General features: G+C 40.4%; 1 protein-coding gene and 1 pseudogene across 4 annotated transcripts; both read left to right on the top strand.

Annotated features, from left to right (window-relative positions):
• Window positions 1–6,799: 6,799 nt before the first annotated feature.
• Btbd7 (BTB domain containing 7) lies at window positions 6,800–112,666 on the top strand. 4 transcript variants are annotated; one of them, XM_028888286.2, is made up of 11 exons: window positions 6,800–7,030; window positions 55,594–55,781; window positions 57,248–58,327; window positions 81,602–81,810; window positions 83,254–83,329; window positions 87,217–87,377; window positions 97,263–97,406; window positions 99,324–99,513; window positions 101,946–102,124; window positions 104,823–105,272; window positions 107,484–112,666. In XM_028888286.2, the coding sequence occupies exons 2-11, from the start codon at window positions 55,700–55,702 to the stop codon at window positions 108,300–108,302; spliced, it is 3,390 nt and encodes a 1,129-aa protein (XP_028744119.1). In that variant the 5' UTR covers window positions 6,800–7,030; window positions 55,594–55,699; the 3' UTR covers window positions 108,303–112,666. The 4 variants fall into 4 exon arrangements, with proteins under 4 accessions (XP_028744119.1, XP_037066684.1, XP_028744121.1 ...); XM_028888287.2 differs by lacking the exon at window positions 6,800–7,030 and adding an exon at window positions 7,312–7,582; XM_037210789.1 differs by lacking the exons at window positions 101,946–102,124; window positions 107,484–112,666 and having other exon boundaries at window positions 6,811–7,030; window positions 104,823–104,945.
• On the top strand, window positions 94,661–95,772 carry LOC114706061 (annotated as a pseudogene).
• Window positions 112,667–115,023: the final 2,357 nt, after the last annotated feature.

The following is a 115,023-nucleotide window of genomic DNA, read 5'->3' as shown; positions in this document are numbered from 1 at the left end:
GTGTGTGTCACCATTTTCTGGCCTCTATATCTAGTGGCTGTTCTGTTCTCTGGCCCCAGATAAGTTTATTAGGGTGCACAATATTTTGGGGAACACAATATCACCACAAACTTGTCTCAAATTTGTACTTCCTTATATTAACAGGTTTGAGCCCCTCTTCGTTTCTCTTATTTGGAATTCTTAATTTCTTTGAGTCTTTCATCCTTTTCCATTTGAAGTAGGCTTATGTGTGCTGGGGATTGAATTCAGGGTCTTGACACATGCTGGAGAACTAGTCTACCACTGAGCTGTACTCTCAGCTTCCTTTGATTATAAAGTATAAATACCTCTTTCCATTGCATGCCTTATCTCCTCATACCTTTTATAGATTTTGAAGAACTAGACCTCACTATTTATAAACAAAATTTCACTATGTAGCCCAGGCTGGTCTCAAATACCTGCTGCCTCAGCCTTCCAACTACTAGGATTAAAGGTGTACTGTTTGTTTGTTTGTTTGTTTGTTTGTTTGTTTGTTTAATCATCTGGTTTTTTTTAATAGTTTTCAAGACAAGGTCTCATGTAGCTCACACTGACCTTGAACCTACTTCTGACTGGAGGCTGAATTTGAACTCCTGAATTCCTGATCCTCCTACCTCTATGTCTGAGTTTGGACTATGGACACAAATGGTACTCTGCTCTGAAGTTCACATTTAAATGCAGTTGAATCTATGAACCTTATCTTTACATTTTTTATGGTTTGTTTGGTTTGTCTTTTTTTGTTTGTTTGTTTGGTTGGGTTTTTTTTTGTTGTTGTTGTTTTGTCCCTTTAAAAAATAGGTCTGTAATCCCAGCACTTGGAAGATATGAGCAGGATGATTAAGAGTTCAAGATTATCATGGCTAGACAGAGTTTGATACCAGCCTTGGCTACATGAGACCCTATCTCAAGAAAAGAATCTTTTCTTCCCCAACTCAACTAAGATATTCTCCAACATTATTTTCTAGAAGGTTTATTAATTGTATTACTTATTAACTTAAAAATTCATAAACATTAATTTATTAAGCACTATAACACTAATTATTGCACTGGACATTTAAACAATTTGAAAGATCTACCCACTTATTTTGATGTGTTCAAGAGTTTTGCCTGCAAGTGTGTATGTGCACTACGTGCATGCTTGGTGCTCATTGAGGTCAGAATAGGGCATCGGATCCCCTGGAACTGGAATTACAAATATCTGTGAGTTGCTTGCTATGTGTGTGTTGGGCATCCAACCCAGAACTTTTGGGAGAGTAGCCAGTGCTCACAACTGCTGAGCCATCTCTCCAGCCCCTGACACTTTAGCATACGTATTTCAGTTCTCACTATTTAGACTCCAGGAAGTTTAAAAGAAATGTGTGGAAGCAGTATCATATGCAAAGCAATTGTAGGAAATACAATTGGTCTTTCTCCAAGACTTAAAAAAAGTGTTTCCATAACATATTTCAGGAAGGGGTTTGAGAAGGGCCTTCAGTAAATGATTATGAATGATAGAAAAGCAAGTACATTGGGAAGAAAATATTAGAATTTGGGCTGATGAGATGTTCACTGGGTAAAAGTGCTTCTAGTCAAATATGAAAACCAGAGCTAGACCCCTAGGAAGCACATGGCAGAGGGAGAGAACTGATACCCTCAGGTTGTCTGCTGACCTCCACATGCATACTGTGGCATGCATGTGCCCACATATATATGTAAACACACACACACCACAAAATATAAAAATAAAAAGAAACACAAGATCCCAGAGAATTCACAGATGTAAATGTCTCAGGTTTTCAACTTTAGTGACCATGTAAATGGGACTCTGAGAAGGGGAGGAGAAGGAGGAGAAGGAGGAAGGAGGAGGGAGAGGAAGAATTGGCTATGAATTCAGACCTCTGGATTGCAAGCATCAGAAGCCCACTGCTTTTATCCACTTCCAAATAGCTGAAGATAAAATGAAGAGTTAGGACCACCTAATGGCTTCTAAAAACACAAAAATGGGGGGGGGGTAGATTTGGAGACATCTAAACACAAGTGTTAAAATGTTGCAATCGCTTTTCTCTCAGTGTCTCTGGTCTGTTTCTGCTCCTCCTCCTTTCCTGATGTGTGCGTATTCTCATCTTAGTTAAGGAAAACAACTAACATTGTCTTTTAAGGTCATGTAATTGCAGAGAATCCAGCAAGAAGAAATACTTCCTTAGGGAAAATTTTTTTCAGAAAAGGTTCTTATTGGCTGGATTGTGTCACATGGTCATCTATCTCTGACTATGTTTTCATTTAAGTATGAGCTGTACACTCCACAGGCTCATATTTTGAACACTTGGTCCCTATCAGGGGTGCTATTCTGGGAACTGGTGGAAACTTTAGGAAGTAGGCCATAGCTGGAGGAAGAAGGTCAGTCACTGAGGCTTGCCTTTGACGGTTAACTCTGTCCCTAGTCTCTTCATGTCTCTGCTATCTATCCACAAGGCAAGTAGCCACATGCTTCTACAGCCACAGTGTGCCTCATCACAGGGCAGTGTGCCTCATCAAGGGCAGTGTGGTGACATATTGTGTACCCTAATAAAATATGCCTGAAGATCAGAGGACAGAATAAGCCACTAGATTAAACATAGAGGCTAGGCAGTCATGGCACACACCTTTAATCCCAGTACTTAGGAAGGCTGGGCAGAGAAAGGTATATAAGGCATGAGGAGATAGGAACTAAAGGCTTTTCAGGCTGAGGAATCCTAGAAGTAAGAGGTGGCTTGTTCCTTTGTCTCTCTGATCTTTCAGTATTTACACCAATATCTGATACCTGTTTTTTTTTTTGTTGTTGTTGTTTGTTTTTTATCAAAAGACCATTTAGAATTCGTGTTACATCTTGGGAGTCACATGCCTTTAATCTGAGCACTAGGAAAGTTGAGACAGGAAATGATTTGGGTGGGTGGAGAAAGGTATATAAGACGTGAGGAGACAGGAACTAGAGCCTTTCGGCTAGAAGGTTTTTCGGCTGAGGAACCCCTTTCAGCTAGAAGCTTTTTTGGCTGGAGCCTTTCAGGTGAGTACTGAGAGGATTTCAGTCACAGGATTCGTGGAATTGGCGAGGTGAGACATGGCAGTGGCTTGTTCCTTTGTCTCTCTGATCTTTCAGCATTCACACAAATATGTGGCACCAGGATTTTTAGTAAAAGACCATTTAGAATTCATGTTACAGGGCAGTGTGCCACATCACAGGGTCAGAATCAGTGAAACCAAAGATTGCTGGTGGAAACTCTGACACCACAACCCAAAATAAGTCCTTTTCCTGTTTATAGACAAGTAAAAGCAAGTTAGTGAGTGCTCGTTTTAAATATTTTTTAAGTTTTATTTTATGCGCATAAGTGTTTGCCTGAATGTGTCCATGCACCACATGCACGTCTGTTGCTGCCAGAGGCCAGAAGAGGGCATCAGATCCCCTAAAACTGGAGTTAAGGCCAATTGTGAACCACATTGTGGGTGTTGAGAGTCAAGCCTGGGTCCTCTGAAGAAGCAGCCAGTGCTCATAACTCTCTCTCCACCTCTCCATCCCCTAGTGAGTGTTCAATGGCTATAAATAAAGCTGAAGTAGTAGAAAACAGTGGTACAGTGTAGAGGGATAGGAGATAGGCACGAAGAATTACCCATCAGCTCCGACTAGACGGACCAGTTTCCCTCAAAGTTTCTTTTTTCCATTCTCCATTTATCTATTGCTCACAGCTGTTAACCAGTTGAATATACTCACCAACTATCGGGGAATCTCTCCCCACTTTGTGGCGTTTTTTGTGGTGTTCCTTAAGTGAAAACAGAACACTCTTTCTTCATTGTGATTGTTGCACAGCATTAGTGACTCTGACCAGCCGTGCTGCTTTCCCATGATGCTTTTTGAGTTCCTGGAGGAAATGCTGTGAGTGATCTCAGCACAGTCAGACGTGCAGCACATCAGAAGGTCATCCAGCTCCTTGACGATGGGCATCAGGAACCTCCAGAAACCAGGGAGCGATATGTACCCAATTTTCTTGTTGTTCCATAAGCCATGTTGAGCGTCAGGATCTGGCTCCTGAGTCTTCACACATCCTGTTGTCAGTCCCTCTGAGCTTCTGTCTGTTGCACTTCACGTTGACATATTCGTCAACTGGGTGAACTTCTGGGTCCTCTTTTTGATGCTCTTAGGTTTTATCAGAGATCTGGGGGCAGCCATAACATCTCATAGGAGATGGCAGCCACCTCATAGGAAGCGCCAGCAGAGGGGGGGAAGATGGTGCAACCAGAATCCTTTTTTGAACAACAGTTACAGTCTCTGCTATGGTCTCCAGCTCTTCCAGGATTAGAAAAGAGACCACATGGAGGGGGCTAGAGGAAAAGGTAAACTAATAAATCCAGGAAGAGCTCTTTTTTGAAAGAAAGGAGTTAATAAATCAACACAAAAAATAATAATACATTTGAAAAACGTCCAAAAAATAATTCAGGAAAATATTCAGAGAAATGAAAGTTCTTCCAGTGGAAGTTGACAAAAACAATCTATGTCCCTTACCTAATCTCTAAAACAATAAAGATCAAAATATCTTTTAAAGACAGGGGCTAGGAAGACAGAACCCAGTGGGTAAAGTGTTCACCATTCGACTGTGAGGACGTGAATTCAAATCTCCAGAACCCACACAAGGCTGCACACAGTGTCTTCATCTCTAATCTCAGCGGTACCATGATGAGGCAGTGATGGAAGACTTCTTGGAAGCTCACAGGCCAGCTGGACAAAAATAAAATGAGAGAGACCTTGTCTCACAGTGAAAAGTGAAGACTGCCTCCTGAGTTTGTCCTGTGACCTGCACAACCACACACACACACACACACACACACACACACACACACACCATATAGTCAACAAAAGAACACATGTCAAAGAGCTGGGATCCTTTTTTTTTTTTTTTTAACCACAAAACAGAATGAAAATAAAAAAACCAAACCCATGACAAAATTTCATTGTTTTTATCCTTTGAAACTTGGCATTCTTACCTAAACCATGCCCATTTTTCCATGTACACAGTATGCCAACCACAGGGGGAAAAATGACTTGAAAAATACATTTGCCAAGTGTGGTGGCACACACTTTAATCCCAGCCCTGGGAGGCAGAGGCAGCCAGATCTCTGAGTTCTAGGCCAACCTGGTCTACAGAGTTCCAGGACAGCCAAAGCTACACAGAGAAAGCACCTGGAAAAACCAAAACAAGCATGGTGTTTATTCATAGAGAGTCAAGTGCACGATAACTCCAGAGCAAGTTTCAAATCCACTTCCCAGAAAACTGAGTAAGGGTACATTTATTGGATCAAGTTCCATCAACTGTAACTTGACCATCATGACCCATACATCAGAAATGTTGCATATAGTCAACTGAAGGAAGTAACTCATCAAGGAAAGTGAATTGCTGGACCTGATGATACACCCTTGTAATCCCAAGGCTCTATGGATGAAAGTCGGACTAGGAGTTCAAGGTCAATTTCAGAAGCCAAAGTTTAGCTTGAGCTACATAAAAGTCTCAATACAAACACCCTCCTATAAATATATATGAAAGTAAAAGTAAGTGCTAAGGACTGGTTACATCTTTAAAAGATTATTCTGGAACTAAGAAGTGAAATAAGTTAAACCGAGTCCGTTTATTCAGGAATTTAGGGCAAGTGAGTGCTTCTACTCAGAGATGCTTTCAAAAAGACCATAAAGGGGCCAGAAAGATGGATCAGTGATTTAGGGCACTTGCTGGTCTTGCAGAGGACATGAGCTGGATTCCATAGCACTCACGAAGTGGCTCTACAACCATCCATAAGGCCAGTGATACCAGGCAGGCAACGTTGGGCACATACATGCAAGCAAAACATCCATATACATAAAAATAAATCTAACACCATTAAAAAGAAGTGTGACAGTAAACTTGTTTCGGAAAGACTGGGGAAAGAGAGAAAACGCAAATCCCTGGGGACACAGCCTGGATTCTAGTCTTGGCTTGCCCGCTTCCTTAGTTGTAAAACACTGATAATAACGCCTGTCCCAACTACCTCAAAGGGCGGTTTGGCGTTGAGACACAAACCATGTATTTAACTGTGTTTTGAAAACTGTAGGACACTCCATAAATGTAAGTCGTTTCTGTAACTGCATCGCTGGAATTATCGCAAAAGCATAAACAAGAGCTGTTGATGGAAGAGATCTGGCTCTCCCACGGGGGTGCTGTGAGCTTCATCAGCCTAGTTCTTTGTTGTTGAAACTTTACAGTGTCTTTTTTCCTCACCTACTAGGTAACTAGCAAGGTACTACTTATGAAAGTACCAAGACGACAAAATGATTTAGGAAATTCTTGACAAAAAGAAGCCACCAAAACGCAAAGTCAGCCAGGAAGGAGTTTTCCTCTGGATCGCAGTTCTTTTTGAGGCAAGCAAGCATCGTATGCCAACAACACCCGGTGGATGGCGGCCGCCGAAAGGAAATCAATCAGTGGAACTGGCTTTCCGGTGTCTAGTGATGATTATCCCTTCAGATACAATGAATAATACGCTATGATGCCAGGTTATGGGCAGGGTGCTGCAACAAGTACCCAGCGCCCCTTCCCAGCCGCCTCCGGCCAACTTCGGCAGAAGAATGCGCGCGCACTCGCCTCTTGGCCTGAGTCCCTGGGAACGCGCCTCCCAGCGTGCCCCTCCTCCCCTAACCCGGCGCGCCGACGTCGGGACACGTGACCGGGGCGTGCCGACAGCGGGGGCGGGCGGGGCCGTCCGGCTCCGCAGAGCGGCGCAAGCGCGCCAGGGCCGCGCCGGAGCGAGCCCCTCCTGCTCCCTGTCGGAGTCAAAATGGCGACAGGGGGAACCTGGAGCGGTCCCGGAGCCTAAGCCACTGACAGGAGCGGGGAGGACGGCGGCGGCGGCGGCGGCGGCTGGAGGAGAATGGCCGCGGGGGCTGGCGCCAGTGCGGACGGCGGCGCTGGGGGCGGCGGCGGCGGAGGCGACGGCAGCGGTCCCAGCAGCAGCCGCGGCGGGAGGAGCCTCCGAGGTGAGTGTCCCTCGGTGGCTGGGGCTGAGGAGCCGTCTCGCTGCCCGGCGCCGTGCGGGACGTCCGGCGGAGGAACGGGCCGTGGTTGGGCGTGGTGGCGCCCCGGCGGAGGCCCGGACGCCGCGGGAGTTGCCGAGGCGCTGGCCAGCCGGCCGTCTAAGGGCCCAGTGCGCCGGCGCGGGACGGGCCGGTCCCAGCGCCCAGAGGGGCGGGCCGGACAGCGCGCGGCCGACCGGGGCCGAGGCCGAGGCGCGGCGCTCGGGGCCATCGGATGCCCCTCCCACCCAGCCACCCCCGCCCTAGTGGCCGCGGCGACGGACTCCCTTGCACTGGGCTTGGAGGGGCGGGACCCGCCGCACCCTGGACCGGGGAACCGGCTCCGGTCGCGGACGCCTGTTTACGGGGCGCGGGGCCGCGCGCGGGTGGGCGTGAGGCCGAGGGCCGGAGCTTGGGGAGGAGCGGGCCTGGGGCGGGCCGCTCCCCGCGGGCGAAGTGAAATCGTCCGGGCAGAGTGACTATGGGAGGAAGGAAACTGGCGTTGAGCTTTGACAGGTAGGTGGAGAGACAATACGGAGGGAGCGTTTGATGGAGAAGCGGAGGCTGAGCTCCCTGGAGTACTTGGCGAAAGGCGTGCCTTCTCAGCGCCTTCTCTTCGGCTCTGCTGTTTACTCCCTTCCACGCACTCACACTCACTCTCGCACTCTAGGGTGAGAACTTTCTCACCGTCTTAGGAGAAACTCCGAGGAGTGTTGGATCTGCTTTGAACTAGCACAGCGCCTCTTCACATAGCAGCACGCATAATAAGTACTCTGGAGTAGGCCTAATTTACAAGGCAGTCTTGGCTCTCTTTCCTAGCTCACTGTTTCCTCAGCTCAAACATCTCACTGTAAGGAGCAAGGAGGCAGTTTTGCAGTTCATTAGCTTTTCCAGCAAACGCTGTCTTTTTGTCTCTGAGTACCTAGCATCCCTGTCTTTTCAAAGATTCCTCACATTGTTAAGTGTGGAAAAAAGACTTGAAGTTCTATGAACCGTACATCCTTAAGAACAGCTGTGATTAGACTTGTCTTGGAATTTTGGAGTCAGAGAAACCTTTAGAGATTTGGGTGTGTTTTAAAGTGGGGAAAGTGGAACCTGAAAGGTGAGTTGCCATGGGTCTTAGCTAAGGAAGGTTGAGACCTGAACTGGGACCCAGGCTTCTTCAGACCCTTTATAGAGGGGGCTCTTTTCACTCCACTCCTGCACCGCCTACTCTTCGTGGATTTTTTTCTCCACCACTGTTCATCCCAATCACTAGGCCTTTGCACAATAAAGTTGAAAGCAGAAATGAGTACGTCTCCCTGAAACCTGGCGGCTACCTCAAAGTAACTGCTGAAGAGGCCACACACCACCACCACCACACCATATTTATTAAAAATTGACATTTCATTTGAGGTTTTCTTAGGTTCATGACTAGGTTTTCATCAAATTATAGCCTGGCTCATTTTTGCCTGAGTTCAGTAAAGCCCACGGGTCAGCATTTTGTTCTGTTAAACCTAACTCCTATAGTGTTCTGTGTCCCAACATGATGAGCATCTCAGGAAGTCCTTTCTATCTATCTGGCTTTAATTTTAGGATTTAAAACACTGTGGTTTTCCAGATTATACTACCTAGTTTCCTTCTCGCCTTTTGTTGGGCTACAGAATTTTATTTATGGTGTGTCACAGGTCAACTTTCAGAAATATAATAGAATCAAGTGATTCTGTTTTCATATTTTAGTCACTGAGCTCAGATTACTCAAGTGATTATTGAAGGTCTGCTTTGTGTTTGAATTATTCCAGAGCTGGGGGAGGAAGTGAAGAAATGTAATATGTAATAGACTTTGCCTAGAGGTTCTTATTGGAAAAAGATGCACTAACATGAGTCTAGAAGCCATTCTAGCCAACAAAGAATGCTGTGGGAGTTCAGGGTAGAGAAAGTTCTAGCAGGGCCTTAGGAGTTTAAATAACTTCCTGGGACACTTGGAACTTCAACTGGCCAATGAGTGTTTATATTTACAGAGAGGTTGGAGCAGTTACTTTGTGAGAAAAAAGCAAGTGTATAAACTGGAGATTGGCACTGGGAAAGGGGAATAGAGGGAGACAAATGAGCAGGTAGTAGAGTTTCTTGGGAAGATGTTTTCCATAGGAAACATTAGACAGCCAGAAAGTTATCTCTGTAGAAGGGTTTTAGTGCTAAATTGAGATTTGGATTTTTCTTTTATGCAAGTTATAACAACCTTTTAAAGATACTGTTTGTTATAAGCTGTTGTCCACAGGTTGAGTTAAAAGAAGGAAAGAAAAAAATGAATCAATAGTATTTGTCTTTTTGCGACTGGCTTGATGGTTCATTCATGTTGTACAGTGTCTGAATTTCCTTCTTTTTTGAGGTGGAAGAACTCATTCTAAGTATATACTACATTTTGTTTATTCATCTGTTCTTGGACACCTGAGTTGCTTTCATCTTTTGACCACTATGTATAATGCTGGTGTGAATATGATGTGATAATAACCTGTTGAAAACATTTCTTTAGTTTATTTTGGGTATTTATCAAGCTCAAGAAAGTTTACATTTCCACCAGTAATGCAGAAAGATTGTGTCCTGGAGTGTGTGTGTGTGTGTGTGTGTGTGTGTGTGTGTGTGAGAGAGAGAGAGAGAGAGAGAGAGAGAGAAGGGGTAAAGGGGTTTTCCCTCCTTTTATACTAAGCCATTCTAAAGAGTGTGATGTGGTATCATTGTGGTTTTTTTATTAAAATTTTTTCATTCATTTTACACACCAATCAGATTCCCCTCTTCCCTCCTCCTGCGCCCCCACCCCCTCTCCCAACCAACCTCCCACTCCCCCCACAAGAAGTCAAGGCCTCCCTGGGGGAGGCACATCCAATAGAGGCAGGTCCAAGCCCTTCCCCCTGCCTCAAGGCTGTTCCATTATAGGTAATGGGCTCAAAAAAGCCTGCTCATGCACCAGAGATGGATTCTGATCCTACTGCCAGGGGGTCCCACAAGCAGATCAAGCTACCTAATTGTCTCGCCAAGCAGAGGGCCTAGTCCATTCCTGTGCATGCTTCACAGCCATTGATCCGACTTTCATGAGTTCCCACTAGTTTAGTTTGGTCGTCTCTGCAGGTTTCCCTATCATTATGCACTAATGCACTTGCTCATAGAATCCCACTTCTCTCTTTAACTGGACTTCTGGAGCTCTGCCTGGTGTTTGGTTGTGGATCTCTGCATCTGCTTCCATCAGTCGTTGGAGAAAAGCTCTGTGATGACAGTTAGGGTGTTTACCCGTCTGATCCTTGGGGTAAGCCAGTTCAGTTCAGGCACCCTCTCCACTACTTCTAGTCCAAGGTGGGGTCATCCTTGAGGATTCCTGGCAACTTGTCTAGCACCGTGCTTCTCTCTATTCCCCATGATATGTCCCTCTATCATGGTATCTCTTTCATTGCTTTCCCACTCCATCTCTGTTCCAGCTCAACCATCCCATTCCCTTATGTTCTCATCCCCTACCCCCTACCCTCCATCGCCCACCTCTCATCCCCAGTTTACTCATGGAGATCTCATCTATTTCCCCTTCCCAGGGCGATCCATGCATCCCTGTGTGGGTCTTCCTTGTTAGCTAGCTTCTCTGGAGTTGTAGGTTGTTGTCTGGTTATCCTTTGCTTTACATACAATAGCCACTTATGAGTGAGTACATACCATGTTTGTCCTTCTGGGTTTGGGTTACGTCACTCAGGATGATATTTTCTAGTTCCATCCATTTGCCTGTGAATTTCATGATGTCATTGTTTTTCTTTGCTGAGTAGTACTCCATTGTGTATATGTACCACATTTTCATAATCCATTCTTTAGTTGATGGGCATCTAGGTTGTTTCCAGGTTCTGGCTATTATGAATAGTATCATTGTGTTTTAACTTGCATTTACTTAATGGTTAGTGATGAATATCTTTCCTCTACGTAATGCATTTTGTCACCTCATCTGCCCCTTTGGATTTTTTTTGAGAGAGGCTTTGAATCCCAGGCTAGCATCAAAATGCTTAACTTTCCTAGTGCTGGAGACATGCTCAGCTCCTTTCCCTGTTTCTTAAATCAAGTTGTTTGTTGAGTTACAGGAGTTCTTTGGTTTTCTGAATATTGATCTTTTATCAGATATGATTTTGTAAAATTACATTTACTTATTTTGTGTGTGCATGCACACTTGTGGGTCTAGTATGCTTGTGCATATTCCATCGCACGTGTGTGGGGGTCAAAGAACAATTTAGCAGAAGTTGGTTTTCTCCATTCAATGTAGTTGGGAATGTGGGGATTGTGGGGATTGAATTCAAACTCAGGTCAGGCTTGACATCTACAGCAGAATGCAAAAAATGTTTTCTACTAATCTATGGGTTGTTTTTTCTCCCTTTGATATGGAAAAAAATTTTGCTTATTTGTTCGGGTTTTTTGTTTGTTTGTTTGTTTGTTTGTTTTGAGACCAGATCTTGCTATGTGATCAGGTTGGCTTTTGAACTAGTGACCCTTCTTTCTGTGCTTCCCAAGCAGTGGAATTGCAGGCATGTACCACCACACCTAGCAAAAACTGAAAAAAAATTTTTCTGTGGTGTTGGGATGCAAACCCAGTGGTCTTCTGCCACTACTAAGCTATATCTGTGGTCTATCAAAAAGTTTTTAACTATGATGAATCCCTGCTTACCTAATTTTCCTTTTGGTGTCATATATGGAAATTGTCTCCAAATCCAGTATTATGAAGGTTTTCTTCTTTTGTTTTTCTATTAAGAGTTTTATAGTTGTAGATATTCTATTTATCTTTTTAAGTGTAGCTGTCCAGTTTTCAATAGCCTTGGCACCTTAATGAAAATCATTTGAGGGGTTAGGAATGTAGTTTAGTTGTAGAAAGTATGTCAAGCATGTACAAGGTGAGGAGGGGGAAGGAGGGAGGGATCAAGGAGGAAATAGGAAGGCCATTGAACCATAAGTGCTAGGATTTGTTTTGGGGCTCTGTAGGTCTGTTTATGTTGGTTCCAGGCTGTTTTAATATCTGCTTTGTAGTCAAGATTTAAAATCAACAAACATGATCCTCTGCATTGTTCTTTTTTATGATTGTTTTGCAGTGGGATCTCTTGAGATGCTATAGACATTTGGAATAGATTTTTCTAATGAAAATTATTGGGATTTTGTTGTTTTATTAAATATGTAAGTTGCTTTGGGTATTATTAACTTTTTGCACTTATTTGTTGTGTATGTGTGATTGTGTGTATAAGACTGTGACTGCACATGTGTGTCAGTGCTCTTGTGTACCTGTGGAAGTCAGAGCAATTTGTGGAAATTGGGTCTTTCTTTCCCACTTTGTAGGTTCTGACTATCAAGCTTAGGTCCTCAGGCTTGTCAGCGATGACTTTTACCCTCCATGACCCAGTCTTAACTTTTTTTTGTGTGTGGAGGGTGTCTCTGTGTACCCCTAGCGGTCCTGGAACTCACTCTGTAGAACAGGCTAGCCTTGAACTCCTGCATCTACCTCCTGAGTGCCGGAACTAAAGGCATAGCCACCACCGCCCATCTTAACATTTTAACAATGTTAAATCTTTGATTTGAGTTTCAGCAGTGTTCTTACTTCCCTTCCTCTTCTCTCCCTTCTTCCTACCCCCTTTTTTCTATCAGGGTCTTATGTAGCTCAGACAGGCCCTGAACTCCTGATCATCTGTCTCTAGCCTAGCAAGTGCTGGAGTTAAAGTTATGCTCCTTCCCCACAGGGCATGCTTACGTCTCTTGTTTCACACATGTACTGATGAAACAAGTGCTTTCAGCAGTGGTTTTCAGTCTTCAGTGTCAAAGTCTCTCATCAAGTTGGTGTTTATTCTTAAGTATTTTATTCTTTTTGATGCTGTTTGTTTTGTTTTGTTTTGCTTTGAGACAGGGCTTTCCCATGTAGCCGTGGATGGCCTGTAACTTGCCATGTAGATCAGACCAGGCTGGCCTTGAACTTGTGGTGTGATCCTCCTACCTTCACCTCCCACGTGCAGAGATTCTAGTCTAAACCATCATACTAGGCTCATTTTGGGTTATTTATTGTTAGTATATAAAAATATATCTCAGGGCTGGACAGATGACTCAAAGGTTAAAAGCACTGGCTGCTCTTCCAGAGGTCCTGAGTTCAATTCCCAGCAACCACATGGTGGTTCACAACCATCTATATGAGATCTAGTGCCCTCTTCTGGGTGTGCAGACAAAACACTGTACACATAATAAATAAATAAATCTTTAAATAAATAAAAATACGTCTCACTGTTAATGATTTTTGTGTTTTGTAGCTTTGTTGTGTTTATCCTAACAGGTTCTTTTTTGGGTGGGAGGAATGTATAATTCTTTTCTGCAGCTAAGATCAAGTCATCTAAAAACAGTCAGTTTACATCTTTTTTTCTCTTCTAATTTGAATGCCTTTTATTTATTCTTTGTCTTAGTGCTCAACTAGGGTTCTTAATACTTGTGTTGATGAGAAGTGGTGGAAGTGGCCCTACTTAGATTGCTGTGGATCTTAGAGGGAAAGTTTTCAGTCTTTACCATTGAGTCATACACACACACACACACACACACACACACACACACACACACACACACACACACACACACACACAGTCTCATGTAGCCCAGACTCCACTGAGAAAAATGTTAGCACAAGTTTTTTGTGTGCGGCATTTATTATGTGCTTTATTATTTATTTATTTATTTATTATAATAATTTATTATTATTATAGTCTAGATTTATTATTTTAGCTGGTATGTTTTTTAAAAAAATGTGGGTTCTGCAAAAGTGCCTATCCTGGTAAATGAGAAAATTGTAGTGTCGTTGGCAGAATGATATGGCAGTACTGGGTTTATTTGCATGGCTGTTTTTGTTTTGAGCCAGGGTCTCACTATGTACCCCAGGCTGTCCTGGAACTCACTGTGTAACCCAGCTGGCCTCTAACTAGTGAAGGCCTATAACTAACCCCTTCCTCAGCCTCCCAAGTTCTGGGATTATTGGTGCAAGCCACTGTCAAGCTTATTTGTGAAACATTAAAAACCATTTTCATGTGTGTTTGTTCTGTAATAAAACACTGACTTTGGACACCAAACCTCTGTTTCCAGTCTGACTATAGTCTTATGATTTTGTTTCATTTTTGATGGCATCACATTGTTACCCAGGCTGCTCTTGAACTCTTAGGCACAAGTGATCTTCCTGTTTCAGCCTCTCCAGTAGCTGAGATTATAAATACACACCACTGCACCAGACTTTTATCACTTCATGGTCACAAGTAAGTTGCCTAATCTGTTTGAAAGTTAATTTTCTCTCTTGTTATAAAAGAAATAGGGGCCAGCAAGATGGCTTAGCAGATAAAAACACTTGCTGTTAAGCCTGATGATGTGAGTTTGATGAGGATCCCTGGGATCCTCATGGTGGAAGAAGAGAACTGATTCCCACCAGCTGTTCTCTGCCCACAACGTGTACTGTGAAGTGCAGGAGTACACATACATGTTGCACGAATCCTAATTGGTCTTATAATAAAAACCCAGAGCCACATACCAGGGTAAATGCTGAAAGATAGAGGAAACAAGCCACAGCCACTTCTTACCTCTCCAGCTCCGCAGCCAAAAGGGAAGATCCTGTCTCTGTAAATCCTCAGACTGAATGCCCCTGAGTCCTCAGCCAAAAAGACTTGAGTTCCTGTCTCCTCCCGCCTTATATGCCTTTCTCCGCCCAACCATATTACTTCCTGTCTCAACCTACCTATTGCTGGGATGTGTGTGTGTGCTTCCCAAATACTGGTAGAAGAGGAATGAGATCTCAAGTTCTGGGATTAAAGGTGTATGCCACCACTGCCTCGCTCTGTTTCTCTTTTAGACTGAATTAATCTCGTGTAGTCTAAGGTAGCTTTGAAATCACAGAGATCCAAATGGATCTCTTGCCTCCCGAGTGCTAGGATTAAAGGTGTGTGCCACCACTGCCTGACCTCTGTGTTTATAATCTAGTGACTGGCTCTGTCCTCTGATCTTCAGGCAAATTTTATTTGTTAGAGTACACATTATCACCACATATACATACATTTTTTTAAATAGGGCTGGATATGTTGGCATACACCTGTAATCCCAGCACTCAGGAGGCAAAGGCAAGCAGATATCTATAATTTACAAGCTAGTCCTGGTCTGCATAGTAAATTCCTAACCAACCAAGGCTACATAGTGAGATCCTGTCTCAAAAAACATAACAAACAAAAAAATTATAGAATGGTCCTGTCTAGGTTTTCTACTTGTGTGGATTTTAAATCCTGTCATATCTTTTTCCATTCCTTTCCTTACCAGTCTGGACTGTTGTTGAATAGACGACTCGAGCTAAGGCTGTGCTACTTTGTCTTTTTCCCTACTTTTCCCTATCTCTGGCTATTTTTAAATTTTATTTTTAATTATGTGTATGTGTGTCTGTGGGCATATGTGTACATGAGTGCAGGACCAACAAAGGCCATAGGTATCAGATCCAATGGAGCTGGAGTTACAGGTGGTTGAGAGCCAACTACATGTACTTAATCACTGAGCCTTCTTTCCAACCATTGTCTATTCTTGATAATACTTCCTCAGTTGTACTCCTGAAAAACCTAATTGTAGTATCTTTCTACTTAAAAAAAAATCTGGTGGGTCGGTGGTGGCACATGCCTTTAATCCTCCCAGTACTTGGGAGGCAGAGGCAGACAAATCTCAAGTAGTTTGAGGCTAGCCTGGTCTACAAAGAGAGTTCCAGAGACCAGCTTCAAGTGTTGTTCCATAAAAGGTGTTGTTCCTTATTTGAGACAGTCTTTCATCAGTTGAGATCTCAACAATTAAGCTAAATTGGTTGGCCATCAAGTCCTGAGCATCTGCCTGTCTTGGTGTCTTTAACGTTGAGATGACAAGCATAGTCCATCACACGTGGCTTTTTTTTCTTTTTAATAAAATAGGTGGGGAGATTGAAGTCAGGTCCTTTCTGACTGAGCCATTTCCCTGGTCTCTATTGTGAGATATATATATATATAAATTCTTTATTGATTCTTTGGGAATTTGACATCATGTACCCCAGTCCTGCTCACCTCCAAGTCCCTCCATATGCCCCTCCCCATCCAGTGTCCCCGCCCCAGAATAAACCCTCTCCAAAAAATAATTAAAAGCAGAACAAACAAAAAACCTACATTGCTCCTCAGTCTTTCCTGCCTCTCCAATACTTCATCCTTCCTAGTGGTATTGGGAACTGCAGAGTGTCACGCACACCTTTTGTCTAATCAGCCCCATCCGCAAATGTTCATTGCAGTGAATCATTGGCCTGGTTCAAGGCCTCTGGCTTGATGATGGCACACACACCATCATTACTGGACCCTCTCAGATATCCTGCTGTTGCTCTGAGTCATGGAGATCCTCTGAGTATTATTTCAGCAGGACCAGCCCCTTCACGCCAGCAGGTCATAGATGAGGTAGATGTTAGGGTGGGCCAGCCGAAGTCCCAGGATGTGGGTCTGGGTGGTAGCTAAGCTGGTCAGTCTAGGCTGCTGGGACCACCACCAACCCTTAGGCAAGGGGCAGAGACAGCTCTCCTAAGCCTTTGCCATCAGAGCACCTCTCGATGCCTGTGGTGAGGAGTGGGGGTGGGGGTTGGCTCTCCTTCTACAGTGAACAGGGAGGGACAGGGCAAGCTATCTGAGGGTCAGTGAAGGATGGGGCCAGCTCAGCACTGCCCTGGGATTTTAATGGGTGTGTTTCCTATGGCCCCCAGTGGTAACTCAGCCTATGGACATCAACACAGAACCCAGATGCAATAGGACTATGGACCCATATGTGGCCCTTAGCAGCAGTTTGAGCTGCATGTCACCATGACCCCAGGCAACAGCACAGTATGGCCCCAGAGCAGCATGGTCCTCAGTATTGTGTCTGGGTTTTTCGTTTGTTTGTTTGTTTTTGTTTTTAATGTTAAAAAAGAAAGTTAAAAAAAATTGCTGAAATATTTACATATACTTATGAGATAGAGTGTAATGTTTTGATTTATACATACATTGGATAATATGTGTTTTGAAATTGTATTTAGGTCTGTTCTAGCTAGGATTATTTTTTTTTTGGTAGGATTATTTATGAGTTGTGTTTTAGAGAATTTTATGATATGCTTTATAAGACTTAAATATTCTTACCTTGGACTTTCCCAAATTATTTTTTGCTTGCTTGAGACTAGGCATGAAAATTTTTTTGCAAGCGAAATGCTTTGGGCAGAACTAGATAAGTTTGTGTCAAATGTTAGTAACTGTTAATGATAGAGACGTTTCATTAAGTAAAACTATTGATTACTTTTCTTAAACAGCAATCTACATAGGACTTTTCTGGCACCATGAAGCCTAGCTGGTAGGGAAGACACTTCAGCTCAGCTCCAGCCTGATTTCTCCATGTCCTTTGACTAAAGTGTACTGCGTTTTCAGCAATAGGGTCTTACCATAAAATTCTGATGGTCAACCAGGAGCCATGACAATAGGCAGTATTATTTCAGAAATATCTGGGACTTCTCTGGCCAACATCTTCTAGGGAGGTGTCTCATATCTGGCACTAGGATTTTAATAGGGAGGGTCATTCTGTATCTGTGGAGAGTACCATTGTTTTTCAATAAGCTTATAGAGATGTCTATATGGCTTTTTCATATAGCTATAGTTTTGGTCCCTTGCTTTCCACTTGCCTCCCTGGGTAGACCTCTATACTCCCAGTATTTCCCCCTTCCACTTTATGTTCAATGTGTTCCATTCCTAGTCCCTCCCTCTAATGGCCCCTTTCAAGATTTTGGCCTTTACCAGCACACAGTACTGTTAATCACACTACTGTAAAAATGTGTAGCTAGGATCCACATATGAGGGAGAATAGGCAATGCTTGCTTTTCTGAGCCTTTGTTACTTCATTCAGTATATTTTCCAGTTCCATCCATTTTCCTGCATTTTGTTTTTGTTTTTTTTTTCCAGACAAGGGTTTCTCTGTGTAACCTTGGCTGTCCTGAAACTCAATATGTAGACCAGGCTGGCCTCAGAGATCCAGTTATAATTCAGTTATAAACTAATTTAAGAAAAACTATATACAAAGGTAAAATAACTATATACTGTATATATAAGCAACAAATACCTAAACAATGTCTAGTCCATTTGCATTTGACAAATTCAGAAAAAGTAATTCCATTATCTATCCTATTTTGGTAAGTCCAAAATGTACCTGATTCACTTTCTATCCTAACTTATATTACTAACAGAACTATCATTTAACGTCTTTCAAATTTATACACTTACTCTTTAGTGAGTTTCTTTTCTAAAATTCTAAACAAGGAAAACTATAACTATCTAAATTTAACTATAACTATCTAATCTTCAACTCTAACTAATCTTCAATTCCCTCAGAGACCCAAGAAGGAAATAATATTACCTAATAAAAAATAAAAACAGGAAGTGCATGCAAGCAGCTTCCAAAAAAAATGTGAGTTGACAGAAACAGCCAGCTGCCTGGGCAGTTACCCGAGGTTTCTCCACAGTGTTGGGGCATCATCTTTAGCCTATAGGCTTAGCGTATCTGACAGACTCATTTGTGAAGTAGGATGTGCACAAGATCAACAGTTCGACCTCACATTTGGTGAGAGCAGTCCATGTACCAGAAACACCTGAATTCCACTAGTGTCCTGTCATGATTCAGGATTTTAAATTCTGGAAATTGTTGATGTTTTTTAATTCAGCTGTCCATTCTTCTTGGCTGTGTGTGTTTGTGGCTTCATCTTTGCATCCCATTCTTCTCCACATCCCTCTATTAAATGCCAGTCTACCATTGAGAGGAGTCAGCTTAGTTACTCTTCAAGAATAACTGTTTCAGCTGCTGTTCCACTGCACATCAGAAGCCATTGGCCCACTGCCTGTTCAGTTGCCTTTGGAGAAAAGGGCACTGTACCTTTTCCGAATTGCAAAGGCCACTTTAGGGATGGTGCCATATTGTCCTGGCCTCAGAAGATGCCTTTTGTTAAAGCCACAACCACACTTGTTTTGGCAAGAATCAGTAGTCCTTTGTTTCATGTCCTGTCTGTCCATTTTGTCCTGTTAGCAGTTGATTCAAGGATACTTTGTTGTCCAGTGGCTAACTTTTGCCACAATGAAAGTTAACTCCATATGCAGTTTCTTCAATGCCCATATTTTCTCTGAAGTAGATTGGTACTGCCAGGAGCCGACATGTCTCATAGTCATAACAAAAAGAAAAATTTTCTAAGTTATTAAAACATTTTAAATGCCATATTCTGTAGATCTCTGAAGGGTTTGAAGATGACTTGTCTATCTAAAATATATCTGCTCAATCTTGAAAACATACCTAATATGACTACAAGTTCTATTGTAATGTCTAACTACTAACTTTGATTTCTTTTTATCCTAATAGTTGGTAATAATAACATTCAAAGATCAGCAAATTGCATTACATTGTTAAATGAATGATATAAGTACAATATCTTGAACAAGATTAGAAATATATGTATAGCATTTTCTAACAATATCAATCTAAATATATATAATTTGTATACAATATGAAAAATCCAATCCATTGTAAAGTACTTAAAACTAGTAATTGTCTTTTTTTTTTTAAACAAGAACCTTAAATATAATCTCCTTTGTTTAGCCCTTTTCCTAACCCTTAACAACAACTTGTAACCAACCCTCCTAAACAATGAAAGTTATCCCAGACCCAAAATCCATTAAAAGACTAAAAAACCACCCTCCCCACACCAACCACCTCTTTGGGAATGTGGGCATCATATTCTTAAAATAGCTTCCTGCTGGGTATGGGCGAAGATATCTTTATTCTGAAAAGGAAAATTTTGGGTTAATTGTCAAATTCTAGGAAAGGTAGCTATATCCTTTGTTGTCCAGTTTGATCATAATGCCAAAGTTCAGGGCTTATCTCAAGTCCTTATTCAAGTAGTCTTTGAAACTGGATCATCTCAGCTAGCCCTCTCAAAATTGCTCTGAGCACTTTGTAGTCCAAAGCTGATCTGTAGATGATGTTTGTCAGCTTAGCGGTATTATTATTGTCCACGTGGAATTATTGTTGTTGTGGGGTCCCATCTTCTTCCTGGAGACTTCAGTTGATGTTAGGCCTGGCTGTAATTTCCTGCAGAAAACTGATAAGAGATTCGAACACAAAGACATGTATAGGCAGCTAATTGAAGCCTTTTTTCTAGAATTAGTTAGTACTCTATATGACCATTAATATCTTAACAAAGTTTAATATATATATAAATCTTGTAAATTTTGATATAAAATTCATACTTTAAGAAGAGTTTAAAGAATCAGAATAGAATCAAAGAATTGAGATTAGTAGTAATAGAATAGTCCCTTAATTAATTTGGTTTTTCTCCTGTCCCATGTCAGAAGATGGCTCTTTCTTCTGGCATGATACAGGGAGTTTGCGTTTTCCTTTTAACAACATGCTTGAATTTAAAGAAGGAGAGAGCCATTCTCCAACTCCAAAGCCAGCTTTAAATTTTAATTGAACTTGGACTACAAGAAGACCAATAGTGTTAAATTTCTTTAGAGAAGAGCAGAAACAAACATTTAGAAAGACATGAAATTTTATAGATGATATACCAATAGGCCATTTTACTCTTTTTCATGCGACAGATGATTTGTCCTTTTTCTTCAGTTGTCGCATTTGTCCAGTGTTCTTCAGATTCCTTAGCCTTCATTCTCCTAAAAGACAAAAACAAAAACCTTCCCCCAAGACTAATTTTGGGGAGGTTCCCTTTCGGCAAGTTATTATCTGATTAAATGAAAAGACATGTGTAAATGGTATGTTAGTTTAAATTGGATGGTCATGCTGGTTGATGAACTATCACCTCTAATTAAGAGGTGTCTCTTGTTGAAATCGAACCTTTATCAATTTCGATGGTATCCACAGTTTATCTTCTCCTGTAGAAACAAAAACAAAACCTCGTCCCCAACGTAACACATATCCTGGTTTCCATTCTGAGGTCAGAACATCCTTAAAGTATATAGGCTGATTTAATTCTATAGTTTTTTTTCTATTATCCAATGTCTCTCAGCAGCCGTTGTTCCTTTCTCATTAGCATTGAGAAAATTCAAAATTAATAGAGCATTATGCAGTCTACTTCTGGGGGCTTTTGTTACCCCTTTCTGTTTATTTAGCATATCCTTTAGAGTTCTGTTTGATCTTTCTATAACTGCTTGGCCTGTAGGATTATGTGGTATACCTGTAATGTGCTTTATATTGTAATAAGCAAAAAACTGTTTCATTTTAACAGAGACATATGATGGAGCATTGTCAGTTTTAATTTGTGCAGGTATACCCATGATAGCCATAACTTCTAGCAAATGAGTGATTACAGAATCAGCTTTTTTAGAACTCAAAGCAGTTGCCCCTTGAAATCCTGAATGAATATCAATGGTATGGTGTACATATTTCAATTTTCCAAATTCTGCAAAGTGAAACACATCTATCTGCCAGATTTCATTCCTCTGAGTACCCTTTGGGTTACATCCTGCTGGTAATGGCATCTAATTGTAAAAGGAACAAGTAGGACATTTCCTTACAATTTCCTTGGCTATAGAAAAATCCTTTTTTAAACCTTTACTATTGACATGGTGTTTTTTATGAAATTCTGAGGCCTCCAGCACATTTCCTATCAATAATTTATCAGTCTCATCATTACCTTGTGCTAGAGGGCCTGGCAGACCAGTATGGGATCGGATGTGAGTTATATATAAAGGATGACTCCTTTTCCTGATTGTATCTTGTAACTGAATAAATAGTGAAGTTAATTCTGAAGCATCAGGGATAAATTCTGCAGTCTCAATATGTAATAACCACTCTTTCAGCATACTGAGAGTCAGTTACTATGTTGAGGTTCTGAAAAATCCATTAATACCAACAGAATAGCATACAATTCCAATTTTTGAACTGAATTATAAGGACTTTGAACCACTTTACTTAAATTTTCTGATTTGTAACCTGCCTTTCCTTGTTTGTTGGCATCTGTATAAAATGTACGAACTCCTGATAGATGTTTTTTCCCGTACAATTTGAGGCAAAATCCAATCAGCTCTCTTTATAAGATCAATTCTATCGCTTTTGGGATATTTGCTGTTAATTTCTCCCAAAAAATTACTGCAAGCTCTTTGCCAAGGTTCACTTTCTGTCCATAATTTTTCAATATCCTCCTTAGTTAAAGGTATGACAATTTCTGCTGGGTCTATTCCTGCTAATTGACGAAGTTTCAACTTTCCTTTTAAAATCAAGTCAGAGATTTTTTTCCACATAAGCTTTTAATTGTTTATTCGGTTTATTTGGTAAAAATATCCATTCCAATATAATATCTTCCCTCTGCATTAATATTCCTATAAGAGAATGCCTAAAAGGTAAAATAACCAAAATGCAATCCAGCTTTGGATCGATACGATCCACGTATCCTTCATGTACTTTCTTTTCTACCAAGGCCAACTCTTTCTCGGCTTCAGGTGATAATTCTCTTGGACTATTTAAGTCCTTGTCACCTTCTAAGGTTTTGAACAAATTATTCAGTTCATCATTTTTTTTTTTACCCCAACAATAGTTCATAGATGAGAAATGTCTCCAAATAATCTTTGAAAATCATTAAGAGTCTGTAATCGATCTCTCCTAATTTGCACCTTTTGGGGTCTAATTTTTTGTAGTTCTATTTTATATCTTAAATAATTAATAGAATCTCCTCTTTGTATCTTTTCAGGAGCAATTTGTAATCCCCAGCAAGGCAAAATTTTCTTTACTTCTTCAAACATTCTTTCTAAAGTATCTGCATTTGAGTCAGCTAGTAAAATGTAGTAAAATTAGTTATAACTCAGAGATCCAGCTTCCTCTGCCTCCTGCATGCTGGAATTAAAGACATGTGCCTGGCTTATATGTCATTTTCTTAACAATCTTATAAAGTAGACTTTTTCATTATCATCAAAAAGAAGATAAAGCCGGGCAGTGGTGGCGCACGCCTTTAATCCCAGCACTCGGGAGGCAGAGCCAGGCGGATCTCTGTGAATTCGAGGCCAGCCTGGTCTCCAAAGCGAGTTTCAGGAAAGGCGCAAAGCTACATAGAGAAACCCTGTCTCGAAAAACCAAAAAAAAAAAAAAAAAAAAAGATTTATTTTTAATGATATCTGTGTGTAGGTTTGTGCACATGCAGAGACATTAGAGCTCCTGGAGCTGGTACAAGTGATTGTGAGCCACCTGACATGGGTCCTGGAACCAAACTCTAGTTCTTGGCAAGAACAGTATACATTTTTAACCATTGAGCCATCCCTATGGCCCCACCATATTTATGTTTTTAAATTACATTTTATTTTAGTAACAATATGAGATCTGCCATCTTAAGTTTTTTAAGTACACAATGCATTGACCTAGGTACATTGTCATACTGCAGATTTCTAGAGCTTAATTTTCTTGGTTATCTAAAATTTTATTCCTGATGGCTAATAAATCTCATTCCTTTCAGTCCCACCACTGATAGCTACTGTTCATTGTGATTCTGTGAATTTAGTTAGTAAAACCTAGACAGATACCTCATGTAAGTGAGTTTATATAATATTTCTCTTTATATGACTATATTACTTCACTTAGCATTCTGTCTCCAAGATTCATCCATGTTGCCAAATGGTTCCTTCTTCAAGGCCAAATAGTATTCTCGTGTACATATGCACTACATTTTCTTTGTTGATGGACATTCATGATGTTTACACATATTGGTTCTTAGGATACCTGTCCCACTACCCCAATAACACATTTCCTTATTGCAAAATTTTACAAACCAGGAAATCAAATTACCATAGTTACTACACTGTAACTCAGCTACCCACTGTTCTCAGCTACCCACTGTTCTCTTTACATCTCTTAAACTCACTTCCACCCCACAGCCTGCACAAGAGCACTTGAGACTTGTTGACACTTATTTGGGCCAAATCAAAAGCTAGACATATATTGAAGTGTTTTCATTTACATCAAACTACACAGATACTGGTGACAAAGTAGGAAGAGGTTCTGAGAGCACAGGGATGGGAAAGTTAGTAGAAGAGAGATACATCATAGAGCTCAACATATGTATCTTACTCAGAATTATTCTTTTCAGTCTCTTGTAGCTTTCTCAGCTTGCTACATGAAATTCCAGCAGGAAATAAAGTGTAAGGTTTATGCTGAAGTCACCCCTTTGTCATACCATTCCATGTTCTAGCTTCCTTGGGAAGGGCCTCATCCATGACATACATAAGAATTTCAGGGATATCTGAGCTCATACTCTTGGTTCTCTCTTCTCCATAAGACCAGTGCTTCTTGGTTGTCTTCTTTCAAGCCGGGAATATCTGCTGCTCAGGAGATCTGAATTTTGACACTGCTGTCTCTACAAAGATAGAAATGTTCACTCCTCTCTGCCTATAGGGAATACTACTTCTGGTCTCCCATAAGATCCTTCTGCTTCTGTCCAGAGCCCAGGGAAGACCTTCTAGGAGGGTAAGGAACTCTCTCTAAGGTTGAGAGGTTATGAAGGTCCTATATTAACATTTTTTCAGAACAAGCCTGCTGAATTCTTGGGCAGTTTTTTTTTTACAGGAAAACTAGAATCGGGTCAAAGTGGGATTAAGCATTTATGGTGGTCTGGTCAAAACTTTAGAAAATTATTCCAGAGTAGCCTGGGGGAAAATCTTGAAAAGTACTAAATCTCTTACTCCAGCAATTGGTGGTATATAAGCCTGACATTTGTTCATAAGCTGACCTCTATGCTGAAATGCCTGTATCTACATTTCTTGTTTAGAGTCTAACAAGGGACAGCCAGAGAAAGTCAAATCACCTTCCTCAAATTCCATGCCATAATCTTTCTCTCTGTATTCACTGTACCCTCTGTGTCATGTCATTTTTGTATGCGAAATTGGTTCCCTCCCCAACATTACCTGACTATGTGCCTTGTACATGTACCGGCTGCATGGCTAGTATTTGCATAGTTATCAAAGGGAGACAAAAGGAAGAGAGGAGGAAGGAAAAGTAAAGGAAATTCAACCTGAAAACTCTTCATTTGTGTTCCTGTCTTCCCAGTTGTTCTGTGGGTCTTTCCTGATTGCAGTCTCCATTTCTAAGCACCTCATTATTAATAAGCATTCATTACCAGCTAGGAATTCTTGAAGCTCCTTGGCATATATAGTTAATGAAGTAAGACACAGTTCTAATCCTTTAGGGACTTAGTCTGCTGAGGGCTTAGACAGTGTATCCCTTACAGAGGGAGAGTAGTGCAGCTGAAGTCTGTGTACTTCCTGGCATCAGAGAAGAGGAGTGTTCTCCAGTTTGAAGTGAACCCCATTTAAATGCCATTTCTTCCCTGTAGCCTGTTCTGGCCCCACCCAGCCTGATTAATGTTTTCCTTATTTCCTAAGGCCCAGCACATAGCTTTCCATTCATTCTTCTCTGCCCTTTCTTTACAAAATAGATTAGTTTCAAGGTTTCAGCTGAAACATAACAATTTTTTTAAAAAAAAAACCTGTTTTGAGACAGGGCCTTTCTCTGTAGCCCATACTGGCTTTGAACTCACATGGCAAGCCACTCGTCTCAGCTTCTCAAATGGAGGTGTGCACCACCATGCCTGGCTAAAAATAACACCAATTAAATACTCATCTCAAAACAATATACTCTCAGTTGGAGAAGCTAAAGGAGAGAGTTAGAAGATGATATTTCATGGTACCCCATGCTGGTCCTGCCTTGGGACCCTGTGATGGTTTGAATAGAAATGGCCCCCATTGACTCATGTATTTGAATGCTTGACCCATGTGTTTGAATGCTTGACCCATAGGGAGTGGCACTATTAGGAGGTGTGGCCTAATTGGAGTGGGTGTGGCTTTGTTGGAAGAGGTGTGTCACTGGGGGTGGGCTTTTGAGTTCTCTGCTCAAGCCATGCCTAGTGTGGCAGTCTCTTCCTGCTGCCTGAAGATCCAGATGTAGAACTCTCAGCTTCTCCAGCAGCAGTCTGCCTAATCACTGCCATGCTTCCTGACATGATGATAATGGACTAAACCTCTGAACTATAAGCCAGTCCCAGTTAAATGTTTTCCTTTATAAGAGTTGCTGTGACCACTGTGGAAATCAGTATGGCGGTTTCTCAGAAAACTGAGAATCTATCTACCTGAAGACCCAGCCATACCACTCTTAGGCATATACCCAAAGAATGCTCAATTATGTTCATAGCAGCACTATTCGTAATAGCCAGAACCTGGAAACAACCTAGGTGCCCGTCAACTGAGGAATGGATGAAGAAAATGTGGTACATATACACAGTGGAGTACTACTCAGCAAAGAAAAACAATGACAGCATGAAATTTGCAGGCAAATGGATGGAACTAGAAAATATCATCCTGAGTGACGTAACCCAAACCCAGAAGGACAAACATGGTATGTACTCACTCATAAGTGGATACTCAGATATAAAGCAAAGAACAATCAGACTCCCACAGAACCAGGGAGGCTACATAGCAGGGGGGACCCTAGGGTGACTGTGGCTTATAATAAGTTTTGGTTTTACTCAATCACTGGGCAAGCCTCATTGAAACATTTCACTATTAGTATAAGAATTTGTACTGTATCAAGCTGATAATAGAATGAATGAATGAATGAATGAATGAATGAAGCTGATAATTGAATGAATGAATGATGAATAAATAAATAAATAAATAAATAAATAAATAAATAAAATGGAAAAAATAAATTAAAAAATAAAAATAAAAAAGATTCTATAATCAAAAAAGAGTTGCTGTGGTCATGGTGTCTCGTCACAGTAATAGAAACCCTAAGACATTTAAGGAGTCTAGTTGATCCTAGCATGGCAAACATGGCTCTTGTAGGCCTTGCCCTTCTCCTCCCTTCCCTCTGCCTTGCTAAAAATTGTTTGATTACATTTCTGAAGCTAGCCATCAAGGTCTATTCCTTTATTTGGCCACTTCTTGCTGAGGCTGACTACCAAGGTCCTGCTATCAAAGTATTGAAATCCAACAATCAAAAGCCCCCTTGTGGCTACCCTAATTAACATGCCCAGTTAAAATTAAACACCTCATCCTAACATGTATTTCCCCTTTTACCTTTATAAACCACATTTGCCTATGGGCCAAGTCTGTCTCCTCTCTATCCAGAGGCAGTCTTTTGTCCTCATCCTCCCCGTGCCTCCTGGGGGAGGGGGAGGCCTCCCACTCTCCCATATTCCTTTCTCCTTCTCCCTCATCCTCTATCTCCTCTCTTTGTCTCTTATTCTCTGCTGTTGTTGGTTTTTGTTTTTTGGTTTTTTTTTTTGTTTGTTTGTTTGTTTTTTGGCTCTTTTAAGGGGCCTGCCACCCAGCTCCCAAACAATTCACACATGGATGCTGTGGGATGTCTTTCTGTATGCTGTAAATATGTATTGCTCTGATTGGTGGATAAATAAAGCTGTTTGGCCAATGGCAAGGAAGAATAAAGTTAGATGGAACATTTGAACTGAAGAGATAGGAGAAAAAAGGAGAGGGAGAGGAGATGCCAACCCAGTACCCAAGGAGCAACAAGATGCCCACAGACTGGTAATGCCGCGGCCACATGGCAACATATACATTAATAGAAATGGATTGAGTTAAGTTATAAAAGCTAGCTAGCAAGAAGCCTGACCCATTGGCCTTACAGTTTGTAAGTAATATAAGCATCTGTGTGTTTGCTTGGGATCAAGGGCTGGGCAGGACTGGAGAAACTTCCAGCTACACACAGAAGTTTATTCTGAATTATAAATGTCTGGCCTTAGCTTGGTTTATTTCTTGCTAGCTTTCATTAACTTTAAATACCTTTTGCCTCTGGGCTTTTCCGGTTCTCTTACTCCGTGGTTTGCTGTATAGCTGGGTGGCTGGCCCCTGGAGTCCTCCTCCTTCTCTGGCTACTTCTCTTTTGATCTCTTCTCCCAGATTTCTCCTATATATTCTCCCTGCCTGCCAGCCCTGCCTACCCTTTTTCCTGCTTTACCATTGGCTGTTCAGCTCTTTATTAGACCGGCACAGTAACACAGCTTCACAGAGTTAAACAAATGCAACATAAACAAAAGTAACACACCTTAAAATAATATTGTACTACACTTTACCTTTTGTCCCTCTGGAGCAAATAAATCTCCTTTATGCTAAGAACTTTGTCTTGGAGTGTTCTGAGGTGATACTGGTTCCTTCAGGACAGACACTCAAAGCCAAACTCAGGTGTAGTGATTCACCAAGTCTCACGGGCCTCTGCATGGTATAACTCTTAGATGGCCAAGAAGTATAGAACAAGGATACAAAGGGGAAGGGATCATGGGATATAGTCCCAAGGAAAACAAAGGAAGGCTTTCTTGAATCTTCTAGAGGAAACATGCAGGACACATTTCATCCTCCCAATGTGAAAGTGTGGCAGTACATGTGAAGTGTTGTCTCCTACGGAAGTTGATGGTGATATAGTGCACAGAATATTTATTGACATCTGGTCACAGAGGACTCCTGACTTCACTTCTGCCTAAATTCTAGGCTCAGATGAGGAAAGCAGGAATCCATCATGTATCATATTGTTTACCCAAACTGTTGAGGCTCTGTGAACCACCCTGTCAGATAGTTAAGGGATGGAAGGAACACCCCCGGCCCCCATACCCTAGATACTGCCAGGTTAACCTGTAAGCAAGCTTTTCTGAGAACAGTGATCCAAAGCCTGCTATTTGTGTTCACTGCTTTCTGCATAGTGCTTTTTATTTTTTAATCAATATCATATTCTGTTATTTTTTTTCAAAATACATCAATGTCAGCTCAGTGCTAATGACTTCCATAGTGTGATTGAAAATATGTCCCATGGAGCATTGTACATGGCTTCTTACTGGGCTTTGCTACAAAAGTTTGTACCATTAAGTCTGGAAAGGCTTGTTGCAGCTCTTTGAGGACCCCAACCCTTTGTAGGATGTGCACCATCTGGTTTCACTGCCTTGTGTATATCCTACCTGTCTCATATCTGTTCTCCACCCCATTTGCACAACTGTTTGCTCTGCTCTAATTCCCCATATTACCACTTCTGTCAATAATATATCACTATGCAATCTTCTCTATTGCAGCCTGTGTTTTTCATGGCATTGATCCCATTGTTTAACTTTATGTAATTATTTGTTTAGATTTCTGTTTTCTCTAATTCAACTGTAAAAATCATTAAGACCAACACGTGTGTAACCATGTAGTTAGTACTCAGATATTATGTAATGTGTAGGTCTCCAAAACTGACCAATAGTTCCCAAACTAACCCCCTTTTTGTGGTGGAATGCACATAATAAATAATACAAATACTAAAATAATTTATGCATATGTGACATGTACAGTATAAACAGGAAATGGGATTTACAACAAGAGATTTGCACTTTATTTTTTTTTAGGAATTTATTTTTAATTATGTGTATGTATATGTATCTACATGTGGGTATGTGCATATGAGTGCCTGTGGAGGCCAGAGGTGGATCCCCTAGAGCTAGAGAGAGTTACAGGTAGCTATGAGCTGGCTGGCATGAGTGCTAGGACTCAAACAGGTCCTCTGCTCCTAACTCTGAGCATCTTTGTATCCCTTATTCTGTACTCTTTTTTTTTTTTTTTTTTTTTTTTTTTTGTTTTTCGAGACAGGGTTTCTCTGTGTAGCTTTGCGCCTTTCCTGGAACTCACTTGGTAGCCCAAGCTGGCCTCGAACTCACAGAGATCCGCCTGGCTCTGCCTCCCGAGTGCTGGGATTAAAGGCGTGTGCCACCAACGCCGGCCTATTCTGTACTCTTAATTGAAGCCTGTTTCTTTTTTTTTTTTTTTTTTTTTTAAATAAAATAGTCTGTTGGTATGCTTATGGATTAGACTGGAAACAGTGGGAATTTTTGGTGGGGTAGAGAGAGACATATACATGATTTTGAAGTAAATGATTGGTCTAAGTTTTGTGAACCAACTTTGTATAGAGGAGGAGGAGGCGGAGGTTGAAATGCCTAGTTTTGTCTCTTGTTGTCCATGTGTTTCTTTAAAAAGATACTTGCGTAAAGAGTTGGGGTTTCTGCCCTACCCTGTGTTTCAAACATACCTACTAAAAATCCACTATGTGGCCGGGCGGTGGTGGTCACGCCTTTAATCCAAGCACTCGGGAGGCAGAGCCAGGTGGATCTCTGTGAGTTCGAGGCAGCTGGCTACAAGTGATTCAAAAGCGAAAGCACAAGAAAATTCGAAAAAAAAAAAAAAAAAAAAAAAATCCACTATGTGTTAGGTACTTAACCCTTTTGGTAGGCTGCCTGTAATCCCAGCACAGCAAAGTATGGCAAAAAGCATGAGTGTCAGAACGTTAGAGTATTGACAGAACTAACTATACAGAAGTGTGTAAACACTGACAAAAACCATAGTAGTTTTAAAAGACTCATTTGTGTATTCTCTGATACATTTTATGTGTATGAGTGTTTTACCTGCATGTATGTATGTGCATCATGTGTATGCATTACCTACAGAAAGGAGAAGGAATCAGATCCCTTCAAACTATAGTTATCAATGGTTGTGAGCCACCATGTGGGTACTAGACCCAGGTCCTCTGGAACAGCAGCAACTGCTTTTACTAACCCCTCTCTTAATATTTTAACATCAACATAGAAGGTATTACAAATTAATAACAATAACAACTGAATTTTTTTTAAAAAAAAGTGGGCAAGGAGGGTCAGCTGGATGGTTCAATGGGTACCAAACCTGATGGCCTGAGTTGGATCCCTGTCTGTGAGATAACCTACTTAAAACTGTTTAATTTATGCCAGGCATGGAGTCACATGACTTACTACCAGTATAGAAATCAGAAGATCACAAGTCTGAGGGCAGCCTGAACTCTACATTGGGAAGATCCTGTCTCCCAAAATAATAATTATGTTCAATCCTAGGAAAGGAAGAATTGAGTTATTGCAAGTTGTCTTTGGGGAGAGAGGCAGGTATAAGGAATTGCTTTTTTATGTAGTGCCCTGTATATTTGGAAACAGTTTTAAACAACAAATTATTCTCATAATTGAGTAGGGGACAATTCTATTTCTGAGATGAAGGGAGAAGAGAACATTGAGCAGATACAATCTTTGACTTCAGGACCCATTTAAATAGCCTTTAAGATTATCTTGACACAGCAGAGTGCACTGGCACTTTCAAGCTCTAATAGTACACAGAAACACTTGGTTAAACCTAAGGATAGTCTGCAATAGTCAACATTTTAATGCACATCTGAATGCATATTAATTTTCAAGGTTAAGACTTAATAAATTTTAATTTTTATAAATCAAATAACTATATTTAAAAATTATTCCTAGTAATGTAAAATATTTCTTTGAAAGATTCATTGCTTTGAAGTCCTCCCTCTTTTGAGCTAGGGTTTCATTGTACCCCTGGCTGGCCTGAAACTCCCGATTTTCTGCCTCTGCCTCCCAAATGCTAAGATTACAAGTATGCCCTGCTGGGTTGAATTTTCTAGCCCTATTAAGAATGATCTGGGGCTTGGGAAATGGCTTCATGGGTAAAGTGCTTGCTGTATTAGTGTTAAGACCTGAGTTTAGGTCCCCAAAACCTAATAAAAGCCAGGTATGATGGCAGGCATCTTGAGGAGAACAACCAGGTGGTTCCTGGAGGCTTTCTAGCCAACCAGTCTAGCCAAAATGCCAAGCTCAAAGTTCAGTGAGAGACCTTGACTCAAAAAATAAGATGTAGAGGGAGCTGAAGAGATGACGCAGTAGTTAAGGGCATCTGCTCATTCAGAAGATCAAGTCAGTTCTCAGCACCCATCCACATGGCAGCTCACAACTGCATATAAATCCAGTTTCAGAGTATCTGGAACCCTTATCTGGTCTCCATGGTTGGTTTTTGAGACAGGGTTTCTCTGTGTAGACCAGGCTGGGCTTGTACTCACAGAGATCCACCTGCCTCTGCCTCCCAAGTGCTAGGATTAAAGGTGTGTGCCACTTAAAGAAATGATTTATAAAACTTGGCTAGCATTCATCCCATACATTGTTCATGACTTTCTTTTGTCACTAGGTCACCTGGGCTGTCTTCAAACTCTTGCCTAAGTGACTCTTTGAAGATTTTTTTTTTTTAAGTAATCTTAGCCCAGTGTGTGGTGGCTTATATCTTTAATCCCAGTACTCGGGAGGCAAAGGCAGGTCAATCTCTGTGAGTTGGAGGCCAGCCTGGTCTACATAGCAGGCTCCAGCCAGCCAAGACTACATAGTGAGACCCTGTCTCAAAAAACAATAATAATTTTAAGAGCTAAGAGATAACAAATTGCAGACCATGTATAAAGTACCACATAATTAATTTGAGAAATATTTCATAACTAGAAAAATCAAGAACACTAAGAATACATAATTTCATTTTAGGAGGAGATGTCAGCCAGAAATTCAAATACCACCCACTCCCCCAAATTAAAATAAGTTTCTTCCATAGAGCCAAAATTCTAAGAACCAGATTCACCTCATATCTCTGCATTCATTTCCTTGTCCTCTGGTTCGAAAAATATCTTACAATTACACTTACAAGAATGTTGGACAGATAAGTGAGATGTTATGTGCATTTATGTTCTTTTAAAAATACTTCCTTTTTTTTTTTTTTTTTTTGAGATAGGGTCTCTCTGTGTAGCCCTGGTTATCCTAGAATTCACTCTGTAGACCGGGCTGGTCTCCAACTCACAAAAATCCTCCTGCCTCTGCCTCCTGAGTGCTGGGATTAAGGGCATATGCCACCACCACCCAGAAAAAAAAATTAATAGAGTAAGAAAAATAACACCAGGGAACTGACAGCTGTTTTGAATTAGAATAGGCTATGTTCTGAAAAGCCCATAGGAGCTACATAAGGTTATCTTAAATCTGGGTATGGTAGTATATTCACGTTATTCTAGCATGTTAGGAGTTGAAGGCACAGGGTGAATCCTTGAGCTCAAGGGGTTTGAGACCAGCTGAGAAACATAGTGAGAACTGTCTCAAAGCAGGGAGCAGGTAGAAACCTTTAACGTGAACAAATAAAAAAGTGTTTGGGCTACTCTTTTGTTTAGTGGAAAGTGGACAAAGGAAAAGGCCTACATTCCCTCCCCTCCTTCCAAACTCTGTCCCTCTCTTTTTCTTTGAGGCAGGGTCTCATGTAGACTAGACTGACCTCAAAGCCATTTTGTAGTCAAGGATAGCCTTGAACACCTCTTCTTGTGCTGTCGCTTGTTTTTGTTCTTTTGGCTCTTTACTCTTGGGGCTCTTTTGAGAAGTCCACCACCCAGCTACCAAATAAATCACACACAGGCTTACTCTTATTTATAAATGTCTGGCCTTAGCTTTGCTTGTTTCTATCCAGCTTTTCTTAACTTTAAATTATCCAGTCTATCTTTTGCCTCTGGGCCTTTATCTTTCTCTATTCCTGTGTACCTTTCTTTGTTTCTTACTCTGTGGCTTGCTGTGTTGCTAGGTGGCTGGCCCCTGGAGTCTTCCTCTTTCTCTGGCTCTTTCTTTTGTTCTCCCAGATTTCTCTTTCTATTTATTCTTTCTGCCTGCCAGCCCTGCCTATTCTTTCTCCTCCGTACTATTGGCCATTCAGCTCTTTATTAGACCATCAGGTGTTTTAGATAGGCAAAGTAACAAAGCTTCACAGAGCTAAACAAAAGTAACACACATTAAAATAATATTCTACAACATCCTTGCCTCTACCACCCAATTGCTGAAATTTCAGGCATGTGCCACCCAGTTAGTTTATGCAGTGTGGGAGTTGAACCCAGGCCTTCAGGCACGCCAGACAAGCACTCTACCTACCAACTAACTGAGCTACATCTCCAACATTATTCCTACTTTTCTTGATTATTTTTAGATACGATTTTGAGCAATTTAACAAGTGCACACTGTTTTACAATTTGTAATCACAGAGTGTTGACATCATTTTGAGATTGGATGGCAGATATTGATGCAACCTGGAGTGAGTGAGTGAGTGAATGAGTGAGTGAGTGAGTTTGTTTGAGACAGGATTTCTCTATGTATCCCTGGTTGTCCTGGAACTCACTGTAGACCAGGCTGGCCTCTCCCTCTGAAGTACTGGGATTACCATACCTGGCAATACTGCTTTCTTTAAAAAGAAAAATAAATAAATAAAGGAAGAGTGAACTTAGTATATATCTGGCTTCAAAAGAATCATGACTTTTTTTTGTTTTTCGAGACAGGGTTTCTCTGTGTAGCTTTGCGCCTTTCCTGGGACTCACTTGGTGGCCCAGGCTGGCCTCGAACTCACAGAGATCCGCCTGGCTCTGCCTCCCGAGTGCTGGGATTAAAGGCATGCGCCACCACCGCCCGGCGAATCATGACATTTTTAACAGCAGTGTTCAGAGCGTTAAACAGGTTATAATCATTAAATGCTTATTTTGTTAGTAGAACTAAGATTGAAATGCATTTTAATATGTAATCACTCAGTAGTTTAATTCTGTAAGTTTAATTATCAAAACTGGAGAGAAAGCTGGGTATGGGGACATACGCCTATAATCCCAGCACTCAGGAGGCAGAGACAGGCAGACAATGGCAAGTTGGATGCCAGCCAGAGCTACTCAATGAGAAAAATAAACAAGGATGAGAGATGGCTCAGCCAGACAAGCATGAGGACCTAAGTTCAGACCCTTAGCACCCACATGCAATTACATCTCTGGGGAGGTAGAGAGAGGAAAATCACTGGGGCTCACTCACCAGCCAATTAACTTCACTAAGCAAGTAAATGAAATGAATAAGCGGTGCTGGTGGTGGTGCTGGTTGTGTTACCGAGTTGGAAAGGTCATGGTCACGACAGAAACCAGTATTAGTTTTAGAGCTTTATTGGGGTGGGGGGATGACAAGAGAACCAGGCCTGGGGAGGAAAGCATGTGCAGAGAGAAGGGAGATGGTGAGGAGAGAGAGCAGAACACAGAGAGAAGGTGGGGTCTGAGTCACAGCTCCTCTTTAAGGCAGAGATGGGCTTACAGAGCCACACCACGAATGTGCTGATTGTGTGACCACACTGATACATGATCACCAGCGGTAAGACCAAGACCCTTTGCTTAACTCCTGAACTGCGAATGTACGGTCATGTAGCTGGAGTGAGGGCAGAATTCTAACAGTAAACTCCAGGTTCAGTGAGATGCCCTGCATAAAAAATAAAGTGAGAGCCAGACATAATGGCCACGCCTTTAATCCCAGCACTCCGGGAAACAGAGGCAGGTGAATCTCTGTGAGTTCAGGGACAGCCTGGTCTATGTAGAGAATTCCAGGACAGCCAGGACTACTTAGAGAGACCCTGTCTTTTTAAAAAAAAAAAAAAAGTTGAAAGCAGTTGAAGACACCCATTGTCAACCTCTGACCTCCACATGCATCCACATATATGCATGCTTCCTATGTACATGTATACACATACTGAAAAAGAAGAGAACTTGTAAAAAAAAATTAGAACAAGTGCACTAATTGGCAATATCTAGCAATTGCAAACAAAAATATACTTAGGTACCGGAGCATGAGACATAAAATGCAGGAGTTACTAACTTCGATATTGTAGGGATGGTACTCAAAAAAGGATTTGGAATTAAATATAAAAGTGTAAGTGAGATTATGTATGATAAAGGAAAAACTAGGATAGAGTAGATAAAGATAGTAGTCATTTTGGAAATGCCTTATTTAATTGTAGCTTTAATATTGAGACAATCCATTAGCTAAACTGGGTTTGTTGATGCAACCTGTAATCACAACATGCAGAAGGCTGAGGCAGGAGGATTGAGAGCTCCAGCCCTAGCCCTAGCATGTGAACCCAGAAAATAAAGAAACTGCCAGAAGCAGGCAGAATTATAAAGTCTCAGGAGAAAGTATGAGTACCATGGGATAGTTACAAGGAATTAGAATATGTCAGATATGTGGACTCAAGAACTCTTAAAAGTATATTGCTGTGGGATGTTCTGTATGTCTGTGGAGCCTTCTGGGTTCCTCGTGGCTTTGCCAGCAGGTCTGCATGGAGGATGATTAGGACCATGGGCCTGAGTGCAGGTGTCTGAGATGGTCTGCACTTGGCTGTGCTGGGGGATGGTCTGTATGTCAAGTTGCTCTGATTGGTCAATAAATAAAACCTGATTGGTCGTGGCTAGGCAGGATGTATAGGCGGGACTAACAGAGAGGAGAAATAAAAGAACAGGAAAGCAGAAGGCTGAGGCGGAGAGACACTGCAGCCACGCCATGACCAGCAGCATGTGAAGATGCCGGTAAGCACCAGCCACGTGGCAAGCATAGATTTATGGAAATGGATTAATTTAAGCTATAAGGACAGTTAGCAAGAAGCCTGCCACGGCCATACAGTTTGTAAGCAATATAAGTCTCTGTGTTTACTTGGTTGGGTCTGAGCGGCTGTGGGACTGGCGGGGACAGAGATTTGTCCTGACTGTGGCAAGGCAGGAAAACTCAAGCAACAATGGCGCCAACGTGTTGGCAAAGTTTCTACCTAAAACCTGAGAAAAGATTCTAAAACGGAGCTAAAAACAGCTTCCTAATTGTCTCTCTCAAATGAGCGGCAGCTGCCGGTTTGAGCTACTGGCGGGTTCCTAGCGTGAGAGCCCGGTCTGCAGTATGGCAGGAATGAGGCCTCTGCAAGTGGCACATTAAGCTGCATGGTGGATTTAGCCTTTGATAATACAAAACAAAAAAAGAGGTTTCTGGGCTACACGCTACTTGGATAAAAGCGTAGACCCACTATTTCTGAGACTTGATGGCTCCAGAGCTGGCGGAAAACGTACTACCGCCATGTTGGGAAGCTGAAGGGGGCGGAGCCAGCAGCCACAGAGCTGTTTCAGGCTTAGAAGGCTGCAGTTTAAAGCAATAAGTTTGCAATACGACTGATTCAGATGAAACCGTTTATAATGCATGTAAAAATGTACGTAGGCTTAAAAGAAAAAAATATACCGTTATATAAACAATAGTATCTAAAAATAAAGTGTTTAAAAAAACAGTACAGGTAATAAGCCACATAAAGATGGCTACCACACAGAGAATCTGGATTATGTTCTCTTTGATATTTGTAACTGAAGAAAAATATTTGATTGCAAAAGCTGTTGAGTTATGCCAAAATGTATATTTTAAAGGTACCTTCACTTCAAAATTTGGATTTAAGGATATGTTGCTTTGGAAAAGAGATTCTGCTTTTGTTTCCACAGAAAGCCAGAGGCTGTGGATTTGTTCCAGATTAAGATACATCAGGTTTGACCAGCCAAGACCACCTGAAAGGTCTCCGATGACACCATGGCCCAGATGATCCAACATCCAAAATTGTTTCAAGGCAACTGGCTCAGACGATACAGCCTCACGGACTACTCCATGATCCTTAAAGTTTCTTTGTGTCCCCATAAGATACAGCGCCCCCCTCCAGCAGGAAGTAGTAAGAGAAGCTACGCCCAAATTCCCAAATATACCAAGCTGGCTTTGGAGATGTATAAAAGTTAAAACCTTCCTTTTTAAAAAAAAGAAAAGGGGCCGGGCGGTGGTGGCGCACGCCTTTAATCCCAGCACTCGGGAGGCAGAGGCAGGCGGATCTCTGTGAGTTCAAGGCCAGCCTGGGCTACCAAGTGAGTTCAAGGAAAGGCGCAAAGCTACACAGAGAAACCCTGTCTCGAAAAAAACAAAACAAAACAAAACAAAAAAAAAAAAAAAGAAAGGGGAAGTGCTGTGGGATGTTCTGTATGTCCTGTGGGAGCCCTTCTTGGGTTCCTCGTGGCTTTGCCCAGCAGGTCTGCATGGAGGATGATTAGTACCATGGGCCTGAATGCAGGTGTCTGAGATGGTCTGCACTTGGCTGTGCTGGGGATGGTCTGTATGTCAAGTTGCTCTGATTGGTCAATAAATAAAACCTGATTGGTCGTGGCTAGGCAGGATGTATAGGCGGGACTAACAGAGAGGAGAAATAAAAGAACAGGAAAGCAGAAGGCTGAGGCGGAGAGACACTGCAGCCACCGCATGACAGCAATGTGAAGTGCCGTAAGCCACCAGCCACGTGGCAAGGCATAGATTTATGGAAATGATTAATTTAAGTATAAGGACAGTTAGCAAAAGCTGATGGCCATACAGTTTATAAGTGATATAAGCGTCTGAGTGATTATTTTATAAGTGGATTGTGGGACTGCGGGGGCTTGGGGAACCTGGTGAGAAGCCTTCCAGCAACAGTATATTTTAAATGTTTTAAAGTATGTTTCACTGGCCACCTTTAGAAGACAATGAAAAACTAGTTTGTCACTGATTGTTTTCAAACTTAGTAAGCACAGACAAAAAATATTCTGCCCCTTCTATGCAAATTGTAGAACTGACCAATTGACAAGTTCTACAGAATTCTCCCAGCTAATGATTAAAGGTCACCATTTTGCAAACCCTAACAAATTAATGACTTTAGTTAGTGATTACTGGTGACTATTAAAGATTGAGAATTAAGATTGAGAGTAGAAATTTTCTACCAACTGTGTGAAGTACATTCCATGGTTGTTATACTTTGCTTTCTGTTGCTGTGATAAACACCCTAAATAAAAGCAACTTGGGGAGGAAAGGAGTGATTTCGTCCTACAGCCTACATTCTATCATTAAGAGAAGCCAGGGCAGGAAGGAACTCAAGGTGGAAGAATCTAAAGCAGAGAGCACCCAAGGAACATTGCTTACTGCCTTGATTCCCTGCCTGCTTAGGCTTCCCCATATCAATCTGCAATCAAAAAAAAAAAAAAAGCCCACAAGCCCAACTGATGAAGGCAATTTCTCAGTTGAAATTCCCTATTCCCAAGTATGTCGAGGTTTATAGGTTTATATCAAGTTGACAAAAACTAACTATGACAATTACCCATGAGGCAGTCTTGGCTAAATAAATACACACGTATGTTCATACAGTAATAAGATAACTGAGTGGGTAAAGAACTTGCCCACACAAGCTTAATGACTTGAGTTCAGATCCTGGTAGCACAAGCATTTCTAATCCCAGTATGCCCCTCCTGGGAGGTGGGAGATGGAGACAAGAGAATACATGTTGGAAGCTTGCAGGGCAGCTAGCCTAGCTTACACAACAAAACAAAGACTTTGTCTTAAATAAGGTGGAAGGGGAAGACCAATACCAAGGCTGTCTGTCTTATACATGTGTGTTTTGGCATGCCTGTGCCCACACTCACTCTCACACACATAAACACAAACACAAGAATGCTGCTGAATCTGACCACATCTCTAGATATGTCAGCTCATTGCAAAAGAAGCCAGAGGACCTTTCTATTAAATCTCACTAAAGTGATTTATTTGGCAAAATCCAAACTGAGACACTGTCAGATAACTTTATTTCTTAATAAACATCAGAAAATTACATGGAGGAAGTGGAGACACAGAAGAAGAGACACTTGAAGAAAATTTGAGGTTCATGGTCATCATTCCACTCAGTACGTGGACCATATTTAGACCCTGATTCAAATTTAAGAATAGTAAGGGGAAAAACATATTGTCTGTGAAGTTCTTAATAAGGAATCACTGTTAGTTGATGATACTGTAGTTGTTTTATATCTTTCCTTTTAGAGATTATATATACAGAATTTACAAATGAAACAATGTTCTACCTGAGAGCGTGTTGAAATATTTCAGGATTGGAGGGGCGACAGTTCTGTTAGAGTTGATATGAAATTGCTACAATTCAATTAATTTTGAAATTTACTGATGGACCTAGTGTTTCCACTTTTGTGTATATTTGTACAAATCCTTTCTATAGAAATGCAAAAATATCCCCTGGAAAGAGGGACTGAGAATTGTCTTCTGTATCTGAATGCTAAGAGATGTGATATTTATGGTATGTTAATCCATAGTCAGGAAACGTCACCATTCATGGATGATTCAGAGTACTAGAAAGATTGTAATCAGTACATTTGGGATTGCAGAGATAGCTCAGTGGGTAAACTGCTTGCCTTGCAAGCTTGGGAACCTGAAATTTGGATCCCTAGAACCCACATAAAAAGTTGGATGTGAAAAAAAAAAAAAATTTAAAAAAAAAAAGGGCGGTGGTGGCGCACGCCTTTGGTCCCAGCGCTCGGGAGGCAGAGGCAGGAAGATCTCTGTGAGTTTGAGGCCAGCCTGGGCTACCAAGTGAGTTCCAGGAAAGGCGCAAAGCTACACAGAGAAACCCTGTCTCGAAAAACCAAAAAAAAAAAAAAAAAAGCTGGATGTGATGGTTTGCCTTTTCAATCCCATGGATGGTGAGATAGAAGGCAGAGACAGGTGGATACCTGGAACCCACTCACTGGCCAGCCATCCAAGCCTTCTTGGTGAAGTTCTGGGCCTATGAAAAACCTTGTCTCAAATAAAAGGTGGAAGGCACTAAGATATGATACCTGAGATTGACCTCTAGTCTCCATACACACGTATGCACACATGTCTGCACACCACCCACACAAACACACCAAGATCAGTCCATTTAACCTCGAGTGAGTAATAAAATACAAACTTCAGCATCATAAAAATAGAAGACTAAAAATAACAATGTGTTGGATGTGGAAAGCATAAGACACAGCATTACCCTTCAGAAAGACTGTTTGGAATGAAGACTTTTGAGGTGCCTTCCTGTTAGGAGGGGATGCACACAAGATTAGAATTACTATACCTGGCATCTAGTCTTGGCTTTCCCATTTTACTCCCTTTAACTTTGAGTAAGATAGTTGTAATATATCTTTTTAATTGTCAGCTTGACACAATCTCAAATGACCTTGGAAGAGGGTCTCAGTGAGAGACTGTCTAGATCAAATTGGCCTGTGGGCATGTCTGTGAGGTATTATCTTGATTGTAGTAATTGATGTGGAAATACCTAGCCTAAAAGTGGGCGATGTATCATTTCCTGGGTTTGGGTCCTGAATTGTATAAGAACAAAGGAAGCAAGCTGAGCAATAAGTGTGCATTTTCTTTCTGTCTTGACTGAATATAAGCAGCTGTTTCAAGTTCCTGCCTTAATTTCCCAACAATGATGAAACTGTATCCAGAATAGTAAACCAGATAGGTCCTTTCTCCCTTAAAGATGCTCTTGTCAAGATATATCACAGCAACAAAATCAACACTAGAGTAATAAATAGTTTAACCTCCACCTTAACATGTTCATTCAGAGAATGAAAAATGGTGCCTGTGTTAGGAATGTCTTACATCATCAGTGGGTGCTGCTGTGGGATGTTCTGTATGTCCTGTGGGAGCCCTTCTTGGGTTCTTTGTGGCGTTACCCAGCAGTCGCATAGAGGATGATTAGGACCATGGGCCTGAGTGCAGGTGTCTGAGATGGTCTGCACTTGGCTGTGCTGGGGGATTGTCTGTATGTCAAGTTGTTCTGATTGATCAATAAATAAAACCTGATCGGCTGTGGCTAGGCAGGAAGGATAGCCGGGACTAACAGAGAGGAGAAATAAAAGGACAGGAAGGCAGAAGGACTGCCTGCCAGATGCCGCCATGACCAGCAGCATGTGAAGATGCTGGTAGCCACTGCAGTGGCAAGGTATAGATTTATGGAAATGGACTAATTTAAGCTATAAGCACAGTTAGCAAGAAGCCTGCCACGGCCATATAGTTTGTATGCAATATAAGTCTCTGTGTTTACTTGGTTGGGTCTGAGCGGCTGTGGGACTGGCGGGTGACAAAGATTTGTCCTGACTGTGGACAAGGCAGGAAAACTCTAGCAACAGGGTGCTGCATGGTCACACAATCGCTGCCTTAAAAAGCTGGACACGGACCCCCACACTCTCTCTTTCTCTGTTCTCTCTGTGTGTTCTCTCTGCTCCCACCATCTTCCTTTCTGTCCAGGCCTGGCTCTCCCTCCTATCCCCTCTTTCTTTCTAATAAAACTCTTTATAACTTTGGTAGTCGTGACTGTGACCCGTGACTTTTCTGCTGGTAACCAGCGCCGCCACCAGTGCTGTTTATCATAACCATCAGCCTGTTCTGTCTACATGGAGAACTTGTTTTGAAAAGTAAATGCTTTAGTGCGTGAAAACGCTCTTTGAAAATTCCGCATCCCTATTCTGTTGTGTAATAATCCCATTACAATCATGAAAAGAAATTTTAAGTTGGAGAGAATGTTTTTTTAAAAAAAACATGAATCTTTCTTTTCTATGTGGCATAAAATACATAATTACTATTCTAACCAGTTTTAAGTATATGGTTTATGACATTAATGTTATGCCCAGATCTCGGGGACCCCCAAAAGACCACCACAGAGACTGAATCCCACATGCAAAAGCAAAGAGCCTTTATTTCAAGCTCCGGGGCTTAGTCCCTCTATCTGTCCGACGCAATGGTGAGAGGCAGAGAGCCCTGAGCTCAGGTGGAGCAGAGTTTTTAATCATAGCAGAGGTTGGGGTGAGGGGATTTCCAGGGTTCAGGATTCTGATTGGTTGACAATTATCTAGGGGTATCTGTATAACAAAAATAGGTGTGTTCTAGACTCAGGGACATCTGGACACCTGATCTAATGGTTGGAATGTTTGGGATGTCAGGTACTTCCTCATCCGTGGGTGGATCCCTGGCTGGTATCAGCTTAAGGCTTTTCCTGGATCTGGGTGTTGCCTGCCAGTAAGCCTGCCACAGAAGCTGTGTCTAGGCTCCTAAGCCTGTCGTGGCTGCTGTGTGGTCAAGCTGTTTTGGGGCCCCTCCACAATTAAATAACTCTGATAGTTGTGCAAACATTACCACCATCCGTCTCGAAAGCACCCTCATTTTCTACAAATGAAAGTCTGCTCATTAAACCCTAGCTTCACAACCTCTGGCAACCACTATTCTAGTTTCTGTCTTTGAATTTTATTATGCTTCATCTAAGTATAATCATGCCCTGTTTGTCCTTTTGTGATGAGTTTATTTCACTTACCACAATGCTTTCATTTTATCAATGCTTTAGTATGGGTCAGAATTGCGTTTTTAAAAATTAATTGAGGGTTGGGGATTTAGCTCAGTGGTAGAGCCCTTGCTAGGCCCTGGGTTTGGTCCTCAGCTCCGGGGAGTGGGGGTTGGGGTGGGGATAATATTTGAAAAAGCTTAGTGCAGCCAGGTGTGGTAGCACACACTTTTGATCTCAGTACTTGGGAAGTAGATCTATGTGAGTTCAAGACCAGCCTTGTCTACATAGTAAGTTTCATGCCATCCAATGCTACATAATGAGACCCTTTCTCAAAAAAAAAAGGGGGGGGGGAAGAAAAGGAAAAGAAAAAACATGAATTTCTGAGGATTGAGCCCAAGGCCTCACACAAATGAGATGAGCACTTAGCTCTATCACAAGACTTTTCATTACATAAAAAGTATTTTATGTATGTATCACATTTTGTCTCTCCATTCACTCATTACTGGACACTTGAGTTGCTTTCACCCTTGGCTGTTATGAAGAGTGTTGCTGTGCACACAGGAACATAAAAAGCTGTTGAGTCCCTGCTGTCACTTTTTCTTAAAGTAGATTCTCACATAATTCTATGTTTAATACTTGAGGAAGCCATGCTTTTAAAACTAATGGTCACTTATGTATTTGAAACATCTAGCAGTCACAGTTGATGCTGTTTGTGCACTGATCCATGAGTCCTTTCTTTTCCTGAAAATGTTTTTCTAAGAGGCTTAAGACTGTGAACAAGGAATATGGTTCCCAAGAAACAATTTTGGGCCCCACATACCTTTAATCCCAGCACTTGGGAGGAAGAGCCAGGTGGATCTCTGTGAGTTCAAGGCCAGCCTGGTCTAAAAAGTGAGTTCCAGGAAAGGCGCCAAAGCTACACAGAGAAACCGTGTCTCGAAAAAAGAAAGGAAGGAAGGAAGGAAGGAAGGAAGGAAGGAAGGAAGGAAGGAAGGAAGGAAGGAAGGAAGGAAGGAAACAATTTTGGAGCTGCAAAGACTAACTCGTGATTACCTGTCAGTACGTCTTTTAAAAACTTATTTCAATCAGTTGTTTTCAAGACTAAGTGAAGGAATGGCCCTCATGGAATTTATATTATAGTACATGGAACAATTAGGAAGAAAAAAAGTTTATGATAATATTTCTTTTTTTTTTGTTTTGTTTTGTTTTTTTGGTTTTTTTTTTTTGGTTTTTCGAGACAGGGTTTCTCCGTGTAGCTTTGCGCCTTTCCTGGAACTCACTTGGTAGCCCAGGCTGGCCTCGAACTCACAGAGATCCGCCTGTCTCTGCCTCCCGAGTGCTGGGATTAAAGGCGTGCGCCACCACCTCCCGGCTTATGATAATATTTCAAGTGAAGAAAAATAAATTGAAAAGAAAGGATAGGTTATGATGGGATGGAGTGTTATTTTATAGGACTAATAAATTAGCCTTCTCTGAGAAAGTGGCATTTTAGCAAAACTTTTACGAACTGGTGGAAAAGTGTTCCAGACAAAGGGAATTTGGTAAGACTGGTAAATGCTCTTTTGGGAGACATGTTGGTAATCAAATGGCTGTTTCAGCCAGTCTCCAGTCCCATATGAAGAGGCCAGTAAGAAAAATAAACCACAAGAAAATTGAAGATAGGTGGTGAGGAGTGAGATGCTGCAAGGTATGTTGTTTTGCTCTGGGTGTTATTTCTTAGCATATGGACATATGTAGTACACCCAAAGGTATATTATCTTCTGTTCAGAGAAGGCAGAAATGAGACAACTAATGAAGAGAATCTAGGTTTCCAAAAGTGATCTATAAAAACCTTATCTGATAAAATAACTATAATAGCCAACATAAGTGACTGATATTGAACATGAAATTAATACAAGCATTGTGCAGGCACATACAGATCTCATAACAGCTTGTGTTTCACTGGGTGATGTACTAAAATGCAGTTATGTCAGAAATGGCCTTGAGTTTCAAGAAATGAATACCATTGCATCTTCTGTTTTTACAATATTGATTATTTATGAATAAATAGTCAAAAGTAAATGTTATCCTGTGAGAATACTATGTTAAATTTGTTTACCTTTAGAAACTGAAACATTAATATTGGGAAACTTTAATTTTTTTGAGATAGGGTTTCCCTTCATAGCTCAGACTAGTCTTGACCTCACAGTTTTCTGGTCTTGCTCTCCACCCAAGACATGGGATTACTTGTATCTGCCACAATGTTCAGCTTCCCACTCACTGTATCTGCTATAACAAGTAGTTAGTGTAAGAGCAGTGAGGGAGAGGAAAAACTTAAAGATAGTTCCAATAATGCTAATGAAGTTAAGAATTTTATCTGGAACTGGAGAGATGGCCCGGTGGATAAGAACACTTACTGCTCTTGCAGAAAACTTAGGTTCAGTTCCAGTACCCATGTGGTAGCTCATAACCATCCTTAACTCAACTTCCAGGAGATTCACTACCCTTTTCTGACCTCTTTGGGCACCAGGCATGCATGTGGTTCACAAGCATATACACAGGCAAGACACACATACACATAAAAATAAGTAAGCTTTTAAAAAAAAAAAAAAAAAAAAAGAATTCCCTATGTTTCCACCTCTTACTTTTCCTAACAAGCCTTATTAGTATCTCTGCCAGAGGCTCTTTTAATACTTGAAGTTTCACAAAAGTGGTCACCATCCACCCCATAAATACTAGAACCACTATACACAAGATTTATTCTAACTGTTAACTTCAGAGGGAAAAAGAAACTTAAGAATGACTCTTCATTTGTTATGTAAAACATTCTGTAGATAACTGGTGCTCTGGTGGACAGACGCTCAGGATCCTGGAATGGCCGTTATTAAGCAAGCTATTGTATAGAAGTTGCAGTTCCTTTTTACTGGGAACTTAAGTAATAACCTCTCACCCCATGTTTATTTGGGTTCTCTTAACTTCAATATGTGAGTAAAAATTGAGTTTTAGTGCAGAATTATATCCAACTCTTAATCATTATCACATTCCCATTTCAAATGCCATTCACATGACTATTCCCTTTATGATCCATCAGCTTGGAATTTGAACTGTCCTAATGGTGACTGCCCAGGCACTTTTGAATATCTGTCTTTGTGTTTCTGTTTTCTTCCCTGTCTTATGCCATAATCTCAAACTTACTCTCAGGTTTACCTGCCAAGCTTGTTTGTTTAGAGACAGGGTCTCACTATATTGCCCTGGCTATCTTGGAACTCACTCTGTAGACCAGGCTGTCCTCAGAGATCTGCCTGCCTCTGACTCCCAAGTGCTAGGATTAAAGGCAGGCGTCACCACTCTCTGCTGTGGTGCTGTTGTTTTGTCTGTTTGTTCGCTTTAAAGACAGAGTAGTCACTATGTAGTCCTGGCTAGCCTGGAACTACTATTTATACCAGCCTATACCCTTATATTTTTAATAGTTATTAGCAATTTGCTGTCAGAAAATCTGAATACCTAGTTTATGAGAATTTTTTTTTCACTTAAATTAAGTTCTTTTCAGTGTTTTCTCTGAGGTCAGCTGCATTTCTTCCTGAAATCTTTTATAAGTTCACATGTGAACTCAGACTTCTCACTTCTCTAAGTCATCTGGAGCTATTTTCTGTGCATTACTAAGCCAGCAGTAAAAATCACTGTCCTTTAACTAGAACAAAGATTTTATTTGTTGAGGCAAATATATGACTTGCCCAAAGACAGTCTGTCATAAACAAAAGTTACTTATGACATCATTACCTTATATGACAGTTATTCAATAAGCTCTACAAGCTATCTTGCAGGGCTTCATATTTGTTTTTCACTCTCTGCTTATAGCTCTTTTTTCTTTTCTTCAGGAAACTCCCTGCTCCTTCCAGAGTCATTTCAGTATGGGGAATATAACTAGTAGGAAAGGCCAACACAGGATTTGATATTGGGGGTAACTGGACCAAGGCCACTCCTGCAGTGGCTACTGTAGGCAGCGCTATTCTGACTCAGACTGTCAAAGATGACAATAAGGAGGCTAAACAAGCAATGTATGGGGCCAACTTTTACACTCTACCTACTTCCTATCACTCAATTCAGTAGAATTTCATTCTGAGGTTGTAGGTCTAGATGAATTATTTTGAATGTAAACTCTGAGTAAAGCTTCCCAGATCTTTACGTGCAGCTAAGTCCACTTTTCACCTTCTGGGAATTAGTCTCCAGCTTTAAATGCTGAATAAAGTGAACTTTTTGAGACTACTTCAACATCTTCAACATACATTTCATCCTTTCCACATCCATGGTGCAAATTAAATGATCCCTCCAATGACATTCCTCTTATGCTAGGCTGCTGTTGTAGTTTTCCAGCAGCACTATATATTTGCTTAATTCTTCAAACAACCTTGTGTGTAAGTGATACTGTGTAACTTAAAGTTTCTCCGGTCCTACCCAGCCCGTGGTCAGTCAGGACGAATCTTTCCCACCTGTGTCCCACAGCTGCTTGGTCCCAAGTAAACACACAGAGACTTATATTATTTACAAACTGTATGGCCTATGGGTCAGGCTTGTTGTTAGCTAGCTCTTATAACTTAACACAACCAATTTCTGTTAATCTATATGTTGCCATGTGGCTGTGGCGTTACCAGTCTGCTGGCATCTTGTTGCTTCTTGGTCGGTGGGCTGGGTTTCCTTTCTTCTCCTGTCTCTTTCATTCGGATGTCCCTCCTAACCTTATTCTGCCTCACTATTGGCCAAACAGCTTTATTTATCAACCAATCAGCAATACATATTCACAGTATACAGAAAGACATCCCACAGCACTTCCCCTTTTCTGTCTAATCAAAAAGGAAGGTTTTAACTTTAACATAGTAAAATTACATATAATAAAACAGTTATCAAGCAAGAATTACAGTTACAGTATCTAATCTATTTGTACTTGGCAAAATTAAAACATTCTATCATCCGTCTTATATTTGTGAGTCCAAAGTTTTATATCTAATCTATCTTTTATCACAACTAAGGAAAATTATAACTATCTAGTCTTCGGCTACATCAAAGACCCCAGAAGGATACAATATTACCTATGTAAACAGGAAGTACATGGCAAGCAACTTCCATAATTCTAGAAATAACAGATACCTAGCTGCCTGGACAGTCATCCAAAGTTCCTCTGTAATGTTGGGGCATCTGTCTTCAGCCTCCAGGCCTAGACTTTCTGGCATAAGATAAGTTTGATTATCATAGATGGCTATTAACGTGTCTTTCTTAATGTTTTACAACTTAAATGAATTGCATAAACATAATACCTTAAACAAGGGTAGAAATATACAGTATAACAAAATTAACTTTAAATTTGTATCAATAAACTAAAATCCATAGCAATGTAAAACATTTCAAACAAGTTGTTGCTCTTTAAAAATAGATTTAATAATCTACCCTTTTTTCCTATCATTTTTTATATCATATTCCCCCATTTGTTCTTTCAGAAAGAGATTGACTATGACAAAGCCCCTAAACAAAGACAAACATCCATAATCCATTTTTTTTTTTAGGGGCAGGGGAATGTGGGCATAATTCTTTAGGCTACTTTCTGCTGATTAGGGGCACTGTTAATCTTATGGAGATCCTGAGAAAATTAAGAATTATAGTTAAATATTGGCTGTAGTAATCTGTGAGGCTGGATCATCTCAGTCAGTTTCTCTGAAGCTGTTTTGGATTTTGGATCATCTGGGCCATGGCTATCATCATAGACCTTTCAGGGGGTCTCTTGGTTGATCAAACCATATTAGTCTGGAAGCAATCCACAGGATCTCATCTTCTGTGGAAACAAAAGCAGAACCTCTTTTTCAAAGCAACATATCCTTAGACATAAATTTTGAAGTCAAGATACCTTTAAAATATACATAATGGTTTAACTTGGTAACCCCTATGATTCTCTGCAGTTAAAAATCCCTAAAACAACATAGTAATATGTAGTATCCAGATTCTTTGTGTAATTTCCATCTTTATGTGGCTTAACTTTCATATTATTCTTTTTTTGGGGGGGGTGTCTTTGTTTTGTTTTGTTTTTGTTTTTTGAGACAAGGTTTCTCTGTGTAGTTTTGGTGCCTGTCCTGGATCTTGCTCTGTAGACCAGGCTGGCCTCAAACTCACAAAGATCTGCCTGGCTCTGCCTCCTGAGTGCTGGGATTAAAGGCATGCACCACCACCTCCTGGCTTTATATATTCTTATTGTCTCTTTAAAAACTTTATTTTTTAAAACTACTTATTTCTTTATATAATTGTCTATATTCCTTTTCCTCTCTCTTCCAAGCCTATGTACATTTTTACACACACTGTAAACCTTATTCCATCTGAATCTGCCTTATTGTGAATCTGTAATCATTTTTTGACCATTGATTTAAACTGCAATGTGACTGGGACTGAAGTGGCAGCCCTGGCTGCTGGCTCCACCATCCTCAGCTTCCTAACATGGTGGAGGTATGTTTACCACTGGTTCTGGGTGTGCCATGCTCACCACCAACTCTGGGAAGCCTTCTGGGAAGTGGGTCTATGCCTCCGTCCAGCAGCATGTAGCTCAGAAGCCTTTTTTTTTTTGTCTGTACTAGCAAACGCTAAATCTACCATGCAGTATGCTGCATAGCTTGGAGACACCTCTGTGTACCACAGCAGGAATCTGCCATGCTGTAGATCAAGCCCACAGGCCACAGAGTCTCTGTATCACGGCTTGCCTGAGAGATACAATTCAGAAGCTGTTTTTAGCTCCATTTTAGAATCTTTTTTTCAAAGCTTTCTCAGGATTTGGGTGGAAATTCTTGCTACCACATCTGGGTGCCAAATGTAGCCAGAAGTTTCTCTGGTCCTGCCTGGCCCTGCAGTTGGGGTGAATCTTTCCCACCCGTGACCTGCAGCTACTTGGTCCCAAGTAAACACACATAGGCTTATATTATTTACAAACTGTATGACCTGTGGGTCAGGCTTGTTGTTAGCTAGCTCTTATAAATTAATTCAGCCTAACCCTTAATCTATATGTTGCCACATGGCTGTGGTGTTACCAGTCTGCTGGCATTTTGTTGCTCCTTGGGCAGTGGGCTGGTGTCTCCTCTCCCTCTCCTTTCTTCTCCCGTCTCTTCAGTTTGAATGTCCCACCTAACCTTATTCTGCCTTGCCCTTGGCCAAACAACTTTAATTTTCAACTAATCAGAGCAACATATTCGTAGCATACAGAAAGACATCCCACAGCAATATTGTCATTATTTTTGAAGGAAGACTGGGTCCTTATTGTTAACACTTTTCTGAACAAGACTTCTCTAATAAGTCCTCCAGCATTAATGTCTTCTACCTTTAGGCCATCTAGTAATCCTTATAAAACACAAATGTGTCCGGCAGTGGTGGTGCATACCTTTGATTACAACAATTGGGAGGCAGAAACACACAGATCTCTATGAGTTCAATGTCAACCTGGTATACAGAGTGAATTCCAGGCCACCCAGGAATACAGAGAAACCCTTTCTGGAAAAACAAAAACAAAACAAAACAAAAAAACCACAAATGTAATGGTACAGCTTTCTTCCTAATCTGTGCTTCAGTAGTTAGCCTGTTGTGTTGTGGGTAAAAGCTTTAAACCATATACTATTTGAGGCTGGCTCTGATCTAATTCTTACCCATATTGTAATGTGTACTCCTTAGGACTTAGTCTTAGACAATATCTATCAACAGTCATAGTAATAACTAATATTTATTAATTTCAAGATTTCATACCCACTTTGGGTTCTGTGGAAGATAATAAGGATTCTTAGATGAATGAAAGAGTACCTATCAATGAATTTACAGTTTGGTGGAAATATAAATAATTATTCAGTTATGCCATGGTTTTAAGCCATAAATGAAATAGGATTATGAAAACTGGGAGTGGAGCTGATTGGGACAGGAGCTGTCACTGTTTGTGTATCATATTTCTTCTACCCTGAATGACTTTTCTTAAAAAAAAAAAAGTTGACACATTCCTATTAATTCTTGAACCCAGATGATGTATGGATGAGTAAGTAGATGGATAGATAAGCATAAAACAACTGCTATTATACTGACTAGGAACATGAAATTCTGCTATGGTCTGTCTAGTTATGCCTTTCGTATTGTTTTAAGTGGAGGGTGTGTGTGTGCACACGCGCGCAAGTGCCTGAAGAGTCCCTGGAGCTGCAGTTATAGGTGGATGTGAAGTACATGAGTAGTGGGAACTGAACGCATGTTCTTTGTATGCGCTAACTGCTAGGCCATCTCCCCAACCCCTTTCTGGTTGTTCTTAAAATGTTTCCTAGTATAGAGCTGAAGGTTTGGAGGTAAAAATAGAAATTCTGGCTCTTTCATTCTATTGACATTGTGCAAATTATTGACCTCTTAGTCTGATAAGTAAAAAAATTACTAGGAGAATGAAATGAGCAAATACCTATGTAAACTTGAAAACTATAGTTTGACAGAGAGTAAATCTTTGATAAATATGAGTTGTTATATTTATAAATATGAGGTAAAACATGGTAGTAGAAGGATGCAAAGAATTTTAAATTAAGGTTATTAGTTTGTTTTTAGGGAATGGGTTTCCTTTCTCTTTTAATCTCTATTTCTAGCTGGTCTGGAAATGTGAGATTTGGCTGTGGAGTAAACATTTATTCTTGGATTGGTCAGATGTGAGTTATGCATGTTCTGGTATTCTGTCTGGTTTGTACCCCTTTATCTTTAAGCATCCTGGATTAAGTGATATATATTGTATGATCAGCTTCAGTTTGACAGAAGTTTCACTGTAGTTTTACATTTCTCTTTCCCTGTGAATTGCTTTTCATATTCACATTTGTTCTGTATCTCCATGCTTCTATCCCTAATAGCCAAACTAAGGGGAAACATGTTTGAAATTCAAAGTCCAGCCAGGCAGCGGTGGCACACACCTTTAATCCCAGCACTGGGAGGCAGTGGCAAGTGGATCTCTGTGAGTTCAAAGCCAGCCTGGGCTACAGAGTGAGTTCCAGGACAGGCTCCAAAGCTACACAGAGAAACCCTGTCTCGAAAACTCAAAAAAATTCAAAGACCAAGTGCCCCTTTTTCCTTTTTTTTTTTTTTTTTTTTTTTTTTCTCCATAGGCTAACATTTAATATAGAAATGAATCTCTTCTCCATCCTCATTTCCCAAGTTAGTGTCATACTGCTTCACTTTTAGAAACCCTACTTCAGCCTTCTTATTTTACAGGTGCAGAAACTAAGGTCCGTTAAAGTAATGACAGATTACAGCTCCTGGTACCAGGAGCTTCTACTGTCTGTCTTCTGCTAAAAGCCATAAAAAGTATTTTGAGAGCTGCAATCAGCATTTTTTCCCAGGCTGCATTTGGAAGTTCATTTCTTTGGTGATCTGTAGAGCAATAGGGCTCCTTTAGATCATGCTGAATACTCCTCCTCACAGTGTACCTTAACATTTGAAGGAACTGAAAAGTCCTGAGGTAAAGAAACCTCTAGCTTTCTTTAACCCTGCATTTTCCAAATTTGGGGGAGAGTCTTTGGAAATGTTAATTTAGACTTTGGTGGATGATGGGGAAAGAGGAGGTTGGCATATATGTTAACTTTTTTAAATTCTCATTCAGTTGTTTGTTCTTTCTGTGTGAGATTTCCCACCCAGCTGACATGTTTAAAATTCACATTTTTTTATTGGGATTGATCATGTTGAAGGTTAACAGAGGAGTCTCCCCAAAATGGTGACTTTAGAAAAGGAACTTAGCAGCTCTCTTGGCTCGCTGTGTCTGTCATCTGGGCCTCTCCAGTCCCGAAAGTCCTCTACCCTTTCCTGCCACACCAGCCAGAAATTGGATTTTACCCTGTTGGCTGGAGAAGATATTTCCAAGGCTTGCCTGGAAAGAAAACAATCCCTGGGCTATTGAAATTCTGATTAATTCTCATTTCCAGAATCTAAAGGCAGCAAAGTAGATTAAGAAATAAGTAATAGCCGGGCATTGGTGGTGCATGCCTTTAATCCCAGCACTTGGGAGGCAGAGCCAGGCGGATCTCTGTGAGTTCGAGGTCAGCCTGGTCTACAGAGAGAGATCTAGGACAGGCTCCAAAACTACACAGAGAAACCCTGTCTCAAAAAAATAAAAATAAAATAAGTAATAGGTACTGTGTACCATTTGGCATAGGTTGTTGGTTGCCTGAAAAGTGAGGAAATGCTTCCTTCAGAATTTTAAGAAAATTATGGCTTTAGTAGTAAATCTGCAAAGCCAGGATTACTCTGAGGATTTAGGACTGCTTTAGACATGGGGTAGACTTCAGACTATATCTGATTCTGAGTCCTTCACATTCCTTTCCAAGGTTGTTTCAGTTTTGTAGTAGAGCTCCTATAGGAGATAATGAGTTCATATTCAAGGGTGCTTCCATTGATGAGGGCCTCACAGCAGAGACTTTGTCTCTGAATTTCAAAGGTACTTCATTTTGACTTCAAGGTGAAAGTCCTTCTGCCTCTGTTCTTAGGGAAGGAGTGATGGCCATTCATCTTTAGCTCAGCCAGTGACTTTCTTGGTACCTGCTGCATACTCATTTATCCTGCATAACTGATGTTGTATGACCTACAGGTTGCTTTAATTATGTTCATAATAAAATTTAAAATTTTTATAAAGGGGTATTTTTAAAACTTAGTTTATATTAAACAGATTAATGTGACTCATTTACCTATCTATCTATCTATCTATCTATCTATCTATCTATCTATCTATCTATCTATCTATGGGTCAGGGTTTCTGTATGTTCTCTAGCCTGGTCTCAATCCCTTAATTGCTTAAGGGATCCTCCTGTCTCACCTTCTCATCTCAAGTAGCTAGGACCACAGGTGTCCACCACAGAGCCCAGCAGTGTTAGTGTCTTGAGCAAAGCACATCAGATTCTCAGATGAAAATAATTCTCAGATGAAAATAATTCGTGTGTGTGTTAAAAGCAAAAGTAGTGAGTGGACTGTGTCCACTTCGGCTGACACTTGTGTCTGGAAGCTAGTCTCATTTTTCTTGTATTTCAGAATAGTTCATGCCTTTGGTGTGCTTTGTGTTGTGTCCGTGAAGTTTCTCGGTAGTCAGTAGAACGTAAAAATCAAAACAAACAAAAATAGAGCCAACATGACTTCAGGAATGAGTAAAGGAAGCAAGAATCAGTTTTAGCTCCTGAGCAGTACCATGTCATTGCACTCTTAGGAAGTGACTTGTCATTCTCACATCCATCATTATGCCACACTCACAGCTCGTCTTTGAAAGTTTTTGGGTTTCCCAAGTATTTTGGTAGGCTTGATGTTGTATGATGTTTTTATTCAATATATAATTTTTTTAATATATGTATTTCCTTGGCTGGCCTGGAGCTCACTGTGTGGATCAGGCTGGCCTCAAACTCATAGGGACCTACCTGCCTCAACCTCCCACAAACTGGGATTAAAAGTTTGTACCACCACACCTAGCTTTAAATCTAAATCTTTAATGAGTACGAAGAGTGAGGTTAGACCTGTAAATAAGGGTACAACTTTGGTTCATAGGACCTATTTCAGTTCAAAGAATGGTTAAATTGGCTAGCAAATGGGGTTAGAAAGATTATGGCTTGATAGTTAAGAACATGCACAATTCTTCCAGAGTTTGAGTCCCATCACCCATGTCAGGCAGCTCGTAATCTCTTGTAACTCTGGGTCTTGGGGGATCCAATGCCTCTGGCCTCCTCAGGCATCTGAGCTCACATGCGCGCTCGCGCACACACACACACACACACACACACACACACACACACACACACAATTAAAAATAATAAAAATAATTTTTAGAAAATGGCTCATAGAATCTTTAAGCTTCTGTAAAGCTTAAGCTGAAAACTAAGATTTCTTAGACTTACTGATTTTTTTTAAAAAGAACAGTATAAACTTTATTTTTTGTTGTTTTAATTATGGTGTTAGAGATCCAACCCAGGACTTTGTGCATATAGACAAGTACTCTACTACTGAGCTACTAAAAATGGAATGTCACCAAGCATCAAAACTTTAGAAAACATTTGGTTATTCATGTGTATGTATGTGTATCATTTGACTACAGATACTTTACCTAGTATCTGTATCTAGGTAGAATATTCAGCCTTAACTGAATACTGTAACTAGGTTTCCATATAAGTGTTTGTCAGCGTGTGTATGGACATATACATGGTGATGGCATACACCTTTAAGCCCAGGTCTTGGGAGACAGAGGCAAGTGGATCTTTGAGTTCGAGGCCAGCCTGTTCTACAGAGCAAATTTCAGAACAGCTAGGGCTATGCAGAGAAGCCCTGTCTCAAAAAACCAAAATAAATAAATAAAAATTTAAAAATGTATGTGTAGCCTGACAGTATATTATTTATTAAAAAAAACATTTGAGGTAGCTTTTTAGATTTTATTTATTTTTATTTTTATGTGCAGTGTTGTTTTGCCTGCTTGTATGTCTGTGAGAGGTGTTTGACCCTGGAGTTACAGATAGGTGTGAGCTGCCATGTGGGTGCTAGGAATTGAATCTAGGTCTTCTGTGGAGCAGGCAGTGCTCTTAACCGCTGAACCATCTCTCTAGCCCAAGAGCTTTTTTTTTTTTTTTTAATTGTTCGTTTAAGATAATTTAAAACAATAAATAATTTATCTTTGCTTCCATCAAGAAATGGACGAAAAGAGGCTGCTGGATCCAGGGTTGAAGGTTCGTAAAGGCCTCTGGGATTACACTCTGAAGAGCCAGCAGATGGAATGCCGGAGTGACTGAAGAAAATGGGTGCTAATGCATCTAACTATCCTCATTCATGTTCCCCACGGGTAGGGGGAAATTCACAGGCCCAGCAGACTTTCATAGGTAACTTTGCATTTTTAAATTTTATTTTCTGTTGTGACTGTAAATAGAACTGTGTTAACAGTTACCTTTTTAGATGAAAAGAGTGCTGAGCCATAGAAAAAATTATTATAGGCAATGAAAATTCTGCAATATCTAGGTTCCCTGCCCTCACCCCAGTGTTAATCAGGCTTGTTATAAATGCAGCCTTAGTGTGGTTGAAAAGAAAAACATTTTACAATTATAGACAATATTCTTAATTTGCAAACTGCCTCTCATTTCCTAAAAATCCATGAGTGAGCCCTTAAGATAGTCCTTGATTACTAGAAAACCAAAGACATTTTTAAAAATTCAGACAAAATTTTGTTTCTATTTGTTGTTTTCTTCTTTCCTTCGTCCCTCCTTACCTTCCTTTTTATTAAAAAGTGTTACAGAACACTTTAATTTGGTGGAAGTATTCATGACACATATGTAAAAGTCAGGACAATTTGTGAGTCAGTTCTTTCCTAATCCCCATGTGGGTACCAGTAATCAAACTCAGGACATCAGGTTTGGTGGCAAGTGACTTCCCACTGAGCCATCTTTCTGGCACTTTTAAATAGATTTATTTCTTTTATTTTATTTTGTGTATGTGTGGTGTATGCATGGGTGTGCAGGTATCCTTGCTTGTGTGTACACAGGGAGGCAGACATTAACATCAGGTGTCTTTCTCAATTACACTCCACCTTATTTTACTTTTAAGATTTATTTTCTTTTATATGTATGTGTTTGTGCCTGAATATATGTTTGTGTGACAAGTGCCTACAGAGTCCATGAAAGGATGTTGGATCCTCTGGAACTAGAATTACAGGTGGTCATGAGCTGCCTTTTAGTGTTGCTGGGAACCCAACGCAGGACCTCTGTAAGAACAGCAATTCTTTAACCACTGAGCCATATCTCTAGCTCCTCTACTTACAGATGGGTCTGTCACTGAACCTTGAGCTCATGTTTTAGCTATACTAGTTGGCCTGTGGTTCCCTAGGATCTGCTTGTCTCCAGCTTCCCAACACTATACCATTGTGTCCAGTTTTTATGTGTCTGATGGGTATCTGAACTTAGGTCTTCATGCTGGCAGAGCAAGCACTTTATCCACTGAGCCATCTTCCCTGCTCCCCTCTCCAAACACATGCATGGGCACGCGTGCATGTGAACACACACACACACACACACACACACACACACACACACACACTTATTTGAGCTCTCCAGCCTAGGCTGTTATACTCTTGACCTCTAGCCTCAACCTCTAAAGTGCTGGATTACAAGTCTGCCCCACAATGCCCAGCACTCTTTCTTAATATAAAAATGATTTATTTGCATTCATAAAAAACAATGTTGAGTTTATTTGAGTTGTATCAGAATGTGTTTATAAAAATTTTAGGCGTGAAATATGTTGAGTACTGTTGAAATTGAATGTTAAGAAATTATAATTTGCTTAATTTTCTTCTTAGGAACATCATCCTATTCTCAGCAAGGCTATGGTTGTGAATCAAAGTTGTATAGCCTTGACCATGGCCATGAGAAACCACAAGACAAAAAAAAGAGAACCTCTGGCCTTGCCACCCTCAAAAAGAAATTTATTAAACGCCGAAAATCAAATAGGTCGGCTGATCATGCCAAGCAGATGCGAGAACTCCTCTCTGGGTGGGATGTGAGAGACGTCAATGCACTAGTAGAAGAATATGAGGGAACTTCAGCCTTAAAGGAGCTTTCTCTGCAAGCCAGTTTGGCCAGACCAGAAGCCCGGACACTACAGAAGGATATGGCTGACCTTTATGAGTATAAGTACTGTACTGATGTGGACTTAATATTTCAAGAAACTTGTTTTCCTGTTCATCGTGCCATTTTGGCAGCAAGGTGTCCATTTTTTAAAACACTGCTTTCTTCCTCACCTGAGTATGGGGCAGAGATAATAATGGACATCAGTACAGCTGGTATTGATATGCCCATGTTTTCTGCCTTGTTACACTACCTTTATACGGGAGAATTTGGAATGGAGGACTCAAGGTTTCAGAATGTCGACATCCTTGTTCAGCTTAGTGAAGAATTTGGAACACCAAATTCCCTTGATGTAGATATGCGTGGACTCTTTGATTACATGTGTTATTATGATGTCGTCCTTAGTTTTTCTTCAGACTCTGAACTAGTTGAAGCTTTTGGTGGGAATCAGAACTGTTTAGATGAAGAGCTCAAAGCCCACAAGGCTATTATTTCTGCACGGTCCCCATTTTTCCGAAATTTATTACAAAGGAGGATACGGACTGGTGAAGAAATCACAGACCGAACTTTGAGAACTCCCACAAGAATTATATTAGATGAGTCCATTATACCAAAAAAATATGCAAAAGTGATATTACACTGTATGTATACCGACGTGGTAGACCTCTCTGTTTTGCACTGTAGCCCTTCTGTGGGGAGTCTCAGTGAAGTTCAGGCTCTCGTTGCAGGGAAGCCAAACATGACCAGAGCAGAAGAAGCCATGGAACTTTACCACATAGCACTGTTCTTGGAATTTAACATGCTTGCACAAGGTATGAAATTCTGACTTTAAATTTTATTTCTAAAATTATATATTTGTCTATCAAATTAAAAACACAACTACTTTAATTCTATATCAGTGTCTAGAATATACAGGGTTAGTTTTTTCTCAGTCTGTAATTAGGAATGCTGAGACAACTTCAGGGTCAGTGTTAATGTAGCTCTTCATTTACTATTAAAATCAAATATTCAGTACTGATGATAAAGAACATTGGTGAGAATGCAGCCTTGTTCTTGCCTAATGATGGGTGTTGGACTATGTGATTAGCCACCTATGCCGTCTCTGCTCTAACTTTGAACCCGCCCATTTCCCCAGATTTCAAGTTTAGATTCCTATATTTACATTTAACACCTTGTTGATTCTTAATTGCTTATAGTTAGAATATATTCATTATAAAAATAAAAGGTAGGACACACTGAAATTTATTTTAATTAAGTCTCTGACTTACATTTTAAAATAGTTTGTATTTAACTTTCAAGTTTGGCTTGTACATCAGGCATTAGCTTGTAAAGTAGTTAGTGCCAGACCTACATGCCTTTTTCATTTGTTTTAAACAAAACAAATTATCATCTGTCTGTCTGTCTATCTATCTATCCATCTATCTATCTGAGTAGCATATTTTTTCTGTGTTCTAAACAAATGAGTATATGAATATTGTGTTAAGAGAAGTATATGTCTTTTGGCAAATGTTAAAATCTTAACATTTCAGCGCTGAAAAGAGACCTTTCTTACACAAAGGGGGTGTATACTTAGTTTTCTGTGGCCATAAAATAAAATGAAACAAGTTATATGACCCAATATTACTTGAGAAATTTAATTTTGCTAGTGCAGAGTCACTAAAAGAATTTTAAAAGCTGCCAGCTAGAAGAGAATATATCATTTTCAGTAAGGAAAACTTAGCACGGTTTTCTATCTTGAAAAATATATGGCCAGATCAACCAATTAATAGGACTTTGAAAACTATTTTTTTAAAACCCTAGTAGATGATAACATTAATAATAAGATGAGAATCGGGCATTGATAAGGGAACAAACGTTACAATTTCTCTTACATAGCCTTTTAAAATTTAATTTACCATTGTCTTTCAGTAACAGACTAGTTTTGTTTTTGTCACAGCAGGAATATCAAACTGTTTTTATTAGTTTAAGATAATAATCATTATGTTAATAGCTGATTGTTTAGAGATGCCAGTTTATAGGGACAATATCAGAAATGACCTAGCAGCTTGACCTACCATTCCTTTATTCTATAAAGCCAAATTTGTGAGAAAATGCTTCTACAGAAAATTTTGAAGTTTGCCACAGCACCAAAAAGGTATGACAAATCTTTCTTTCCTCAAACTGTGTGTCTTATATACTTAACTGTTTTTAAAAGTGAGAGTACATATCTTAATGTAATTTTTTTAGTTTTTAATGAAAAGTGAAATTGCAAGCTAGCTCTTAGGTCTTTGGTGGTACTGGATTACCTGTCCTGGAGCTCCTTTATTTTCTTTGGTGAGTTAATTTTTTCTGTCATTTACATAGAAATTGCATTCTATGCAGGACACTTAAAGATCTAAAATGTCCCTTCTTTGTCTCAATCTGGCTAAACAAGTAAGAGCTCAGGTCTCTTCCCATTCAACATTTGCAGCCCTAGTTTTCACTTTAGCTTCTTGTGCTTTATGTGAGACATACCTTTCCCTCATACCTAGGATAGATTCATACTAGGCCTTTTATGCCTTCAACATAGCCGTACTCATTTCCATGAGGAGGACAGTAGTTAATCACTTGTGGAAGGATTTCATGTGATAAAGCCTAAAGTTCAGATCTGGAGCCAAGTGGACTAGCTTTGAATCCTCCTCTACAGTGTCTTAACATGTTTCACCCCAAGCAAGTCATATAACTCTTAATTCCCTGTCTTACTGATTTACAAAAAGAATAATAACCCTATAAAGTAATATTCTGAGGATTAAGGAAACCATAGATGTTAATTGATATAAACAGTGTTTGATATGTAATAAGCATTCAATAAATGTTAGCTGCTAATCTTTCCGACAGGTAATTCTTCATTGCCGTAGTCGTCTTTTTCCTCTCTCCTTCTGTCCTAGGCTAAGGCTAGCACTTTACCTGCTGAGCTTCATCCCTGGAATCATTTTATTAATTAAGCCCAATACTCAGTATATTCATAGATTCTTTTTAGACAATTTTTAGTTTTAAGATTTTTTCTTATACTTTTATCACAATTTTAAGTTGGTTTCTACCTCTTACTGGTCTACTTGTCACTTTCCAGTTAGCTTTTCCCGACAGGAGTTCTACATACCAATGATACCTGTGCTCAGGTATTTATTGTATGTGATCAATTTGAATCTTTCCATGCATGTCTCAGGGTTCTAGCTGTATATACTATTTTAGAGAGAACTGATTAATCTGTATTTATTTTATTTTATATGTACAAGTGTTTTGCCTGTGTGTATGTATATGTACTATTTGCATGCCTGGTGTCTGAGAAGGCCAGAAGAGGGCGCTGGATCCCTCAGACTGAAGTAACAAGATGGTTGTGAGCTGGGAATTGAACCTAGCTCCTCTGGAAGAGCAGCCAGTGCTCTTAAGCCATCTCTCTAGCCCCCTGGTCTGTATTTTTTGTTCTGTGATTCAAATGAGGATGCTCAGTTAAGAAAGGCTGTGAAAGCCGGGCGTTGGTGGCGCACGCCTTTAATCCCAGCACTCGGGAGGCAGAGACAGGCGGATCTCTGTGAGTTCGAGGCCAGCCTGGGCTACCAAGTGAGCTCCAGGAAAGGCGCAAAGCTACACAGAGAAACCCTGTCTCGAAAAACCAAAAAAAAAAAAAAAAAAAAAGAAAGTCTGTGAAACTAGGACTATTGATCAACTTAAAGGTAAAATCACATTTCATTTTGTGTTCCTATTACATAGGACATAGTAGGAAGTTTAGTAAATCTATAAGTCAATAATTATTAATTTTTATTTCAAGTCAGATTTAACTTTAAAAATTAAAGCCAGGGCCCATAAGATGGTTAGCTCAGCAGGTTAAGTCACTTGGCACCAAGCTTTACAGCTAAATTTGATCCCTGGAGCCTACATGATGGAAGAAGAAAACTAACTCTTACAAGTTGTCCTCAGAGTTCTGAATGAATAAGTAATGTTTAAAAATAATTAAAGCCTGGGGCTGGAGAGATAGCTTAGTCGATAAGAGTGATTACTGTGTAAGTATAAGGAACCTTTAAGATCCCAGCAACCACATAAAATTCTGGGCATGGCCATGTGCATCTGTAGCGCCAACACTACAAGGATAGAAACAGGAGGATCACTGGGGCTTGCTGGATTCTATACATAAGTCAATAGCAGTCCACTTCTCTGTTCCTGAATTATGATCGTTTATAGCAGATGGCAGACTCTGTTCCCTCAATGCATTATTCACCTCCAGCGAAACATTAAAGACCTGAAATTTCCTGTTTCCATACCCCACTGCATTTTCACAGGACAGCTCCTTATGTAGCCCAGGTTGGCTTCAAACCTGTAGTCTTCCTGCCTCAGACTCCAGATTGCCAGGTATAGGCCAATGCCATACTATGCTTAGCTTTTTTGTTGTTAATATAGGTGGATTCTGTGGGAATTTTTTCTTTGTTTGTTTGCAGGGCCGGGTATTGAACCCAGGACCTCATACATACTAACTAAACATTCTACCACTGAACTCTCTATACTCTCAGATCAGAGATTCTTCTTAATTTTCGAAAGAAATTTAACTAGAGGTATTATGAATGCAAAAATAGCTATAGAATATGATGGAGATGAGATAAAGATTAAAATTGGAGATAAGTGAAAGCCTCAAGCTAGATGATAAAATCACCTACTCCCCTTCCTCAGAAAATACAAGAGAAAACTGGAGCTTTGGAAGTAAGTAGTTAACAGTCCCAAAGTGTATACAATCTAAAGTTACTCAGTTAAATTATGTTCATAGCGGTTATGGTTGTTAACCACAGAACTAAGAGTCAGCAACCTGTCTGTTCTGCCACACTTCTATGGGCTATGAAAACCCGTCCATTAAACATTAAAACTGAATGTTTAAGGAAAACTTCCAGAGTGAGACATAGGTCAGAACAAAAGTACTGAAGAAAACAGTGCAGACTGTAAATAACTTCAGGAGAGCCGATATGGGTATGTACATTTGAATTTTTATTATATGTGTGGGTATTTTTTGTTTTGGTTTGGTTTGGGGTTTTTTTTGGTATTTTGAGACAGGGTTTCTCTGTGTAGTTTTGGTGCCTGCCCTGGATCTCACTCTGTAGACCAGGCTGGCCTCAAACTCACAGAGATCCGCCTGCCTCTGCCTCCCAAGTGCTGGGATTAAAGGCATGCGCCGCCACCACCCGGCATGTGTGGGTGTTTTACCTGCATGTATATATGTGCACCATTTGTGTGTAGTGCCCACAGAGGCCAGAAGAGAGCATCAGATCCTCTGAAACTGGAGTTAGAGATGGTTATGAGCCAGCTTGTGGGTGCTGAGAATTAACCCAGGTCCTTTGGAGGAGAATCCAGTGCCCTTCTTAATCACTGATCCATCTCTCCAGCCTTTGGGCGGGGGCAGGTTGTGGTGTTGCCTGACTGTATCCGGAGCTTGGGAAACTAATTGACTTTGGGGCCATCAATGGCTACATAGTTCTTGCCTCAGAAACAAGCACACACAAAAATGACATTGGTAACTCACAAGTAGTATGCTCCTAAATGTAGAGCACTTAACCACTGTATATAAGGCCCTGTGTATAGTCCCTATCACTTCAACAAACAAACAAAAAAAAACTCTGAGTTCAAAAACTAAAACAGAAGCTCTTAAAAGAAAGAGCAGAAATGGAAAGTTTAATAGGGTTAAGAGGTAAAGCTGAAATCTAGAAAGAAAAAAAGAGACACTAGAGAAAAGTATAAATATCTACTACTTGGCATCTCCACTCAGGAAACTACTGAAGATGTGATTTACCAAGTACTTCAAGCAAACTAAGAATGGAGAAGTAGCATCAGGAAATGGCATTCAAATGCAAGGAAGGAAGCTAAATGTAGCTTAGTTATCAGTCACTTTAGGCTTAGAGAGGGGAAGAATGTGTCCTGTCTTGACTAGACCAGAACACAAATCCCCAAGAAGTCTAGTGTATCAGTTACTTCATGTTTGAACAGTAAGTAGCAAATTTCATTGATATTTGATGGCTCTTTTAGTGCATTTAGGAAGAATTGGGAATAAATTCAGACAATGAAGCAAAAATATAAAGTTAATACTGAAGAAAAAATTTAAATAACATGAAGAAAGAAAATACTAGTACAGAGCTTGGCTCAGCAGTAATTAGTATTTAAATATTTGTTATAATAGGAACACAGAATATTAATTTAATAAAAAGTAGAATATGTGGAAGTACACAGCAGTAGAAAGAGCTAAAGAATTAATTGGGAGCAGGACTGGGTAGTATAGGGGTTTGTTTTTTAGGGTAAGCATTTTATTAGTATTAGACTTTAAAATTACAAGCATATTAAACTTAATTACAAAATTAATTTTAATTTTTATTACATTTAGGTTTGTGAATATGTGTAAAGGCGTTCATGTGCCACAGCAAACATGCTGATGGAGATCAGGACAACTTGTGGAATTTGGTCCTCTCCTTTTATCATGTAGGTAGGGCCTCAGGACCAAACTGAAGTCTGTCAAGCTTGGTGGCAAATGCCTTTACCCACTACTGAACCACCTTGCCAACCCCAAAATGAATTTTTAAAATAAAGATATGACATCAGTGCCCATTCGATCCAGAGGTCTCTAGAAGAGGCCACAGTCCTTAGGGGAAAAGATGAAGAAGTCATCATTTATGAAGATTGTTGTTTTGCTGTTATGAATATGAAGTTTTTTTTCATTGTTTGTATTTTGCCTGTTTGTTTTAAGACAGGACCTTATATAGTCTTGGCTCTTTTTGTATTTACTAAGTAACTGAAAGTGGCTTTGAACTTCTGATCCTTCAGCTCCCACCTTTCAAGCACCAAGATTATAGCATGTACCACTACACCTGTTGTTTTTGTGATGCTGGAAATAGAATCCAGGGCCATGTGCATGTCAGGCCAAACCATATTCTCAGCTTTATGAAAATTGATAACAAATGAGATCATGCTTATAATTTTGGTTTACTTTGTCTAATTTGGTCATCCTGACAACCTTCAAGTTTGATGGGTTCAGAAACTAATAACTAGCCTGTAAGCGATAAAGTTGTACATACTACTCATAGTAGTTCTTCTGACCCTTAAGCCCAAGAATTTCGGCAGTGTGAGAACCAGTTTGACAGGGCTCAGGTAGGAGGTAGTGGCCCAAGTAGGTAGATTGAGGTAGTTGCTGAAGCATTAGCTTGAAGCAGTATCTGTTACAAGTCCAGTTTCTTACTGAGAACAGGAAACTGCTTGGAATTGTTGGCCCAGCAAGGAAGTTTAATGATTGGTGGGGGCAGGCACTTGATGGAGTATGTTGCTGCTCAAACTGCTCTAGAAATCCAGAGCATTTACTCAGAGGACAGAGGCTTCTGTTGTGTTTTAGCCATTCTTTTCTGAATAGGCTGCTTTCCTGTATGGGTCACTGGAGGTTTTTGGCTTCCTAGCACTAGAGCCTTCCCAGTTTTATGTAGATTGTTTTGGTTGGTTAGTTGGTTGGTTGATTTGTTTTTTGTTTTGTTTTTTTTTGGGGGGGGGTGGTTGTTGTTGTTGTTTGTTTTTTTGTTTTAAGACAGGTTTCTCTGTATAATCCTGGCTGTCCTGGAACTTACTCTGTAGGCCAGGCTGGCCTTGAACTTAGAGATCTGCCTGTCTCTGCCCCCCATTGCTGGGATAAAATGTGTGCAAACAACCACCACCCAGCATTGCATAGGTCTTAATAGAGGGGAGAAGCTGCCTCCCAGAAAAAAAGCCAGAAAAGGCTTCCTGAGCCTTTCTCCACTGCTTAGGTTTCAGCATAGACCTTTTAGGTTAGGAGCTAGTGGCAACGAAAGCAGAGGCTATTGAGAATGCTTTCTGGAAGCAAAATGGAGCAATAGTGTCCACAAAAGAAAAAGGGTCACACTATCACAGTCACCACTGTCCTGCCACAAGGCAGGAGCTGTCGTGGCCCAGGTTCTGGGATAACTCATGGTAGAATGTTCACTCTACAGCCATCTCTGTTCCACTCTGCTGAGCTTAGTCACTAGCCTTCCCAGCAATGCTGGAGACTAGCACAAAGCCTCAGATAAATCCCTTTTCTTCTTAAAGTACCTGGAATTGTTCTGTGGTTGCTACTCCAGAAGCCTGATTGTTGTCATTGCCTATACTAAAAACAAAATTAGCATATAAAATTAAAATCCCCAAATAGATTATTGAATTGGAGAGACCAGAAAGAAGGGCAAATGTTTTACCACTGTGGCGTTTTACAGTGCCCGTGGCTTATGCTGGGCAGTGGTTCTAACATTGTGAGAACAGAAGTGAAAGTGTACTATTACTGCCTTTTTTCCTTTGTGAAGAAAACCGCTTTTTAGAAGCATAATGTCTTACAATCCACAGATCTACTGCTGTCTTTGACATAAATATTGCTGACCTCAGAACAGACTAGCCCAGAAGTAGTACCAGTATCCACCAGAAGTACCATGTGTCCTCCTTCACTGTCAGACATTGCACTGCAGACCTTAAACTTCTTATCTGGATCAAAAATACATTTTCAACCTTTGGAAGATGAAATTGATGGTCTGCATTTTAAAATGGACTGCATATTGTATTTGCCATATGTTTAGTCATTATGAATGTGATTATATTTTATTGAATTAAAAATCTTAATAAGCCTCCCCAAAACAGTGACCTAATTTTAAACCCTTAACAACTTGGCCAGCTTCCAAGAGTGTGTGCCTGGAATAATACAAAAAGGCAGACTCACTGTCCCCACTCACTACTCCATTTCTCCTCTTTCCATTCTTTCCATTCTCCTGCATGTTGACACTTTTCCTTTTGTCAAGGTTCAGTGAAGCTGACAATTCATTTTACTTGTTTGTAATTGTACCCTCTTTAGCAAATGAGTCTGACTATAATTCTAAAAGAATGGTGAACTAAGCTAAAGACCATTTTCAACAGAGCAAAGTAGTCAGTCAAACGTGAGGCATAAAGAATTACTTTTGGGTTCAAGTGACTGAAATCTTTCCTATCCTGTTTGAAACCTTAAACAGTTTTTGGTGTAGACTGTAGATTTTCTCTCTATCCCTCTGATGTCACCTTTGTCCAGGGCACCTTTGTCTTTTATCATTAAATCTCCAAATACTGCATTAACCTTTAAGAACAAACTCAGGTGCTTTATACCCTGTTTTATATTAGCCATTCCAAGTTAAAAAGTATTTTCTATTTTCTGAGAACTTTAAAACATTTGTATTTGTTAGGTTATCTCCATCTTCTAACTTGGCTCTGGAAATGCCTTTGTACTGTCTCATTTCCTCTTGTCACATAGTATATATTCTGTAGCTGGAGATTTCTCCAGTCCTGCCTGGCCCACAGTCAGGACAAATCTCTCTCACCCACCAGTCCCACAGCCGCTCAGACCCAACCAAGTAAACACACTGTATGGTCTCTGCCTCAGCCTTCCTGTTCCCAGAATTCTCTTCTCTGCTTGTCCCGCCTATACTTCCTGCCTGGCTACTGGCCAATCAGTGTTTTATATATTAACCAATCAGAGCAACACATTCAACATACAGAGCAGTGTTCCTTGAAGAGAGAATCAAAATCTTGATAGTACTCAAATCACCCCAAGAGCCTAGAATAGTACTTTGCTTTTAGTAGACTCTTCACTGTGTACTGTGAATCATTTTTTAAATTTGTTTTATTATTTTTATTTGTGCGTGTAAGTGCCTACACACTGAGCCATGTCTCCAGTCCCCCAAGCTAGCTTTGAACTCAGAATCTGCCTGCTTTTCTTTGGAATTAAAGGTGTATGCCACATGTAGGGCTCCTAAGAGCAATCTTAACCTTTTGATCTAATTTATAATGTAGATCAAAGAATTAACTATGTTTCTAAAATTCAGCAATAAATTATTTACAGTAATGACAGCTACTCACATCTGTAATCATTTATATAACTAAATGTCCCCATAACTTGGAAATTCTCATTCTAAGTTATCTTGTTTCATTTATTAAGGAAAGTAAAATTGTAAGCAGTTGCCACTACTTGTTTTCCATTAAAAATGGAATATTTATTTTCTCTTCTTTGTATACTTAAAATGAGTATAGTAATGTGTAGCCAAATTTCTAAGTGGTCTTATTAAATAAAAAACATGGAGCCAAATATAGGGGTGAAAGCCTTAGAGATCAGGGAAATAGGAATAGCCACCAGCCACCTTACCTCACCAGCTCTGCAGCTTACAAATGCCCCGACTTGCTGTCTACCCAGGCTTTTATTATTGCCTTGCTGTTCTGCCCTCTCATTGGCTCTTAGTCCAGCTACCTCACTTCCTTGTCACTGCCTGTCTGTACAGACCTCCAGGTATCTATGGTTGGTACTAGGATTAAAGGTGTATGTCACCACGCTTGGCTCCATTCCCTAGTGTGGCCTTGAACACAGACACACAGAGACCCTGCCTGCCAAGTGATCAGGATTAAGGGCATGTGCCTGACTTTTGTATTTACTTCAAATGGCTTGCTGTTTCCTCTGATCTCCAGGCAAACTTTATTTATTAATATACGAATAAAATATCACCACATTTCAGCACAAATAAATATCACCACAGTAATGGATATTATGACTTATTGTATGACATTTTTAATATAAGTGTGTATCTGATACTTTGTAGCCATAACAAGTATTTCTAAAATATGTACAATTCATTTGCTGCAGAACCTGTTGAATGTCTGTTTAAAGTTATATGATGCTTAATCAGAAGTCCTTTAATTATTTTTTGTTTGTTTGGTTGGTTGGTTGGTTTTGTTTTTTTACTTTCACCTGCTTCTGCCTCCTGAGCGTTGGGATTAAAGGTGTGCACTACCACCGCCAGTATATAATAATGAAGCTCCAAGGATTGGTGCAGGAATGAGATAGTAACAGATGGAGAATAATGTAGAGTCTCATTTTGCCTTAAGTTGTTGAAAGATCTATTCACTATACTTTCTACATATTACTATTTATATTTCAAAGTGAAGCATAAAAATTTAAAACATCAAGTTACCAGAACTTTTGGTGCTAGTCATAAAATAAAGAGCATAAACTATTTTCAGGTTAACATTTAATGATGTCGGGCAGTGGTGGCGCACGCCTTTAATCTCATTACTCAGGAGGCAGATGCAGGCGGATCTCTGTGAGTTCGAGGCCAGCCTGGGCTACCAAGTGAGTCCCAGGAAAGGTGCAAAGCTACACAGAGAAACCCTGTCTCGAAAAACCAAAAAAAAAAAAAAAAAAAAAGAACTACTAAAACATTCAGTGACTAAAGGCTGGCCAGAAACATAGCTTCAGCCATTTTTCTAGTACAAATTGACATGGTTCTAGTCTCACTAAATATGTCTTCATGAAGGAAATGACTTTGATGTATTAAGACTTTAAGGGCTGAGGAGATAACTCAGTTGGTAAAGGTCGTTGCTATACTACAACCTGAGTTTGATTCCAAAATCAAGGTAAAAAGCTGGATATGTTGGTATGCATTTGCAGTCCCAGCACTAGAAAGGGAAAAGCAGGCAGATCCCAGGGACACAGTAGCCAGCCAGGCAAGCTCCAGGTCAGTAAAAGTCCCTGTCTCAAGAACAAGGTAGAAGTACCCAAGAAACATTACCCAAAATTGTCTTCTGGCCTTTGCATATACATGTATATAAAACATTTTTATGTACTTTGTGCTTAGTGTTCATGTATGTGTGCTATGTTTTTACATGTTCATATTTGAAGGTGAAATATCTACATATCTATAATTAGTACCAAAAGCTGGGCGGTGGTGGCGCAAACCTTAAATTCGAGCACTTGAAAGGCAGAAGCAGGCAGGTCTCTGAGTTCAAAGCCAGCCTGGTCTACAAAGCCAGTTCCAGGACAGCCAGAGTTACATAGTGAGACCTAATACCACAAAACAGAAATACATTTACACACTTAAATGTCTTTGTTATCAAAGAAGTATGCTATGAAACATGTTCCTCTTTAACTGTGATAATTAAGCCTTTTCCGGTGATTTGATATAAAATGAGGATTACACTGTCAGTGTTCTTCCCAAATTGAAGCTTGCATCAAAAAATAATGCTGACTTTTAAAACTATGTTTGACTAGAATTCCAGGAAATACATGGATCTTATTGTTTTCTAAATATATTGATATTTGAGTCTATATCTTACTGTGAAAGGTTCAGAAAATGCCCTAAGCTAAACTGGGTAATGAATTTGTTATTCTCTACTCATATTAATTTAAAACTGGACGACTAGGCCCAGAGAGATGGCTCAGGAGGTAGCACCTGCTGCCAAGCCCAATAACCTGAGATTAGTCCCTGAGACCCACGTGGTAGAAAGAGAGAACTTAACTCCCCCAGCTGTCCTCTGACCTCATCACACATGCCCAGACATAGACATAAAAACACACATGTACACAAAACAAAGTTTTTAAAGAAGAAATAAACTAGGTAGAGGTTTTGTGGTTTGTAGTTGTAAGCAGTAAAAATAGTAAGCTCTCAGGGGCTGGAGAGATGGCTCATTGCTTAAGAGCGTTTTCTGTTCTTGCAGAGTACTTGGGTTTCATTCCCAGCATCCACATGGTGGCTTATAACTATCCAGAACTCCAGATACATGGGACCTAACACCCTCTTCTGGCCTCCATAGTCACCATGCATATAAATGCAGTCTAAACATTCATACATATAAAAATAAATCTTTCCCTTTTTTTTTAAAAGATTTTATTTATTATGTATATAATGTTTCTGCCTGCATGTATGCCTGCATGCCAGAAGAAAGCACCAGATCTCATTATAAATGGTTGTGAACCACCATGTGGTTGCTGGGAATTTAACTCAGGACCTCTGGAAGAACAGCCAGTGCTCTTAACCTCTGAGCCATTTCTGCAGCCCAATAAATCTTTCTTTAAAAAAAAAAAAATGTATTTAGTAGCATTTAAAGTGTTTAATGGTGTAAATATACCACTTCTATGTTTTTATGCCAGATTTCTTTTTTTTATTTTTTGGAGTTACTAGGTTAAATAAAAGTAGCTGGGGCTGGGGTAATTGGTGCACTTGCATACTGTGAGCAAGGCCCTGTGTTTGCTCCCCAGTATCACTCACATACATATGCATAGTGGATGGATAATATGACTCTGAGGCCATAACTGCTATGTGAGTTTTCAAATAAGTAAAAGCAAAAATGGGATACTGAAGGTGGAAAAATTATAGCTTCTCCATTCATATAGAGTCCCAGTGTAGAATTAGTATTATGACTGCTGTTTTTTCTTTTAACACATTTAATAAGCTCTTACTGTTTACTAAGCCCTTAGATTAAAGAAATAAATACAGCAGTCCAGTAGTATCACTAGGTAATTACAGCAAAAGTGCCTTCATAGAGCAAAGCAATGAACTGAGGCAGAAAAACCACAGAACCCAGTGGAAAGACTTGGCATATGGAGACATGATCAGGAACTTTTCAGAAAAACAAGACCTGGAGAATGAATAGTCCCATAATGATTGGGGGTAGAAGGAACAACAGATACAAAGGTCTGGAGGCAAAGGGGAAAGTTATAGATTATTGGGGGTTGGAGGGGACAATAATGACCCAGAGGGTATCCTGCTGTGCAGAGAAGCATACTGGGTAGATGCACACCATTCAGGCATGACGGCGGCGGCCAGTAATTCACAACCCAGATGCTGCATCCACGTGGAGAGTTTATTATAGTAGAGAGATGAAGAGAGGGGGGGGTGTACGCACCTTGTGGGAGAGAGAGAAAGAGGAAGGGGATGAGTTTTCCTTAAAGAGCTCTGTAGACCATGCTGAGTCTTCCACTAATGCCATTTACATAAAATGGAAAACTCTGGCTACAAGATACAGAGATGAGAAGTGATCTGAAAATAGGTAGTTTTTTAGATGAGTAATGAATCTATAGTAGGTCAAAATTACCTTTTTCCTCGTGTGTGTGTGTGTGTGTGTGTGTGTGTGTGTGTGTGTGTGTATGTATGTATGTGTGTACACGCCAAGGTCCAAGCCCAGGGCCTTTTACATATTTACAGGCACTCTACCAATGAACCAGACTTCAAGCCCCTACTAATTCTTACTTGTACTGTATTTATTTATTCAGGAGGATTTATTTAACTCACTGTGGTAGGTCCAGTTGCCATGTATAAATTGGACTAGAAAACATTGTTGCTCACCTAGAATTACAAGTGAAGTCTTTTTTTTTTCTTTTGGTTTTTCGAGACAGGGTTTCTCTGTGTAGCTTTGCGCCTTTCCTGGGTAGCCCAGACTGGCCTCGAACTCACAGAGACCCACCTGGCTCTACCTCCCGAGTGCTGGGATTAAAGGCGTGCGCCACCACCGCCCGGCGAATTTTTTTTTTTTAATGATTTATTTATTTTATGTGCATTGGTGTTTTTGTCTGCATGTCTATGTGAGAATGTTGAATCCCCTGGAGTTAGAGTTGCAGAAAATTGTGAGCTGCCATGTGGGTGCTGGGAATCAAACCTGGGTGGTCTGGAAAAACAGCCCGATCCCAAAATTTGTAGATTTTTTTTTCTTTCCTGTTGCAGTGAAAATACTAATGACAACAGGATATAGTAGTGAACAAGGTACAGTTATTAATTAGCTTGTTACCCAAAGTAAATGTTGTTGTTTTTCTTTCTGTTTTTCCAGACAGAATTTCTCGGTGTAGGCCTGGCCATTCTGGAACTTGCTCTGTAGACCAGGCTGGCCTCAAACTCAGAGATCAGCCTGCCTCTGCTTTTCGAGTGCTCAGATTAAAGTCATGTGCCAGCCCACCCCGCTAAAATGGGCATCTTTTAGTTTTAGATAAATGATTGTAAGCCTACGTACTTCTCAGGGTTGTTTTTCTTTAACACTTTAATAAATCTGTGGCAGCAAAAAAGTCGTCACTGTTTCTGTTTCCTTTATAGAAATCTTTGGCTAGTTTTTGTGAGACTGCCTTTCACCCTCTCACACCCTCACCAATCTTGTGCTTGTTTTGGATTAGAATGTATCAGTAGAGCAGGCATAGTTCCAAGGAAGGTTTACTTCCCTTGCAAGCATAATCAGTGCTTTTTTCGTGTTTACCATAAATTATTCTAAGCCTAAGGACAGTCTCATGAACAAGATGGCATTATCTACATTTTTCAAACGAGCAGGCAAAATTTCACACATATAGCTAAACGCAATTGGAAATGGGTCTCTTGTCAGTCCAAGTTTTAGTGGTATATCCTGTTTCTCTCCAGAAAGTGGCTTCTTAACTATTCAACAAAACCAACATCCTCAGGAATGCTTTTCCCATTAATTTTCCAATTATTTGAAAACTTGGTAATGTGAGCATTTAAAATGCTTTGTTAGACGAGGTGTGGTGGCACACACCTTTATTCCTAGCACTTGGGAGGCAGAGACAGGTGAATCTCTAGGTTTGAGGCCATCCTGGTCTACAGAGCAAATTTCAGGCCAGCCAAGGACTACATAGTATGACCCTGTCTCAAAATAAGTACTTTTAAATGCCATGTTAAAGAATCATCATTTATAAATAAGCATAAAGAAATACTGGTCTGTATTCATTTAAGCATAGTATGAGTTCTTATGTGTGTGTACTTGAAGCTTAGAGAGGGATCTTAAAAATCTTTTTCTCAGTTGTCTGTGTGCTTAACATCTCCCTTTACTAAGTTACTCAATGAAGCTCTTTCAAGTTTTCAGGAGTAGCACTGTTTGAAAAGATTAAAAGGATTAGGAGGTGTGGCCTTATTGGAGGAAGTGTGTCACTTCAAAAGCCCAAGCAGGCCCAGAGTGTCTGTCTCTGCCTACAGATCAGGATGTGGAGCTCTGAGCTGCCTCTCCAGCACCATGTCTGCCTGCATGCAGCTATGCTCCCCACCATGATGATAACGGACTAACCTTTGAAATTGTAAGCAAGCCCACAATTAAATGTTTCCTTTTATAAGAGTTACCTTGGTCATGGAGTCTCTTCACAGCAATAGAACAGTGACTAAGACGTCCACCTTTGTTTTTTCGTCCACACAGTTGACACAAGGGAGAAAGAGCACAGGCAGGGTGCACATTTCACACATTCATGGCATGAATCTCAGTGATTGCCTTCTTCCTGTCAAAAGGAAGAATAATCTCAGGATAAAGAACCTTCTCATTTCCTTAGTAATATTTGCCTGGGCTTTGTGGTCAGTGATGGATTTTGCTGAGCACTGAGGGAACAAATGAATTCCTGGCAGTTTTCGTAGCCTGGTGGTGGTAATGTTTTCAGCAGGGAATACATTCATATGGAACAAAATTCAGAGCTGCGCATCTCTGCCCTTCTATCTTTGTTCTACAGAAGCAGCCACTGTTACATGGTATTTCTCATGATTCCTTCCAATAAGCAATCCAGAGAGTCTTGGGAGATAATCATTAAACTAAACTAAAAGAAAATGCAACTACTTAAATTGGATCTAATAGTACTCGCTTCTGTTCTTCAGCTATTGCAAAAAAAAAAAAAAAAAAAAAAAAAAAAAAAAAAAAAAAACCTTACAAGGTTTCTAAGAGGGACAGAACCCTAGAAGATACACTTCTATGTGGTTAAATATCTTACTCTTTCAAGAGAGCTTGATGTGTAAGGCCCTGGGTTCAATCCTAGCAAAATAACTATGTTTCTATAGTATGTCTTTCTACTCAACAAAAACAACCAGATTCTGAGTATTAGCTACAAAAGTATAAGAACCAAAACCCAGAAACACTCAGCTTCCTTTTGGTTTAGTTGTTCATTTCCTTGCTAAGGTATTGATTTGCCTCAACATTCTTCAGAGAATTACTAACTTAGATATATCTGAGACGAAAAATAGCTGAAATAGATCAAAGGAGTGGGGATACTAAGAGCAGAGTAAATAATGAGGCTCATCCAGGCTGCCAGTGTTTGCTGAGTTGCTCAGAAACTTACTAGGACAAGTAGACACTGTCTAGATAGCACTTAGTAGTCCCCATTGGGGATTTTGTTTGTTTGTTTGGTTTGGTTTTTGGGTTGTTTTTTGTTTTGTTTTGTTTTTGTATTGGCATTTATTCCTTCCTTAAATGTGGGTGTGACCTTTAAAGGCATAGATGATGAAATATTATTCTTAGAGGACTCCATCTTGATAACAATCATTTCCACACTTCTTGCTGAATTTGAAGAAATAAGCAGCTGTGTGGTAAGGTGGCCTGGCCAAAGAATAATGTGGCAAGAATTGAATGTGATTCCCCAGCCATTAACCAGCAAGAAGCTGGGTCCATAGACATGTAGCCACAAGAAACTAATTCTGCCAACATTCTTTAATGAGATGGGAGGCAGATGGTCCCCATTGAGCTTTCAGACAGAATAAAAACCCAGCTGACTCCCTTCTTTCATGCTTAATGAAGTCCTGGCCAGAGACCCAGATCATAATGTCCAGACTCACCGCCCACAGAATGTATGAGAAGATAAATATGTGTTGTTTTAACCCAGTAATTTGTAGTAGTTTGTTATATAGCAATAGAAAACTAATACATTATTTAACCATTTGATGTTATTTTCTTAGGTCATAACTGTTTAACACTAACAATTTCTTAGATTTTAATAATTAGGAGGGAATTGAAATTTGATGAAACACCTAAGTACTTTGATTTATAAAGCAAGTTTTGTTTCTTACTAGGAGAATGGGTTGAAGCTATATGAAGCACTCTGGGTGGCAAATTTATAATATTGGTGGATTACAGGCAACTAGAATGGGAATGTTCTAAGTATTCTTTTTTCAACAAGCTATTTTTTAGAGCTGTGCGTTCTTGCACTCTCAACAACTGGCCGTATGCACATGTTCTTTTCTATTCCTGGAATGCAGTTTCTTTGTTTTCCAAAAAAAAAAAAAAAATGTATACTTTCAATTTCTCCATATAGTCTTTTGTACACTCCTGACATAGCATTGCTACATAGAGTAAAGATCACAAATCTGTGTCTATTTCTTCTAGAAAATTGCTAGCCCCTTGAGATCAAGAGCTATAGTGTTGATCACATTTTATCTAGTATAGAGTTTGGCACACAACTGAACAAGTGAATCTTTTAAAATGAAAATCTAGAAAGGTAACCTGGAATCCAAGGCCAAATGATCCATTCATTTGACCAAAATCTAAGAGAGGAACAAAATTGTGTTGTTTATTGGTGTTACGAGACAGAGTGTCACAGGGTAGCGCAGGCTTGCTTTGAACTTGAACTCACAGTAGTCTTCCTATCTAACCTTCCTAGTGCTAGGATTTACAGGCGTGAGCAACCTATCTGACTATAATTATTACGTGTAGACCTGTATAAACACTGGAGGTATGTGTGACAGACGGAGGGAGGGAGTGAAGGAGAGAAAGACACATACATAGTAGTTGGTAAAGGTTAGAGGACAGCTTTGTGGAATTGATTCTCTCCTTCCACCTTTGTGTGTCTTCTGGGGATTGAACTCAGATCATCAGGCTGATGTGGAAAGTACCTTTATCCACTGAATCATCTCATCGCCCCTTAAATATTTCTGTCTACTATGTCTTATTCTAAGTTTCCTCCATAAACTGGTTCCTAAGATAAAGACTTGCTTGTAGATAGTTTATTCTGGGAAGTTCTTGCAGAGAATAAGGATGTGTGATTAGAAAGGGTAAAGTGGAATGAAAGAAGCAATATAATTGCATGTTCTGAGGTGATCACTGCTCTGGCCAACTGGACTTAATAACTGCTGGAACCCTCTGAGGAGCAGAAGGGATGGAATACCATTCAGAATTGCCCATAGCGAAGAAGGGGGGACATTTATCCTCCACCACCCCTGCTAGAAAAGTGTTTCTTGGAGTTTGCATATGTCTAGGCATCTAGCAAATTCCTGGAGGTGACTACTCCAGAATGCCATTATTTCCATAGCAGAACGCAAAATTTACAACGTTGTGGCTGGAGCAAGGTCTGGTAATCTAGACTTTTAAAACTGGCTCACTATAGTAAAAGGCAGAGAGGGTGTGAGGTAGGCACAGGATTGCTAAATTCAGTTTCTTTGATACAGATCAGTTTGTGTGGTTGGTTAAACTCAATTCATCATAGTCGGCCTGGTGACATGCATGGCCTGTACCAAAACTGATTGGGAGCTCTGATTCATTTTTATTATCAGAACTAAGTTTTACACAGTTGTGGGGGAAGCTGAGAAAATAAAGTTCTAAAATGAACGATAGCAGAGTCTGGATGGGTTGTGAGCTGGAGAAGCCAAGCTCAGCAGGTTCTGAAGTGCAGCTGTGAAGAGACGCCAGAACACTGCCATGAATTTAGTGGTGGCCATGAGCTAGTGGTGGCAGCGGCATTGCAACCAAGGGGAAGAGCTGATCTTAGAGCAGGGAAGAAGCCAGCACAAGCCAGTACTTGTGGGCATGTTTTCATCCACCGTTCCTTGTACCTTGCTGATTTTAGAGAACACTAACTGCTACTGCCCTCTGCCTTCAGAGCTATGTGTCCCTCCTTGGGCTAACAAACTCTGAACTGTGCTGGGATGGACACTGAGGGAAATAGTTCAAGCTTACTCTAATTGAAACTCTAAAAGTCAGTGCAACCTCTTCCCTCACCTCTTCTAGAGTTGTTTTTTCCTTTGCCAATACTTCGGCAGATCTAGGGAGGCTACCAGATGGGGTAACCTAACCTTCATCCCAGAGGTATCTGAGCTCTTTCTCTTTAGTTATCATTGCTAGGTCTTTGTTATCACCAGACAAGTAAGCGCCAGAAGATGCTCAGTGAATCCTTTGGGTTCTGCATGAGCCCTTTGCTGATCTAACACACTCAAGAATTTGCATCTACAGGTAGACCTGCCAGTGTAAGTTGGCAACTCTTACTTTTCTTTTTCTTTCTTTTTAACTTTTTTAGTATTCTTTACGAATTTCACTTCCTATACCCCAGTCCCACTCATCTCCTGTTTCTTCTTATCCATCCTCCGCCCTTGCAACCACTCGAACACTGCCCAGTCGAGGGACAGGGCCAACTCTCCCAGGCTCACACCCTCAGGGCCACGCCCCGTTCCCATGCTACCAGGGCCAGCTCTACTGTGTTGCTTAGGCAAGGTTGGGGGGGCGCACTCTCCCGAGTACTGCAACCGGGGAGGGACGGGTCTTGCTTTTCTTTGCATATCCACTGACTGCATTCTAAAACTGTATTTTCCTACTCGGACTGTGTACTGCAAACCTGATCCAGATTAGTGATTACAAGGTAGTGAGAAGAGGCAGCAAATCTTGAAGAGAACCATCAAGGACTTAAACAGGCATAGTCAGTGTCTCCAGAAAAAAAAACAAACATCTGCTTGATTCTAATGTGGAGTTGGAGGAGTTTGTTCTAATAGCCTAGAATATGGGGTTGAATTGGGGCTTAGCAGTCTTGGTCTTCCATACAAATACCCCTGCTCTAGGTTTCTGTGTCCAGGTGTTCCTGCAGACTTTTTAATCCAGATGACTATGGGGGGTTCCTGTAAGTTGTCTTTGTAGTTGAGTGCCTTAGCTGAGCTTAATCTTGAGGTATACAGTCTACATTTGCAGCTGCAGGAAATAGGATCTGGAAATCTTCAGACTTTTAAAGATGAAGTGTCTGCATTTGAGAATTGGCTGACCTGAGTCCTTAGTTTGTCCTCCCTTCCTCCCCCTCTCCCCCCTTTTTTTTGTCATGGCTTTTGTGACTTAGTTAAAGCCAGCCAGCACCAGGGTCTTAAACTTCTCATTTGAGTCACCACTTGCTGCTGAGCTAGTTCATTCTCCGTTTCTGCTTGTGTTCATCTGCTTTTGGTGGAAACTGATGATGTCATACATACAGCATGACATTGTCACCTCCGACTTATATGTGGGGTGGTAGCCTTTTGATAGCCATCCATAGTTCTAGAATTTCACTCAAGAACCATGGTTTTTCTAGGGTGTTTTTGGTACTAGCTGTTCTTGTCTGGGAATCTCCCATTTCCCACAGCCCTTGCCAAAAGCTTGGCTCAAGTGATTGCACACAGGATGCTCATTTGGTAAATATTCCCCAAGAACAGGAAAGAGTGACACTGGGAAAACAGGAGGGCAGTATGAGAGTTTAGACTCTCAAGAATTGTCCTCAGAAGAAGAGTAAAGAAACATTCACCACCACCCCCAATCTTAACACATTACAGAGTCCAAAAAATGGGAGTTTACACCAGAGGCACAGGTTAGCTTGTCTTCTAGCCTGCATGTCCCATTCGGTTTGTTGCCTTAGACTTGGACTTAGATAACTATCAAAGATAGTTAAATAGGAATGGATGATGTGATGGTGTTCCACAGACCTTTCCACCATGTGCTTGGTGTAGATTGAAATACTTGGGGAGTGCAGAAAGCAGGAAGGAAACTTCAGAAGTTGATACTGGGAATATATTGGGATATAAGGTGGTATTAGTGGGAATGGAAGAGAAAGAGGCTAATGAGTATTTTGAAGGAAGAGTCATTGGAACATATGGACTAGATATTGAAGTCAGGGTGTCCTTGAACTTTTCCATGCTTTGCACATTTCTTCAGCATGTGTGTCTTCTGATATCACAAGCATATCTCATTGTGGTCATCTCACTGGTGCTTAAAAGGAATTTTTTCTTTTTTGTTTTTCTTCTTGGGAATTTTATACATGTATGCAATGAAATATGATCATATATGCCTCCCATTTACTCCCCTCTTACTCCTCCCATATCCCTCCCAGTAGATCACCCTCACAATTCCCCCCCCCCTTTTTTTAAACAGTCCACTAAATTCAGTCAGTACAGCCAGTGTGTATGGGATATGGAGCCGTCCACTGTAGCATGGGAACCTGTCAGTGAACACATCCTCTAAAAGTGTGATTCTCCTTCAAAGATGTTATTTTAATGTTTCGATTAGATAAATGAATTTTGGGTTTGCCTGATTACTATTTTCTAAAGAGTGAAGTAGCTTAGATATCTTCTGATCTTGGTTCCCATTCAGTGTAATACTCTTTGTACTCTGTTCCTAACTTGCTGAGCCTGTTTCTACTCCTACTTTTCTAGAAGGATCTTTGAACAGAGAAGAGAGAAATTGTGGTTGTAATAATGTTTTGTTATTGAGCCATAATCTGTCTCCTTTTAACATCCAGCTGATTGTTGGTGTCTGTCCTTAAAGCAGTAGCAGTCAGGTCTTTTTTCTCTGTCTGGTGAAGGCCCACTGGGCATGTAACAGTATCTCTTATATTTCTGCTTAGCTTTCTCTTGTGTAAGTTGTATAACGTGTTTGCTTAGAACTTTCCCCCTCTTGTACTCTGTTACCACCTCTTAGCATTCTGTGGTTTGATCAGTGCCCATCTAAACATGGGGCTCAGACCAACACAGCAGAGTAGTGCAGCATTAGGCTCTGTTGAGAACTAAAACCCAGGAGTGCTTCAGTTTTATAACAACCATACCACATTTCATTTTCATGTAGTTAAAATACCCAGATACTGCTCTATATTAAACTAGTTCACCTCTGTCATCCACTGTACAGCTGATTTTCATCATTCTAAAGTATAGAAATTCCTCATTTTCCCAGCTTTATTTGAACTTGATTTTGACTGATCTTTATAGCCAGTTGTGATTGTGCTGTACAGCATCTTGATAACTGGGCTCTCCAAATTCAATCATCTGCAGATTTTGAAGTATGCTTTCCATATCTTCATCTAAGCTCATGATCAACATGGCAAAAACAGGCTCACTCCTATCCCCTACACTCTAATTGGTGCTGTTTACAAGCAGATCCTTTAAGCACTGTTCTCTTTTGTTTTGTACCTCTTATCTGCAAGGATCTCACTTGTGTCCTTAACACTTTTTACTGCTTACCATGTGTAAAAGGTGCTATAAAGCTACACTGAAGACAGCATCCCTGTTTGTGGTACTAGCAGCATCAGGAAGTATTTTGTCAAATGCTTTGTGGAAATCATGTGGCACAGTTATTTGTGATGTATCCCCTTATCTCCGGTAGTATATCAGAAAAAGAGAGAAGAGGTAAATAGGTGCCATATGACCACTAATGATCGTGTATCGCCTAAATATGAGATTCACTCCTGTCATTTGAACTTAGAACTTTCAGGCTCTGAAAAATCTATAGACTTCATTGATAATATTTGATCTGTATTTTGTAAAGCTCAGAGTGCAGCACAGTGTGTCAGTAATTGTATTTAAATGCTTGGGGTTTATTGTTGTTTTAGTATTATTTACTTATATTTTATTTATGAGTCCTCTGCATGCCAAAAGAGGGCATCATTTTTTCATAATATCAAAACTACTTTTTGTTTTATAGTAAACAGTGAAAATTTTTTATTCAATTTTAGTCATATCCCTTCCATAATTTTTGTCACTCATAGTTGGGGAGAGGGAGTGAGACAGAGTCTCTCTCTCTCTCTCTCTTTTTTTTTTTTTTTTTTTTTTTTTTTTTTTTTGCTCTGGCTTGCCTTAACCACACAATGTAGACCAGGCTGGCCTCAAGCCCACAAAGAACTTTCTGTTTCTGCCACGCAAGTGCTGGGATTAAAGGTGTATGCTACCATGCCTGGTCCTATATATTGATTTTTTTTTCCCCCTAAGGAGAATAACTGACTTTTCTCAGATGTTTTTACTTTCTGCTCTTAGCTCTTAAAATGCCATAGTTGCTTTTCTAGATTTTTAGTTTATTTCACTTATTTATTTTTCAACTTGCCAGAATTAAACTCAAAAGAATATCAGACATGTCTTACCTGTTTTCTAAGGTCTTAAATCATCTCCTTAGATCTTGGTGCTCTGTCAATGAAATGTCATCCATGTTCTTCCTGTCATTCATGTCTTTGTGACATCTGTCTTTGCAGTCTACTCTTCTTCCCCTTTGATCCAGTGACTCCATTGTACTGTCTTATTCATTTATTGAATTTGTGCACAGATGTGTTTTCTTCAGTAGCCTTTCTCTGTAGATCTGTCTCTGTATAGGCATCAGATTTCCTATAGATGTCATATCTCTTGTTATCCTAGCCAAGGAAGTCTTGATGATTTCCAGGAGATGTTTTTCTCCTTGAATTTTTTACTACTGCCACTTCTTAAGTCTGTGTAGCCTAACACACTAATGTTCAATAAGTATATTTCTGACTAATCTTAAGAAGTATTTGCCTTCTCTTTTAGGCTGTGAGGATATCATTGCTGAGAGCATCTCATTAGATACCTTAATTGCCATCCTCAAGTGGAGCTCACATCCATATGGCTCTAAGTGGGTGCACCGACAAGCTTTGCATTTCCTTTGTGAGGAATTATCCCAGGTCATGACTTCGGATGTTTTTTATGAACTCAGCAAAGATCATCTGCTTACTGCTATCCAGTCTGACTACCTACAGGTAATCATTTATACACCTCTCTAGTTCATTGTCATTCCACATGCACAAAGAAATTCATCTGCACTCTGTTACTCTTTCAGGGTGGGGCAGAGAGAAACAGGCTTTGCTTAGCGAATTTCTGCTCCATAGTTGTGCACTAAAAGCCTTCTGGCACATTGGGCTTTCATGCACACTGCTATCATGACTCAGCGCTGTAAACAAGCCCAAGACTTAACCAGCTATACTATAAAGATGACAGGCCAGGTCAGAAGCACTGTCTGAAAATGAATGTCTGCCTTCCACTGATACTTATTCACTGTAATAATTTCTTTTGGTAGACTATCAGATACTTAGATTGTAGACCATAGGTTAGGCAGCACAAAGCAAGAGTGAAATTCCATTTCTGATCTGTTCAATTCATAAAAACTCAGAGTGTATGTGTTCTGCTAAAGCATAATTACATTTTCTGCTTTATATTTTCAGTCAATTCTTGTGTCTTTGGTTACATGTTAATCTAGCTTGTAATTTAATAATACATTTTAAATACTGCAAAAAAAAACTATAAGGTAACATTTTTAATTGTTTTACATTGGGTTAATTTTATGCTAAAAACTATACAACAGCTTTTAATGCTATGAAGCTGTAAACTCTTTGAGCCATTTGTTTCTTTGTGTATATACCAGATAAACTATAAAATGGCATTACCATAGTTAGAAAATACTAAATTTTTAAGAAAAAAAAAAAAGCAACTAAATTGTCCACAGTGCTTCTTCAATGTTGCTTTGTTTGCAGTAATAGATGCTGAAACACTTGGTCTTAATTTGTAGGATGGTCGTTGTTCATTAACTTTGTCTCACTGTCCTGGTTGGTTCCACATGTCTGTTGAAACACATGTCAGTGCTGTCCAATTGTTGGTCGTGAGCTGTGCTTTCCTTCATAACACATAAAGCATCTTGGAGGAGCCTCTGTGTGCTGTAAGCTTCTAAATAAAATAAGAAATGAGAGGTACATTGCCATTTCACAAATTGTCCTGCAGGATCCCCTCTTCAACCTACAAAATACCTTATAGAGATTGTATCTGCCTGGACAATTTGTCATTCTTGTTTTTCTATCACTGGAGAATAGAATGTGTTTATCTTCATCTTATCCCTAAAACAGCAGTACGGAAGCCTTATAAGATAAAATAAACTTAAAAGTAGGAAATAATACATAGTGAAGAAAAACAATGGTAATAAAAAAACATCATCTGGAATGAAGATTGAAGTTATTCAATAAATTGATGCTATCTAGAACATCACTGTGTATAGACCAAAGGATTAACTCTAAAATTTCACATAGCTGATAGAAAGAGAGAAATGTGGTAAGTTGTGCTCCACATGTACATTATGACTTAGGAAAAGCCATTAGTGAAAATAAACTTTTTATAATTTTATTACAATAAATAATAATCAATTTTTATTCTAGGCAAGTGAACAAGATATTCTTAAGTATCTGATTAAATGGGGCGAGCATCAGTTGATGAAAAGAATAGCAGACAGAGGTAAGTTCAGAAAGTACACTTGTGCCAGTCAGCATCTGTATGGTTTTAATATTCCCAGTGGCTTACTGAGACACACATGCATCAGTTTTGGAAACATAATGTGGACGGAAGGAAGTAGAGAATTTTACCATCAGTAAAGTACTTCAGTGGAGTTGAAGGGAAGTTGATAAATATATCCGTTTTTGTTTTCAAAAAAAATTATTTTCCAAAAAAGATTATTTTTATTACATTCATATCTGTGATATGTTAATTCATGGAAAGCCAGAATGAAAAATGTCACGTAATGATTATGGTGTCAGAGAGAAACATTGTTGAATATGTTCTGGAATTAATGATGATAGATATATAATGTGAATGCACTTTTCTAAATGATTAAAATGATGAATTTGTGTTGTATAAATTTTTCAACTAAGAAAGATGCAGAGCCTTGGCATGGTGGTACACACCTTTAATCTCAGTGCTTGGGAAGTAAGGTAGGCAAATCTCTGTGAATTTAAGGCCAGCCTGGTCTATGGAGTAAGTTCCTGGCCAGCCAGAGCTAAGCTATATAGTAAGACCCTGTCTCAAAAAGCCTAGAAAGGGGAGAGGGACTAAGGGTGTAGCTCAGTGGCATAGCACTTATTTAGTATGTGTGAGGCCCTAGTATGTGGGACATCTACCAGCACAAAGGTGTTTTTTGTTTAGTTTGTTTTTAATAAAATCACCTCCAGCTGAGGCTGCTTCTGGGTAGTTCCATATACAATCTGGGCTCTTGGTTTTGAAAATACGTGATTCATTTTCTTTTAATTTTTATTACATTTTTTATTGTGTTTGTGTACATGCACACACAAAAGTGTACACACACCATAGTACATGTGTGGAAGTCAGAGTACAACTTGCAAGAATAGGTTCTGTCCTTCCATCAGAGATTTACTCAAATTCTTATGGGTGGTGACAGGTGCCTTTACTCACTGAAACATAAGATTCTGTACTGGTCTTTTATATGTTAGACCATCCACCTGTCACCTTCCTTTCATTTAGTGCTGTATTCCTCTACATACTGAATCCAAATCAATAAGCTTCAGTTAGGAAAAATTAATTTCCCTTTCCTGTCATTTCTCAGTATTTTATTTATTTTGAGACAGGGTCTCATATGGTCCAGGCCTATGTAACCAAGGATGACTTTGAACTTCTGTTCCTCCTAATTTTAGATTTATTTATGTGTATGTTTGCCTGCACACATGTATGTGTACCATATACATGCCTGGTACTGGAAGAGGTCAAAAGAGGTCATCAGATCACCTGGAACTGGAATTACAGATGGTTATTAGCCTCCATGTGGTTGCTGGGAACCAAACCTGGGCCTCCTCAACTGCTGAGACCTGTCATATATTGCTACCTAAACAGTAGAGGAAGAGGCAGTCCTCCTACTTTTCTCCTAATTAACTTTTCTGTGACCTTCAAAAGTCTTCAGCATTTCTCAAATTTGAAAAACCACTACAAAACCACTATAATTAATATAGAAAGATTTCTGAATACCAACATACACTCTCTTCTCATTTATAGATTTTGTATTTGCAAGCTTATCAACTTACTACAATTTATTTGTAACCTCATCTTTATTCACACACTTTCAGTGTTATTCATGGACATGCACAGAGTGGCAGAATAAAGTGTTTTGAATGACCAAGAATTAAATTCTCAAGCCAAGCATGGTAGCTCACACCTTTAATCCCAGCACTCAGGAGACAGAGGCAGGTGGATCTCTTAAATTCAAGGCCAGCCTTGAATAATTAGGAAAGAATGGTCATGATGAAAGGTCATATTTATTTGGGCAGGTAACAGGAATCCTTCATGGATAAAATTTCCTTTAAAGTAGTTTTGGGGGCTGAAGAGATGGCTCAATGGTTAAGAGCCCTTGCTTCTCTTTTAGAGGACCTGGGTTTGGTTCCCAACACATACATGGTGGCTCGCCACAGTCTGTAACTCCATTCCCAGGGGATTCAACACCCTCTTCAGTCTTCAAGAGGGCACCAGGCATACACTTGGTTCACAGACATACATGCAGGCAAAATAGCCATGCACATTAAAAACAAAAATAAGTAAATAAATAAAATGTGTTTCAGACAAGGTTAGAATATAAGGTTCTCCTGCAAGAATAAGAAAGGCAAACTGACCACTCTTCTTTAGTCATGCTTGTGTATGGATGGGTCTACCCTTTCTTAAAGGTTTTGTGTAAAATTATCCAGTACTGTCTTTTTCTGTCCTGTCAGCTAGCTCCCAAATAATGACACAGAGACCTCTTATTAATTATGAAAGCTCGGCCTATAGCTTAGACTTGTCCCACTACTCTTAAAACTTAAATTAACCTGCTTTTATTAATCTACATTTGCCATATGGCTTTTTACCTTTCTTTCATTCTGTATGTCCAACTTCCTCCATGTCTCATTAGTGTCTCCTCTTATGCCTCAATTATCTCCTCCTACTTCCTCTCTCTGCCTGGAAGTCCCGCCTATACCTCCTGCCTAGCTATTGGCCGTTCAGCTTTTTACTACAACAATCACATTAATACATCTTCACACATTGTACAAATATCCCACAACACAGTGCTTTAAAAAAAAAATTGTGAGTCAGAGATATTCAACAATAGTAAAGGACTTGCCTTGTATACAAAGCCCTAGATTTTATCCTCAATATCACAAACATATAAATTTTTAGACACACACACACACACACACACACACACACACGTATTTCCCTCACATGATTTAAGAAAGATGTATTTGCTTATAAAATAAAAATTTGACCTGGGTGTGGTGGTACAAGCCTTTAATCCCAGCACTAGGGAGGTAGAGGCAGACAGATTTCTTTGAGTTCAAGGCCAGTCTAGTCTACATAGTGAGTTCCAAGACAGCCAGGGCTATGTAGTGAGACCCTGTCTATAACAAACAAACAAACAAAAGATTGTCACTTTTACTATTAGCAATAAAGATCATATTCATTGTAAAAATTACCAAATTTTAAGAAAAATATGTACATATTAAAGATACAATTAAATATTTCCAAAATTTATAATTTTCTTCATACCTCAGTGTCATAAGCATACTTTTTTCTTTAGATTTTCCTATCACATTAATACTAATGAAAAATAACTTCTTTCTCAGGACAGAGGACTTAAATGTCAAATACTAAAGATTGACCCATGTTACAGAAATTTGGAAGCTTAGAACTAGGTAGACTGTACATTAGATTTTGCTCCTTTAGATACAGCTGGTTAATATATTATTAAATTACCTTTATACATAAGTAGTCTGTGTTTGGCATGGTAGTGCATGTCTATAATCCCAGAATTTAGGAAGTAGAGGTAGGAGGATCAGAAAGCCTGGACTACATGAGACCTTCCCCGCCCCCACCCCCCATACATGCTACCATGACTAGAAATAGCAAATGCTTTACAATGTCCTCCTTATACTAAAAACCGGTCACAGTCTTGATGTTAACAGATTGTCATTTTTCTTACTTTGAGTTAATATACATAAAGAGATGCATTTAGTATAGAAGTCATAAAGAATGTTCCTGTGTTGTAGACACAAGTTTGTCCAAAAACTTGTGTATTAAACTTATGTGTAACCTTTCTTAAAGTAGATACTCTTACATACAAAGTCTGGTACTAAGATTTTATATAATAGAGAGGAAAGTAAGGCTGTCCCTAGGAGCAGCAAGGTGGCTGAGTGGGTAAAAGTGTTTATACAGTTGTCCTCTGGCCTTCACACTCAATGCCGTGGTACACACACACACCCACACACACACACACACACACCCACACATGCACATAAAAATTTCTTTAAAAGACTGTGTCTGTGAAAAATTGGGATTTCACTGAAGGCTTTTTCTTTTCTGTTCCATAGAGCCAAACTTACTGAGTGGCACTGCACATAGTGTGAACAAAAGAGGTGTGAAAAGAAGAGACCTGGACGTAGAAGAACTTAGAGAGGTCCTTTCTTCTCTCTTGCCTTTTGTGCGGATTGAACACATCTTGCCTATAAACAGTGAGGTCTTAAGTGATGCTGTAAGTTTCTTCATTCCTTTCAGGGAAAGAAAAATGCCAAGCTTATCCTGTGTTAATTCTTATAAATAATTTCTCCTACTAGTAAAGTACTTGAAACCAGATTTCCTGAGGACAGAAACAAATATCTGTTTGATATAATGTTATGTCCCCAGTGTCTGACATAGTACAAAAAAGTGTGTTTAGTGCTCATAGTTTTTTGTTTATTTTGTGTTTTGATTTTGGGGGTTTTTGTTTATTTTTGTTGTTGTTTTGTTGTTTTTCGAGACACTTTCTCTGTGTTGCCCTCTCAAGAACATAGTTTTAAGGGAATTAATTTGGTCATTTATCAGTATAAATCAATTCAATCTCTATGAAAAGAAAAGATAGAAATTACTTTTGCAGACTCTTCCAGAACAGCAGTAAATCAGAGGAGAGACATTGGCTCCTATATGTAAGATAAATGAGCCATTTGAGTGCATTTTAGACTCAGTTGAAAATTTATAGAGCTGGGCACACTTTAATCCCAGTACTCAGGAAGCAGAGGCAGGTGGATCTCTGTGAGTTCCAAGACAGCCAGAGCAATAATAAGAGACTTTGTCTTGAAAATAGCAGAGAGAAGTGGGGAGATATATATATTAATGGAGTTAATTATGTTACTCATAATTTTTAAATTACTTTTTAAAAAATGTGTGTGTGTGTGTGTGTGTGTGTGTGTGTGTGTGTGTGTGTACTTGTACCTAAGCCAAAAGAGGACATCAGATACCTTGCTTATAACATGAGTGCTGGAATCTAAACTTCAATCAATACTCAAGATTGCTCTAGAGCCACCTATCCAGCCCCTAAAGTAATGTTTTTTTTAACTAGTAGAATTGCTTGAATTTATATATATACATGCGCCCCTGTTTCCAGAGTGCTGGGGTTAAAGGTAGACACTACCAACATAACCACTCTTCTTGACTTCTCATGTTTTTAATTTGCCTTTTCTTGATGTTTAGTGATGTTAAACATGTTTTCCTATATTCTCTTGATCCTTTGTATGTCTTCTTTTGAAAAATGTCTGTTATGGGTCTTTATTTTTAACTTTTTGCTACTAAACTGATGTCTTCATTAAGGTTTCTATTGCTGTAATAAAAATACCATGGCCAAAAGCAACTAGGTGAGGAGAGGGTTTATTTCCAATTACAGCTCCCTGCACAGTCCATCACTGAAGGAAGTCAGGGCAGGAACAGATGCAGGGGCCATGTAAGAATGCTGCTTACTGGCTTGCTCCTCATTGCTTATTAAATCTGCTTTCTTACAGCACCCATGACCATCAGCCCAGGGGTTCCACTGCCCATAGTGGACTGGGCCCTCCTACATCGTTATCATTCAAGAAAATGCCCTACAGACTTGCCTACAGGCCAATCCTAGGGAGGCATTTTCTCAATTAAGCCTCATTCTTTCCAAATGATCCTGCTTTATGTCAAATTGACATACAGTATCCAGCACAGTTGAGTGTCTTTCATATTCTGGATAGTAATCTCTTATCAGATGTAAGTTTGCAAGTATTACATTTCACTCTGAAGCTGTCCTTCACTCTCGTTTGCTTTTCTGTGCAGAGATTTCAGTTTGCTACAATTCCATTTGTCTCTTTTTGCTTTTGTTGCCTGTGCAAACCTTGCCAAAAAGCCCTTACCTGTGTTTTATTTTAGAAATGTCATGGTTTCATGACTTTTAATCTACTTGGAGTTAGTTTGTGTGAGGAGTGAGAAGTAGGAGTCATATGCATGTGGATATTCGGTTTTCCAAACAGCATTTATTGACCAGGCTATTACCAAATCAGGCATATTTGTGTACCAGACAGTATGCCTATCATGAGACAAATTTTGAAAAGAGAGTTTATTCTCAAGGCTAACAAGTTAGCATGATGAAGGAAACCCTAGTTTCAAATCTGCTTTGGGATGTTTGGGGGATAAAGAAGCAAAGTGATTTAAGACACAGGAAGTAATCAGTCAACTGTGTAATGAGATCTTGGTCTTGGTCTTCAGAAGCATGCACGTTCAGAAAATGGAGCTCTAGCATGGTCTGAGCATGAGGTTTTCGTCCTTCTGAGATTTTACCTGTTGGACACTTGCTTAGACCTAAATGCTGGCTTGATGGTTTCCGTAAAAATAATGTTTATATCCTTGAAAAATAACCGAGGCAATCATTATCATTGTAATTCATCAGTGTTGGATTATGTTATTTTTATTTGTATGAGTGTTTTGCCTGCATGTGTGTCTGTGCACCACATGTGTGTCTGGTGGACATGGAAACCAGGAGAGGGCATTGGAATCTCCTAGGACTGGAGTTATAGATGTTTTTGAGCTGGGAATCAGGTCCCTGCAAGAGCAGTAATGCTTTTGGCCTCTGAACCATTTTCTGGTTCTCAGAAAGTCAAAGCAAGTAACAAAGGCAAGTGACTGTTTAGTCAGCTTTTCCCTAAATTTCAAGATTGTCCTTTCCCTGTTAGGTGTCTTTTCCCTCTTTATTGCAGATTGTTGACTGTAAATTAACAAGTTTGTATTTCTTTGAAAATGCCACTGGTGTTTTAATAAGGATTCCATTGATAATTTTCTTAAAGTTTCTACTGCTGTGATAAAACACCATGACCAAAAGCAACTCAGTCCATCATCAAAGGAAGTCAGATCAGGAACTCACCCTGCTTTCTTATACCATCTAGGACCACCAGCCAGGGTGTGGCACAGCCCACAATTGAGCTGGACCCTCCCACATCAATCATCAAAAAGAAAATGTCCTACAGGCTTACATATAGGCTAGTGTTATGAAGGCATTTTCTCAATTAAGATCTCTTCTCAGATATGTTTAGGTTTATATTAAATTGACAGAAAACAACCAGTACAACAATACAGGTTGCTTTGGATATTATGGGTATTTTAGTATTTTTCTTATCTATGAACAGGTTATCTTTCCATTTATTTGTATATTTTTCAATTTCTTTTTTTTTTTAAATGAAGACAGGCCTTCATGTAGTCAAGGATGATCTTCAACTTCTGAGCCTCCTATCTCTACCTCTTGAGTGTTGGGGTTGCAGGCATGTTCTACCACACCCAGTTTATATTGTGCTAGTAATTGAACCCAGGACTTTATGAATGCTAGGTAAACATTCTACCAACTAGCTGCATCCTCAACCCCTATGCCTAGGAATTTAATTTTTATTTTTATTTTTAGCTATTGTAAATAGGATGGTTTTGTCAACTTTTTTTCATATTTAGAAATTTGGGTTTAGGAAAGCTATTGGTTGTTGTGTGATGATTTTGTATCCTACTACTTTTCTTTTGGGGTGGGGGGATTGTCTTGTCTTATTTTGTTTTTTGTTTTTCAAGACAGGGTTTCTCTGTGTAACGGCTCTGGCTGTCCTGAAACTCACTCTTTAGACCAGGCTGGCCTTGAACTCACAGAGATCTGCCTGCCTCTGCCTCCCAAGTGTTGGGATTAAAGGTGTGCACCACCACCACCGCCGCCGCCGCCGCCACCACCACCACCACCACCACCACCACCACCCAGCCTTTATTTGTTTATTAAATCCAAAGATCTAACAGATTTTGGTGGAATCTTTAGGGTTTTTTCTAAATAAAATCATGTCATCTACCAACAAGGACATTTTAACTTCCTTCCATCTTGAATCCTTTTTATTTCTTCCTCTTGCAGAATTGCTTTGACTAGGACCTAAGTACTATGCTGAGTAGGGATGAGAAGAATGGTTATCTTTGTCTCCTTTGAGACCTTCCATCTTTTCCCCATTCAGTATGATATTAGCCATGAGTATGTAATACATATCCTCTATCATAGTGAGATAAATTTCTTCTATATCTAATTTGTTTAGTTTTTATCATAAAGGGAGCTTGAATTTTGTTGTATTTTTTTCTACATCTGTAGACATTATATACTTGCCCTGATAGACCCCAGACCCAGGGTCTACCTTCTTGAGGGGGTGCCCCAAGAACCCAGACTCCTATCCAGTTGATGCAACAGCAAGAGGTGTTTATTAATGTGGCTGTACAGTTGGGCAAACTCTGCTCCAAAGAGCAAGAGTCGCATCTTAGCGCAGCCATATGGGTGCTTTTAAAGGAAAAACCCACAAAAGCCATAAGATTACAATTCCCATACAATTTCGTTTCACAAGATCATGGTCTGATCACAGAGTGGGTACAGTCATGTTTGCATGTACATTCTTCCTGAAACCTCAAGGGGGGTATCAGGGCAGGAGTGTTTACACAAAGGTCACAGTGGTCCTTCCTGGAACACTTGCAACTATCCCAGTCACAGTTGAGCATATCTCTTAACAGAAATCTTTTTACATTGTTACATTGTTACAGGGGTGGGGTGGTTGAATAATGATTGAGTCAGCTTGTCCTTGGAACTAGTTTTCTTTTTAGTTCCTTATTCTCCTGGGGCTTGGGGGTGTAAGCCTTAAGGGTTAGGGTCTTTCAGCCTTTTGTTACGTTAGTGTGGTACATCAGAGTTGAACTATCCTTGCATCCCTGGGATGGCCATCTGATGATGGTGGATATTTTTTCTTTTTTTTTTTAAATAATTATTTGTATTTTATATACATTGGTGTTCTTCATGCATGTGTGTCTGTATGAGGTTGTCAGATCCCCTAGAACTGGAGTTAGAGACAGTTGTGAGTTGCCATGTGGATGCTGGAAATTGAACCTGGGTGCTCTGAAAGAGCAGCCAGTTGTCTTTATAGTTAATAGATCTCTCAACAGCTCAAGACAAAATGAAATTTCACATTATCTACCAGTCTGTTGCTGTTTCACCCTCCTGCACAAATCCTTGGAGCTTCATTATTATATATAGAGAGAAGGTTTTGTTTATTGTTAAAAAATGACTTCTGGCCAGGCAGTGGTGGTACACACCTTCAACCCAGCACTCTAGGGACAAAAGCAGAATGATGTCTTGAGTTTGAGGCCACCCTGGTCTACAGAGTGATTTCCAAGACAGCCAAGGCTACACAGAGAAACCCTGTCTTGGGGATAAATAAATAATAAATGCTTTTTTCTTAGTTCTAGACAACTTTCAATTTCCTCAGTTGTCAATGGTCTGTTTAGATCTTCTATCTTTATATTTTTTGAAGATTTATTTATTTTTATTTTATACATGTGTTTGCCTGTGTGTATGTGTGTGCTCCACACATGTGCCTGGTGCCCAGGGAAGTCAGAAAAGGGCATCAGATTTCCTGAAGCTGGAGTTACAGACAGTTGTGAGCCGCCTGTGGTAAACAAGTGCTGTTAATGCCTGAGCCATTTCTTTAGCTCTGATTTTTCTATTCCTCATCCTCTTCCTCTTTATTATTATTACTACTATTATTTTATGTGTTTTGGTATATGTTAGTCAGAGTTCTCTAGAGGAACAGAACTGATAGAATGAATCCATCTATGAAAACATTTCCTTTTTCTTGTCCTTTATATACACTGTCACCAGTGTGGCCCTGATTTAAGGTGCATCTTCCCACCTCACACAACCTGGTTTTAGGGTGAATCTTCCCACTTCAAATAATTGAATCAAGAATAATCCTTCACTGGTGTACCCAGTCTTGGTACCCCTTGGTATAGTTGCTTGGGTTTTAGTTAATTCCAGATGTAATTAAGTTGACAACCAAGATGAGCCAGCACAGGGGTTTTGTCTGCGTTATGTCTGTGTACTATGTGTGTGCCTGGTGCTCACAGAAGCTAGAAGAGGTTATCAGATCCCCCTGGACCTGGCGTTAGAAATGGTTATGAACTACTGTGTGGATAAACTGGAAGTTGAACCCAGGTCTGCTGGAAAAGCAGCCGATGCTCTTAACCTCTGATCCATCTCTGCAGCGCTGCTTTTCTATTTCTTAGTGATTCAGTTGTGATAAATTGTATATGTCTATGAATTGATCTATTTCTTCTAGATTATCCAGTTTGTTGGCATATATATTATTTGTGGTGACCTCATGCTCCATTTTATTTCTGTGGAATCAAGTGTAATGTCTCCCCTTTTTGGTGGAGGGTTTGTTTGTTTGTTTGTTTGTTTCTCTCTTTCGAGACAGGGTTTCTCTGCGTAGTTTTGGTGCCTGTCCTGGATCTCGCTCTGTAGACCAGGCTGGCCTTGAACTCAGAGAGATCTGCCTGGCTCTGCCTCGAGTGCTGAGATTAAAGGTGTGTGCCACCACCACCCGGCTCTCCCTTTTCATTTTTTAAATTTTACTTATTTCAATCTTTTTTCTTAGTCTGGCTGAGGTTTGGTAATCTTTATTATTTTTTCAAAAGATAGCTCTTGGACTGGCCAGATAACCCTAGGCAGGTTCTTGCTCTGTTTTTTATTTTCTTGGGGTATGATGTTAATTTTAGAAATCATTTAGAGTTCTCCAGTAAAGAAGAAGATAACTCTTCTAGACATATTGTACACTAATATCTAACAAAGTAAGGCAAAGTAGTCTAAAAAATAATACTGATTAAAGAATTAAGTACATGATATCATCAATAAGTATGGTACTAGATTAGCTCCTTAACAAAACAGAATATTTTGTTTTTTTGTTTTTTGTTTTTTGTTTTTGTTTTTTTTTTTTTTTTTTTTTTTTTTTTTTTAGTCCTTAACACAGAATATTTTGTTGTTGTTGCAAATAAAACTGGTAATTGTTAAGGGGGCTCAAGAGGCCCTACCCATCCCTGGAGAGAGGTATTGGTAGCTAATGGTTGCTGGGGGTTGAGGCAGAAGTTGTTTTCTTCTGGGATATAGCCACTGCTAAGTTGCTCATGCTCCAGTAAATAGTCCCTCATTTATGTTCATGCAAACAACTCTGTTTAAACTCTTGGCTTACAAAAACAGCAAGCAAAAGATGTGAAAACACAAGAGGTTTTGTGGGAAGAAGATGGGAGAGGGTAACAGCAATGATAATTACATTATATACATGTGTAACACTGTCAAAGAATAAGTAAATATTAATACTAAAAATTAAATGATTTAATCTGGGAAATGTGAAATAAGAATTTACGAACTTTTTAATTAGAAAAAAATACTATAAAGTAGTAAGTTATTTGTCCTTAGGGAGCTAGTAAGCTTTGAAATACTGCCACTAAGCCAGGTGGTGGTGGCACACGCCTTTAATCCCAGCACTTAGGAGGCAGAGCCAAGCAGATCTCTGAGTTTGAGGCCAGCCTGATCTACAGAGCAAGTTCCAGGACAGGCTCCAAAACTACACAGAAAAATTCTGTATTGAAAAAAGGAAGGAAGGAAGGAAGGAGGGAGGGAGGAAGGAAGGAAGGAAGGAGGAAGGAAGAAGGAAGGAAGGAAGAAAGAGAAAGAAAGAGAGAGAAAGAAAGAAGGAAGGAAAGAAAGAAAGAAAGAAAGAGAAATACTGCTACTATCCTAGGTGTAAAAAAATTACAGTGGCATCTTTATCATTGTTGATTGCAGTAGTGTGGGGACAGCAACTAGACATGCTATCAAGAGCCATCAGTATGTTCATACTCTTTGGTCTTGTCATTTCTTCTGTCAAAAACTGTCTCTATGAGGAATAAATAGGTGTGCATGTATGTGTATATACACTCAGATGCCTAATATTATTTAAATATTTGGCAGTATCCTGAATTTCTAATAACACTGAAAATAAGACTATATGACTATCCAAGAGAATATTTTGCTGCCTTGAATAATAAGAGTACTGCGTTTTGACGGTGGCAGCCATCTTTCAGTAACTCGCCAAAATGACAAACACAAAGGGAAAGAGGAGGGGCACTCGCTATATGTTCCTTTGGCCACGTACATGCAAATCTACAAAAAGGGTGATAATGTAGACGTTAAGGGAATGGGCACTGTTCAAAAAGGAATGTCCCATAAGTGTTACCATGACAAAACTAGAAGAGTCTGCAATGTCACCCCAGCATGCCATGGGCATATTGTAAACAAGTTAAGGGCAAGACTCTGGCCCAGAGAATTAATGTGCACTCTAAGAACAAAGACAGCTTCCAGAAGTGGGTGAAGGAGAACGACCAGAAGAAAAAGGAAGCCAAAGAGAAAAGCACATGGGTTCAGCTGAAGTGCCAGCCTGTTCCACCCAAAGAAGCACACTTTGTAAGGACTAACGGGAAGGAGCCTGAGCTGCTGGAGCCCACTCAGTACAAATTCATGGCCTAATGTACTAAAAGAAATAATATCACAGCACCAGGCAAAATGGTGTACATCTTTAATCCCAGCACTCCAGAGGCCAAGGCAGAGGCAGGTGAATATATGAGTTCTAGGCCAGCGTGGTTAAATAGAACGTTCCAGACTGGCATCATGAGACCATGCCTCAACAAACAAAAACTAATATAGCAGCATGAAAAATGCTGATGATAAATCTTTTAAAAGGATACAAAAGTTGGACATGGTGGCACAAGCCCTTAATCCCAGAACTCTAGAGGCAGAGGCAGCAAATCTCTTCAGTTACATGCCAACCAGGGCTACATAGTGAGAACTGGTCTCAACAACTACAAAAAAAGATATGGTGGCACCCACCTTTAGTCCCAGCACTCAGGAGACAGAGGCAGGCACATCTATGAGTTTGAGGACAGCCAGGGCTGCACAAAAAATACTGTCTTGAAAACCCTTTAAAAAATAGAATGCATTTTTATGTATTCTAAAATTCAGTTATGCAAACCCCACTTGGAATAGTCTAAAAGAAAATGTATCAATAGAATCAGTTATAATAGATAATTGATTTTTTTCCTCTACTTTTTAAATACTATATTATGTTTTATTAATTTAAAATAATTTAAACTAACGTATCAGGTAGATGTTGCTATATTTAAAAGGAATAAACCTGGGGAAATAATTTGCAATTCCATTTAAAACTCTGGACTCAAACCAAATTGACTTTTTTTTCCCCCTTGGTTTTGTTTTTCAAGACAGGGTTTCTCTGTGTAGCCCTGGCTGTCCTGGATCTCACTCTGTAGACCAGGCTGGCCTCAAACTCATAGAGATCCGCCTGCCTCTGCTTCCCAAGTACTGGGATTGAATGTGTGCACCAGCATGCCCAGCAAGATTACTTCTTGTATTTTATCTAGAAAAGTATTGTTGGGACATTGTTTAAGAACTATGTACTTGTTTGTTCTTCATTCCATACTTAGCCCAATATAAGTTTGCTTGTGGCTGTGCACTGCCATGTTCTCTTAGTAGGTGCAAGTGCACACCCATACCACGTGTTTAGTGTGACTGTTGTTTAATCTTTACCGTTACAGTAAGTCCTAAGGGACCTGATTTATGGGTCATATCATCAGTGAGGGAACCACAAGGTGACACTTAAACAGCTTAAATCTTGTGGCTCCCCGATTTCAGAACCACACAGGTACCCTACAGTGAGGCCTTAAGGTTAAATAAGGCATCTGTGGTCATATAGTTCCCCTATGCATATACTTGGCCCATGCCTAAAGAGATCTCCCCAATAAACTGAAAAGTGTTCACGTATTTTCTGATTTGGGCTATTTGGGGGTTGGTGCCAGGTCACACTCCCTGAGAAGAGAAGGTACTATCTAGTGTCCAGTGCTGTAAGTAAGGCCAACTCCATGCTATTTTGTCTTGGTTGGGGGTGGAAGCAAAATGAACAAGGGGGGAAAAGTCAGCTTTTATTAAATATTGTGCAAATTAATCCAAATTAATGAGTTTGTATTTATGTCTTTGTAAAAACATCCTTCTAAAGAAAAATGGGCAATTTTGGTACTTTCTTAGTGCTGAATTCTTTACTACTACTGAACATTTAAGATATTGCTAAATTTATATAATAACATTTCTAAGTTCTTACTTAAATGGTGGTAAAGTTTGTACAGTGTATTTTATAGGTGTAAATATTGCTGTCTTACTAGTATTGTGCTGCATATATTTATCTTTTTTAAAAAACGTTTGTTTGTTTTTAAGATGAAAAGAGGCTTGATCAGTACTCCCCCATCAGACATGCTCCCTACAACAGAAGGAGGAAAGTCAAATGCCTGGTTACGTCAAAAGAATGCTGGCATATATGTTCGTCCTCGGCTGTTTTCTCCCTATGTGGAAGAAGCGAAGGTAATGATAGAGGAGTTTACTACCAACCACATGCACAGAAATTTACTATTGGGAAGTGGCCCAGACAGCTAGTAATAGGGAAAATGAAAGTAAATTCTAACTTGTCAGTAATTTTCTGAAATGTTTAATTATCGAAGATGTTTTTAAAACTTGTTACAATGTATTTTACCTCACTGTCTTGTAAATCATTGTAATTGCATGACATAGCTGTGCTTTATGGTCTGGAGAGCAGGGAAATGGCTGAAGTAGGCTGCATTTGCTTGTCTTCCTCATAAACTAAGAGACATGTGGCCTCAGAGTAATCTTCCAGAGTAGCTGACTTTTGAGTTCAATTTAGTTTTAGGGGAAGCATTTCAACTAAGTTTCAAGCTTGTTAGTAAGTAGCAGACTCTGTGTGTACTTTAACATAGAGAACTCTCCAAGAAAATATAATAATGTAAAAACAAAACACTAAGTTTTATTAGATGTATTCACACATAATGTTGGTGTGGAGTTTGAGAAACTAATAAAGTCTTCGAAATCTTCGAAATCAACAAGATTTTGATTTTTTGGAGACAGGATCTCACTTTGTATCCCTGGCTAGCTTCTTAACTCACAGAGATCAGCTTGCCTTTGCCTACAAAGTCCTAGAATCAAAGGTGTGCACCACTATACCTGGCAAAAAGCCAACACAACCAGTGCTCTTAACCCATCCAGCCACACACGCATGATATACATGTGGGCATGTGTGCTATAGCGTGAGTGGAGGTCAGAGGACAGCTTGGTGAAGTCAGTTACTCTCTTTCTACCTTTACAAGGGTTCCAGGGAAAAAACTTCCGGAATGGTCGATGTTGTGAGCAAATCTAAAATAGTAGAAAGGCGCAGTGGTTGGGTCTGGCCTCTCTGGAATAAGTGCAGCACTTGATGTTGCTCATGCAATAGCTACCCGTTCTCTCTTCTGCTCCAAGGCTGGGCAGCCAGAACACTCACCAGGTGTGGCACTGGGCCCGTATCTAAGAAGAGTTCCTCAGTAAATGTGGAGAATGTTCATATATTATGTTATTTGGGCCATTCTGCAGTTTAGTGAGATAGTTGCATCAGAACTCATTTAACAAAATTGGGCTTTTTCATAGGTCTATTAAGTAGCAATAATTTTTATATGATACATATATCCCCCTTTGAAACAGGGTCTCATTGTCTAATACTGGCTGTTCTGGAAATCATGATGTAGACCGGGCTGGCCTAGAACTCACAGACCTGCCTGTCCCCGTAGCCCAAGTGCTAGGATTAAAGATGATGTCTTAGGGTTTCTATTGCTATAAAGAAACACCATGACCATAGCAACTCTTATAAAAGAAAACATTTATTTGAGGTGGTGGCTTAACAGTTTCAGAGGTTTAGTCCATATGATCATGGCAATGAGACTGGCAGTGTGCACGCAGACATGGTGCTGGAGAAGGAGCTGCTACATGTTGATATGCAGGCAACAGGAAGTAGACCAAGGCACTGGGTATGCCTTGGGCATATATGAGACCTCCAAGCCACCCCCACAGTTGACATACTTCCTCCAACAAAGCCACACCTCCTGATAATGTCACTCCCTATGAGCTTGTGGGGGCCAGTTACATTCAGACTACCTCAGATGTGCATCACAGTGTCTGGCCTAATAATCAATATTTTGTATTTTGAGCATTTTTGTTGCATCTGATACTTAGCATATGTAAACACTTTATGATTTGTTTATAGTTTATTTCTGGTTAATTTTATAGTCAAACTTTTCAGAAGAAGATGATTGTATCTTTTCAAGATACTCAAAAAGAGAAGCGCTTATTCCTCTCACCACTAATTTAAATATCATGAGAAATGATAGCTTCATTCCTTTTCATATGATGTTGATAATATGCTGCAAATTGTGAAGTTCTGTTTCAATGTTCCAGTCAGTACTGGATGAGATGATGGTGGAACAGACAGATCTGGTACGACTACGAATGGTTCGAATGTCCAACGTCCCAGACACACTTTACATGGTCAGCAATGCCGTGCCACAGTGCTGCCACATGATCAGCCACCAGCAGATCAGTAGTAACCAGTCCAGCCCTCCATCGGTTGTAGCCAATGAAATTCCAGGTAAGGCGCTACCTATTTGATTTCTTTTTATAGTTGCTGGTTTAACCCTCTTACACATGCTAATTCTTCCCACATTTCAGTATTCTTTGTGCATTGTACCATTGCCAGCTAGGTCCTGTGGGAGAGAATCATTCCTGTTAAGAACAACTGATTTAGAGGAATTCAGATTTTTTTTTTTTTTCTGTTATATAAAGAGCCTTTTCAAGGCAGGCATGATGGCACACCTGTCATCCTAGAACCCATGAGGAAAAGAAAGGCAAGAAGATCCTGAGCTACATAATGAACCCCTGTCTTAGAAACAAAAACCTTCAAGAGGTGATGTAGTCTGCTCTGTCCTCCTCCCAAATGCTATCACTGTTAGCTCCTGCAGAGAATGGTAAGTAGTGGTCAGAAACTTAACTGCCAGACCTTGCCAGTGCCATTGCAGGATTTAAAATAAATCTAATAAACTGTGGTATTATAAATAGTACTGTTCATTTCTGCTCAGGAAAGATGAGCGACATGGTGACAGAACTTTCCATCAGATCCACGGTGCTATTCTGAACTGTAATCTTTGATCAGTTGTTAGCTAATCTGGCTACTCTAGGTTTGCTTAGGTGTACATTGGGTAACAGTGTGAAGAGAGAGTTTTTAGACTCTTCTACGGTTTGAAGCTTTGCTACAGTGACTGTGCTTTCTATTTTCTTTTTCTTTTTTTGTCCCCCCCTTTGGAAACTGTGTAGATCAGGTTGGCCTTGTACTCACAGAGATCCACCTGTCTCTGCCTCCCAAGTGCTAGGCTTAAAGGTGTGTGCCACCATGCCTGGCTCTCCTATTCTCTTAGTTAGGCTTACTGTTGCTGTATGAAACACCATGACCAAAAGCAACTAGGGGAGGAAAGGGTTTATCTGGCTTATACTTCCACATCACTGTTCATTGTTGAAGGAAGTCAAGATAGGAACTCAAGGGCTGGAGAGATGGCTCAGAGGTTAAGAGCACTGGCTGTTCTTCCAGAGATCCTGAGTTCAATTCCCAGCAACCACATGGTGGCTCACAATCATCTGTAATGAGATCTGGCTCCCTCTTCTGGCCTGAAGGGATATACGCAAACAAAACACTGTATACATTATAAATAAATAAATTAAAAAAAAAAAAAAAGATAGGAACTCAAACAGGGCAGGAACCTGGAGGCAGGAGCTGACACAGGGGCCATGGAGAGGTGCTGCTTACTGGCTTGTTCCCGTAACTTGCTCAGTCTGCTTTCTTATGGAACTAAGGACCACCAGCCCCGGGTGACACCACCCACAATGGGCTGGACCTTCCCCGATCAATCCCTAATTAAGAAAACAGCCTATAGGCAAACCAGCAGCTCCGTCTTATGGAGGCATTTACTCACTTGAGGTTCCCTCCTCTGCAGTGACTACAGCTTGTGTCAAGTTCACATAAAACTAGCTAGCACACTTGGGTTAGATAGTTCCAGAGTGCTGGTCAGAGTCACAGCTCATCCTATTATCCCCTTGTATACATGACTTGGGGTGTACACAGAATGTGCTTAATTGTTCACCTGTCATCTGTCAGTACTCTTGTAGTGTGCACCCTTGAGCACTGAGTTCTGTGAAGCCAGCTGTTTGTGTCCTGCTGTCTCTCACATGCATATGTTCCGTGCCCCTGACGTCTGCTCAGAAAGCTTCCTGGCTTTATTTGCCTGCTTAGTTTCCAGACCCTTCATTTGTCAAGACTCTGCTTGTCTTAAGAAGCCTTCCTCCTGCCCTCAGTCAAGCCTGGTGCTGCTTCCTACACTGTATTTGCTTACTTCATTTACTGTAACAAAAGCCAGAAGTTTTTGAAAACAGAGTTCATGCCTTTTGTTCTGTAACCCTGAATGTCCCTGCCTGGTGTGGTCAGAACTCAAAACAGTCAGTTGACATGTATTTTGTGATGCTGGGAATTGAAGCTAGGCAAGCACTGTCTCACTGAGCTGCATCACAGCCCTAATGGTGAATATATTTGAGATACCCTCACCTTCTGAAAAGAGTAGGTACAAGTAAAGTGATTTAGTTTTTTGGTTTTTGTCTGGTCGGGTTTTCTCTGTGTAGCCCTGGCTGTCCTAGAACTTGCTATGTAGAACAAGCTGGCCTTGAAGTAGAGAACCACCTGCCTCTGCCTTCTGAGTGCTGGGACATACCAGTAAAGTTGTATTTGAACTGTGACCAAAAAAAAAAAAAAAAAAAAAGATACAATTCAGGAGCTGTTAAGTATAATCCAGAGCTTTAGGGGCACAGAGAAGTTTTTAAACCTTGGAAAATAATTGGAGACATAAATTAAACATGCCCAAGCAACTAAAATACTATCTTTAAAAAGTGTCTGAGAAGATTCTGCCATAGCATGTTTCTCCTTGTGCTTGCTGGGTGGTCTTGTGTAGCTCAGGAATTGTCCTGTCTTTCTCCTTCTAGTTCCCCGCCTCCTCATTATGAAAGACATGGTGAGGCGCCTGCAGGAACTGCGGCACACGGAGCAGGTGCAGAGAGCCTATGCACTCAACTGCGGGGAGGGCGCCACCGTCAGCTATGAGATCCAGATCCGAGTGCTGAGAGAGTTTGGTCTTGCAGATGCTGCTGCAGAGCTCTTGCAGGTAGAACACAATCCTGAGGGGAAGAGGGAGCCTGGAATGTCAGTCAGCTGTGTTACCTGAGCTGCTTTGTCTTCCTACTTGTTCTGTTGCTGCCTCTGTTGCTGTTGGGGTGTCTGTAATAGCCTGCAGGTTTCTGCAGTTTCTCCTGGTGAGAGGCAGTGTGGGAAAGCAGCCTGAGCAGAGCTGACTCTGCTGCTTGCTAAACTGGAGCAGATCGAGTTACTTCACCACTTCGAACATCGCTTTCCTCACCTGTAAAGTGAAGCTAGGACGGGATAGAAAGCACCAATGTATCGGGGGCATAATGAGCATCTAGTAAGTGGTTACCGCAGAATTCTATCTCAGTGGAGATTGAAGAGGGAATAGAAAACTCCAGACCTCACTGCTCACTCTCTGGTCACTGGATTTCTAGTTTGGCTCTCTGTTATGCTCACAGGTCTTTCGGGTTTCTTGTTTCTTCCCCCTTTTCTCTTAGGAATTGTTTTCAAACACAAGCCTAGCCAGGCAGTGGTGGTGCCCAACTTTAATCCCAGCATGGGAGGCAGAGGCAGGCTGATATCTGAGTTTGAGGCCAGCCTGGTCTACAGAACAAGTTCCAGGACAGCCAGAGCTATACAGAGAGACCCTAGGGGAGAGGGCAAGCCTGAGACTCATGGAACAAGTGCCTTTATTTATTTTTTTAACCTAGCAAGGAAAAACAATTCCTCATTTCTAGTAATTGGATACAAAAGCAGTAACAGTTTTACAATTAAAATAGGGCTTGTAAAATAGTCTAATGAAAATATCCAAATGATAACTAAATAAAATTTAATTTCTTCTGGCTAAGTGATGTAAACTTTCTTGCCCCCAAATACTATTAACCTTAGTTGACTCATGCAAATGGTTAATGTGGCATGGTGCCCTTTGGAAGGCAGCAAATAATTTAGGTCTTACTTTACTATTGTTTCCATCAATAAGGCTACACAATATAATATTTAACTTTTTTCATATAGTTTTTTTATTTTTTCAGATTATAATATAGTCTTATCATTTCTCCCTGCCCCACCCCTCCCATGTATCCCCCTGCTCTCTTTAATTATTGTGTGGTGGTGGTGCACGCCTTTAATTCCAGCACCTGGGAGGCAGAGCCAGGTGGATCTCTGTGAGTTCGAGGCCAGCCTGGGCTACAGAGTGAGATCCAGGACAGGCTCCAAAGCTACACAGAGAAACCCTGTGTATGGGGGGTGATTATTGTTGGGGTATGTATGTATGTGTATGTATTCCTAACTTTGTGAATACAACCTGCTCAGTGTATGTTGTCTTGCTTGTGTGTGTATTTCCAGGACTGACCATTTAGTATTGGATAGCAAATTGCTGGGCTCTTCCCTGGGGAGACTATTTCTCCCACTCTCAGCATTCCTTAGTTGCTTACAGTTCCTTGTTCATGGCTGAGGCCATGTGAGTGTTCACCTTCAGTGCTAGCATGTCTGTTGGTGTCATCCTTGTTAGGGTATGTCCATTCTCTCAGCCGTTTTAAATTGTATCTTCTGAGGGGTGTGTGGTCACGTGCTTTTAATTCCAGCATTTTCATTAAGGCAGAGGCAGGCAGAGCTCTGAGTTGAAGGCCAGCCTGGCCTACATTGGGAGTTCCAAGCCAGTGAAAGCTATATAGTGAGACCCTGGTTTGGGGTTTTGTTTTGTTGGTTTTATTTATTTATTTATTTATTTATTTATTTATTTATTTATTTATTTATTTTGATTTTTCAAGACAGGGTTTCTCTGTGTAGCCTTAGCTGTCCTGGAACTAGGTCTGTAGACCAGGCTGGCCTTGAACTCAGAGATCGCCTGCCTCTCAAGTGCTGGGATTAAAGGCATGTGCCACCACTGCCCAGGGAAGACCCTGTCTTTAAAAAACAAAAACGCATCTTAATCTCATAAATTGTATAGAAATATTCTACATTTATCAGTATCTTAATCAAACTCACTAATACATAATGTGTAAAGAATGATATTCTGTATTTACTTCAGATAGATACTTAGATGTTGTATCAGGAACTTTCTAGAAAGATTCTTCCTTACCCTCTCCCTACCACTGCCACCCCCAGATAAGGTCTGTGTAACAGACCAGGCTGGCCTTGAGCTCACAGAGATCCACCTGCCTCCTCTTCCCAAGTGCTGGGATTGAGTGTGAACCACCACTGCCTGGCCCCTTCCTTGGTTTTATGTTTTTAGCAGTGGCATATTTGAATTGTTTTACGACTGGAGTTTGGCTTCATCACGTGATCTTACTAAAGCTGACTGGTGTGGGTGCTGGAATGCTTCCCTCTAGCCCTTTGTACTCTTAGTAAAGTCATTTCTTCGTTCGGGCTTCTGGCCTAGAAAACCATGTTAATTAAGTCTTTCATTTCTGCTAAAAGTTTGTTTGCTTGTTTTTAAGTACCTGACTTAACTCTCTCAACCTGTAAATTTCCATTTATTAACTCTGCTAATAAAGGTACGAACGTAAAACCAGATGAAGTGGCACACACATGTAATCCGAACATGTGGATGCTTAGACAGAGAAGGTCAGGAGTTTTAAAGACACCTGTAATCCCAACAGTAGGGGGGCTGAAGCAGGAAAATAGGAGCTCAAGGTCACTCTTAATTATATTACAAGTTTAAGGGCAGCCTAGGCTAAAATGCTAACTTTTTTTTTGTTGTTGTTGTTAATCTTTCTTAGAATCCTCACAAGTTCTTTCCTGATGAACGTTTTGGGGATGAAAGTCCGCTCTTGACAATGAGGCAGCCTGGGAGATGTCGTGTTAACAGTACCCCTGCAGCAGAAACCATGTTTACAGACCTGGACTCTTTCGTGGCCTTCCATCCACCTTTGCCCCCTCCTCCCCCTCCGTACCACCCTCCAGCTACTCCAATCCATAACCAGCTCAAGACAGGCTGGAAACCACGGCCTCCCAGTCATCACCCTTCTCGTTCCTTTTCTTACCCCTGTAATCATTCCCTGTTTCACTCCAGAACAGCTCCTAAACCTGGCCCGCCCCCAGCCTATTTGCCAGGTGTTAAAGTAGCCCCTCCTGATTGTACCAACACCACAGGCCTGGGAAGACAGACGGTTGCTGCGGCTGCTGCAGCTGCTGCCGCCTCAGCAGCAATAATATCTGAGAAGCAAGTGGTAAGTCTACATTTGGGTAACTTCCTCCAAATCAAAGGTGTAGGACCTCAGGAACTGTTCCTCCAGCTCCAGGGACCCTGCTGGGACTCCACAATACCCAGAAGTGTTACTGACTAGCTGGAAGCATTCCCTTCTGGGGAATAGAAAGAAGAGGACAAGCACAGATAGGAAATGCTTGAGGTGTCTGAGGTGGCTTCCTGATCGCTGCCAGGTGAATGCAGTGCAGTGATTAGCAGTGCACATGTGTCTACCAGTGCCTGATCCTGTGTGCAAGCACTTAGGTAGCATCTTCTGTTCTCCTGTGCACTGTGACCGCCAGTCCATCAGGGCCAGTGTGGCAAAGTCTCCCCGTTTAAAAAAACAGCAGAAATAAAAGTCCTCATGTATGTTTCCACCTCCGGCCAGCTAATCCATCAGATCCTCATTTGACTCAGCTTTGGTTGCTACGGCGAGTGGGTGATAATTGAGAGAAGGGTTTTCATCTGATTTTTGAGCTTCTAGAGTTTGGACTTCTGTTTTATGTAATAGATTTGCGAAAAACAACAGTGGCTTCTAATTCTTCATATTCTGTCATGTGCTGTCAGCAGCATTTAATAAAGAAAAACAAAATAGACCTCATGGGAAGTGATGAGCTAGTATATACCTTGGGTCAGATTATTATCCTTCTCCCTTCTGGTCCTGCCTCTCTCTCTGCTTTCCAGTGGCCAAGCCTTACAGTTACAGAAGTTCTATTTTATATTTTAAGTACAATTCCCTTTAAAGGCTATTTGTTAATATATTCACTCATACAGTCCTGAGTATAGTGAAAAATGTAAATAACCCAAATTCCTAATAATAGAGCTAGGTGTGGTGGCACACCCTCAGGGTTAGGGTTAGGGTTGTGCTTTTGGAGTTTGAGGTAGAAAGATGGGTTCAACTTAGACACTTAGAAAATGAAAATTAAAAAGCTGGGCGTAGTGGCACGACTATAATCTCTGTGCACAAGGAGCACAGAATGAGAATTGCTGCAAATCCCAGGCCAGCCAGGCCCACGTAATAAAACCGTGTCTCAAAGAACCAAACCAAGGATGTGAGAAGTAGCTTTGCATTTAAAGTCTTCTTGTGCAAGCAAGAAGACCATGTTGTTGGGTTTTGTTTTGTTTAATTTTTTGTGTGTGTATGATTATTTTATATGCATATATTCTGTGTACCACATGTGTGCCTGATGTCCATGAAGGTCAGGAGAGGGTATTGGATCCCCTGGAACTGGAATTTATAGACAGTTGTTAGCCACCATGTAGATGCTGGGAATGAAACCCAGGTTCTTTGGAAGAGCAGACAGTTCTTTTAATCACTGAGCCATCTCTCTAGCTCCAGACTTAAGTGTAGATCACCAGAGCCCACATAAAATAGGAAGATGTTCTGCCGGGCGGTGGTGGCGCATGCCTTTAATCCCAGCACTCGGGAGGCAGAGCCAGGTGGATCTCTGTGAGTTCGAGGCCAGCCTGGTCTCCAAAGTGAGTTCCAGGAAAGGCGCAAAGCTACACAGAGAAACCCTGTCTCGAAAAACCAAAAAAAAAAAAAAAAAAGATAGGAAGATGTGGCAGCCTACTTCTAATTCCAGCCTCAGAAGCTTGAAAAGGGATTCCTCAGAGTAAGATGGCTAGCCAGATTAGCCATTATCAGTGAGTTCTAGGTTTGATTAAAAGAACCTGCTGCAGCCAGGCAGTGGTAGCACATGCTTTTAATTTCAGTACTTGGGTGGCAGAGGCAGACAGGTCTCTGTGAGTTCAAAGCTAGCCTGGTCTACAGAGTGAATTTCAGAACAGCCAGGGTACATAGAAAAACCCTGTCTCCGAGTGGGGTAGGGTGGAAGAGAGAGAAGAAAGATGGGGGAAACCTAGTAGGAGAATGATTAAATTATATCTTACCAATATAGTAAAATGTTATTTAGTAATCAAGTAATCTTAAAGAAAATTGAGTGATGTAATTGTATGTGCATTAAATTTTGAGATTAATGCAGATTCATAGGTACAAAGCTGGAGAGCTATATAATGCTAACAGCAATAACCTCTGTAGGAAAGTGTAGTTGTTTGTATTATTCTTATGTGTATAATTTTGTGTATTTTTATGACTCCTAAATACAAGCATGTACTTTGTAATCTTGATAGGATTTGAAAGAAATGTGTGATTCTTTTTCTTTTTAATCATTCCCCTTTGTTTCTGTTTTAGTGTACACAGCCTGTGCTGAATGATCTGATGCCAGATATCGCAATGGGGGTGTCCACACTGTCACTCAAGGACAGGAGGCTCCCAGAGCTTGCAGCAGACACAGAATTATGCCAGCCAGTTTCTGAAGCAGGACCAGGGCCTCCCCAGCATCTCTCATGTATTCCACAGAGACATACACACACGTCTCGAAAAAAACACACACTAGAGCAGAAAGCAGATGGTAGAGAAAATCAGCAGGAATACCCAGATCTCTATGACTTCTCAAATGCTGCTTGCAGACCTTCCACCCCTGCTCCAGGCAGACGCACTCCTTCCCCTTCACACGGTAGATATTTGGGTCCAGACTTGTACAGCCACAATAAGGCATCACCAAATGGCCTAAAGTCAGCTTACCTACCTGGTCAGACCTCTCCTAAAAAACAGGAAGACGCTAGGAGAGAATATCCACTTTCTCCTGATGGACATCTCCACAAACAGAAGAATGAGCCAATTCGCCTGGATGTTGTTGAGCAGCCTCCCCAGAGGTCAGACTTTCCTTCGGCAGCCTCAGAAAATGCTGGCAATGGTCCAGCTCATGTCAGGGCACGAACTGCAGTAGAAACTGACTTGACTTTTGGGCTGACACCTAGCAGACCTCCCTCCCATTCTGCATGTAGCTCTGAAGCTCTAGAAGAGCGATCCAGTAGAAGACTGACAGACAGTGAGTCCCTGAGCCACGGAGCTCAGAGAAACACAGATCTGGAAAGGGATGATTCCATAAGCAGAGGAAGGAGGTCACCAAGCAAGCCAGACTTCCTCTACAAAAAGTCTGCCCTCTGAAAGCAGCTTCGAGTGTGTGCCTGAGATGTGAAACATTCTGTTTTATGATGTAACCCAACAACTTACTGACCGGTTTATTGATGCCAGCTCAGTCTCATATTTTATTCTAGTTTCTATGTGTATATATGTTTATTATACATGGCATGCTAAGAGGGTTATTTTGAATGCTGCATCCGTCTCTTTTGTGTGAAACAGTTGTGTGGGAAGCATCTTAAGGAGAAAGCAAGCTGGCGCTTTCTTCTTCTTTACAGATGACTAATTTTTTTGCACTTGTACATTTATTTTATTTGTATTGATTTTATAACAGTGTGTTACACTTTATTGTTACATTTAAAGGACTGTATTTTCATACTTTTTTGCATTTTACCTATCATCTACCAGTTTCCACGTGCATTGGGTTGCACACTAAGATGTATTTTCTTACAAAATAGTTGTGTTTATTTTTTAATTATAGAAATTCCAAAGAACAGCACATCAAACGCTCCTCTCTCTTTCGGTGATTGTTTCAGTTCAGACATCTTCCTGTTCAGTCTCCATAAATCTGATGTCATTCTTTTTTATGAGTCTTGAAAGCCAATCTTCATTCCCCACAGCAGGAGTCCAGTCTAGGCCATGAAGTTTTGGGGTTCAGTAAAGAACGGGAAGGAAGAAAACCTTGGTGCCCAGTCTGCGGCTACTGTAATTATAGTATGGGCATTATCAGGACCCTTTTAGAGTCTGGAGTAGAGTTACTCACTCACTCCAAAAAGGTCTAAGGAAATTAGACCTTAGTGTTAGAAAACAGGAGAGCTGGGCTTGGATATGGGCATGCACACCTTTAATCCCAGCACTTGGGAGGTGAGGACAGCAGATCAGATGTTCAAGGTCATCTTGGGTTACATAGTGAACTCAAGACTAAGCTGGTTATGTGAGCCCCTGCCTCAAAAAAAAAAAAAGAGATGGTGATGTCACACACAGGGTCTGGCTGTGCATGTGATGATTCACTGTGCTGGGGGAAATGACTGCCTTGGGTTGTCTTGCATTTTGTGGAAAAAAACAAACAAAAAACCAAAAGGGCTTCAGTCTTATGTGTCATTTGGTATTTGTAAGCATACGTTTTTCTTAATGTTTTCAAAGTGTGTCTGGATTTTTGGTGTCATATTCAAAGTTGTATGATGCATAGTGCTTTACCACCAAAAAACTATTTTGTTTTCAGTAAAACACTACATGTCCTACTTGAACTCCACCGGAGGTGCTGGTTAGGCATTTTCTGAATTACTGAACGCATTGGGTTTTTCACAATCCTTTCCACTTGGAAGGGCAGTGTGTGAGCTAAGGACTGTTTTTAGTTTTGTTTTGTTTTGTTTTTTTCTTATTCTCCAATGTAAATATATTGTTATTTAAGTTTTTAAATCACTTCAGCATCATTTAGACATTCACTTTGTATTTTTATAAACACACAAAGCTGTAGCACTTAGAGGAAAAGAAACTTCCTGAACATTCTTTGTGGAGAAGGTATTTGGGAACCTCTTTTCTGTGTGTGTACATATAATTAGGAATCATTCACACTCTAAAACTATGCAGGGCTAGGGAGCCTTCGTGAGCTACCGTATAAGTGAATTACATGCACTTTGAAGTAAATAGGTTTTTATTAGGTATTGGCAATCTGATTTCTCCTGAAACTATAGTTTGTTTCTCTTACGGTCTTTCTCCACCCTACCCTGTGGATCTACACACTCAGGAATGATCTGACATTTAAACAATTACAACAGTCGGTAATCTCATAGATGGGGAGGTGTCCATCTCTGCATACCCGGCAGTCGCTGCCACTAGTTCTGTTGCCTGACTAGTTAGCTGCTGCTCCTGCATCCGCTGACTGGGGCTGGCCCTGGTGATGGACAGCCTGAGCTCAGAGGCTTGCACAGGGCAGGCATATCTGCTGTAAAGTGGGCTCAGTCACCTGAAGGCTCTTTTCCTTGAAGTTAGAAAACCACGGGGCTCTGCTCATTTTTAAGAGTTGGTGTCACAGAAGCAAAAAGCAATCCCATTCTGTTCCTCCTGTGTTTCTGGGACCTGTTGACAGGCATCGTTTTCTACAGTTTGAGGTGGTTCCAGTTGAGACTGTGTTGTACAGGGAACTGCGGAGAGAAGCAGTTACACCTAACTCTTTCTCACCTTGACAGGTTTTGTTTCTCTACATTTTAGGACCATTGATCTCACATTTTTCATTTTCCTGAAAATTTGTTAAATGTGCTTTCCTAGCCACATGATGTAATTAAAAAAAAATTAGTGGACACTGTTCATAGTATTACTTAATTTATAATGTTTGTTTTTAGTGACTTAGTAGATAACCTGGCCAAACTGTGTGAATAGAGGGAAATCTTGCTTTAACCTGTGGTTTTGTGGACTGATGTGACTTTCGGAAGATAAGCAGATGTGGTTTTGTGTATGATAGGATAAGTGTTAGTGGGACATTAGACTGTGTGCCTCTGGCTGTGAACCCATCTATGAAGTTTTTTAATGCTGTACTTAGAAAATGTGAAGTCTGGGTAGGGTCAGTCTCAGAAAAGAAGGTGTTTATGTATAATATAAAACTTAGGCCACAGGGACTGGCATTTTTCTTAGTATATAAATTTAATAAGAACCAAATCATAAAAATCCCAGATTTCCTTTTGAGGCCAGGGACAATCAGGCCGTTTGGACAATCACCATTCCAGTCCCTCTGAGTGCTGAGGCTGGAGAACCAGCTTAGGTTCTCAAGATGCTGTTGATCCTTTTCTTGTATTTTTGTTTTAGTTTTGTAATTTTGAAAAATAACTTACATTTAAAGTCACCTGCGGCTCATAAAGAGAAAAATTAAAATCATCCAAAATATAGATCCTTAAATTTCCATACACCATCTCCCTTTTACAGCCCCATTAGCTTTATTTCTGAGTGCAGTCCCTCGGGCCAAGCCGGCCTAGTGTTTTAGTGACCTGTTGGGCTTTTAGAGCTTACTGTATTGATTATATTTGTCTTTCTGTACCTTTTAACTAAACCTTATTCTTGATTTTTGCTTCCTTGTTGGCTGTCCTCTTTGGTTTTATGGTTGTTTTGTTTTGTTTTGTTTTGGCTTTTAACATTTGTCATCCTTTATTTCATTTTCTTTCATTACTTGTTGAAGTTCTAGCAATGGACACAACCCTTGTACATTTGAATGAAGCTGATGCTACAGAATAAGGGAAGCCGGTGAATGCCATGTGGCGCCAGCTGGGCCGAAGCTGACCTCAGGTGCATTCTTGGGAGTTGAAGGATCAACACTCCCCATGTCTGCAGTGAAAGAGATACATTCATAATACTGAACTTGCCTTTTAAGGGAAAAAATACATTTCACGAAATTTGCATAAGGCCATTGTTTTACAATGATAAGGCATTTATGTGTTTCTTAGAGCTGAGTTAAGCTCTTCGTAGTCAATAGACTATTAATGCCGCAGTGATGGGTGCTATTCCCGGGTCTGCAGTGGTTCACAGTGTCTACCATTAGTTACTTTCAAGCCTCATTCAGATAATCTTGCTAAGAGCTATTCTGCACGCCCTAGAGGTGTTGTACTATCTTCTCTCAACACTGCTTTGTGAACAGTGCTCTGTGACGTGTAAACTATTTTGTCCCATCAGTTGTACTGGTTGTTGTGTGGTTATTGTCTGGGCAAGTCCTTTGTTTTTGTTTTCCCTAAAAAATATATCCATGACTGTACTAATCTTCCATATTCAGAATATTATAATGCTGCGGCCATTTCTATAGAATGACTGTTTGCAAGTTTGTGTCTTGGAAATATCTTCTCCTACTTGTGGGTTTATGTGAGCTCTAAGATCAGATATGCTCTGGAAGAGTCCTCGGGTATACCTGCACATGACTGTCCAGGTTATCTGGGTAGGCCCTAGGGAATTCAGCTCTTAGATGGGGTGGCTGAAAACCCGAGGTTCCTGAGCTCCCCTTGCCATGTATGTGCCACATCTGGCCTCCACCACCGAGTTTCTTGTGGTTGTGCTGTTAATGGTAAAGTCAAGTGCCTTCAATGCTAAAGGCTCAGAAATCTTTCTTAAACTGATTTCATGTCCTATGCAAGTGTTTTCTACAACCTGCATAACCAGTACTTTGTAAAACTTGTTTACGCTTCAATTGTACATAGTGTTTTTTAAAGAAATATATAGTATTTTTATTTAGGTACCTCCAAACTTGAACTCGTCTGTGTGAAGCATTGTAAACGATACATTTCTCTTTTGAGTACCATCACAGTTGTACAGAGGTTTTCACTGGTTCTATTTTTCTACTGTTACTGATAAGCATGTAACACTGACTTTATCCTACATATAGTTGACATTTCAAATAAATGGCTTGTATAGAACCTGCGGAGTTGGACATAGTCTGTTCTGGCAGTGCAGCATGCGGCTTTATCTACAGATGGGTTGTGTCACTTGAGGGTAGATTCTGGAGGTTTTCCAGATTTTCTGTCTCATGTTTTCAATTTTTCAGAAACATTTTGATGATGGTGGTGATGGTTTCCTTGGAAATTATCCATTCTAATTAGTCAAGTTGACTTTTATTTCACCCAGGACATTTTTGAGAGATTTCATTGTACAAATTGGAGCAATGGTCTCCAGCGGAAGTTCCACCCATGTGTATGTACCAGGCACCTGAACTACACTGTGGTCAGTCAGTAGGACAAAGATGTACTCAGGTCTCCAAGCATGGAAGACCTCAAACTGAAGACGTCCTTAGTTCTGCCTTGACATTTTAACTTGCAGGAAGAAAAGATACTGGTTAAAAGGGAGCCTGGGATGGGAAGACTTGGCAGGGTGACCTTTAGAAAGATAGGACTACTGCTGGGACTAGGAGAACCAAAGGAGGGCAGGGGAGGGCAGAGCCTAGGGTGGCAAGGACTGCACACGAGGGCTCTGGGACTAGTTAGCGGACCCTCCTTACCCCTCTTGGACAGGCAAAAGCTTTCAAGATTGGCCCTGATGCCAGTCTCAGATGTCAAAGCTGCCACAAGCTTTAGCAGGGGATGGAGAGGGGAGGTGGGTATTTTCCAAACTTCCCAACAGTGGGCCGTGAAGAGGATCCTGAGTGCTGCAGAGAGCCCACTGTTCAGGCTACAAAGGGCACAGTGTTTCGTGACTTGTGGTAACTTGGTAGGCAAGGCAAGGAGGGTCTCGTCCAGAGGAAAGTGAGCTTGGCCAGGAGTTCTTAGCAGTACCTATGAAGTATTTAGGTGAGAACTCTGGAAAAGTAGTCCACACACTGCTTGACTAAGGGAAACATTGGGAGGAAAATGAAGCAGGTGATGACCCTGGAGAACCCCATCCTAGGTCCTTTAGGGGAGACTCGCTGACCCAGGGCCCCTACAAGCAGGAAGGAAACCTGCAGTGTGGCACTCAGAAGGTCCAGTCCAGGCAGCTACAGGGAATATGGTCTTCAGAATAAAACTGCCACACATCTCCATTGTGGAGAAGAGAAAATGAGAAAGACTAAAGATGTGTGTGACAATCTCAGAGTGCTTACAGGGCTGCCCCTAGGAGGGGGACTTGTATTGTGGGGTGGGAGGACTTGGGATTGTAGCCTCTCCCTGTTGGTGTGAGGAAAAGGGTCTCTCTCGGTAGCCCTGAGGGCCCAAAACTCACTGGACCACAATGGCCTCAAACTTAAAGGATCTGCCTGCTTCTGCCTCCTGAGTGCAAGACTAAAGGCATGTGCCTCTGTTCGCTGCTTGCTTCTTTTTTACTGTACCATTTTTTTTAATTTATTTATTCATTATGTATACAGAAGAGGGCGCCAGATCTCATTACAGATGGTTGTGAGCCACCATGTGGTTGCTGGGAATTGAACTCAGGACCTCTGGAAGAACAGTCGATGCTCTTAACCTCTGAGCTATCTCTCCAGCCCTTACTGTACCATTTATACTGGTTCTCTTTTTAAATGGGGCTCAGAGTTGGGAACTTGGCTTCGGGCATGCTGAGCACATGCTCCACCACTAAGCTAAACTTGTCAACCCCCGTTCACATTGATTTATTTGGGGTGAGCACACCTGGGCCAACAGTGAGCTTGTGGAGGTTGGGGACAACTTAGAAAAGTCAGTCCTCTCCTTTCACTCGGGAATCAAAATCAGGTCATTGGGCTCGGCAGTAGACACCATTACCTATTTACCAGCCATCGTTAAGTTTTCACATGACCTATATTACCGTCTCAAATTAAAGGAAGAAGACTAAAGACTAAAGTGGCTGTTGCTCATACGGTTTTAGGAGGTCAAGCCCCTAGGTGTCTGTGGGTGGTGACTCCAAGGGAGAATAGAGCTGGCAAGACGGGTAAGCAGGCAGAAGTCCAACAGGAGGTGAGAACGTGGGGGCGACTGGGTAGATAGGTGGCTTAGTGAGCAGCTGAGAAGGTGGAGACTGGCTGGAGGAGCTATGAGTGAAAGGAGCTAACTGTCAGAGACAGAGCCAACTCATACCTGGTCATCAGGTACCTGGCGGCAGAGACTATCATGCATTTAGACCCTACTCTGAAGGTGGTTGGACCCTGTCAACATAGAGAAGGTCAGCTCAGCATCATTCTTTTTTTTTTTTTTTTTAAATAATTGTTTATTATGTATACAGTGTTCTGTCCCCGCCAGTAGAGGGCACCAGATCTCATTACAGATGGTTGTGAGCCACCATGTGGTCGCTGGGAATCGAACTCAGGACCTCTGGAAGAGCAGCCAGTGCT

The sequence above is a fragment of the Peromyscus leucopus genome, chromosome 14 (assembly GCF_004664715.2).
Source record: "Peromyscus leucopus breed LL Stock chromosome 14, UCI_PerLeu_2.1, whole genome shotgun sequence".
In the NCBI taxonomy this organism is placed as follows: Eukaryota; Metazoa; Chordata; class Mammalia; order Rodentia; family Cricetidae; genus Peromyscus; species Peromyscus leucopus.
Note: the sequence above shows the minus strand (reverse complement) of the source record. Positions and strands in the feature narration are given on the sequence as shown.

Bases quoted from the DNA above. Each gene is read 5' to 3' on its own strand.
- Btbd7 (XM_028888286.2), top strand. From the start codon at position 55,700: ATGGGTGCTAATGCATCTAACTATCCTCATTCATGTTCCCCACGGGTA. The intron at 87,378-97,262 runs GTAAGTTTCTTC...TTTGTTTTTAAG, and splicing joins GTGAGGTCTTAAGTGATGCT to ATGAAAAGAGGCTTGATCAG. The intron at 105,273-107,483 runs GTAAGTCTACAT...TTTCTGTTTTAG, and splicing joins TAATATCTGAGAAGCAAGTG to TGTACACAGCCTGTGCTGAA.